Source organism: Tenrec ecaudatus, chromosome 12, assembly GCF_050624435.1.
Source record: "Tenrec ecaudatus isolate mTenEca1 chromosome 12, mTenEca1.hap1, whole genome shotgun sequence".
Taxonomy (NCBI): domain Eukaryota; kingdom Metazoa; phylum Chordata; class Mammalia; order Afrosoricida; family Tenrecidae; genus Tenrec; species Tenrec ecaudatus.
In genome coordinates this window covers 78,403,498-78,547,125 of record NC_134541.1, presented here as the reverse complement: position 1 = coordinate 78,547,125, position 143,628 = coordinate 78,403,498, and the positions used below count along the sequence as shown (strand labels likewise).

Genomic DNA, 143,628 nt, shown 5'->3' with positions numbered 1-143,628 from the left:
ATGGATGTATAACCATCACCCCCAGGGGGATGAATAACAGAAACATGGGTAGGGAGATACAGCAGATTGTGTAAGATATGAAAAATTTTAAATATAATTTATTAAGGGTTTACAAGGGTAGGAAGGTGGGGGAGGGAGGGGAAAATAGGAGCTGATATCAAAGGGCTTAAGTAGAAAGATAATGCTTTGAAAATGATGATGGCAACATATGTACAAGTTGGCATTGTATAATTGATTTTTTGATTGTTATAAAATCTGTAAGAGGCCCCAATAAAATGATTTAAAAAAAAAGAAAATCAGTTGTCAGTATGCTGATGTTATATCTGGGTTTTTTGTAATCTCATCTTTTATATCTCAAAAAAGACATGCCCTAAGCTAGTACTACCTCATTAGCATAAGAAAGAAATCCATTCCCAAATGGGATTATAATCATGGGTATGTTGTTATTAGGTGCCAGTGAGGCAGCTTGACTCATAGTAACTCAGTTTACAAGAGAACAAAACACTATCCAGTTCTGTGCCTGCTTCACAATTGTTGCTGTGTTTGAGGCCAGTATTGCAGCCATTGTGTCAATGCATCTCACTGATGACCTTCCTCTTTTCACTGACCCCTCTCCACCAAGCATCATGAATCACATTATGCCTTCCCAAATATGTGTTAACTTGGCTGGGCCATACGTTTCCGTGGCTTTGCAGCTAGGCAATGATGTGATCCTCCTGATGTGATCAACCAATGAGGAAATTGGGATAGGATGCCACCCCAATTATCACATCAGAGCTCTGTAAGGGTAATTCCCCTAATGTGTGGTCTACATCATTTTACAAGAGATAAATCTTGTAAGATTTGTCAAGAAAGAGAATCAAGTAGAGTGACCAGCAAGAAGAAAAGCCAAGAATGGAGCAAATCCTTTAAAGCCATTCTCCTGTGCCACCACTATCATAGGCCCAGGGAAAGGTTTATGTCAAGGTACATGGCAGTCTCCAAGAGATACAAGAGTATCTGCAGATACTGAAAGGAGGAAAGAATCTTTTCCCAGAGCTGACAGAGAGAAACCCTACAGTTGGTGCCCGGGATTTAGGCTTCTCGCCTCCTAAGCTGTGAGAGCCCACACTTGATTGTTACAACTGTCCACGTAGTGTATCTCTGGAAAAGCAGTACTAGTTAAGTAAAACGGTGTCTTCTCTCGAGACTGAGCTCTTCTGAGGACATGGCCAAAGCACATTAGATGAAATCTTCCATCTTCCCTACCAGCGAGGATTCTAGCCATACTTCATCCAAACCAGATTTGCTCAGTTCATTGTGTGTGTTCACTATTCTGTGCCAACACCATAATCTCGATATAAAGATGAACATTTAAAGCACATCTTTTTTGGAGGACACAATTCAACCCAGAAAACTACCTGTTGTTGTCAGCAAACATTTGGCTTTCAGCAAATAAGGGCTCTATTGATGTGGAGTCCATGGATGAGGAGAAGATGGTGTTACCCAATGACTTCTGCTTCTTCGAACCACTGTGAGCCTGGTGAGGCACAGGGTTCAGGGCACGGGCCGGTTTCATGTACCTGACCACTGACTTATAACATGGAGGCAACAGGGATTAGTCTTATGAACTGTCACTCTCAGGAGGAAGTTCTTAGGCACAAGTTGGGTAACCCAGGCTGCGAGAAGTGCAATTCTTAACCAGTTCTGAAATGTTTTATGTACACACAGCCACTTCCCCTTCCTTTACTCCAGTGGTAGCGAATGGGAACTGTACACTTAGGAAACAAAGTCCAGTAGAGCGGACATCACCTATGGACTGTCATTTAAGTATATTTCTGTATGGTCTTTCCCCGTTACTGGAAATACACTCCCAGAAGAGAAGTGTTCACGCTTCTTCATTCAGAAGTTCTCCCATAGTGAGGAGGTGGGGATGGGGAATAAACAGCTAGTATTTAGCAAACCCTAGTGGCTTTGTAAGCCAAGCGTTGGGCTGCTAACTGCAAGGTCAACAGTTCAAAAATCACTGGCTAATCCTGGAAAGATAAGGCTTTCTTCTGTAAAGATTTACAGTTATAGAAACCATAAGGAACAGTACTCTGAACTATATAGGGCCAATATGAGTCAGAATTGACTTGAAGAGGGTATATGAGAGCTATGTAAAACAGCAAAATGGATTGTATGGACTAAGATATATGTAGTCAAGGTGGTGACTAGGCGACAGAAAAGATCTCTTTGGAATACCGGAAGGGATGGATCCATGTGGACATTTGGGAGAAGTATATTCCAGACAGCGGGAGAAGCAGTGCAAAGTCCCCGAGACAGTGAGAGGGCATTTGACTGGAGCAGAATCAGTTAGGGGCGAATGGTCTGGAGATGATGGACTAGCTCAAGTAGAGCAGTACTTCTCAAGCTTGAATATGCACAGATCCCTACATACTCAGCAAAATGAATTCTGTAAGGACAGTGACGACCTGGGTTGGGCCTGAGAGACCGTGTTTATAGGGAAACTTCCCGGATGCTGATTCTGCTTTATTGATTACACTTTGGGGAACAAGAGTACAGTCAATGGAATGTTTCTGTGGACTAGGGTAAAGATACGAGGGGTAACCCCCAAAGCTGAAGTTGCGCTGGGTGGAGCAGAGCTTTCACGGTATGCATTTTTCCAGCTAGGTGAGCATTGAGCAGCTCCCTCTGTTAGTGCACCCAGTGGCATCACCTGGAAGGTTCTCTCAAGTCACAGTAAAATTTTTTGTAAAAGCAGTTTTGCCTGAACCTTGTTTTTTTATGATGGCTGATTTAAGAGAACAGTATGCAGCTGTGAAATTTTGTTTCCTCCTTGGGCAAAATGTGCAGACACTGTTGTAATGTTGAACACACCTTATAAGGGCAGTGCAGTGGGGAAAACTCATGTGTATGAGTGGTTTTCTTGTTTCAAAAAGGGTGAAATGTTGATGACAAACCTTGTTCTAAACGTATGTCAACTTCCCAAATGGACGAAAATGTCAACTCATCCTGCATTTGGAGTTCATTTCAACAGGTCAGACATTTAATCAAGCTTCTATTTAGAGGTTCTGAAAAGATTGCATGACAGTGTGCCACAAACAAAGACCTGTCTTATGGCAGATGGGGGACTGGTTTAGCCACCATGACAATGTACCTGCTCATGCTGCCTGCTCAGTGTGCCAGTTTTTGAAAAAACAAAACAAAACAAAAAAACCAATGTGCCTCTCTTGTTCCATGTACCTTATTCACCTGATGTAGCTCCATGAGACATCTTGTTTCTGCGAATATAAAGGGACATGAAAGGACAGCGATATGTTGTAGAAGAGGTGAAGAAAAAAATGTGGGAGGTGCTGTCAACCATCCAAATAGATAAGTTTCAAATTTTTTCCCAAGAATGGAATTGCAGATTTGACAAATATATTAAGTGTAATGGAGAGTACTTTGAAGGTGATAAGGTTATTTTGTAAAAAAACAAACAAACATAGCTTTGAAAAAACTTTCCGTTTTATTTTTTGGGGGGATACACCATCATATGACTTACTTTGAGGGTCCTGGGGGTCTTTGGAACACCTTAAATTACAGGGCAACTTGATCTGTTCTTTTCTTAAAGTATTGCATTGACTGATTCGGGGGGTTAGTTAATTCTAGGCAAGGGTGGAAACAATAATCTATAAGAGAAGGGTGTGATTCAAGCAGGAGGGTCATGAGGAGGAGCGGCAATCAGATGCTGTAGGGATTTTGAAGGGAAGTTGTCAGATGACATGTGGAGTGTGAAAGAGAGGAAGCTAGAATGACAAGGTTTTAAATTGGAACAAGAAGAAATTATGATTTGTTTACTGACATGGGTGGACTGCAGAAGGACCTGTATCTAAGAGCAGAATCTTTGGAACCTGTTATATTCAGGTGTGAATCAGATCTTTGGAAACAGGACTGAAATTTAGAGGGAAGAGCAAGGCTGGAGAGCTAGAGGTGGGTAGAGAGCCCTGGCCTGTGAGTAGGAGAGACAGAGGTTTGTGAACGAGCTTAACGCATTAAAGATGGGATTTTTTTTTTCTTACCAACTTACCCAAGTGGCCGTGTATTTTTTCGGCTGTTAGTTTTTTTTTTTTTGTGGCATTAAACCATAACTGGGTTTACATCTCATCAACTTTATATCATATTTATTTATAACTTTCAGTTTGTGAATATAAAATGTCTCACATTATGAAACAATATTTCACAATGTATGCAGAACAGTATTACTTTTATGAACTATAATCTTCATGAAATTATAAACTTCTTGTAAAAATAATCAACATAATCCATATTACTTTGAAAAATTAGAAGAATTAGGGCTAAGAGTCTCTTCGTGTCTTTTTGTGTAACGGGTGACCACTGGAGCGATGGTCATGTTTGACATTTCACTGAGGTTTCACCGTGATAAATGCACAACTCCTTGCGAAACAATTCAAACAAATAGGAACTATTTGATTTAACCAAAAGGCACTAAAATGCTAAATAAACAAAAAGAACATGAAGACAATTGAGTTTCCTACTTTCACTACTGATGTAAACACCTAAATAGACGAAGTAGTTAAAATATATCCAGGCAGATGGCATCAGAAGACAGCGTGTAGAAATCACAAGTTATCTCGTGATCCGTACGTAACAGACGGTGAACAAAACACGCGTAAACTCGGGATCCATCTTAAGATCCTCAAAACTTTAAGGGCAGGGGAAGTAGGATCAGCTGTGAAGGGCTTGGAAATAGTAGCCAAGGTATAGAAGAGGAATCATGAGTTTGTGGCCACAGGTGTAATCTATTGCTTTGTAACAAACCACCCCAAACTGAGTGATTTACAATGAAAATGAAAATTTCGCATGATCTTGTTAATTAGCTTAGCCATTCTTGTGTACCTTGTGGTGTTGCCTGGGGTCCCTCATTTGGTTACTCTCCCTGGAGTCTACTGTCTGGGAGCAGACCTGGCTGCCAGGCAGATAGCTTGGCTCTGTTCTCCACAAGAAGCCACTGAGGACTGCCAGACCTCATAAGGCCTTGACCTGGCTTAGCACCACGCCATTCGGTTACATTATGTTGGTCAGGATAATAAGGCTAATCAGACACAAATACAGTATATGAGGACAAATGTGCCCCCCCTGTAATTACCATTCTCTGTACTCTATCAGAAGTGGGAAACTAGACTGAGTGTGGTAACAGATGCTGACTGGGGAGTTGGGAGCACTGCTAGTCCTGCTAGCACTGCTCTTTCCAATACAACCCTACGCTCTTCAGGAAATTCTTTTCTTTTTTAGGGTCTCTGTTTCATCGTAGGTCCACAAGGGGACTGGGCTAGAAGGCTTTTGAACTAAGTGGAGAAATGCAGGGGAAATGCTCACCAAGTGACAGCTGTGGCCTTTGTGTTTGCAGCCCTGAAAGTCATTCCGTTAGGCTCATTCAGCCCTGATGGTCATGCAGGGTTCCCAGAGTGATATCTCCCCCACGAGTTTTCACAATTTACGGAAAGGAATTTTCTCCAAGCCCAAAGGACTCAGCATACAATCCCCCTAATCCTCCAATCCTTGTGCTTACCTTGACCTTTAGAGGTTCCTTCTTGGCCATTAAACTATGTAAGACTCTGATTGATATACCTTCCCCTCGAGCGGGGTTATAAGTCATCTTTGCTGTCGGTTCCCCCTTACCCCCCTTTTCCACCCTCTCCTCCCATACCCCCGGGATTGTGGCTCCCATTACTATTTCTGATGGGTTTACCTAGCTTGGATTTCATGCACCAGATGGTCTACACTATATAAATGAATATAGGCATGGCTAACAAGATTAATGAGGTAAAATTGGACCATAATAGTAAGGGGAGGAAATATTAAACAACTAGAGGATACTTATGGCAGAAATAATAATAATTAGTATTATTATTTATAAGAATAAGGTTCCTGGGGGCAGGGTGGGGAGGGAGGGGATAAAGGGGAGCTGATATCAAAGAGTTCAGGAAGAAGATACTTTGAAAATGGTGGCAGTAATTTTACAATTTGCTTGATTTAATTGAATTATGGATTGTTATAATATTTGTAAGAGCTCCCAGTGAAAATTTTTTTAAGTCCCCGATTAAGACATGTTTTCTATGATTTTCCTTCTAGCTACCCTGGCTTGATAATAGATGCACAGTCACCCCCATGTTGCCGGTTCTAGGCTGGATGTTTTAGAAACGTCATCTCTTGTACTCTTTAATGTAGTTTTTATAAGGGAGGGGTACCCCATTTCCTGTTAGAGGAACCAGAGGCACAGGGAAGTTAGGGAACTTAACAGAGTCAGTAAATAGTAGAACCAGGGTTTGAATCCAAGCCAAGAGATGCTGAAGAACCTGGAGAAAATCCCCATCAAGCCAAATCATCCACAATTCCTGGGAGCTGTACTTTTCTATCGCGTTTTTTCGTAGGCAAGAGTGACCCCAAGTTCCAATCCACGGGGTTGGGAAATGGGCGACTGAAACAGAGGATCCAGGCCGTGGGCCTAGGATGAGCCCAGGAATCCCATGGGATTGAGTTTGTTAGGGTAGGGCAGCTTCTGGGAGGTTGAATCCACAGGTATGCTTTCTCCACCTGGCCTGTGACACGCCTGTCCCCAGCTTCAGTTGCTCCCTGGGGCAGCAGCCCCACTCCCTACTCCCCAGAAGAGCTCACAAACTGAAACCAAAACAGTTGAACGCCCGGAGTCAGTCCAGGGCCGCAGACTGGGGGGCCCCCTGAAGGCTTGCGCTGCCAGACTCCATCCCACTCGGGCGCCCGGCGGCCCCTCCCCAGGCTCTGGGCGTTTCGGGCCCAGAGCCGCGACGGGGGGGCAGCGGGAGGGCGGAGACTGGGCGGTCCCGCGGAGACACGGAGGGGCACTCGCTCACCCAGTCGCTGTCGGTCCGCGCTCCGGGGGCAGAGGGGACCTGATGGCGGCCGGGAGCCTAGGCCGTGGCCTCGGGCGGCTCCTTGGCAGCCTTCGAGGGCGCCTAGGGCAGCCGGCTGGGTGGCAGAGCGGGGCGAACGTTACCAGCCGGCGCTCCTCGGGGCGCTCGGGCGGCGCCCCCGCCTCGGCCGCTGCGCAGCCCGGTTCGTACTCCGCTCTGAGTGCGCAGGCGGCTCGGGAGCCGGCCGCCTTCTGGGGACCGCTAGCGCGGGACACGCTGGTATGGGACACCCCTTACCACACGGTGTGGGACTGCGACTTCAGCAGGGGCAAGATTGGCTGGTTCCTGGGAGGCCAGTTAAACGTGTCCGGTAAGTAAGCTGGGGGAGACCCAGCGCCCAACTCAAGTGTCCCACTGGCGCCAGCAGTTGCCTCAGCTGGAGGTTTGCAGCGGGTGTCTTGGAGCCCCACCCTCTATAAGACAGGTGCCATATCAGCCCGCGACGCAGAGCCCATCCCTGAGTTCGCTGTCCCCTCCCCCACCCCGCCCCGGCGCCCCCCAACCATGTATCCAGTTAGGGCTGAACTCAGCCGCTGGCTTTGCGGCCTCAGGCGACCCCTCTGTAGGTTGACTACAAAGTTTAACGACGGTTTTGGTTCCAGGTTCCAAGGGTGACAGTTGGGCCAAACTGAGGTGGAGGGAGCCAGGCATTCAGGAGTTGGGTCTCCCCGCTCTAGTCCCACACCGGACATGCAGACAGAAGGCAAAAGTGGGTGCTTTGGTCTAGCTGGAGAGCAGTGTTCCGTGCGCAGTTGCTGTTTGGGGCTAAATCCTATCCAGGTAAACAAGCTGAGCTGTAGCTAGTGACCCTGAGCTGAGAAAATTGTAGCCCAGCAGCCAGTCTCTGTTGCCCGGGCCCTGGGTGGGAAGGAAGACAGGCTCAGGGCCTTGCAGTCCTAGAAAGTAAACTGCATTGTCCAGTCGCATATGCTCAGCCTGAATGCATGTCTGTTAAGATTTGGGGTGGACTCTAAGGCGCTACCTAGGTAGCAATGGGAGAGGGCCCAGAACAAGAGCTCATGAGTGGTTCAGAGCAGAGTGGAACTAGGGAAGCTGGGATATAGGCCAGGCCTGGTGGTGGCTGTGGCTGAGCTGTCCAGGAGAACTGGGTTCTAGTTAAGTGGGGTGTGCTGAAGGAAAGGCTAATGTTCTGGCCAAGACCAGCGTTCAAGGGGGTAAATCTGGCCTCTCACCCAACCACACCACTTCCTGACTGAGTTATTCTACCCCTAGCCTCCGTTTCCTCCTGGCTAAAATGGGGATGATAATGTCAGCTCCCTATGTTGGTTATGAAGATGGAATGCTATAAGGTATCTAACAGGTCTAGTCCAGATGCTAGCACTTCTTGGAACTCAGTAAAAGAAAACTTTTATCATTTTATTACATTCAAAAATAGTCATAACATTATGTGGTGCCTTGCTGGCTTACTCAAAATGAGTCACTTATTAGATAAGTAAGTGTTCTCTTTAAAACCGAGTCAGCAGCAAGTGCCCTTGAAGTGAAGTTTGCAGAACTGGTGGAATATGTCCTTGAAGAGGAAGTGAGCAATATATAGAAGGAGCCAGGCCGAAAGTATGCAGCCTTTAGGAAGTGTCCCAACTTGGAGACACAGGGCCTCATGGCAATCCCTGATTAACTTGTGAGCAGTTGCATTTTCTCATCTCAGATAAGACCCTGAAGGAAGCTCGAGGCAGATAGCAAGGAATGGGAGCCTCTTCGGTCAGGGGCTTGGGTGTGGTCAGTAAGCAAGTCTTCTGCCTCTCTTTTCCTTCACGTATTCTTTCCAAATCTGCTGCTTGTACCTAGGGCAGAAATGGAATGTCAGAAAACCAACTTGTAGAAAGTTAGGGTTTTTTTTAGCAATGATCTCACCTCAAATGTTGTCTCCAGTCCGATTATCTGGCCAGATGTATCTCTGCTCTTTGCCAATGTCTACAAACACTGAGGTATCAGGCCAGCCCAGCTTTGTTCTAGAAAGCTCTAGAAAGAGTATGGATATGCTGGCCCGATACATGTTGTCTTGGCTAATGAAGTCACTTGGCTAATAAAGTTGTTCCAAGTATGCCTCAGGAATATCTGCACCAACGGTTCTCCCTTTATAGCTGGTGCCCACGTTAGAATTGGTTTGGAAGGACTTGAAGGCTGAGTTCAGCTAGAGCCAAAACACCTGCAGAAGCCTTCATTATGAACTTTGGCTGGAGAGGAAAGGTCCAAGAGCCCCAGGCAGATGCTGTCAGCCTTTTTTTCCTCTCTCCCCATTCTTCCTACTTGACTTAACCTGATATTTAATAGGTTACCTGATCTATTGTCATCAGTTTCCTTACCAATGAACGTGTCAATACACCTGCTTGCAGGGTTGTTGCTCATAAAACACGCAGGGCTCTCCCTGGCACATGAGAGCACCCAGTAACTGGTCATTGCTATTTATTAATGAGGCATGGGGTGGGAGTGCTGTGACCTCCCCGTGTGGTTTCCAGCAGAGCTGAGACTCCGTAGGTCTGGCCTGTATCTCAGGAACTTGGGGAGGTAGGAAGCTGGTTTTTAGAGGGCAGTGCTGATGGCCTAAATAGCCCTTATCCCATGGTCTGGCATGGCCAGGCAGAAGGGTAGGTTGGTGATGTTAGAATTAGAGGCTAGTCATAGTACGGTCCAGGAACCACTGTGGTGTGGGGCAGAGTCTCTACCCTCTTCCGTGATTTGCCTCTATTTAGTTTAAGGCTTCTTTGCAGAAGGTTCCTTGAAAAGCCTAGTTCTAAATTCTATTCTTTCCAGTCTTTGAAGTCTGGCGCTGTCTTTTGTGAGACTCAACAGATGTTTCTCCTCCGTGGTATGTTAGCTCAACATATCAGGAAGCCTCATGTGTAGAACCCAAGAGTCATGACAGGCGCTGTTTTCAAAACATATGACTAAACTCTGTTTCCTGTCCCCCAATTCTGAGTCATTCCGATTTTTTTTAAGGATATTTCTACATTCAGGGAAGGACGCAGAGAAGCTATTTTAAAATAAACTGAATGTTTAAGTCCATGAGATTGCTTACATGCGTTTGGGATGTGAATTTTTGAGAACAGGAATATTTTACAGCAGTGGTCTTTTTTTACTGACATGTCTCATGAGATTCAAGAGGCAGATCTATTTAGATGCCAAGACCCCACACTTACTTAATCTGGTTGGTTTTTGCCCTCCTGATCATAAGTAATTTGCCTGGTCTTTCAAAGAAATCTAAATGAGTGTGCATTTCACATCTCAAAAGAAGGGTCCTCTAGCAGCTTTGTCCTCTTGCTCCTCCCTAGTTGCCACGGGCATGGCTTACTTTAAATAGCAGATGCTTCTGGAAAGGTGACAAATTTCTGTGACTGATGTAGTTCTTTAAATCTGCCCAGGTTTTCTATTTATAGAAAACCCATTGTGAATCTGTGTTAACTCCCATTTGTCTTGATTAAAAGTAAATTTCTATATGTTTTTATACAGTTGCTGGGAAGGACAGGAGGAAGGCATTTAAAAACCTGACAGACGTTCTTGAGAATTTCTGCCTGAATTTGGCACACTTTCATAATAAAAATTGCAACACTTTACAATGTGTTCTTAAAAAAAGAACAAAAACAGTCTCCAAACTCCAGAGCTGCCCACAGGTATTTGCTTAAAGGCACGCCATCGCAGGTTTGGGGTTTGAGGAGGGCAGACCCTGAGAGAACCTTTTTGGAGCCTTGTAGAGAAAAACCCATGGCATTGTCTTCACAGGTCTAGCCTTGTCTGGCCCGCACATACCAAAATGAACGGGTGGTGCTCCTATTGTACAGCTTTGGAAATAAAGACTCCAACTCATGCTGAATGGAGGACAACCTGGAAAAGGCCCAAGTTCCGGATAGCACTTGTTCTCATGTGGACATGAAGAGTCAGATAGCAAACAGAGTCACAGGGTAACTGACTAAGAAGTGAGTTAGCATGTTGCTCCCACCCCTTGAGAAATGCCTGTTAGGGACATAGTCCCTGCTTTCAAAGGGTCACAGTAAATTAGCAGACAATCATTCACATGTATAACGTGCTAAGAGGAGAATTAGCATGTTGCTTCCACTCCCTTGAGGAAGGAATGTTAGGGATACAGTCTCTGTGCTCAGAGAATTGGAACGATTTGATTGTGTTCCAGAGCCACTGGGCAGGGTAGGCAAGTATTAAATGACGTGAGCCGTGACTAAGGCTATATGTGGTTGGATTGATTAAAAGGGAGGGATGGGTTGTATGCTGGGAGATTTGAAAAATGAAAATGATTGGACTAGGAGTTGGATTGAAATGAACCTTCAATTGCCCAATTAACTTGGTTCTTTGCCCAGCTCTTCTTGGAAATGCTTAGAGATGGGATTTTCTTGTCTCACCGCCCAGTACTTAGAGTGGAGTTTATTTTTTTCAACATGGACAAGAACATTTTACCCTTCCTTCCCTCCCTCTGTCTTCTCTTTTTCTTTCTCTTCCTGCAGCTGGAGTCGAAGCAGGAAGGGGCGCCAATAAGTACGGGCCAGCACATGCATGGCATTTCAGACCTCTGAGACCCCGTCCTGTGTTTTGTTTGAGTTCAGCTGTGAACAACAAAGGATCATTGTGTTTTTGTTTTTCCAGGAAAATGGATGTAAAGCCTTCTGACCCGTGTCAGGAAACACTCATTTACAGCCTAGTTCTTTCAGGCAGCTTCATACCCATCATGTAGATTTAGAAATCGAGACTCAGATAAAACCATAAGCCTAACGTCTATAGTAACTGAGTAGTTGGACAGGGGTTGACTCTAGATCACAGGTTTTAACCTATATATGTGGTGATGTCGTACATAACAAGCAAGTGTCCCATTCGCGGTCAGCGTGTATATGGATGTCTGCACACTGCCTGTCATAAAGAGAGGGAAATTCGCAGACCCACGCTCAGCTGAGACTACTGGTGAGTGGTCATGTGTTCACAGCCTCTCAGGGGGACTTTGATGCCATATGAGATTGGGAAGAGCTGATTCAGACAAACCAAAAAGCCCCTGCACACATGCTAGGGTGACAGAATCACAAAGTCCAGAAGTTCTCTCTCAGGGCCTATGGGACAAGCCTGTTTAGACCTCAGTATCACCCCAAAGTTGGGGCTCTTACTGCCCATCTGTGCTAGGGTAGGCAACAGGTAGACAGAAACCAGCAGCACACGCAAGCCTGTCCTCAGGGGCAGCGCACAGTGAACAGAGCTCATGACGCATTGGAGTAAAGGGAGGCGCACCAGTAAGAGAAGGTAGAAAGGGGGTGTCCTCTCTGGGGAAGTAGCATGGGGGCTGAGGCCCACGGAATGGCAGCACAACAGGAGAAGGGGGAAACAGGACTCCACGTTGGGGGAGAAACCAGGGCAAAGGCCCGAGACAGGCATACATTATCTAGGCAGGACTTGGTGACTGAAGGGTGGCCAGAGCAGGGCACAAGGGGAAGGTAGATGACACCAGGCTAGAGCTGAGCAGAGGGAAGGTGTTGTTCAGGTGCCAAGACATGTTTCTTTGGCTTTGGGTCTGACCTTCTTGGTTCTGATGTCAGTTTGGTTGGGAAAGGAGAACAGAGAGCTGTCCCCGGACAGTCAGGTGACCCTGGGTTCCTGTCCACCTTTCTCAGTTGTACCTTCTCCTTGGCTTGGAAAGAGCCCAGGGTGCCCTGTGAAGGTCTCTCACCTGAAGCTGCAGCCCTCCAATTGAGAGAGGGAGCACCTGTTGCATAGGTGAGGTGGGAGGCCACAGGCTCCAAAGGTCTCAGACAGCTGGGGCCGGTCCCTGCCTGCCCCTGAGCAGGTCACTTTTCCAGGGTGAGTGATTCAGAGAGGATCTGTGCACCAATTACTGCAGCTCTTCTCAGATCTGGAAATGCATACCTGCTGGGTCTCCTCTCCGTGTGGGTGGGGCTGAGAAGATGCGTTGGCCACTACTGTAGACTACAGAGACCCGGTGGGCACCATTCGCTGCTCTCCCTTTCCTGTGAGGCTCTCCCCCGTGTAACCCTCTGCCTCCCATGTGAGACTCTTTCCTGCCTCCGATGGCTGGCTGCCTCTGACCACCCTCCCAAGCTGTCAGTTCTTTAGCTGGGCTCTCTGGGTTGCCTGGGATTTGTGCAGTCATCTTGTCCCCTGGTCCATTGGCTTGGGTGCTACAGTCCCGTCCATCTGGGGCGATGATGCAAACAGCTGTGAAGAGGGGAGCCCTCTTGAGGGGTGGCCTTCCCCTTAACTCTCTGAAGGGCGGTCTCCCTTCTGCCCTGCCTGGTTACCACTAATGAACTTTGTTCACTGCTCAGTGGAAATGAGAAACCCAGGGTTTTAGCGCGAGAACTCTAGACACCACCACCCTTGCATGCATGTGTGCACAAGCTTGCACGCACTCACACACACACCAGTCAGAGAAATGAGCCACATGAGCTGTGTATTATAGTTGTTAGCACGTGTTCTATGATTTGCCAAACTGGTTCACTATTTTTCTCCCAACAACTCTGTTCTCTTCCTCCATCTCCCCACACAATTCACTTGTCCCTTTCCACCTGCCTGAATTGGCTTCTCCATTCTCCACTTTCTAAGCCTACCTTCTCTGAAAGATCATGCCCAACTCGCCTCTCCCCTTCTTGCCTGCCATCCCAGCCACAGGGGCCTATCCTTTCTGCCAACCGTCTGTGGAGCCGGTATTTGGGCTATTGTGGGTTCATAGTGAAGGACAGAAGCATTGCTGGTCAGCCTGTGTTTGAAGGTTACTCCTCCCCTGACTGGCTGGGGCCCTTGGGCAAGCCCCCTACATGCTCCGTGCTTTCCTTCCCACGCCATGCTGCAAAGACACGGATACTCCTTCTTCCTGGGTTAGAGCTACCTCCATGAAGAGTCTTGCCAGGACTACTTTCTCAGTCTTAGGCCGCTGTTAACTCCCATGGATTTGCCTTCGTCAGTCAATCCAGCTTCCTTGTCCAGTATGGGCAAATGTTATGGGACTTGCCTCTCCCCCTGTCTTTTTGGTTACTGCTGCAGGTTTTCCGGTCAGCATCTCTCGCTAAGATTGCCCTTGGGTTTCCCATGGCTCTTCACCTGATACCTTGATCATAAATGATGCCTGGAATGTTGTTTTAATCTGGAGGCTTAATTGCTACCCCCACCCCCATCCTCGATGCCTTGTGCTTTTTAAAGACGATTCTATTCCCGGAGGGTGGGGGTGGAAACATAGTAAAAAGGAAGAGGCTTCTAAGAGGTAGAAAGGAAATTCCCATTCTTTCAAGCATAAATATTTTAATAAAAGGAATGTCACTATTATCTTTCCATCGGTCTGATTACCACTAATAAACTTTGGTCGCCATACATTTGTCTGTGGTATTTACTTCATAAATGTGAGATCACACATTATTTGTCCTTTTATCCATTCTAAGTTAATTCATTTTGTTTATCCAGCTAACGGTGAAAATCTCAGTTTGCGCCTTTGGGTTCTTGTCAAAAGTACGGCAGTGAACATTGGTGTGCAGGTTTCTGTCTGGTGTTGCCTGCACTTCTGGGTATATGCCAGGGATTGAGGCTGCGGGATCACATAGTAGTATAATTTCAACTTTTTGAGTAGGTTCCAAGTTGTTTTCTGCAAAAGTCCCACCATTTTACGATCCCACCAGCAGTGACGAGGGTTTGTAAACTTTTTGTGTGCAGAAACAAAGAAAAAACCCAGTCGTCTGCTTGATGTAAACCTCAGACATGCTTGCATCATGGTGTATTCTACTGTTAACCCTAGAAACCCTTGGGAAGAGTTAGTGCCTTGTGTGGGATTTATAGCACAGAATGACATCACCGTGAGTTTTTACACTTGATCGTAGCAAACAGGCCAAGAAGTGATTCTCCGTGAGTTTTCACAAGCATCACACACCGCACACATGCATGTGCACACAAGCTTCACACAGATGTTGGTTGATTAATATTAGCTATTTCCCCCCTTGGCATTCATCTTTATCTGATTATTTATTTATGAGATAATTTAAATATAGTGAAATGTATGTGCAGTTGCCACAAATGCATAGAATCATGTAACCCACTCTCCTAGCAAGAGACAGAATATTTCTAAATTCCCAGAAAGTTCCCAGCAGTCTCCTATTCACACATACCCTCACATTTGTAGGCTTCTAATTCCAATTCATCTTCAGATCTGAAAGTGTGTAGGTTAAAATAACTGAAGATAACTTAAGCAAACTTAAGCTTCTTAATTCTCATTTGTGAAATGTTCTTTTATCTGTATTTTTTTATACAAACAAAAATGTGATGGGAGAGAAGATCATTGCAAATTACTAAGGTCTGTCTCTATTTATAGAATGCCTACTTGGCTTGTTAATGTGAGTGTTACTTTTGATTAAAAATTCATGGGTACCTCACACTATCAACATTATAAATTAGAGAAAGCTGCCAACCAGAAGCACCCAGGGTCCCCAGTGTAGCTTTCGCAGTTAGCTACCGAGTAGGTTGCTGGTTCATCTGTGAAGCACAGAAGCACAATGCAGCCTGCTACACTGATGGGACCCAAAGAGGCTGTGGTGGCAGCAAGCCAGAGGGAGAGTTGTGGGTGCTGGGACTTCTTTCCTTAGGATGCAGTTGAGAAGTGTTGGGCTTGGCGAGGGTGAGCAAGAAGGAAGGATGGGATGGAGAGGACGGCTCATCAGTCAGCTGGGGCAGGGAGATCTTGAGTCTCTCGTGTTGGTATAACAGAAATACCACAGTGGGTTTTTCAACAAACAGAAATGGATTGTTTCTTGATTTAGGAGGCTAATCCAAAGTCAGGCTCCTCATTCTAGGGGACGATTCTTTTTCTTTTTTTGCTCTATATGGGCTCTGGAGAGATGTCCTTGGCCCTTTACTTTCTGCTTTCTTGTTCCATGGAGATCTCCATGTGTCTTGGTGCCTCTCTTACTTGTGGGTCTAGGACAGTGGTTCTCAACCTATGGGTCTCGACCCCTGGGGGTGTGTGTGTCGAATGACCCTTTCACAGGGGTCACCTAAGACCATCAGAAAACACATAAATATTTCCCAATATATAATTACATATTGTTTTGTGATTAATCACTGCTTTAATTGTGTTTCATTATGTTCAATTTGTAACAATGAAAATACATCCTGCATATCAGGTATTTATATTATGATTCATAACAGTAGCAAAATTACAGTTATTTTTCCCCCCACCGCCCGCAAAATTACAGTTATGAAGTAGCAACAAAAATAATTTTATGGTTGGGGGTCACTACAACATGAGGAACTGTATTAAAGGGTCACAGCATTAGGAAGGTTGAGAACCACTGGTCTAGGAGGTTCTCAGCTCTAGGATCCTGGGTCCAAAGGAAATGCTCCATTCTTCTCTCTTCTTTCATAGGGGTTGTCAGGTCACGTCTCTCTCCTAGTGACTCTCATTTTCTCTCTTAAAAGCTGAAAGGTCTGGCTCCATCAAGGCTGTGATTTAGGAAGGGTGGTGGCTTGAGTAAGGGCATGATTGAGTTAAGAATGGTTGCTTGAGCAAGGGCGTGATTGAGTCACACCCTCTTACAAGGCTGTGCCTCAAGATACAATCCACTCCGATCCTGCCTTATTAACACATAATCCATTGCTATTGGATCAATTTAAACTCATAACCTCTCTATAGAAGGTCTGTGCCTATAAATCTTTACAGGAGCGACCACCCTCATTTTCCCACTGGGGAGCTGCTGGTGGGTTTGAATTGCCAACCTTGCGCTTAAAAGCCCAAGGTCTAACCCTAATGCTCATTAACACATAGAGGCTAGAATTTATAGCACATATCACAAAGTGCTTATTTCTATCAAGTTACAAAATGAAGGACAACCATATAATACTGGAAATCATGGCCTAGCAAATTTGACATGTTTTGGGGAGATACAGTTCAGTTGTTAAAGAGAGATTGAGCAGGGTGCAGTATAGCACTGATGAAACACACAATACTCTTCTGGCTCCTTGAGACTTCCTCACCCCCCACTATCATGACCCCAGTCCTGTCTCTCACTGTGGGTTACACCAGAGCATGCGCACAGGTACGGCTAACAGATAAGAGCAAGTGCACACGGAATTAGGAATGGGAGTATTGATACCAGAAGGGTAGGGGGAAGGAGGGGAGGAGAAGAAAAGGGAACCGATCTCAATGATGTACATATAACACCCCATCCCCCAGGGGATGAGCAACAGAAAGAATGGTGGAAGAGAGAAAGCAGTCACTGTAAGATATGAAAATAATAATAATTTATCAAGGTCATGAAGGCAGGGGTGGGGAGGGAGGGAAAAAAGAGCTGATACTAAAGGCTTAATAGGAACAAATGTTTAGAAAATAATGATGACAACATATGTACAAATATGCTTGATGCAATTGATGTATGGATTGTTATAAGAGTATTATGATATTTTAGTGAGAGAGAGAGAGAGAGAGAGAGAGAGAGAGAGAGAGAGAGAGAGAGAGAGATTGAGGACATGGGAGTGCATGAATCCATATGTGGAGATGGGGTGCCATGAGCTGATTCTATATGGTGATTGTTTTCCTGAGCCCGGGACCTTGGTGAGGAGACTCTTAGAGACCAGGTGGGCATAGGGCTACTGGCCCCTAAAGTATCCGGCACAAGAGAAAAACTTTCCTGCACAGGTTCGGGGACCTCGATGGAGATTGAGTAGAAAAAACCTGAGTTTGAGATTGGAGAGCTTCTGGTTTTAGCCAACCAGAGTTATACTCATTTTGAAATCAATGAGTAGTGAACAGATGTTCGCAAAAGGGTAAGGAACATTATCCTACTAATTCTGACGTCAAAGGTCAAGGGAAGAACTGACCTTCTGGTTATGAGGGCAACTCATGTGGTTTGAGCTTGGGTAATGAGAGGGTTAGGGGAACAAAGCTTTCTGGAAACCCAGCATGGCATTTCCCCTGTTGCATCACTTTAGGGGCAGATGCTGGTTTGTAAGACTGCTGTTTGTGTACCTGAAAAAGGACTTGGATTCTTGCCCTGGATTAAGCCTCCAGTCTATGGGGCAAGATTAATTTCCAGCAAATAAGAGTTCATGGAATGCACTGACTACTAAAAACAGGAGGATCTTGTTTTCAGTCGGTCTTTTCAGCAGCCTGGCTATGGTGCCTAACCTTGGCTGCACATTAGAATCATCCATAGAACTCTTTAGATGCAGGCTCAGCCCTGGACCAGTTGAGTCGGAGTCTCTAGGTGGGCCTGCTTCTGCATCTGTAAGTTTCCGGGATGCTGCTAATGTGTCTGGGAGGTACTGCTTTACTTACAGGGGATCACCTTGCTCCTGTGAGCACATCTTTACATACTGATCGCTTTTGTTTTCACAAGTCTGATAAACACCTTTTTTTGCAAGGAGGTAGCAGACCTCACCACTGACAAGTGAGAATCGTAGCAAACAAGATACTCTACTGATTTTATGATATAAAGTAACATATGTGTTGTCCATAAAATCATTCTTTTTTCTGTTTTTAGTCAATTGCTTGGATAAGCATGTTCAGAAGTCCCCGGAGAGTATCGCTTTGATCTGGGAGCAAGATGAGCCTGGTACTGAAGTGAAGATTACCTACAGGTATGATGTGTCCCCAAAGTTATCTATTAAGCATCTGGCAGATAAATCATGCCTTTTCTTAACTGCGTGAGGAGGAAGCCACATCGCATTCATCAGCTGGGTCTGGGAACAGGAATGAAACTGCCCAGATGGCTCTCCTTATTGATTTCATTTGGCAATCCTAAATGTATCCAGATCCCAGTAGAAGGAACTGGATCTTTAGAGAGTGGTCCTGGGGGCATAGTGATTATGCATTGGGCTGTGATCCGAAAGGTCAGCAGTTCAAAACCGTGAGCTGCTCCATGAAAGACAGGTCTTTCTACTGTAAAGAGTTACTCTGGGAAACGCACAGTTCTACCCTGGTCTATAGGGTCCTAGGGGTTAACAAGGACTCAATGGCAGTGAGTGAAAGAGGCCTTTTGAAATGTCTTCTAGCAAGTGAGTGGAACAAAAACTCAGAGCAGAGGGAGACTTTCTGGTGTCGGCTCGTGTGCCTGTGTCTGGTTTGAGAGTTGTCAGGGTATCAGGGAGCCTGTTTGAGCTCTGGAAGGACCCTCCCATTCCTGCAAAGCAAACACAAATGCAAGCAGATTACAACACACGCTGGAGTAAGAGAAACCACACCACCCAGCCACCCAGCCACTTACTCTTGTGAGAGAGAAAAAAGAAACAAAGCCGAGCGGCGAGAAACCCACAGGGAGGACCTCCATGGGAACATTGTCATGCCAGCCACACGATGAGCTCGCACATACCAACGGGCCTGCAGGTGGCACAGCAGGACTGGCTAGGGCTTGTTTCTGTTGTAGAGTGCCAGGCCTTTTCCCCTACTCGGTTTTAGTGCCTCTCTTCCTAATCTGTCTTAGTCTAGAAGCCCCACTGAACCCTGGTCAGTACTGTAGCAACACACAGGCCCCCACTGATAGGTGAGTGGTTAATGCTTAAGGTCCTTAATGCTTAAGGTCCATTGGCCTGGATTTGAACTCAGGTCTCCAGCATGAGAGGTGAGCATTAGACCTTTGAAATCATCACTGGGGTTTGTAGTAGTAAAAGATAATTCCTGAAATCATGGTAGGGTGTGGCTTTATAATGAATGGTCAAGCAGGGTCTCTATGAGGAAGTGACTTGTAGGCTGAGGTCCTCATGATAAAGAGCAGCTATGAAAAGACCATGAAGGGACACCCCGGGCCAAGGACGTGAAGGGGATATGTTTAGAGAAGGTAAGCTTGCAGAGAGGTATATTTAGCGTGGCCTAAGCTGAAGAGAGGGTGGACTTTGCTGGGCCATTAGGAGCGAGAGGCGTGGTACGAAGAATGTGCAGAAAAGCAGGTCTAGACGTTAGCTAAGAGCAACAATCACTTGACTTGCTGGCATGAGGCCCTAGAGCAAGTTAGCAAAGCTACCTGATTGGACCGAGGAGAACTGCTGTGAGCTGGAATCAACTGGAGGGCAGTGGATTTGATTTTCGGTTTGTTCTTATCTGACCAGGGCAGTAAAGGGACATTCCTAGCTTCCTGTTTGTGTTTTGAATAGAAGTTTTATCATGGATTAATCCATAGAGCAATCGAGAACTGCTCCTTAATGCGCCCTGTCTCCTAGTGTGCCATCCCTATCCCTTCCATAGCCCTGGGACCGTGACCCACTTACCTCCTGCACGTACTCCAAACCAACTCAAACTAAACCTACCAGCGACAGAGTGGATTCCAATGCATAGCAACACTATAGGACAGAGTAGAACTGTCCTTTGGCATTCGAAGACTATAAATCTTTACAGGAGCAAACAACTTCATTCCCCCCACCCCGAAGATGTCAGGGCTCCAGACCAGGCTCAGGGACCAGCTTCACCTTTGGCTCCTGGCTAGAGGAAGGTGAACCTCCTCACTTTTAGTTTTAATCTCCCTCCTCTCCACCAGATGGACAGAGGCAATTCTTGCCTTCTTCATGCACACTGGGGTTCCGGGAACATTGCTTCAATTCCTCAAATGGACTCCCTTGATTTGTGAGCAGAGACTTGAGGATGCAGCCTGGAGAGCCTTTCTGCAGTAAAAGATGAAACCTTACTGGAGGCAGGGGCTCGGGGGTGGAGGGCCCAACTAACTGAATTGATGGGAGGTGAGACCAGTTGACTAACTCAGCCAAAGGGTTCTCCTGAGAGTGAATGTACTGCCATTCTCTCTCTCTCTCTTCTATTCCTGGACCCTGGGAGTGGTGGACAGTATAGATGTTCCTCTTGGTTGGGAGTGTCTTGTTTTTGTACCTAGTTAGTGGGAAGCAGCATTGAATCTGCTGCTGAGCGGGGCTCAGCTGGGCCTGCAGAGGAGAGTAGTAAAAGTTCAACCACCCTGGGATTCTCAGACCTGTAGCCAGCATGATAAAACTAAGAGCCACTCTAGGTCCAGTTACCCCAAGAGTCCCAGGCAAGGGAAACTTTTTTTTTTTTTTTTTTTGTCTTTTTATTCTGCAATTTATTCTTTTTTTTTTTTTTTTTTTTAAACAATTTATTGGGGCTGATACAATTCTTTACACAGTTCATACATATACATACATCAATTGTATAAAGCACATCTGTACAGTCTTTGCCCTAATCATTTTTTTTTCTCTTTTCTTCTTTTACATTTTATTAGGGACTCCAACAACTCTTACCACAATCCATACATATACGTACATCAATTGTATAAAGCACATCCATACATTCCCTGCCCCAATCATTCTCAAGGCATTTGCTCTCCACTTAAGCCCCTTGCATCAGGTCCTCTTTTTTTCCCCTTCCTCCCCATTCCCCCCTCCCTCATATGCCCTTGGTAATTCATACCTCGTTATTTTGTCATATATTGCCCTATTCGGGGTCTCCCTTCCCCCCTTCTCTGCTGTCCCTCTCCCAGGGAAGAGGTCACATGTGGATCCTTGTAATCAGTTCCCCCTTTCCAACCCACTCACCCTCCACTCTCCCAGCATCGTCCCTCACACCCTTGGTCCTGAAGGTATCATCCACCCTGGATTCCCTGTACCTCCAACCCTCATATGTACCAGTGTACAGCCTCTGTCCTATCCAGCCCTGCAAGGTAGAATTCGGATCATGGTAGTTGGGGGGAGGAAGCATCCAGGATCTGGGGGAAAGCTGTGTTCTTCATCAATACTACCTCATACCCTAGTTAACCCATCTCCTCTCCTAAGCCCCTCTATGAGGGGATCTCCATTGGCCGACACTTGGGCCTTGGGTCTCCACTCTGCACTTCCCCCTTCATTTAATATAATATATATATACACATACATATATACATATACACATATATACACATACATACACACACATATCTTTTTTTTTTTTTTTTTGCATGATGCCTTATATCTGGTCCCTTGGGCACCTCGTGATCGCACTGGCCGGTGTGCTTCTTCCATGTGGGCTTATTTGTTTCTGAGCGAGATGGCCGCTTGTTCACCTTCAAGCCTTTAAGACCCCAGACACTATCTCTTTTGATAGCCGGGCACCATCAGCTTTCTTCACCACATTTGCTTGTGCACCCATTTGTCTTCAGCGATCCTATCATGGAGGTGTGCAGTCAATGATATGATTTTTTGTTCTTTGATGCCTGGTAACTGATCCCTTTGGGACCACTCGATCACACAGGCTGGTGTGTTCTTCCATGTGGACTTTGTTGCTTCTGAGCTAGATGGCCGCTTGTTTATCTTCAAGCCTTTAAGACCCCTGTCACTATCTCTTTTGATAGCTGGGCACCATCAGCTTTCTTCACCACATTTACTTGTTCACACACTTTGGCTCCAGCCGTTGTGTCGGGAGAGTGAGCATCATAGAGTTCCAATTTAATAAAAGAAGGTATTCATGCATAGAGGGAGTGTTTGAGTAGAGGCCCAAGGTCCTTCCGCCACCTTAATACTTGACCTATAAATATCGACACAAAGATCTATTTCCCCAACCTCCTATATATATATGCATGTACATGTCTTTGTCTAGACCTCCATGAATGCCCTTTGACTCCTAGCTCTTTCCTCCATCTCCCTTGACCTTCCTCCTGCCTTACTACCATGCTTCATCGCCCCCTGGGCTAGAGTATACCTCTTCTCTAAGCAACCTTACCCTTGATCATTTCCCATCAGGCCTGCCACTCCCCCTTCTCTACCCTTTGGGGTCCCATGTTTTTCCCTTGTCCCTGGGTTTGTTAACACCACTTCCTTACCCCCCCTACCCCCCACCCCAAGTCCCCCCGGAACTGTCGGTCCCGTTGTTTTTCATCCAGATAGTTCATCCAGCCTGTCCTATTCAGACAGACCTGTGGGGTCACTAACATGCACGAAAACTAGACAGAGGAACACAAAGCGACAGTATACAACCAGACAACAAAACAACAAAAACAAACCACTGAAAAAGAACAGAACCAAAACAGTTCACAAGAGAAAAGCTTGTAGTTAGTTCAGGGATCTTTGCTGGCCCTTAGGAGCGTTTTCCAGTCCAGTCTGTTGGGGCACCACGCCCTGGCCCCAAAGTCCGCTTTCAGCATTCCCTGGGGACCTTGCCACTCCATTCCCTTGCTGTTCCGCTGCACTCCCCCAGTGCATTGCCTCGGTGTGGTGGGATCAGGTCAGGTGCAATTCCCACACTGTGTCTCCGGTGCTGTCCTCTGTATCGCCCTTAGTCACTGAGGGGCATCATGTCTCATAGTAGGGCCAGCCATGTTGTTCTCTCTGTGGACTGACTGCTCTACTCAGGAACATCATCATCACGGCCTGGTGGGCCAGGCTGTGCTCCACTCTCTCCTCCTGCCCCTTCATCTGCTCCCGTGTGCTCTGATCAAATATGTCCATCTCCCATAGCTGCAGGGTCAATGTCGTCCTTTGGAACAAGTTCTTTTCGGGGGAGGGGCAGGAATCCACTTAATTTATGGTGCTGGGGCCAGCCTCCCAGACCTCTCCACCGGTTCCGTCCTCCACGCCGGGATATTGCATTCACACCTTGCGACACTGGGTTGAAGTCTGGTCCCACTTTCCCTGTGGAGATATAAACCATACCCTCCCCTTGGGTGGATTAATGCCCCATTTCTGTCATGCTGATTGTACTTACCTCAGGGGACTCATGTTGTACCTGTCCCTTTGGGTCTGGCTTACCTCGCTTAACATAATTCCTTCCAGCTCTTCCCATGAAATAATGTGTTTCATGTGCTCATCGGTGCTTTTTAGTGCTGCATAATACTCCATTGTGTGTATGTGCCAAAGTTTGCTAATCCACTCGTCTATCGATGGAAACTTAGGCTGTTTCCAAGTCTTTGCTATTGTGAATTGTGCCGCAATAAACATTGGAGCGCATATGACTGGTCGTGTTTTATTTGCTGCTTCAACCGGGTATATGCCCAGTAGAGGGATGGCTGGGTCGTAAGGTAGATCAATTTCCATTTTCTTTAGGTATCGCCAGATTGCTTTCCACAGTGTCTGTACAAATCTGCACGACCACCAGCAGTGGAGGAGGGTTCCTATTTCACCACAGCCCCTCCAACACTTGTTGCTCTCTGATTTACTGATCTGAGCTATCCTGAGGGGTGTTAGGTGGTATCTCATGGTTGTTTTGATTTGCATTTCTCTTATGGCAAGGGACTTCGAGCACTTTCTCATATATTTATTGGCCATATTGATCTCCTCTCTAGTGAAAGTTCTTCTCATTTCTTTTGCCCACTTCCTTAGGGGGTTAACTGTTTTCCTCTTTTTGCAGGTCATGATGGTGTTGTAGATTTTAGTTATGAGCCCTTTGTCTGACGTGTCATTACTAAAAATCTTCTCCCAGTCTGTGGGTTGCCTTGTCACCCTCTTGGCAAAGTCTTTCGAGGTGCACAGGTGTTTTATTCTTATTAGATCCCATTTGTCGATTTCCAGATCACCTGTGTGTGTCCCCTTCCCTGTTGCAGTGAGCCTATGTGCTCCCTGGGCCAGTGCTCTGAGATTAGTCCCGATTCCCTCCTTAATGGTCCTGATGGTTTGGGGTTTGACTTCTAGATCTGTGATCCACCTTGAGTGTATTCTTGTGCATGGGGTGAGGTAGACGTCTTGTTTCAACTTTCTACATGTGGATATCCATTGTTTCCAGCACCACTTATTAAAGAGGGCATTTGCTTCCCACTTGACGTTTTTGGGACCCTTGTCGAAGATCAGTTGTCTATATGCTGATGATTTTACTCCTGGGCTTTCTATTCTTTTCCACTGGTCTGAGTGTCTATCATTGTGCCAGTACCATGCTGTTTTGACCACTGTAGCTGTGTAGTAGGCATTAAAATCAGGTAGGGCGAGTCCTCCAATTGTGTCCTTCTTCTTGAGGAGTTCTCTGCTAATTCTGGGTTTCTTCCCTCTCCATATGAAGTTGGTGGTCAGTTTTTCCAATTCTTTGAAGAAGGTTGATGGTAATTGGATTGGTATAGCATTGAACTTGTAGAGTGCTTTAGGAAGAACTGTCATCTTTACTATGTTCAGCCTACCTAACCATGAGCAGGGGAGCTTCATCCATTTGTGAAGGTCACTTTTGGTTTCCTGTAATAGGGTTTTATAATTATGTTTATATAGGTCTTTAGTATTTTTTGTTAAGTATATTCCTAGGTATTTCAGTTTGTTCTTGGCTACTGTGAAGGGTACTTCCCTCTTAATCGCCTCTTCCATGGCCCTGTCCGATGTGTATAGAAACCCTACCGACTTCTGTTTATTGATCTTGTATCCTGCTACTCTTCCGTATTCCTCTATTGCTGTAAGTATTCCAACTGTGGAGTTTTGGGGGTCTTCAATGTATAGGATCATGTCATCTGCAAATAACGATAGTTTCACCTCCTCCTCTCCCAACTGGATCCCTTTGATGTCCTTCCGCTGTCTTATGTTGTTAGCCAGAACCTCCAAAACGATATTGAATAGAAGAGGGGACAGGGGGCATCCTTGTCTTGTACCCTTTTTCAGTGGTATTGTTCTTGTCTTTTCTCCATTGACTATGATGTTGGCTGTTGGTCTTTCATAGATAGCTTGTATGAGCTTGAGGAACTTACCTTCCAATCCTATCTTCATGAGTGTTTTGATTAGGAATGGATGCTGGATGTTGTCAAATGCTTTTTCTGCATCTATGGATATTATCATATGGTTTTTATCCTTTTTCTTCTCGATGTGGTGTATGATATTGATGGATTTTCGGATGTTAAACCATCCCTGCATCGCTGGGATGAATCCTACTTGGTCGTGGTGAATGATATGTTTGATGTTCCTTTGTATTCTATTGGCCAATATTTTGTTAAGGATTTTTGCATCTATGTTCATTAGAGATATTGGTCTATAATTCTCTACGCTTGTGGGGTCTTTTCCCTGTTTGGGTATCAAAGTAATGCTGGCTTCGTAAAATGAGTTTGGGAGCTTGCCGTTCTTTTCTATGTTATGGAATACTTTGTGGAGGATCGGTGTCAGCTCTTCCCTGAATGTTTGGTAAAATTCTGCTGTGTAGCCATCTGGCCCTGGGGCCTTTTTCCTTGGTAGGTTTTTGATGACACTCTCTATTTCTTCCTTCGCTATGGGTTTGTTGAGGTTCTTGATCTCTGTCTCAGATAATCTAGGGATAGATTGTTTTTCTAAATATTTATCCATGTCTTCCAGGTTTCTGAATTCATTAGAATACAAACCTTCATAGTACTTTGTGATTATCCTTTTTATCTCATTGGGGTCTGTTGTTATTGCCCCCGATTCATCCCTCATCCTGGCTATTGATGATTGTTCCTTTCTATCTTTGGTAAGCTTTGCCAGGGGAGTGTCAATTTTATTAATTCGTTCATAAAACCAGCTTCTAGTTGCGTTAATCCTTTGCATTGTTCTTTTGTCTTCCCACTGGTTTAACTCCGCCCTGATTTTTATTATTTCTTTTCTCTTGCTATTGGAGGGGTAGTTCTGTTGACTCTGTTCTAGTTGTTGGAGGTTTTGTGTTAACATATCTGTCATACGCCTTTCTTCTTTTTTCATGTATGCATTCAGTGATATCAAGCTACCTCTGATAACTGCCTTTGCAGTGTCCCATAAGTTTTGATATGTTGTATGCTCGTTCTCATTAGTTTCTAGAAATTTCCTGATATCCTCTCTGATCTGGACCTTAACCCATTCATGTCGCAGGAGATCGTTGTTTATTCTCCAATTGGTGGCCCTTGCTTTTCTGGGTGCCCTTCTATTAATCTCCAGCTTTATGGCATGGTGGTCTGAGAAAGACGTCTGGATAATATCTATGTGTTTGAATTTACTCAGGCTGGCCTTGTGCCCCAGCATGTGATCTATTCTTGAGAAAGATCCGTGTGGATTGGAGAAGAATGTGAAACCTTTTGCTTTTGGATGAAAGGCTCTATAGATGTCTATCAGGCCCTGTTGCCTAATTACATTGTTTAGCTCTCTGGCCTCTTTGCTGAGCTTCTTTCCCTGTGACCTGTCTTTCTCTGATAGTGGAGTGTTGAAGTCCCCCACTATTATTGTTGTTTCCGTGATTTCTTCTGTCATTTTTTTAATAGTTTGTTTGACGAAATTTGCCGCACCATTATTAGGTGCGTAAATATTCAGTATGCTTATTGCTTCCTGGTTTACTGAGCCTTTGAGCATTATGTAATGTCCCTCTTTGTCTCTTTTTATGTTTTGGATCTTGAGATCCATTTTGTCGGAGATTAAGATAGCCACTCCTGCCTTCTTGGAGTTACCATTTGCTTGGTAAACTTTCTGCCAGCCCTTTATTCTCAGCATATGCTTGTCTGCTTGCTTAAGGTGTGTCTCTTGCAGGCAGCAGATTGATGGGTTATGTTTTCTAATCCAATCCTCCAGCCTCTTTCTTTTAACATATGAATTGAGCCCATTTGTATTCAAAGTGATTATTACAATCTCTGGCTTCATGGTTGCCATATTCTGTTTTGTGTTTTGGGTCTTTGCCTATCTTCCTTCATATCAGTGTACTGCGTTTGAGTGGAGGGTTTCTATCCTGTCCTCTTTTCCATCTGAGACCGTGTTGTCCTGGTACGTGTTGCTGGCATGTTGGCTTCTAGATGGAGATGGGCTATATGGTGGTCTCCTGGAGGTTCTAGTTGGAGCTTGATCTTCTGGCCATAGTGAGTCAGCCAGTATGTTCTGCAGGGTCGGGTGACTTGCAGTATATTTTTTGAGTTCTTCCTTGTCCTGGAAGACCCTTATCTTACCCTCTATCTTAATGGATAACTTGGCAGGGTATAGGATTCTGGGGGAGGCATTTTTATCTTTCAGAATTTGGAAGATGCTGCTCCATTCTCTCCTCCTCTTCATGGTTTCAGCTGATAAGTCTGAGCATACCCTTACCTGCGCTCCTTTGTATGTGACTGTCTTCCTTTCTCTTGATGCTCGTAGAATTTTCTCTTTTTCCTCTAAGTTGGATAATTTTACAATTATATGCCTTGGCGTGTTCTTCTTGGTGTTTAGCTTAGCCGGCGTCCTCTCTGCTTCCTGTATGAGAGTCGGATTCTCCTTTGTTAGGTTGGGGAAATTTTCTTCCAGGAATTCCTTTGCTATCTTGGCGGTCGATTTGTGTGTTATGTTGTGTTCCGGTAGACCAATTATTCGAATATTATTCCTCTTCATAGCATCTGTCATTGATCTCAGGCTGTCTTCTGTTTCTTTAATTTTCCTATCTGATTGTTTTTCTCGCTTGCTTCGTTTGTTTTGAGCGTCCTCGAGTTCACTGATACGGTTCTCAGCCTCCTCAAGCCTAGATATAGCTTCTGTGACCTTTTGTGTGGCCTCTGCTACCTCCTCTGTTAGTTTCTGCAGTTCCTTTTGGTGGATAGTATTCATCCCCTCTATTGTGGACTTCATCCCCTCTATTGTGCATTTCATCCCTTCTATCGTTGCATCCTTATTTTGGTTTTCTTCTCTTAGCTCCTGTATTACTGCAAGCAGAGTTCTGAAGATTTCCTTTTGTGGCTGATCTATATCTGATTCTTCTATGAGTGACGTTAGGTCTGTTAAAGTGCCTCGTTTTTCTGATTTTTTTGTTGGGAGTGATGTGGTCTGTTGATTTTTCCTTGATCCTTTAATAGGCCCCATGCTTCTGGGAGACAGGAGTAACCTTATTGTGTGGAGGCTCAGGCCACTGTGCCGTCTCCTGGGGTGGCTGGGGCGGGCTGCGGCAGGCTTAGGGCTGGCACTGGGGACCCAACAGGGCCCCAGGTGGTGAGAGCTGGCTGGAGCTCACTGAGGGCTCCTCAGGGACTGCAAAGCCTAGACTGCAGGTGGAGTGTTTGATCTGCCCGGGCTGGACACTGCAGGGAACAATGGTGTTCGCTCTCCGCCCTTTTGGCGCGAAACCGCAGGGGGTAATGGCGCCGGCAAAGGAGGCTTGGCGCGAAACCGCAGGGGGCAATGGCGCCCTTCCTCTGCTCAGGCTCAGAGTCGCGGCCGCCGGGGTCCCCGCAGCACCCTGGGGAGGGCACCTACTCTTGTGCCTTGCGCAGGGGGGGGCCCTTGGTGGGCAGACTCAGCAGCGCGGGGCGCGGCGCTCCGCGGAAGCTCAGGGTCCGGGACAGGCGCGGGTTGGGCTATGGCTCCTGTTGGCGGGAAGTGCTCAGCGCAGGGTCCCGGCCAGGAGTGGAGCTGGCGCTAGGCTGCCAGGGGCTGGCGGGGGCGGGCGGGGGTGGGAGGCCAGCGCACGGAGGGCAGGTGGAGAGGTCCGCGGCAGCGGTGCGGGTGGATGGTCCCCCGTGGGGGTCACCAGACAACCCGCGGGTCCGCTCCCCTGAGCTTGGATGAATGGAGGGAGGGACGTGGGCCCGAGGGCAGATCGCTGCCCTGTGGGGAGAGGGGAACTGCGGGAGAGGAAAGCTTCTCTCCCAGTGGGGATCCGCGATAGGGAGTGGGGAGTGGGCCGCTGGAGTAGGCAGGGCAGGCAAGTGGCTCTGGGCTAGGCGCCGGGTTTGGGGATGGAGCCTAAGCCGGTCGCCAGTGAGCTCACGGCAGCTTAGTGGCCAGAGATGTCCCACTAGTCCGGTCCTCTTTCACCTAGACCCCTGCTCCGGACAAATACGTGGGGTAGGACTGGGGTGCTGACCCAGGGGGATATTTCACTCACCAGACTCTTACTATTCAGCTACCTGGTCGCCAATCCCGCTTTGTTTGGAGGAGCTCTCAGAGTATGCGGGTGTCCCTGTCGGCCATCTTCCCCCTCCTCCTCGAAACTTTTTGAGTATAGACAAAACTACCACAAGTCTTAGCCAAGTGTAGTACAGTGTGATTATTTCTGTTTGCTGTTTGAATGTAAGAAAGGATAAAAATTATATGCCTGGATGGTCTGCAATTATAACCAGTTTTCCAGTGATTTGTATTAATTATTTTCCTGGTAATTTAAGGTTTTTCTTTAATTTTTAATTGTGGCTATATTTATAAAACAAAACTTTTTCATTTCAACCACTTTTATGTGTACAATTCAGTGATATTATTACTTTTGTTCACCATATTGTTCAGTAATTACACTATCCATTTCTAAATGTTTTTATCACTTCAAGCAGAAAATCCCAAACAACCACACCACTTACTGCTGTGGACACCATTCGGTTCATAGTGACCATACAGAACAGAGTATTTTAATGTAAATCTTTTCTTCCTTTCTGTTTTAAAATTTTATTGGGGGCTTGTACAACTCTTATCACAATCCATATGCATCCTTCCATTGTGTCAAGCACATTTGTACATTTGTTGCCCTCATCATTCTCAAAACATTTGCTTTCTACTTGAGCCCTTGGTATCAGCTCCTCATTTCTTCCCTCTTTCCCCCACTTTCCCTCCCTCATGAACCCTTGATAATTTATAAATTATTGTTATGTTTTCATGCCTTACACTGTCCGACCTCTCCCTTCACCCCCTTTTCTGTTGCCCGCCCCCCGGGAGGGGGTCACATGGAGATCTGTCCTGAAGCCGATGACTTCCTCGTCTTGAGGGTCTGTAGGGGCAGAGCTTATACCCGAGTGCTAAACTGTTGCCCGCGATCTCCTTAACAAACACGTTGACTAGACACCGCACATCCTCCTCTCCGCCTGCCCCTGCGATCACAGTGGGTTTCACTCTCGTCAGTTCGCTACAGCAGATGCATCACGGAAGTGGTGGCTTACAGTATTTGTCCTTTTGCATTCTGGCATACTTCATTAACAAAATGTTTCCAAGGTTCACCTATGTCATAACATGGACGACAACTTCATTTCCCTATGGCTACGCTGGTTTTGGTTTACCCATTTACCTGTTGAAGGACACAGGCGTTTCTACCTTGTGGCTATTGTGCTTAATGTGGCCACGAGTCTCTCTGAGGCCCTGCTCTCACGTCCCTATGATGGGTCCTATGATCAGGCTTAGCTGAACTTTTGGGAGGATTGTTATACATTCACTTCACCATTTGCATCCCCACCAACAGTGCACATGGGTTCCAGTTTCACTACATCCTTGCTGATGTTTGTTGTTTTCTGGGTTTGATGGTAGCCATTTTCATGGGGGTCAAGTGGCACTTTGGACTTTTGACATTAGTTCTTTTCCTCCTCCCTCAGAGGAAAACTACCCAGACATCGGTACCCTTTGTCCTGTGGAACAAGGAGCCCTGGGGTATAGTGAATTAGGCTGCTAACTGCAAGGTCAGCAGTTGGAAACCACTAGCCACTCCATGGGAGAAAGATAGGATTTTCTACTTCTGTAAGGAGGTACAGTCTTAGAAACTCACAGGGGCAGTTCTACCCTGTCCTGTCGGGTCACCATCAGTTTGAGCCCTGTGGAACATAAACTACCATTGTGTAAATCACTAAAACAAGTACTTTCCGGCTGATCTCAGGTGGATGGTACCTCTGGGGCTTATGAGAGTTGTAGACCTTACTAGCTGGAAGGCCAAGCCCCAGAGTCACAGTCTGAGCCTCTGTGACTCTCAGGGGCTAGGATGATGGTGGAAATGCCATCCCCTGGGCACCAGGGTGAGCCAAAGTGTGCGACTGACCCAGGATTCGGCTGCTAACAGGTCTCCTGACCTAGGATGCCTTGTAGAAACTGACACTTAGCTAGCAACACCTTTGACATGGTGGGAAGATCAGCATGTTTCAGACTCACCCTGCCCCGAACTCAGCTCTAGAATAAGTGTCCGTGACTTTTGCTCTGTGCACAGCTTGGAATTTGGAGCCTGTGTTATCTCAAGCATTGTGAAACCTCCTGGAACACAAGTCAGCAGAAAGACGTCTTCCTCTGCTTCTTTCCTGATCTTGGGCATCTTCTAACATAGTCAGTTACACAGGCCACTCAGGTGGTCTGTCCCTGTGGGTTCAAGCAGTAGGGAGCTTGGGGTTTGGTGTGAACATTGTTTGAAGAGAGATTTGGGAGAAGTCCTGTGTTGGGTTTGGAGAGGCAGAGATATGGAGAGAAGTGTCTGTGAAGGATGCAGAGGGGCAGGGAGAGGCGGTGCATTCAGGGCAATGTGGCCATGATCAGGAGAAGGACCCTCTGTCCCCTGGCCATGTGTCACTTCACACACTGATCCTGTTTCTTCATCTGCAACATGGCACCACAGCCTTTCCCTAGTTACTAAGAGAGCTGAATGGGATCTAGGCCAAGAGCCCTACACAGGTTCTAGCCCTCGGAGGGCCAATTTCAGCTGTGTTGTTGGTTGAAAGAAGGTCAGCAGAGAACCAGATTCCATGGGCCCAGAGTGATCTGTGACCACTGGTTCCAGGGCAGGTGGTTGGTGTAAGGTAACATGGGGTATGTGGGTGCAAGTTAGTTAACAGGCAGTGCCTCCAGTCTCCCCGTGCCTGACCCTTGCACCTTGCTCTTTGCCTTACTTACAATGTGATTACTTTAGGGAGCAAACTCCTTTATTAGAATACCCAGTCATCTGAAGGGCAGATCATTAACAGACAGATTGATAAGTAGGTCTTTGGGCAAAGCTGATTTTGTGGGTGGGACTCCTTCCAAGTGGGGAAATCGAGGCCACTCTTCCATAAAGGATGCGGTGGCTCCTTCTGGCTGACTTTTGAGTGACTGATCGCGAAACCTCACTGCTCTCAGATCCCACTAAGACCCTGGGGTACGTGTGCAGTGCTGGTTTGAAACTTGAAATACCATTCCTTAAGACTTTGACTCAGTGGTTGCCACGAGGAAGCATTTTGAATCTCTTTCTATAATATCTATTTCTGTAATTCTTTTGGGCAAGTGACAGTTCTTCCAGTATCATAATTTAGAATGGCTGTATCTGGGAATGGAGGTACACATGATCCATGCAAAGATTGAAGCTGAACAAAACCACCTGGATAGTCCTTCATAATCTGTAGGGGGAGGCAGCTGCGAAAGGTGAATCAAGGAGCACACACACACACACACACACATTTATTATGAAACCTCTCTCTCCCTGGAGCAGCACCTGTGTACTTGTAACTTGATCCTCTGCACCTCTCTGCTAAGCAGCACCCATTCATGGTGGTCAAGGGCATGGACACCAGAAGGACAGCCTGTCAAAGGAACGGTGGGAGGCAGGTGCATGGTCCCAGGCAGAGGGGCCGTGTGTGTGATGGAGTGGAGCACAAGACTCCTGAGAGAAAGGTGAAGGGTTAGAAGGAGGGAGGGTTGCCAGAAGGGATTGTGGCGGCACTCACAGTCTGCTCTGACCCTTGGGGATTAGGCCTCCAGGGTGAGAATGGAGCTTTGTTCTTCCTGTTAGAGTTTCCTTTTTCCTTAAGTTTCTGGAGGCTCCAGACATTTTGGTAACACAGGGTCAATGATCCGAAGCAGCACGTCCAGCAGGGAGGCCTGCTATTCCCCCCCAGCTACGTACCTTCTCTTCAGCTGCTCCCTGATGCCCCCAGTGGGCAGGTGTCCACCCTAGGTTATGCTGTTTAACTTATGTTCTAGTTGTTATGGATTAGCACAAATGGTCGTTACCTTTTCTGAACTTCCCAAAGGTTCCCGTCCCGAGGGCTGGTATCAGTGGTGTGGATCCCAGGGTTCTGGGGCACTAGCTGAACCACCAACCACAGTGCCTCTGCTTATAGATGTCACTCACTGTCTGACCCTGTGCACAGGAGTGCAATGGAGTCAGGTGGGAACCCAATTTCTGACTCAAATCCAAGGTCAGAGCAACTGTGTTAGTCTGGGTACATTAGAGAAACAAATCTACAGAAACTCATATATATATATATATATACATATGATATATATATAATATAAAGGGTAAGTGTACATTAAGAAACCATCCCAACCCAGTGCTTCCCAAGCCCACAAGTCCAACATTAGCTCATATGTCCGACAACAATCTACAAAACCCTCCCTAATCTCACAAAACACACGTAATGATGCTGACTGCAGGAGGAATGCCAAATCAGTGAGCGTGTAAGCATCTCAGCACTGGCAGGGGTCTCCACACGGCTGCTCCAGCACCCAGGGCTGCATCGGGGTAGGTCCATGTGGCTTCTCCTCAGGGATGTTTTGCAGGAAGTGAACCTTGCCAGCTGAAGCAGGGAACTGGCTAAGGCAGCTGCACCTTGGTTCGACCATCAGAAAGCAAGGACCCGAGAACTAGAAAGGCAAGGCTCACTGAGCCATTTATCTCTCTGCCCTACATTTAACACCACATGTGTTTATCGGCCAGGTTGGCACAATACACTTTAACTATCTCAGCAACTGTGGCCAGAAAGGGAGGTAATTTAAAGGGGGCTGGCCATATGACTTTTAATTTTAATATTGAGAAATCACGGGAAAGATACTTAAAATGCCACGCATAAACTCATGTTATTGCAAAGCAGTCATAGTGAGGTTCTTGGTAAGCCCTCAAGACATTCATTTATCAAAGACAGGAGAATTAGAACGAACAATCGCTATAGTTTATTTGAGCAAAACTAGGAAATACTGACTGGCTTACCATCAGGAGAGGCACGTATCAGTGTTGTATTCTTTCACTGTACTTGTTCAATCTGTATGCTGAGCAGATACAGTAAGAAGAAGAAAACGTCATCAAGAGCATCAACCTTGCATGCTGAAAGTGACCAGGCCTTGAAGCACTCGATTCACAGAGAAAAGATCCAAGTTATCAAGGATTTCAACTTGCTTGGATCCACAATCAATGTCCCTGGAGGCCGCAGTCAGGAAATCCAGTGCCGTATGTCATGGAGCAGATCTGCAGGACAGGACCTCTCAAAGTGTTGAAGTCTAAGGACATCCCTTAGAGGAAGGACTAAGGTGCACCAGACCTGAGCATTGGTATTTTCAGTCACATGCTTAGTAAAGACCGCCTCATGCTTTAGTAAAGCAGATGAGCAGCAACAAAGAGGAAGACCCTGGATGAGAGGGAGAGACACAGCTACTGCAACAGTGGGCTGAAATGGAACAATTGGGAAGATGGTGTAGGATCAGGCAGCGTTCAGGTCTGTTGTACAAAGGATTACTATTGACTTGGAACTGACTTGATGACAATGCAATTTGAAAAGAATGTGGCACGGGGTCAAGAGTGGAGGAAAACTCATGAACAACTTGTTGATATGCAGATGACTCAACCTTGTTTGCTGCAAATGAAGAGGGCTTCAAATACCGATGAAGCTCAAAGACCACAGTCATCAGTAAGATTACAACTCAATGTAAAGAAAAGAAAAATCCTCACAATTAGGCCAATCGAAAGCAGCATGATACACAGAGAGGAAGTATTGAAGTTTGTCAAAGATCTCATTCCACTTGCAGCCACAACCAACAGTCACGGATCCATCAGGCAAGAAATCAACAGAGGCATTTATTGCTTTGGGGAGATTTGCCGCACAAGATCTCTTTGAAGGGTTCCAGTACAAAGATGTCACTTTTTAAAAAAGATCATTTTACTAGGGGATCTTAAAGCTCTTATAACAATCCATACATCAATTGTATCAGCATATTTGTACATATGTTGCCATCATTGAAATAGAATTAAATAGGAATAAATGGAAAGTCTACATCAAAAAATGTTCCATGACCATAAGATGGTAATCTCTGTCTGAGGGAATGTATGTGTGGGAATAGACATATGGGGATTCATGAACTCATCAACATGACTGAGCCACCTGTGTTAGGTAAAAAACATTAAATAATGTGTTCTTAGTTTACTTTATTAAGTGTGAAATTCAGGTCAGGAATCAGGAGAGCCACTGCAAGAGTATAGGGGTCCCTCTGGTTATCTGGGGTGTCCAGAGAGACTTACTGGGGTCATGAAGGGTTGGATGAGTGAGCTTCGGAGAGAAATAACTTTGAAGAGGACACAGTGGTGGTAGGGAGATTCAGGAATTTGGAAGGTTGTTACTGAATGACAAGTGAGAGGAACTAGAAAAGCTCAAATTTTAGTCCACTTTTAGGTAACTGTTTGCCTATTAAAATGATAAACGGGCAGCTTCATGCGCGGGTGTCCTCTTGCAGGGTGGTTATCAAACAGAGGCTAGACAGCTGTGGGGAAGAAAGGAGTAGAGGGATTTTACACCCTCTGGAAGGCTACAGCTGCTCACCTCTGAAGATTGTATTGGCCGTAGGGTGTGTGGCCTTGGCAGAGTGAGCAGGAAGTAGAGTAAGAATGTAGTTGCTAACAGATACCATTGAGTTGGTGCTGACTCATAGAGGCTCTATGTACCACAGTATGAAATCTCACCCAGTCCCGTGGCCTGTTCACCACCTTTGCTATGTTTGAACCCATTTTGCCAAGGTCAGGCCATCTCACGGAGGCTTTCCCTCTTTTTACCTGAGATTTAGCGCGAGATCCTTCTCCAGGGATAATCTGGAATCCTGGATGTCCACTCTTACCAATATGTCCAAAATACTCGAGACAAAGCCTTGCCATCATTTGTTCTAAGGTACAGTCTGGTTGTACTTCTTCCAAGACAGATTTGATCATTATATAGTCTTATTATTATTCTTTTAAAAAATCATTTTATTGGGGGCTCATACAGCTCTTATCACAATCCATCCATACATCAATTGTGTAAAGCACATTTGTACATTCCTCATCATTCTCAAAACATTTGCTCTCCACTTAAGCCCCTGGCATCAGCTCATTTTTTCCCTTTCTTCCCTGCCCCCCTCCCTTATGAGCCCTTGATAATTTATAAATTACTGTTTCTCATATCATACACTGCCTGACGTCTCCCTTTACCCACTTTTCTGTTGTATTTCCCCCAGGGAAGAGGTTATATGTAGATCCTTGTAATCGGTTCCCTCTTTCCACCCTATGCTCTCTACCGTCCTCGTATCGCCACTCTCACTCACCACTGGTCCTGAAGGGATCATCTGTCCTGGAATCCCTGTGTTTCCTGTTCCTATCTGTACCAGTGCACATCCTCTGGTCTAGCCAGATTTGTAAGGTAGAATTGAAATCATGATAGTGGGGGAATAGGAAGCATTAAAGAACTAGAGGAAAGTTGTATGTTTCATCATTGCTACGCTGCACCCTGACTGGCTCATCTCCCTCCCATGACCCTTGTGTAAGGGGGTGTACAGTTGCCTACAGATGGGCTTTGGGTCCCTACTCCCCACTCCCCCTCATACACAATGATATGATGTTTTGTTCTGGTGATGCCTGATACCTGATCCCTTCAACACCTCATGATCACACAGGCTGGTGGGCTTCTTCCATGTGGGCTTTGTTGCTTCTGAGCAAGATGGCCACTTATTTACCTTTAAGCCTTTAAGACCCCAGACGCTATATCTTTTGAAAGCCACGCACCATCTGCTTTCTTCATCACATTTGCTCATGCACCCGCTTTGTTTTCAGCGATCACCCGCTTTGTCTTCAGCAATCGTGTCAGGAAGGTAGGTGAGCATCATGGAATGCCAGTTTAATAGAACAAAGTGTTCTTGCATTGAGGGAGTACTTGAGTGGAGGCCCAATGTCCATTTGCTACCTTAATACTGAACCTATAAATATGTGCACACAGATCTATTTCCTCATCATCATAATTAAGTATATTTACACATGTAAGTTTATAATGAAACTTAAGTGAAATGTAGCACTGTTATCCTATTCCTAAAAATCACTCAGGAGAAATGATGACATCTACCAGAATTGGCATGTTGGAGCCAGTGTGGGCATGACACACCATAGGCTGGGCGGCAGGGCCCATGATTTGACTCATGATGGATCTGCTTTGCAGAAACACCTTGGGAAACAAATATCCCCTTGAGGTCCCTGACTGAGATGGGAGATTGGTTTCCATTACACTGCTGTTTCCTGGTTGCCTCTTATTGAGATTTGCCTTTCTTGGAACCCCTTTTCTTGATGAGCCCTTGAACAAAGGACACTGCAAACACAACGATGAGGGGCAGGAGGTGTGAAGGTAAACTGAGGCACAAGGAGATGGACAATGATAGCTGACAGGACAAGGGAGAGCAGAAACAGCAGTAGCTTTCTTAGAGGGAAGCTCCCGGATGAGGTTCCCCGGGCTAGCAAGTGACCCAGGGAAGTCGCACCTAGCAGTAGTGATGGAGGTCTTTAAAGAGGCGTTGAAGAATGTCTGGAGTGTGTGCCACGGAGCAACTGGGGTCTGGCCACTTGGAGAATTGCTTGTCCACAGAGTGTTCAGCCCTTGCTTTCCCTTTCCCGTCCAGACAGGAAATACTTAAATGGGGTTGTGCACTCCAGACCCAAGGAGCAGTGATGTCTTGGTGCTGACAACTCGCCCCAGCCCACACGAAGGGGCCTTGGCTTCTCCTCCTCTCATCAGTTCTCTGTTATGTCTTCTTTTATTGCAGTTGAAACACAAACTCTGGAGGGCAGAAAGGCGGGGGGAGGGGGAGCAGTGATAACAATAAGATCAGCTTCAGCAGCATCATTACTTTTCTCCATTGTGTTGGGCTTACTGCATGTTTCCCTGGAATTGTGTTACGGATTCTGATTGGGCTGGGTTCTCTGCTTGGGCCAGGTTAGTCACACAACCTCTGAGTCAATTACCTTGCCAAGGGACATAGGGCACTCTGATTGCTTGGCTGAACCTGGCCATAGCCTTTTGAGCGATGGACTCATTGCAAGTATTAATAAGTGGGGCCCAGTTTGGTATACATTCTCCAGTGGGGATGGGGCTTCTCTAGAAAACACAGAGCATACCTGGAACAGCAGATGGCCGTTCAGTGGTATAGTGAAGAAGGAATCACAGGACGTATTTGATGACAATGTTTTTTCTATTCAGTTGAACTACCCTTGTTTGGTTTCTGGGTTGTGGTGAGGGGCTCTGCACTCACTCTCCTCCTTTGCAAATGTGGGAGCTGGTATTCAAAACCTGAATCTTAGTGTTCCCCATTCAGTGCCATGAAATGATGCTTTTAGGAAGTGCAAGCGCGCAAAAGTCAGCAATAAGATGGTTTTACTTTGGATGCTTATGGCTGCCGATAAGGAGAACTCCTGCTGTCAACCTCTAAATGCCTCTAAAATAAGGCAGTCATCTCTGTCACAACCAGTCTCCAGAGTTAAACATGTTTCTTTCTGGGGAAGAACTTTCCACGCACCAAGAACTTCAGTGCCTGTTACATCCCAGACACGGAGACAAGTGTTCAGTATTTGCAATTTGCAGAATTATCCCCCCACCAAAACAAACAAACAACAACTCTACTCCTTATCCCTCCCCCGTCTCTTATGGCCATCTCTTTCCTGTGCCACAGGGAGCTGCTGGAGACCACATGCCGGCTGGCCAACACACTGAAGAAGCATGACGTACGTCGAGGGGACCGGGTGGCTATTTACATGCCTGTGTCCCCAATCGCTGTGGCAGCCATGCTGGCCTGTGCCAGGATTGGTGCCGTCCACACAGTTGTCTTTGCTGGTTTCAGTGCGGAGTCCTTGGCGGGGCGGATCAATGATGGTGAGCACATCGGGTGGGAGGAAGGGGCTGGGAATTCCCCTAGGCCATCTTCTTAGGTATCGGTCGTCAGGAACTTCGAGTGGAGACTGACATTAATAAAATCACAAAGACAAATTACAGGGGTGGACATGTGACCTGGGATCTGAGTGCACTGGGTTTAACTAGTCAGGAAAGGAGGACAGAGTGCCAGGTGCGGGACCACAGTACAGGTGGAGTGGTGGGAGGACCTCAGCATACATGAAGGACCTGGTTGAGTCGGGCAAGTCAACACTGTATGAAGCAAAAGTATCACGGGTGAGATTAAGCTTGAGATGCACGTGAAGGATTCATAGCCAGTAGTGAGAAGCCATTCACTTAGAATACTGATGGGGTGGACTGTATGAGAGGCCTGGAGTTGGAGGACATGCTTTCTGTTCAGACGTGGCTCTGCGTCCTGAGCAAACATTTCTGCTGTTTTTTTCTGGTTGTGGAGAGCTGAATGTCTGGTTGATAGCCCACATCCACTGGAGTGCCATTCTCTGCTCTCAAGAGATCCCACCGGATATGCTGAGCTTGCTCCCCAAGGACAGTGTCATATTGTGGGGGCTTCTGAGAGTTGTTTGTCAATCACAGAAGACTTGCCTGTGGGTGGTGAACAGAGCTGAAGAGCTGTGTTGTCAGGTTCCCGCTGGCCTGTTCTTTAGAAAAGGCTGAAGTGTGTAAAGACCTTTTCTTCCCTTTCCTTCCAAGGGTTTGAATTATCATCCTTGCTCCTCTCCGATCCTTCTGTAATAGCTACCGTATGCCAGGCCTTAGTCTAAGTACGCTGCAACGGTATTTTCCTTAACTTACTTAATTCACATAAAAACTGCATGAAGATACTCTTCCTATTTCCCTTACCTCCTTTTACTATTCTATTCATCTTAAAGTGTACAGACAGTGTGTGGGAGAAGGGGGCCCACACCATTGTCATGGCGATCCTCGGAGGTTGCCCTGAGTTAATGGCCCAGGGGAAAATTCACGCCTCTGAGTGAGGGTGTAGGCTATAGGGGGCACAGTCTCAGCAGTGGTGGGTTCAGGATGAGGCTTATATTGTCCCCCAGAAAGGCTTTATACTCTTATCTACTCAGAGTGATCATTGATGGGTATTGCCAGAGACAGGCAGATCCTGACCTGGGACAGATCCTCAGCTTGGCAGGGACGTGCCCAGTGAACTAAGTAATTCCTGCTTGGCTCACCTCCAGAGGGACTAAGCCAGGAGAGGAGGGGTGAGAACCAAACAAGACTCCCTCACAGCTCCAAGGGAGGAGAATGTGCATGCAGGCATGCATGCATGAATGAATGAAATCAAATCCCACAGGGATTGGCCTTTGTAAAGATCACAGCCAAGAAAACCCTATAGGGCAGTTTCACCTGGTACATGGGCTTGCTCCAAGTTGACCTGTACTGATTCATCAGGAGCTGCTGTTTTTGTCCACCCGCAGCCCCTGGCAAGAACCACTGTGCTTTTTGTCTCTATGGGTTTATCAGACACACGTATCTTTCAAACAATGTCTCATACAAATGTATCTGGTATTTTCAATTTAGCATAATGTTTTAAAGGTTTCTCCAGTCAGTGCTTTTGAGGTTCATACATGACAATATATCAACACTTTACACACACATACATATTTCATATATACATACATATACACATATATAATGAGGTGTATTCAGCCATAAAATTATATCAATACTTCATTTTTATGGCTGAATATTATACCACTATATATACATATATGTATACACACATGTATTTGTGTATGTAAATATACATATGCATGTATATGTGTGTGTATATACAATATGAGGTATTTAGCCATCAAATATATCAATATTTTATTCATTTTTATTTTAGCCATAAGTATATCAAACATATCAATATTTTATTCATTTTTATGGCTGAGTAATATCCCATTATATATACATATGTGTGTGTACATATGTATATGTGTGTGTGTATGTTTGGATTATTCAGTATAACTTCATATGCCATATATACCACATTTTGTTTTTGCTTCCACTTGTGGATAGAGGCTTGAGTGTCTCTACCTTTTGGGTATTGTGACTGATGCTGCAATGAACGAAGGTGTACAAGTTTGTGCTTTTGAGAACATGTAGAGGGTTAGAAATGCTGAATCATATGATGATTCTATGCTTAGACTCTTTTGAGAACTGTCGAATGTTTTCTACAGTGAAAGCACACTTTCACCAGTAATGTTTGAGGTTTCAACTTCTCTCCACTCTGACAACACTTTATTTTCCATCGTAGTGGCGCTACTCATCTTAGTGGGAGTGAAGGGATATTTCATAGCGAGTTTGATCTGCATGCCTACAGTGACTAACAGTAGCTAGATGTGTGCTAGATGTGTGAGCTAGATGTGTGCTAGGTGGCTCCTTGTACGCATGTGCCCCCTGCTTTTTGAAAGTTCATTTTGTGCCACCTCACTTTTATGACAGACCTACATCAGAACCCGTTTTCACTAACTGGGAGAAATCCCAAATTTATGAAAATGGCAGAAAGCAAAAGTGGAGTTCAGCATTTCTTTTGCAGTGAGCCATTGAAGAGGCCCCGTGTACACCGAGCATCGCTAGTGGCATTGTCAGGCGTCTTCCCTGGGAACTACACCTGGCAGCTTTGAACTGTGTCTGTAAACACTATATGTTTTATTCTCTTGGGTCCTATGGATTATTCGGTATAACTTTATATGCTATTTTTTGGGGTTGGGGAGAACTGAAAAGTTCTTCCCATAATAGCTCTATGTGCATTATTTATAGGTTCAGTGTTAAGGTAGCAGATGGACATTGGGCCTCCACTCAAGTACTCCCTCAATGCAAGAACACTTTGTTCTATTAAACTGGCATTCCATGATGCACACCTTCCTGACACGATTGATGAAGACAAAGACAAAGTGGGTGCATAAGCAAATGTGTTGAAGAAAGGTGATGGTACCAGGCTATCAAAAGATATAGCATCTGGGGTCTTCAAGGCTTGAAGGTAAACAAGCGACCATCTAGCTCAGAAGCAACAAATCCCACATGGAAGAAGCACACCAGACTACATGAGCATGAGGTGTCGATGGGATCAAGTATCAAACATCAAGGAACAAACAATCATATTGTTAATGAGGGGGAGTGTAGAGTGGAACCCAACTGGACATCCCCTTACAGAAGGGTCATAGGGAGGAGACAAGCAAGTCAGGGTGCAGTGTAGCAACGATGAAACATACAACTTTCCTCTAGTTATTTTTTTAAATCATTTTATTGGGGCCCATACAACTCTTACACAATCCACACATACATCAATTGTGTAAAGCATGCTTATACATTTGTTGCCCTCATCATTCTTAAAACACTAGCTTTCTGCTTGGGCTCCTGGAATCAGCTCCTCATTTTTCTTTTTTTTCCCCTCCTCCCTCCCACTCATCCCTCCTTCATGAACCCTTGAAAATTTATAAATTATTATTTTATCATATCTTACACTGCCTGACGTCTCCCTCCTCCAGTTCTTTAATGCTTCCTCCCACCCACTATCATGATACCAGTTCTACCTTACAAGTCTGGCTAGACCAGAGGATGTACACTGCTGCAGATAGGAACTGGAAACACAGGGAATCCAGGGCAGATGATCCCTTCAGGACCAGTGGTGAGAGTGTCAATACTGGGAGGGTCGAGGGAGGGTTGGTTGGAAAGGAGGAACAGATTACATTACAAGGATCTACATATAACCCCCTTCCTGGGGGACAGACAACAGAAAAGAGGGTGAAAGGAGACATTTAACTGTGTAAGATATGACAATAATAATAATAATTTATAAATTATCAAGGGTTCACGAGGGTAGGGGGTGGCAGGAGGGAGGGGAAAAGTGAGCTGATACCAAGGGTTCAAGTAGAAAGAAAATGTTTTGAGAATGATGATGGCAACAAATGTACAAATGTGCTTGACAGAATGTATGGATGTATGGATTGTGATAAGCGTCATATGAGCCCCCAATAAAATGAGTTTTAAAAACTAATGAAATCTGAACCCCCCTAAAAAAAACCTTCTTCCCATATAAATGAATGGTAATTGCTTCTTCACTGTAAGTCACTTTACGGCTTATGAAAAGTTTCATAGGAATGCGCTGTTTCTGACAGCAGGGCAGTCTCCGTTTTCTCTGAATAAATGTCTATTCAAGTCCTTTGCACATTAAAACATTTTTTGGGCACTGAGCATTTAAAAAATTGTGATAAAATATACATAACAAAGCATCTGCCGTTGTTACCTTTTAAAGTGTCAAGAGTGTCGTTTGAATCACCCGCCATAGGGTGCAACTGTCACCTGTGTGCACTGACAGGCATCACCCGAAAGGGCACAGACTCAGCAGGAACTACGCACGTCCGTCTCTTCAGCTTCGGAAACTGCTCATGTGCTTTTGCTACTACTCCTTTGTGTATTTCAGTTATTTCAAGCGGCATGAGTTTGCCCTTTGTGGCTTATTTGTCTCACTCAGCATAGTGTTCCCAGATTCCTTCACATGGCAGTATTCATCAGACTTTATTGGTGCGTATGGCTGACTCATACTGCACTGTGTGGCTGTACCTTTTGTGTATCCATCCATTCATCTGCTGGTTCTGGTACAGTGTGCATGTGTGTACACAGTGCATGTATTTTGACATTTCTAGGAATTTATTTGGGCCTTATTCAACCTTATTAAATAATCCCATACTGTTAGTTTTGATCATATTTATCTGTAATATAATCCATGGTCAAGAAGTCAAGTTTGTGAATACCCTGGTTCTCAGGAAATAAACAATTGAAATATGTGTGTGCTCTTGGACAGTTCTCTGCTAGGCCTCAGAGCTGTGGAATTCCTTAAAACCGATCTGTGACCAGGAGCTTCCCCACCGGAGGACTGCCATGCTGCCCTGGCCACGATTATGCCAGAGCATGGCCGAGGCAAAGACTGCAATGGCAGAACAACCCGCAGCCAGCTCAGTGACCAGGAAGGAAACTAAGACCTCTGCAGAGAAGAATGTTCACTGCTCCAGAGGACCAAACCCACCTCCGCATACCAGGAGCTGGGCATCTCTCACCCTATCTCCTACCTTCATGACCTTCCATGTCCCAGTCAGGGGGCAGATGGCAGAGAATGACAGGACTCCTGCCATTGGGAGTTTATTTAGGCTGCCAGTCTGGGAGAGATGGAGCTTCTAAGTAACAACCTCAGTTGCTTCTATCACACCCACAAAGCTTGGGCCAGCCTCGAGCTTACACCCCTCAATGTTTGCAAAGCAGTCCGCCTCTGCATCTTTGCTGATGTTCTTAGGATTGTACTTCAAGCCTGGACTAGACAGCTTGAATCTAGCCACGTGGTTCATTTGAAAGAGAAATTGACCAAAGCGTTCATGTTGTCTCCACAGCCAAGTGTGAGGTAGTCATCACTGTCAACCAGGGGCTCCGGGGTGGCCGTGTGCTGGAGTTGAAGAGGATTGTGGATGAAGCTGTGAAGCTCTGCCCCACTGTGAGACGAGTCTTGGTGGCCCACAGGACAGACCAGAAGGTCCCCATGGGGAAACTGGATGTCCCCCTGGAGCAGGTAGGGCCACCCTGCTTGGCATAGGCCCAGGAAGCCTACACATAGCTGGGTTTCCTGGGTCTGTGACGTCTCACCTGTAGTTCTCAATTTGGGCTCCTGGAGATGTCCAGGACCTCCCACAGTCCCAGTAGGTGATCACCTGAATGGAAGCTGGAATTCAGATGCTACAGGCATGATGGGACATGTACAAGTGTAATGGGCGATTCACTGAATCTCCTATAGATTCTCTGCTTTTGGAAATCCATCTAGGCAAGCCAGAAGGGATGAGCTGGCTCCTGCGAAGCGTCCCCACGGGGGGCAGAACACTCTGGACAGGCTGTTGTTCTTTCTCCAACACAGGAAATGGCCAAGGAGGAGCCTGCGTGCACCCCAGAGAGCATGGGCAGCGAGGACATGCTGTTCTTGCTGTATACTTCAGGGAGCACCGGAATGCCCAAAGGCCTTGTGCACACTCAGGCCGGCTACCTGCTCTATGCAGCACTCACTCACAAGGTACACAACCCTGGTGGCTCTTCTGAGGACAGGTGACACAGGTGGGCCGCTTCTCCCACGGGCTGAGCGCATGCCGAAGGGAGGGTATCGGACTTGGGGAAGGCTGGAGCCCCTGCTGCTATAGAATCCTGCCAGGCAAGAGTGGGGTGCCCATGAGCAGGCTCCGAGGCAGTGAGGTCAGGGTGGGGCCTGGGGAGCCAGCTTCCTCCTCCCTGAAGAGGAAGATGCTAAGCCTGTGGATTTTTTCATTCACGATTTTATGGACTCTGAAAAGGAGCCTGGGATGTGGTTGGATCTGGGTGGGTATGAGGCAGGGCAAGGCTTAGCCCTCTGTTTTGTTCTTTGGGGAAAGGTTGACCCAACTGCCTGCTCACCTATCTTGAATGGTGGGGAGAGGGCATCTCCCCACTTGGGGCAGACCAGATTAGAAAGCCTTTTCAGTTCCTGCTTGCCTCCGGGCTTCCGGATGAGTGCGTCAGGATTCGCCAGCCGTCACCAGTGAAACAGCGTTCTTCCTTAATGGAATCTTCTCTGCCAGACACTGGCCCCGCAGGACCACTGCCGCTATTCGGGACATTTCCTGGAGAATGAGACCCTATCTGTAGCAATGCAAGACTGCAGACCACCAAAGACGGAAACTTTTTTAGAATTATAAAACAATATATAGATACAGAAAAATACCCAAATTGAACGATGATTTTATGAGTTGTTCATTACACAGCAAATGTCACTCTGGCCAAAAAACCACAGAGAAGCCCCTTCTGTGTGCTCTGTCCCCCTTCTCCCGATCTCCACCAGAGATCTGAGTTTTTCCCCATTACTCTCTGTGCCTTATTTCTGTAGGGTGTTGCTAAAAGATGTGTCCCTACACATTATAGCATGCTCTTACCCATGAAAAAAGTTCAGTATGTCTAATAATTCTTTCAAATATATAAATTCCCTACCCAACTCACTGCTATCGAGCCTATTCTGACTCAGCGTAACCCTCCAGGATGGAGTTGAACTGCCCCTGTCGTTTGGTGACTGAAAATCTTTACAGGAGGAGCGTGACTCATCTTTCTGCAGAGCAGCTGCTGGTCACACTGCTGTCACTGTAGTGAGCACCCACTGCAGTGTAACCCACTGCACGGCCAGGGCTCCCTGGATTCCCCGGAGCCCCTTTCATTTCTTTGAATCTGTTGTAGAACCTGGGCCTTTGGTCCCATGAGGTTCTGTGGCCTTGCTGTTGCAGATTGTCCCCTGTCCTTTGTGTCCAGGTAAATTAGCAGTTGGGTTCAGAGACCAGGTCAGACTCATGTTGGGCCCCGGACAAGACCTCCGGGTAATACACGTATTCCCGCTCCGTAGTCCTTGGTGTTAATCCGAAGCGTACAATCAGATGGATTGTTACCTGTGAACATACAGTTCCACCCCCACCTGGAACAAGTCTTGAGACATTTGTATTTCTCTGCAGGCTCTTCCGTGGCAGCCCCCCCCTCACAGCCACATCAGTCTACGTATCAATGATGGCCTCGGTTCCAAAGTTACCAGCAGAGATCACGCTGCCTGGGTTGACCTTCATGGGTCTGGTCATTAGTGGGCTGCGGGGGAGCCGTCCCCTGTGCTGGGTGACTGGTTGAAGCTATAAGGAGCCGGCAGTGTGGGAGAGTAAGAGCCCCCTCCTGACAGCGCTTCCTTCTGTTTGCAGCTGGTGTTCGACTATAAGCCGGGTGACGTCTTTGGCTGTGTGGCCGACATTGGCTGGATCACGGGACATAGCTACGTGGTGTATGGACCACTTTGCAACGGAGCCACCACTGTCCTTTTTGAGAGCACCCCGGTTTACCCGGATGCTGGTGAGGAGTGGGGTCACTGCTTCAGACCCCGGGCCAGGGCAGGAAGAGGGCTCGAGGGCTGAAGTGAGATGATATAAAGATGGAGGCCTGACTCTGTGTGGTGGGGTCATGGGACCCAGATGAGCACTATGCAGGGGGACCTAGAGCTCTTGGCCATGGGTCCAGCTTATGGGCTCATCAGGTTGGTACCCATCCGTGTAAGAGCAGATGAGGGGAAGAAGAGATTCTGGTAGGTGCTGGAAGATAGTTGTAGGTCACCATTCCGGCATTCCGGCCCCTTTTACTTACACTGACTCTTTAGACTTACATTGCCCTCTGACACCCCCACTGCCGACTTGTTACGAAGCCCTTCCCCAAAGTCTAGCTATCTGGCTGCACCTCTAATCTCCCTGGCGGAGGGAGAATCATACCCCACCCTATGTCAACAGAGCTGTCCTAAGAGTGCACCTGTATCAGGTTAAGGGATGGCTGGGGGGGGGGGGGCCCTTTATAAATCGAGGCTGATTGTAGAAGCTTTGAAGACATAGCTGTGTCTGGCTCATCTTGGCATCTTCCTACAATGTCCGCAAAAGCGTGTGTTAATTGAGCTCAGTTGCATTAGCTCTGCTGGAAGTTCTAGCCAAGCGTGGAGAGGATGGGCGTGTTGGTCCTCCCAGGAGTGTCTGCAGCACAGGGGAGAACATGCGGGCTTCGCCACTCAGAGACCGAGAGCCCAGCTTTACCGTAATGCCAGGCTCGCACTGCAACCACCTGAGGTCTGCTCTTTATCTTTGGAGTGGGGCTCTCTTAAAGCCATGAGCATTCTGGGCACTCCCCGGGAGCACCATTGACCAGAAGAGAGGTGTCTGAAATGGGATGGAACAGCAAATCTGCGTTAGTGGCAGGGTGGTTTTTAAATCACCAGTCCCATCTCTTTGATCCAAGTCCTAAGTGTATTGTGTACAATACCGACAGGAGGACGGAAACACGCCATCGGTGGACTAGGTGCGGTGCTTTGGGAGCAGTGTAAACTCCAGGGGTACAGGCTCTTCCATCTGCAGTAACAATGAACACATGAGGCGTGTGTGCACGTAGTGAACCCACGAGACCACAAGCTTCCCCTTAACTGGCGGGGGAGGTTGTGTTCAGAAAATGACACGTTGGACATTTTCGTAGGTCGGTACTGGGAGACGGTGGAGCGCCTACGGGTCAACCAGTTCTACTGTGCCCCAACGGCCGTGCGGCTGCTGTTGAAGTACGGTGACACCTGGGTGAAGAAATACGACCGATCCTCTTTGCGGACCCTGGGCTCAGGTGAGTCTGCCCTGTGGCAGGAGACAGTGGGCAGGCTAGGGCCTGGCAGAGGCAGAACACACTTCCAAATGATCTCTAGCACAACTCTGCGGGCTTGGAGGTAATGGTGCATACAAACAGAGCTGGCTGTCCCTGCGCCAACCCACCCTTCCCCCGCCCTATCTCTGTCCCTAGGTCACACACCAGTCTAGACCTGTTCTGGGCCTGGGTTCTGTAGCTTACACTTCATTACAAGCCCCAGCTTAGTACATTAAGGCCCAAGTCACTTCTCTGGCGAAAGTATGGAACTTAATTCTATGGCTGTTTGCTTATTTACTTCAATTCACTGTTTGCTTATTTACTTCAATTCAATTTCTTTACTGCTGCGGGTGAACTAAGGATCGTTTTGAATCTTTGAACTGTTCGGTTGACATCTGCAGCGGAGGATCGCAAGGGCGAAGGGTATCTCTGGCTTGAATTTGGGTAGAGTTTGCTCAGTCTTTGGGAAGGCACTTTTCTCGCGGCGTACAAGAGTGGAAAGTACACACGGCTACCCCTCTCTTTGCCCATGCCTGGTTGCATTGTTGCCCATGTGGCTGGCTCTCTGGGAGAGCAAGAGTGGGAGACCCCTGCAGATTCTTTGGGCGAATGTACAGGCCTGTCCCATCGCTGTCTGTACAGGGCATGTGGGGGCATCAGCGCTGTGGGTGTGAGGCCTGGTGAAAGTGTGTGTACAGGGTGGTCACAGTGGGCAGCCGTATCCCACAAGACTCTTTGCAACTTGTTTCCTTGTGGGTAGCTCTCTACTATTCCTGTCCTCAAAGAAGGGAGAACATACCCTGCAGGGTTTTAAGGATTATATAAAAGAATACAATCCAGAGTCCCTGACATACGTGGTAGACTTAAGAATTGCTTTTCGCTCACCTTTGTCTTCTTTCCCCTTTTTGTGTAACAAAGAACTTTCTAGGAAGACAGATACTATGAGATTGAATCTGCAGTACTACTAATAAACAAAACTGAGCACAACCCTTTGCCATTGACTAGATTCCATCTCATAGTGACGCTGCAAGAACAGAGCAAACCTAACCGGTAAGCTTTCTGAGGCTACCAGTCCCACAGAAGCAGGTTGCCACACTGGCTTGCGCTACCAACTTTCCATTTCTCAGTTGACCTCTTTAACCACTGTGTCACTACTATTAATAATGTCCAATATTTGTTAAATATATTAATCCTTATGCCAGCCCTGTGAGCTAAGCATATTATCGAGGAAGAAACTGAGACCCTGAGTAGTCATAGAATTTGTCCAAGTTTCCTCATCAATTAAGGTGCAAAATCTATGCTAAGCCCCGTGCTTGGTTCTATTGACATTCTATAATCTCTGCCCCCCCACCCCACCTCCCACCCCAGTAACTTTCCCCCACCCCAGTAACTTTCACAGGTTTGTGTCCCCACCTCAGCCTGCAGAGGCCCGCTCTCTTTTGCCTTTCAGGATGACAACCCGCCCTCCAGACCTCCTTTGCATGCTCCGCAGTGCATGGTGCATTTCCTGTGACCCTATAATCTAGTCAGGATATTTGTCCTCATGCTTCTCTGAGTGTGTGTCCGCAGGCAGAGCCTGCACGGCCCAGCTCTTCCTTCCTGTAATGCTTCAACTGACCCAACTTAGTCTACTGACTGTCACATAGCCCCACCCCCTGCCTAAGAAGAACCCAGTGGATGATGTGCGCTTCTGTGTACTCAGTGAGAGTTGGGCCACCTCGGTGTAGTACCCAGGGCATGGCACCACATGGGCACAGGGCTTGGGGAGAGGGCTCCTCTTCAGATGTCCATTCTTTGGACACGCAGGTGTGACTGAGTGACCAAGCCTGGGGTCAGCAGTATTGACGATGCATGGCATTATCACAATAAGTGACTTATCTCAAGAAGTGTTTTTCTGGATGGGTCATGAGTCTGAGACCCTTTCATGACCTGCTGGGGCTATGGTTCCTGTCTGATGGCCCCATATGAAGAGATAGGGTCATCCACCCAGTTCACCCTTTGTGGTGCCACATCTGTGCTCTGTTCAGGCAGCATCTGGGGACCTAAACGAAATGCAGATGTGGCCAGTGCCATGGCTGTGCACACAGATCCTTGACCTCCTAATGGGGCTAGAGTGTGGACAGTGAGGAAGGGTACCCACAGGAGATTCACGGAACCTGCAGAAAAGTGTGCTTCAGGACTATGTGAGAGTGAGGCGGCCACTACCTGCTGAGGCTAGGTTCGGGCCCTGCTGTCCTCCTCTTGGGAGGTCTGTGGCTGATGCACCTTCTTTTTGACCCGAAACTTCTCTGAACCAATAAGCCCCCAAGAGAGACACACCCTGAGCAGCGCTACCTAAAGACTTGGTGAGTCAAACCCACCTCATGGCACTGTGGACGAAAGGTCTGGAACTCTTCTGCAAGGATTACAACCAAGAAAGCCTTATGGAGCAACTTTATGCTGCCACCTGGGATTGTTATGAATTGCTATGGACCCAACAACCAAAAGGCTTTTGGGGGCAACTCTTTGCCTTGTCACAGCTGTGGCAAACCATCTGCTGTCATCAGTAGTCCATACTTGCAAGCAACCATGGGCGTCCAAGTCCTTTGGACCCAGCACCACTGTCAGTCTATGCGCTTCAGATCTGGGATGTCAGGGCCAAACTGGAACATCTCCTCTTCCCAGAGGCCATTCCAGGCCAGCTCCAGGCTAGCTGAAAGTTACCCTTGGGTAAACCAGGTTTTGGGTGTGTTGATTTCTTTATCCTCCCAGTAGGAAGAATTCAGCTACCCGTAGATGTTCACCCCTAGATTTGTTTTTTCTTTAGAATCTACATAAAAACTTTCCATCTCATCAGTAACAAATGAATATGTTTTGTTTGAGAAAAGGGGAAATGGGAACACTAGTGAATGGTGAGGTTTCAGAAAGGTCTATTTGTGGCTGTGAGCCCCTCAACCCTGTCAGCCCAGGTGTGAGTGTACACAAAGACACAGCTCTTTGAGGAGGCTTCTTCTTGACAAGAGCACTATCATACCCTATTACTCCCCTATACTCTTTACCATCACTCAATGACGTGGGGCATTTGTCTGCAGAGGTGGCCCCATTCAAGGGGGAGCTGTGGCTACAGTCATTTATGTAGAGTTTGGAATGGAGTGCGGGCTTTCCCCAGAGAACCATTGTGGTAGTGGACGTCTTCTTCTGTCTCCTGTGGGGAATCCAGAGGCTCCTGCCAGGACAGGCATCAGAGAGTTGCTGGGCGGTGGGTAGTCTGGAGTGAGAGATAACTCACGTGAAAGTGTTTTAACATGTGAACAAGTCCCAGCACACATCGGCCCGTGTATGGCTCTCCCAGGATAGACACAGAGGTTGGCTGATGGAGTCAGAGGGGTTTAGTACCTTGCCCTATCCCACTGAGGTGTAAGGGAGCCATGGGACCGTAGTGAGCTGTGCATTACACTAGACTGCTAACTGAAAGGTCTGTAATGTGAAACTATCAGCTTCTCTGGGGGAGAAAGAGTTACAGTCCTGTAAAGAGTTACTGTCTCAGAAGTACAGGGGACGCTAGAAGTCGGAATCAACCCAGTGGCGGTGAGTTTTGGTTTTGGATCGAGATATAAAACACACTGGAACACACACATCTTGAGGGCTCATCTGGAAGACTGTCTATATCCATACCTACTTATCCCCGCCACTCATATTATGCACAGGGGCTCAAGGGTGCCCCTCCCACTTAGAGACCCAGCCACACCTACTCTTTGATTTCAATTCCACAGACAAGTACTGCTTGCTCCTGAACGCACATACACGCGCTCACTCACATTTACCCTCAGAACCTCACTCTGAGCAAGGTCATGGTCTGGGTTCACCACACCTCTACTATGGCAGTGGTCCGCCCATTTCTGCTGCCTTATGGTGCTCCGCTGCCTGTGTGCCTGGGCAGCATGGCTTCGTTTTCCTCTGGATGATCATCTCTGGTTGTTGTGAAAAGGGCTGCTCTGGACATCCCCTGAGGGGACATAGGCCTTCATGGTTGTATTACCCCAGAATAATATTTTTTGATATCAGGCTTTATCTTTAGAAACATGTTTAGCAGAACTTTCAGTGTGAAGTATACCTGACTGTGAAGAAAATAAAGATACTCACAATTGGACTCATAAACAACATGATAAATGGTGAAGAAATTGATGTTGTCAAGAGTGTTATTCTACTGGGGCCAGCAATTCACATCCCTGGAAGCAGCAGTCAATAAACGAGGTGATGTATTTCATTGGGCAAATCCACAACAATAGACCTCTTTAACATGTTAAAACAAAGAAACAAAAGCAAAGATGTCACTTTACTGACGAAGATTCCTCTGATCCAAGCCATGGTCTTTTCAACTGCATCATATGTATGTGAAAGCGGAACAGCGAAAACAAAAGGACGCATTGATGTGCTGGTGAAGAATATTGACTATTGAACGGTCTGCCGGAGAACGGACAGATCTGTCTGGGAAAATGTATCCAGCATGCTCCCTAGATGTGAGAGCGGTGAAACTTTGTCTCGCTTACCTTGCACACATCACCAGCAAAGGCCATTCTTGGTCGGTAAAAACGAGAGAAGCCTTCAACTTCAACAAGAACCTGTGACCCAATAGCAGCAACAATGGAATGAGGTATACCAGACAGTATGAGCGTAGTGCAGGGCGAGGTGATAGTTCCTCTGGTTATGTGTAAAGTTTCCGTGAGCCAAGGCCAACTCAGAAGTAACTAACAACGACTACCAAACAATGGTCCAGAAATCTCAGCTGTATGCATATTCACACGTTAAGAGGCATGTCCAAATTGCTCTCCCAAATTGCTGTACCAGCTTACATCCTAGAGAGTGTCTGTGAACACCCTTGCCAGCTCTTTGTTGGTGAGTTCCACATCGAAACCCACATTTCTTGGATGACGTAGCATGGCATATCGTCTTGCCTTTTCAGTCTGCTTTTATATCCTTCAGGAAAATGAAAGTTTGTTCCAATCAACACCCTATCCTTTGGGTTTCCACCAGGGTCAATTGATATCTTTTCCCTCTTGCTATGTGGTTTCAGTGGGAGAGCCGATCAACCACGAGGCCTGGGAGTGGCTGCACAAGGTGGTGGGGGACAGCAGATGCACACTGGTTGACACCTGGTGGCAGACAGGTGAGACTATCCCTGACGGTGCAGTGGGGTCACTGGGCACCTCTTCCCGGGCAACTCTTGCCTTGAGTGAGGACACTGACTGTTAGCATGCAGTTGAGTCCACTCACATCTGGATGCTCACACAGACACAGGACGCACAAACGCTGGGCTCGGTCTTGCTGTGAGACATGTGCGGTGTAGCTACCTGTCTGAGGCCATCTGTTAGTGCTTCTTGAAGAGGTTCGTGGTGTCGTTAAAGTGAGTTGCTAAGGGCTTCGTGTGGAACCAGACCTGGTTCAAGCTGTTGACTTTAGGAGCCCTTTCCTGAACACAAGAACATCTGTGGGCTTTTCGTGGGTGCAGGTAGTGGGGCTGCACTTGCACGTTAGTGGGAAAGGGAGTTATCTCTGTGGTGTTGTGATTCCCCCTCTCTCTGGATGTCTGGTTTAGTAGGCTGGTTGGGGTGCTTCATGGTATGCAGTGATATGAGGAGCGGGAGCCCGGCCTAGGTCTGCGGCAGGAGAAGGTCATCAGGGCCTCTGCTGAACCGCCCCCGCCCCCAGCCCCAAACCACACTGTGGGAGGGAAGTCAGTGTGTGGTGCCCAGGGCCCTCTTCATCCAGTCTGCACAAGCAGGTGAGATCCCAGGCCACTAACCTTCTCCCTCCTCTGCAGAGACCGGCGGCATCTGCATCTCTCCACGGCCCTCGGAGGAGGGCGCCGAGATCATCCCCAGCATGGCCATGAGGCCTTTCTTTGGCATTATCCCAGTTGTTATAGACGAGAAGGTGGGTGTAATCGCAGGACAGCCCCCTGCCTGTCCAGGTCTCTATCTCCAGCCCTGGCATGTCTGGGTGTGCTGTACCTGTAGCACTTGGGCCGGAGCTTGTCCTGTATCAGCACTGGCCTTCTCTCAAGGGAAGGGTGCCAGCATGGGGGTGGTGACAAGTGAGCCTGGGATTTCCTGAGATCCTTGCATGTAGCTCCTTTGGATCCACTCCGAGGGTGCCCGCTATGGGCCAGAGCAGGACCGCTGATTTGTCTGTCACTCAAGCTTGAATCTGCCTGTCTGCAGGGGAACACTATGGAGGGCAACGACGTCGCTGGGACGTTATGCTTCTCACAGGCATGGCCAGGCATGGCTAGGACCATCTACGGGAGCCACTCTCGATTCATGACTGCCTACTTCACAGACTACCCTGGTGAGTGGCCTGCCTGGGGTGGGGAGGCCTGCAGCCCTCTCTGCAGACTGCTGGACCACACTCAGAGATGTTTCTGGATGAGTGCGCCCAGTGTGGTGTGGCTCTGCAGCTCAAGACAAGCACGTAGGAGGCACCAGTGTGACGCCCCTTCCTCCGCCTCCTTCGTCTCGTGGGGGCAGGACCCGACAGTAGGGAGCCATAGCTGAGGAGAGCAGGGGAGAAACCACCCTGGAAATTATGATTGTGGCACGGGGTTTCTTCAGGACGTATTCAACTTCCCCCTAGTTTCTGTGAACACTTTATTCTTTTCTTGTGCCTGGCGCCATAAATCATTTTCAGTGTCTAGTTTGTAAACAAGGCTATTTTTGTAGGGGTGGGGTGGGACGGGGAAAACATCTTGATTTGTGCTTCTTATACTCCATCTGTGTCCTGGTGACAGAGTGGGTTACTATGCCTTGGGCTGCTAACCATAAAGTCAGCAGTTTGAAACCACTTGCCGTCTCAGAAACCCCCGAGGCTGCTCTCCTCTCCCACAGGGTTGATACACGTCGGATTTCACTCCCTGACAGTGAACCTCCATGTAGCTTCGGTTGCCCGTGCATTTGCAGTCATGATGCCCACCGTGGTCCGTTTGTCTAGAATGGAGCCACATAGTACCACGTAGGGCGCTGCTCTATGAGGATGAGGTGAGGGTTGCGTTTGGGTCAGCAGCTCATAATGTTGCGTGGTCCAGATATGGCCGAGTGGTCACTCAGGATCGGAGCTGGGCACGCTGGCACTGAGTCGCTTCTCTCGGCTTCAGGGTACTACTGCACTGGGGATGGTGTGCACCGCACCAAGGAAGGCTACTACCAGATCACAGGGCGGATAGATGACGTCATCAACATCAGCGGGCACCGCGTGGGGACTGCAGAGATTGAGGATGCAATAGTGAGTGACGTGGACCTCCTCGGCCTCCACACTGAGCCAGCTCACCTGGGCTTGGGTGGGATTGTACACTAAGTGTAGACCTTGCTTGGATGCCTGGGGCTACTGTCTGTCCCCCTTTTGTTCTCTCTGTGTTCAGGCTGACCACCCCTCAGTGCCAGAAACTGCTGTCATTGGCTACCCCCACGATATCAAGGGTGAAGGTGAGTATTCAAAATGGGGTCTTTCTAGCCCCTCTGAGAGGGCACAAACACAGAGGGTGAGGGTGGCGAGCTGTGGGCAAGCTGGCCTTGGTGCATGCAGATTTTGAGCACTGGGAATTAGGGTCACTTTTGACTTCCCAGGGGACCAGGACGGATTGGGAACTGTGTGTGTGTGTGTGTGTGTGTGTGTGTCAGAGTTTCTGTGATAAAAATCCCTCCTGCCCTGCTCACAGGGCTTAGTTCCATGGCTTGGCCAAGTACCTGGTGACACGCATGCTGGTCAGGGTGTGCCCTGGTGTGGCTGTGTGGTGAGCGGGGTTCTCTCTGGAGAACTCAGCCACCTTAGTGCATCCACACATGGACATGCTAGAGAACACAAAGTGAATGAATGGGCAGTCCTCTCCATGGAGGCTATGTGTAGGACAAACACCACTATTTTCAAAGCGCTTGGGCCTGGGAGCAACAGGACGGATCAACTTGGTATTGACATGCCAGGTTTGCACTGGCCTCACTCGCTAGCCATGGCCAGGACACACGCTGACCCTACACCAGGGTATTGCCGCTGTGCCTGGGCTGAGCCAGCAGATGGGCTCTGCTTGCTGTCTTGTGGAGGCATCCTGTCTTGCGCTGTGTCCTGAGTGTTGTCTGTCTTCTTGACCCCATTGTCTGCACTGTGCTGTATGGACTCATGAGCTTGCTTTACATGGACTACTTCTCCAAATGCTTTTTCAAAAAGAATGTGTCCCCAAGACTTTCAATGAAAAGAATGTATCCCCAAGACTTGCTGTTTGTGTGCTTTAGGGGAGATATGTGGGACATGCATAGCCGACGTGGGTCACTTGGGGTCTCCCAGGGGCACTGGGTAGTGTTGGAGTCCAAACAAACCCGCGCGTGTGGGCTTGTGGGTAGTAATACCTCCTCAGCATTGGGAGCTCATCACCCCCCTGAGACTCTTGCTGAGGCCAGCGCACACTGGCAGGGCCTGAGTGGTGACTGCCAAGTGCCTTCTCCTGACTCTGCCAGTAGGAGCCATACTCCAAGCTTTTTCTGTCTTCTTTTGGAAGCACAGCATCTCTGAAGAGACCCCGGAAAATAAGTGCAAGACCAAGGGCAGCTCGAGGAGCTATGAATTTCAGACCTAGTATGAAGGCACAAGGGGGTCGTTCCATCTCTTGGGATCCACTGGCGAGGTTCCTCTGTCACATCTGTGCTGGGATGGGGGTTTTGTTAGTGATGCTGCCCATGCAAGGCAACCTTGGGGTTTGTCCATCATGGAGCCGTGGCAGCTGGGTGGGGCTTGGTGGGCTCTGCAGCCACATGGTCTCTCTTGGCCCCGAATGGTACTTTGTGTTACCAGGCTTCCAGTGTCTACTGTGCTGGGGGTGAGGAGTTTATATGTTGTGGATCTGATGACTGGCAGTTCCTAAGTTCTAACAGTTTGGGCAATGCATAAGAGTAATTCCTCATAGGTCTTGGTAGGCACTATCTACTAAAGCTATATTGTTCCCGCTGTTCTGCATTTGATTTATGCATGAGACCCTGGGTCTGTGGATCTGGACCCGATGAGCATCTGTGGTCTCTGGTTCGGGCCCTCCTTGCTGGGACAAGTGGGTGGTTACCTGGAATCTTGGAATGAGAACCACTCATCACGCCCTACATGAAGATTGACCCCAGGCAGAGACACTAAGAGGCACTGTAAGGCTACCCTATGCCATGCAGCCTGTGGGAAGTCAGACCTCACTCACCTGGGCTGCAGATACACAGGCCGACAGAGCTCTGGAGTGTTGGGTAGGCGGCACGTGAAGCGGGGCTGCTGAGCTGGCCAGCACGTTTCCACGAGGGTGCACTGGCTTGCTGTGCCACAAGCACCACCTCAGGGGTGTCTTCTGCTGCTTCTTTTTCTTTAGAGATCTGGAGGTTATTTTTATTTATTTATTAAAATAATTTATTGGGGGTTCATAAAACTCTTATCACCATCCATCCATCCATTGTGTCAAGCACATTTGTACATATGTTGCCATCACCGTTTTCAAAACATTTTCTTTCTACTTGAGCCCTTGGTATCAGCTCCTCATTTCCCCCCTCCCTCCCCCTCTTTCCCTCCATCCTTCCCTCCCTCCCTCATGAACCCTTGATAATTGATAAATTATTGTTTTTTTCCATGTCTTGCACTGTTTGATGTCTCCCTTTACCCCCCTTGTCTGTTGTCCATCCCCCTGGAAGGGCGTTATAGTAGGTCATTGTGATCGGTTCCCCATTTCTCCCCCCACCTTCCTTTCCCCTTCCTTGTATTGTTACTCTCAATATTGGTCCCGAGGAGTTTATCTGTCCTGGATTCCCTGTGTTTCCAGCTCTTACCTGTACCCATGCATGTGCTCTGCTCTAGCCAGATTTGCAAGGTAGAATTAGGGGCATGATAGTGGAGGGGAGGAAGCATTAAAGAACCAGAGGAAAGCTGTATGTTTCATCGGTGCTATGCTGCACCCTGACAGGCCCATCTTCTCCCCACGACCCTTCTGTAAGGGGATGTCCAATTGCTTACAGATTGGCTTTGGGCCTCCACTCTGCACTCCCTCCCCAGCCCCTAATTCATATTATGATTTTTTTTTTTGCTCTGGGTATTTGATGCCTGATACCCGATCCCATCAACACCGCATGTTCATACAGGCCTCTTGGGTGTCTTCTATGAGATGATGCTATGGGAATCGCCCAGGGGTGGGTCCCTCGGGAGAGTAAGTGTCTGTCCAGGGCCACACACAGCCAGTCAGTAACAGTTATGTTCATCGCACGCAGGACGATCATAGGACTGTTCTATGGCGCTATTACATTTACCCTTCACTTTTGGATTGGTGGTGATTTGTATCAAGCACTCTGCTTTGGGTGTAGTTTGTAGTTTAGCACCCCCCAAGCCATTGCTTTCCTTCCAGCTGCGTTTGCCTTCATCGTGTTGAAAAATGGTGCAAATGACACAGTCGTGGCGAAAGAACTCAAGTCGCTAGTGGTCACCAAGATTGCCAAGTATGCTGTGCCCGACCAGATTATGGTGAGTAAGTAACCCAGGGGATGTCAACTGTGAGTGTACTGCTACCCAGCCTGACCTTCGAGGGGGAGAGAGGAACATAGCACCCAAACTTTATACAACTCGCCGTCTATGAAACTGTTCTAGTCAGTACTTGATATGCTTTTATTTGGCATATATAGGAGCAGACCTGAGTGGTGAAGAAATTAGGGATTTTAACTAGAAAAGCATATACACAGTACTAGATTTCCCCAGCCTCCATGTCGTCTATGAACAATTTCTCTCCCCAAACCTCCTGGTGCTGGTGAAGGAGATATCGCCAGATCCCTTTTGAGGGAGTCTCTATTTGAGCCCCTTTCTGGAAAGAGCTGCATAACCTGTTCGTCCCCGTTAGCCTTTTTGTGTCATCCTTTATCAATGATGCCTTTATTTGGAGATGATGCCTAGTGATGCCTTTATTTGGAGATGATCTTTATTTGGAGATGATCTTCTGGGACAGGAGGCCCACGTCAGCATCATGGATGGGAGCTTTTGGACGTCAGCATTTTTATTTGTTACTTGGCATTTTAAATAGTCAAACTATTGGTTTGTTGGCCAGTCTCAGGGCTATCGACACAAAACTATACAGACTAGAACATCACTAGTAAAGATCTCCATGCACAAGTTCCATAAAATCTGGCATGATTGCTTGAAACTGTTAAAGATTAAATGTTCAAGCACTGCAGGTTAAGGCTTCCTCTTAGGTAACTCTCACCTCTTCTGTGAGATAAAGCCAACCGAGTCCCAGGACAGGGGTGGAGATTAGGTGCTATGCCTTTGTGCTTGACTGTACTACTAAAAGAAATCTCTTGTGACACAGTCAACTGGAATAAACAGAGGCATCTTCAGTGAGGTATAAACCCTGGACAGGGAGGCCCTCCGTGATCCCCGGATGGATCCCAGCCATTTTGAGAATTGTTTATACTGCTCTGGGGCTTGATTTCAGTTTTACGTGCAGGTTGTACAAGGAAAGCCCACTGGACCCTACATTCTCTGGCAGGGGACATATCCATCAACCAACCAATATCACATAACTATCTACTACCTCCAAATTCTAATGTTGCATTTGTCCCTTGCCAGGTGGTGAAACGCCTTCCCAAAACAAGGTCTGGAAAAGTCATGAGGCGGCTCCTAAGGAAGATAGTCACCAACAAAACTCAGGACCTGGGGGATATCACTACCCTGGAGGATCCCAATGTCATCAAAGAGATACTGACTGCCTACCAGAAGTACAAAGAGAAGTCACCCAACTCTTAGTCAGGAGGACATGCCTCCACCTGAAAGTCTTTGACTTAAACCAAGTGACCAAGTCCCTTATGTTCCCAGAATATAGTTCTGAGATTGTCTCCCCTCTGCCCACCCCGCTGCCTGCTAGATGGCTCAGAAGATGCCCTTTCTCAGCATGTAATCCCCATGGCTGCGAATGTGAAGTAAATTCAGATTAAAATCCCTTTCTTTCTACTACAAAATTCACAGATGTAACCCATATGAGGCACAGTCAGATGTGAGCCAAATTCATTTCCCTGAATTTGGCTTTCAGGAGTAAATAATGATCTTCTTCCTACTTCCTATTGCAACTACACAGGAAGGTGTGAAATTTGGTAAAATGTGCCAGCTCAGATGACTTAGAACAAGAAGCAATAAAGTTTTCCCAGATGTTTCTAGGTACAAAAGTCAGAAAATTTATTTTTCTACATTTATATTTTGGGAAAGTAAAGTACATGCTCTCTGTAGCAATTGCAATGTGTAAAATCTTCTCCTTTGCCTGGTGGGGAATTGTTCTGAGAATTAGAGGGAGCACTTTTAATTTATTTCCCTTTGGTAAATTTAGAAATCCGACTCAGAAATGTTTGTACTTCTAAACACAGCTGTCTTGAGATGGTCAGATATGTAGTACGCCGACCTTGTGTACTGTTCTCTTATGACTGGTTTATTACAATGAAAACCCCTAAAAGCTAGAGTAGGAACTCCCCTCGTAACATGTTTCAGCGCCAAGCTTTGATCCAAAAAGCCTTTTGCCATTTGCCTCCAGCGCATGCATGAGCTTGCTAAGGGAGGTCTGCAAGAAGTCAGGTGGCTTTTACAGCACTGGTCCGGTGGGCCCGAGCCCTGGGAAAATGCTGCCCATTTCTCATTCCGGGGCTGGGTGTTAGTGGCAATTTGTTCCCTATCCAATGACTTGGAACACCGAACCAAGGATCTTTTGCTTCTTAAATCAATGTGCCTTCAATCTGCTGAACATTAGCAAGATGATACGAATCATTTAGTCACAATATGCTTATTCACTAGGTAAGTGTGCCTGGAGGAGAGTGTGGAGCAGGGTGCCGTGGTATGGAGAACATCGATCAGCAGTCATTTATCACACCCCCAAGCAACTAAGGGCACACACAAGACCTGTATTACCTTATCATGATGCAGTTGGTGAAATTGCTAATATAAAGCCATCTAGGAATGAAGGGCCCCACAGACGGATTTGTACAGGAGTCCAATAAAGCTTTGTTTCATTCATTTATTTGTTATGATGGTTTCGATCAAGCAATGCTATTCTCTCTTGTGTGAATGTACTGTATAACCTCATGTAGAAGCCGAGTATTTTCTGGCAGTTATAAGGAGAAAAAGGGAAGTAGTCTTGAGTAAACAGTATGCAGGCTGTGCCTGAGCTCCTACGGCTACACAAAAGAGGGAAAGTAAATCCAATTCCATACAAACTCAAAGTTGATCCCCACAAGGCAGAGATCAGACATGCCTCCACTTAGCAACTTCTGTTACCATATTCCGACACCAACCATCCCTCCCACAGCCCTTGACTTCTCCGTTGATTTGGCCAATCAGTTGTAATGATCACCCAGAGCTCACAGACAATACTCCTGATTATGGAGCTTATACGGGAAATGGTTACACGGCAGGATAAGAAATGTTAAAGGAACAGGTACTTTTTTCACAGCTCCCCTTCTCAGTCATGGTGGTGCTTGGCCTCAGCCACTTGGCTTCTCTTCTGCAGCTTCGCTCAAGCAAGTGTTACAAACAAAGCTCCATTCCTGCTGATAAATACTCCAGGGCACCTCACTCTGTAGGCCAGTCTCCTGCCTGAAGGCATTCAGCTTTCTTCATTCCGTGAGCCAGGAAGCCCACTGCTGCGGATGCTATTCTAGGTGTTGCTACCACCTCTTTGTGCAGGGAGGGATCTGGGACGCACGTCACTGAGCTTTTCCTTCCTGATAGGTGTGGAATCTGTTTCTACTTGTGAGAGGGCTCATTTTATACTCGCAAAGTGGCAAAACTGACCAATCCCCTTATATTAGTTCCTTCCATTTTCTACTTGGCCAACTGTCTGGAAGAGATCCACAGTTGTATGCATTCCAAAGAAAAGTTATCCAACAGAACGCTCAAATTATAGAACAATGTCAGTGAGAGCACACGCAAGTACATTTTTGGCGAAGCTCATTCAACGACCGTTGCAGCTGTACATTGACAGGGAGCTGCCAGAGGTTCAGGCTAGATTAGAAAAAATGGATAATTTATGTTGTCAGATGGGTGTTGGCTGAAAGCAGAGAGTATCAGGAAGATACTGTATTTCTTGATTATGTAAAAGCATTCAACTGTGTGGATCATAAAAAACTATGGATAACAGTGAAAAGAGTGGGAATCCCAGAACACTTCATTGCCATCATGTGGGACCTGTACTTGGATCCAGAGGCAGAACACTGAATGGTTTACGATCAGGAAAGGTGTAAGTGTTGTATCCTCTCACTTCTCTGTATGCTGATCAAATAATCAGAGAAGCTATATTATAAGAAGAAAATGTGGCACTGGGATTGGAGGAAGGCTTATTAACAACCTGCCATATGTAGATGTCACAACCTTGCTTGCTGAAAATGAGGACTTGAAGCACTTGCTGATGAAGATCAGGGACTGTAGTCTTCGGTGTGGATTACAACTCAAGGTCAAGAAAAACACAGTTTTCACAACTAGACCAATGGGTAACATATGATAAGTGGAGAAAAGGCTGAAGTTGTCAAGGAGTTCATCGTGCTTGGATCTACAGTGTCCCAACCAAAACCCTAGTCAGGGCAACTCAGGAGAAGAGAGGACAGACTACTCCATGATTGCTGAGAGAGGCACTGGAGAGTATGACATTGGGATCAGAAGTGGCTCATTTGCTGACAATAAGGGCTCAAGTAGAAAGAATGTTTTGTGAGCTCTTACCTGTATCAGTGTTCATGCTCTGGTATAGCCAGGTTTGTAGGCAGAATTGGGGTCATGATAGTGAGGAGGGCGAAGAGAAATCATTAAAGAACTAGAGGAATGTTGTGTGTTTCATCGGTGCTATACTGCATCCTGACTGGCTCATCTCTTCCTTGTGACCCTTCTGTGAGGGATGTCCAATTGTCTACAGATGAGTTTTGGGTCTCCTCATTCACATCAATATAATTTTTTTTTTGTTCTGGATCTTTGATGTCTGATACCAGGACAGATCATCTCCTCAGGACCAATAATGAGAGTAGCCATACCAGGAAGGTGGGGGAAGGTGGGGTGAGATAGGGGGACCGATCATAATGATCAACATATAACTCCACCCCAGGGAGATGAACAACAGAAAAGTGGGTGAAGGAAGACAGTGGTTGGAGTAAGATATGAAACAAAATAATTTATAAAATATTAAGGGTTCATGAGGAAGGGAGGGTGAAAAAAGAGCTGATCCCAAGAGCTCAATAGAAAATAAATGTCTAGAAAAGAATCAGGGCAATAGATGTACAACCATGCCTGATTCAATTGAAGTATGGATTGTTATGAGTTGAATAAGCCCCCAGGAAAATGATTAAAAAATGTGTGTGCGCCCCCAATAAAATGATTATCATTTCAATAGACCGATATCACGTTTGCTGATCCTTTCTTCTGTCTGCTCAATTCTGCTATTGGAATATTCTAGTGAATATTTCATTTGTTATTATGCTGTTCAAATCTTTAATTTCCTTTTGATTTGGCTTTACATTTTCAATTTTTCTTGACTTTTTGGTGAGACAGTATTCTTCTAGTTTGCTTTGGTTCTTTGTATATAGTGTCCTTTACCGATTCTCACATTCTTAAGAAGGTTGATATAAAGCCTTTTCTAGGAAGTCCAATTTCTGTGCAGTCCAAGATGTGACAGTCAGCAGTTTATCACCGCAGACATGGGGCACAGTCCTACTCTCTAAGGGGCAGAGTGATATGCTGCCCTAGAATTACTTTGCCCCAGGCTGAAAGCTGGGGCATTTATACTCCAACTCCTATCACCGTGGCAAAGGCATTCAGAGGGATTTTACAGTCTTGGGGTCCTTAGCTAATGGGCAATATGAACTATGAGGATGAGAGAAAGCCTTGGGCAAGTTCAAGCAAGCGTGGGAAACGAAGCTGGGAGAGTGTGCAGGGAAGTAGTGAGGTCATGGGATGTCAATAAGACAGACAGCATCTGCCACCACAAACTTTAAAGGAGGGCACAAGGCTATCAGAAGGAGCAGCTACACGAGACCCAGGTAACTCTTATCCATTTCCATTGGATCTAGAGCAACTACTAGTGACAAAGTGGTCAAGAGAGACTGAAAATCTGAAGCACCACCTACAGCAGGTCTGGTTAGTCTCAGTGTAAGAGCCTGGATGCACCAGGAAACATGTGGCCCTGCGATGTGGAGGTCACATTGGTGCTGGTGTGAGAATGAGCAGAAACGTCTCTGTGATCACGTCCACTTAGACAATGCAGTTTGGTGAAGAAAGTGATGAATCCCTTAAAGGATGTTACATTCCTAAATAACCTGGGACAGAACAGGAATGCTCCCAGCAGTGTAGTGTACAGCAAATTTGTCTGTGCACAACTCTGGGATAGGAGGTTGGGAGAAATTCACTGTCTTTCTTGTCAGACCGTAGAGGTATCCTTGAAGCCTGAGCATGGATCATGTAGCTGTAGCACCTGTCATACCCCAGTTTTAGTCCCACCCTTAATTATTATTATTATTAGTTGGAATTGAATACATGTACCATTACAAATTTCAATCATTTCAAATAGAATGTACAATTGCTACCACTGTTTCAAAACATTCTTTTTCTACCTGGACTCCTTGACATAATTTCCCTTTTATCCCACCTCCACCACTGTACCCCATCCCCCTCAAATCCTTTATTCCACTTGCTGTCCTTCTAGGTTCATTGATCCCAGGTTTTATATGCTGAAAAGTGGGAAAGCATATACCACAGCTTCAAGAGGGTGACCTCCAGTGACATAGCACCTAAGGCACACTCTAATATGAACACGCAAAAACCGAAGAAAATATAAACAAAAAATACAGAAAAATTTGGAAACCAGATCAGGTCCAGGCCACATCAGGGCAGTGGGGGGGTGGAGGGGATGACCTACTGATAAAATTTTAACTGTTCAGGTCAGATTTATGCCTTTGATCTCCTCTCTCCCAAGCACTTCATTTAGTGACCACTTTCCTCCCTTCCATCAATTTTAGATGGGAGTTCTCTGGGGGCGTATTTCCTGAGTAGTTTCACAAATGAATCTTGGGCTCCCACTGTCAGCCATCACCTTCTGCACACTGGATTCTCACAGTTGAGGCTCTGACACGGCTCCCTCCTTTGACTTTGGGTTATACGGAGTCCAGTCCTTCAGGGACTGATGCTGGTGTGCTTCTTCCATGTGGACTTAGTTGACAACTCACATAGATGGCTGCTTCTAAGACCCCAGATGCTATTTTATCTGGTAGTCAGGTACCATCTAATTTCTTTGCCACATTTTGCTATAGGACCCATATCTTGTGTTCACTTTCTGAGGGTGCTTATCAAGCAAGGCCATGATGCAAGAACTACTTGTTCTTAAGTTGTAGCTAGGATTTAGCGTAAGCTGCAAACTCACTCCTGGATCTAGGTTTGGTTGTTTCTTTCCCCCTCACTTTATTATTGAGAGTTAGTACACATATATCATTCAGTAGTTCAATCAACTAAGTCAAGTGCTCCGTCACTGAAGGATTGTAAATCATACAATCCGAAGTGGAAGGAGGGATTGTATCAGAGCCTAAATTGTGAGAGTCCAGTTTGCAAAAGGCTAGGGTTGACAGTGGGAGTCCACGATTCATTTGTGGGAACGACATAGGAAATAAACTCTGGTGATTGCCCTCTATCCACAATTGAGGGATGGGAGGAAAGTGGCTACTAAACAGAGTGCACTGGAAAGGTGAATATAGAAGCTCAAAGGAATAAATCTGACTTGAACAGCTAAAACTTTCTCAGTTGACTCCCCTCTGATGCATGCTGGACTTGATCAACAGTTTCTGTACACTTACACTAGGGTGTATCTCAGAGGTATTCTGTCATTGGAGGTCACCCGCTTGAAGTTGTATTATGATTTTCTGTTTCAGTATATGAAGTCCAGGATTGATGAACCTATAGGGACAGCAAGTAGAATAAGGGTTTCGGGGGAGGGAGGTATAGGGGTGGTAGTGGTGGGGTGTGTGTAAAGTGAGATGATGTCAAGGAGTCCAGGAAGTAAAAGAATGTTTGGAAAAGGATTTGGAAAATGTTTGGTAACAATTGTACAATTCTACTTGACATGATGAAACTATGGAATGATATATTAACTCCCAATTACTAGTACATTCTTTAAAGACCTGCTATTGGAGAACTGGGCATGTAATTGGCTAATGAAGCTGCAACAGATGGAACCACACATATAAAATGGCAGGACATTAGGTGAAGCAAAGAATAAGTAAAGTACACTTTCAGAGGTAAGCTGAGGAGGTCAAGGTCTGGGAACAAAGCGCTCGATTTTATATGGGTGTGGGGAACAATTATATTGGCTAGTTTAAGCCCAAACCGAGTTCTCTCATTGCTCCTAAACCTGGTGTTCTGCTTCATTGGTGAGGCCTCAGAGTGACTGGTCTTTTGGGCGGCCTTTGATTGGTCAGTGAGGTCTCTGTTGGTTGGTCCATTGTTTGGCAGTTGGTTGTTTGGATTGCTGTCTGGACTGCTTGCTAGGGTGCAGGCAACTCAGGGGTGAGTCATCATGAGTCATCACTTTTTGGGGGGTGAGAGGGTGAGTGGTTGATTGGCTCTCAATCGGACTCTAACAGTAATCAGGACAGACAGCCCTTGTTCAGGCCCAAACCCTACCCCCTGCTCCTGGAAGACATAATACTTGGTAAAGTAGGTCAGATAAAAAAGAGTGACAGTGGCAACCAACAACGGACTCAAATATAATCGATGTGAGGATGTCCCAGGACAGTGATGCGTTTTCTTTTGTTGTGCACGGAGTCCCCATGCGTTGGAATCACCTTGATGGCACCTAACATGAATCATGGTGCTGATCCCTTAATAAAAGAGCACTGTGCACTCTGACACAACGGCTAACACCTCAGTTCAGCAAGTTTGTAGTTATGCTTATTATTGCCTCACTGTTGGAAATAAAACAAGATGAAAAAGGAGCTCACGCCACGGTGTGTTAGTCCAGGGAAACAAATCCACAGAAACTCAGATGTATGTAAGAAAGAGTTCTATACAAAGGGTAAGTGTACATTAAGAAAGCATCCAACCCAGTCCAGCACAAGCCCATAAGTCCAACATTAGCCCATATGTCTGACATCAATCTACAAAGACCTCCTCCATTTCACAAAACAGACGAAATGATGCTGACTACAGGAGGAACGTGTAAGCATCTCAGAGCTGGCAGGGGTCTCCACATGGTGGCTCCAGCACCCAGGGCTGCATCCCGGGAGGTCCATGTGGCTTCTCCTCAGGGATGTCTTGCAGGCAGTGAGTCTTGCCAGCTGAAGCAGGACACTGGCTCAGGCAGCTGCACTCTGGTCCGACCATCACAAAGCAAGAGACCTGAGAACTAGAAAGGCGGGGCTCACTGAGCCATTTCTCTCTCCGCCCTTCAATTAACCCCATGTGTTTATCTTAACCCCATGTGTTTATCGGCCAGGTAGGCACAATAAACCTCAACTATCCCACAAGGGCTCAAGTAGAAAGAAAATGTTTTGAAAATGATGGCAACAAATGTACAAATGTGGGTGACAGAATGGATGGATGGATGGATTGTGTTAAGAGTTGTACGATCCCCCAATGAGATGATTTTAAAAAAGAAAGTGGCCATCAGGGGGCCTGAGCCTGGTGAGCACCCGGTGCGGTCCTTCGCTTTCCGAGCTCAGCGCCCACTCGGGCCGCTGGTCCCTGGTCCCTGGGGAGGCCACCGCTGCGGATTCCCGCGTTGCCGCCGACCGGCTTACCGGGAGATGGGGAAGCCGCCGAGAAGGCACCGGCGGGGCGAGCGGGAGGGGCGGGGCCGCGGCCCTGACGTGGGCGTGACGTCATCCGGCGCGCCCGCCGCGCCTGCGCTCCTCCCGGAAGCAGGGCGAGCTGCAAAGTGGAGCGGGGCTCCGCCAAAGGCCGTGCAGCCTCTGATCTCCAGCGACTCTGCAGGGCAGCGGCTGCACGGGCACCATGAGTGAGTCCGACGGGTTGCGGCAGCGCCGGCCCCTGCGGCCTCAGGTTGTTACGGATGACGGCCAGGCCCAGGAGGCTAAGGACGGCAGGTAAAGCAGACCTCCCCCCGCTCCCTCCCGGACCGGGGCCCTGCGTAACCCGCGGGCGGCACGGCAGTGACAGTAACGGGGTGAAGACAGCGCCCCAAACGGTGACGGTGGGTGCGCTCGCATTTTGCAGGGAAGGGAACTGGCTGCAGCTACGCGGATGCACCTGCCAGGTTCCGCTGGCTTCCAGTCCGTCTCCCACCCAGTCGCTGTGCCCTGCCCGTGCCTGGCCCTCGCTCTGGCTCCATCCTCCAGCTAGAACGTGGTTTCACTCGCCCTGCTTCGCACCTGCGGGCTTACATGAATTCTCTCCCTGCCTCAGGAGAGAGCCACCTGGCCCGGCACCCTCTGCCTAACTCGCACTGCACTGGAGAGAGATCTGCCTTGTGATCTATTCAAGATCTGGCTTCTAGCTCTGCATCTTCCTGTGCGCCCCGCTTCCAGTGGGTGGCCAGTCCTCAACGCAGCCCTCAGAACAGCGAACAGAAGTTACATTGTCAGGCAGTTTTTGTGAGAATTCAGCCTGCAGTTGTTCCCTGGTAGGGCTAGATAAGCACAGAGTTTGGGTCTTTGTTTCCTCCCCCAGCCTTCCAGAACTTTTACTTTGGTTAGCTAAAACAGAAACGCAACCTTTCCACACTTTAATTCATAAAATTAAAGATTCATAAAATTCTTTTTTTAAAGTTGTGTTCCGAGTTTTATAACTGAGTTTTTAGGGACAACCAAGACATCCCACTGGCCAAACCCTCTCGTAGTGATTGTCTTACATGTTGATAGAAATATTAGAAATATTTATTGATCATCAGCAATGCGCCAAGGATATATTACCAAATGAGGGGCAATATTAATCTCTGACACTAAATTCCCTAACTGATCATATTAAGAGGAACACATCTGAAAGCAAGCTCTGGCAGAGAGGAGAGGCTAGCCAGTGGTATCATCACTGATTTTGGCTCTAGAAAGGCAACTCCATAGAGTCCACCAGCTAAAGGGCCCTGGGCTAAGAAGTGTAGGCTGAGGGCCCTTGGCCAGTGAGGAGGTTGTGAAGGTGCTGCCCTATATCCTGATGGGAGGCAGACCAATATCTCAGCCTGTCCTGACCCAAGGAGTTTTTAAGGACATGGGACTGTCAGTACTGAACTGGGACAAGTTGATCACCCCATAGACTGGCTATTGTGACTTCATTGTTTGCTTATGACTCAAGAACCTTTTTGAATGGACATGCAAGGATAAGCTGTGCTTTCCTTCAGAAGACATGAAAAACAATGCTTTGCTCCTGACAGGTTGACATGAGATGTGAACAAAGAGCTGGGCCTCATTTTGTTCTGAGATGTTACTCTCTGCAGGTCAGGGCATATAGCATATTTGAGCACACTTGTGAGATGGGTTTAGCCTGGAGGGCAGAGTTAAATTATTTTAGTTTTCTGTGAGGACATATTTTTCTTATTGGTAGAGTAAGATAGATATTCCAAAGTTATCTTTTGCTGCCTGATATATTGCTTAAGATACCTTCTTGACTTAGTGGTTTATGAACATTAATCTTATTTTTCCTCTTTCCATATGTTTCTTCTTCTTTATTTGATCCCATTTCTGGAAATTTGCAGTGCTCTTTCTAAAGCGAGTGCTTGTGACCTACTTTCCGGTTTGTTTGTTTTTTATGCAGGAATAGCTTTATTAAGTCAGAGAATTGGTGCACTTTAAGAACACATCTGTGTAGGATATCCAAACATTTAAAAATTACCCAGAAAGCAGACATCACCTCTTTGGTAAGCACAATGTACGTGCACAATTTTCTCTGTCCCCACTCCCATGATAAGCCACATGATAGTCCTTGTTTTCTTATTTAGTATACCCTTTCTCAGCAATTTGTCACAGCTTTTGTTGGGAAAACACATTTCTTAACAATGAAGTACACGTTGGAGAGAATACGATTAGAATGATAGGACTTAAACAATACACGATCATAGGATTACACGAAGGGATGTGGTATCTCAGTTCATTTCACCATCTTCTTTTCCCGTTGGAAAGAAACATTTCTCTAGAGACTCTCTGTCCGGGCTTTATTCTTACGACGCACCTGGTTCCTTCCTTTTTGCTCCTGTGTCAAGGTTTCAACCATTTGGGTTATCTTACGTGGGAGAAAGAAACGTTATTAATTTACAGGTAACATTTCTTGACATCTAATTGTTACAATCCAAATCACTGCCCAAAATCAATCATGTAGGGAACAGGTTACACTGGGAGTGGTTCTTGTCAGCACGCTGTGAGGAGGCAGATTGGACACCTTAGATTGGGATTTTATGTGATAATGCGTTTGCCCAGGCGCTTCTCAGTGGCCTTGGGGGATTTCTTCTGGGGGAGCTGGAGGCAGTGGGCTTGTTCTCGTGGTTCAGCAGCATGAAGAACAACTCCTTCATGTTGAGGTGGGTCTTGGCAGAGGTATCCACGAAGGTGCAATTCCACTCCAGCACATAGATGGGCCCCATCTCTCATCTCATGGTCAGCTCGGGGCAGCTCTCATCGCATTTGGCACCCACCAGCACGATCGGGCACTTCTGCAAGTTATTACTTTTGATCATGAGGATCAGCTCATAGAAGGCCCTCAGCTCCTCCAGGGTCTGCTTCTTGGTAACGGCGTAGACCAAGATGAAGGCGTGACCCTTGGCAATGGCCAGGCGCTTCAGGCCAGAGTAGTGGTGGCTGCCATTGGTGTCAGTGATGTGCAGGGCACCCATGCTGTTGTTGTAGTTCATCACCTGGCGGTAGGCGTCTTCGATGGTCAGCAGACTGTTGTCGCAGAAGGTCCCATCTGTGCACTAGCACGCTCTTCCCCACCGGAAGATTCGAGCACCACCACGTGGTAATCTGCACCGCTTCTGGGGCTTGAAGGCGCAGATCACCAGCAGGGTGGGAAGAGGACTCAGAAGGCGCATCAGCCTTGCCCTGCAGCCAAAGCAGCAGTTGCCCATCCTGGCGAGTGGCCCTGGAGATGGCTCTCCTTCTCCGGGACCTACTTTTCCTTTTTAACATTTTATTTTTATAATGATTTCAAGGAAGTTTCAAAAAGTACTTGGGAAAAATGGAATGAAAATAATGGATTTTTTTGAAGTCTCCTCATAGCTGTTTTCATATTTTTTTCAGTAATATTCCTGTAGTTTTCTTTTGTATTTATTTCTTTTTTTTATTTAAAAATATTTTATTGGGGGCTTGTACAATTCTTGTCAGTATGCATCCATCCATCCATTGTGTCAGTGCATATGTACATTTGTTGCCATCATCATTCTCAAAATGTTTGCCTTCTACTTGACCCCTTAATATCGGCTGCTCATTTTCCTCCTTCCTACCCGCTCCCCCCTACCTCATGCACCCTTCATCATTAATAAATTATTATTATTTTGTCATGTGTTACACTGTCCGAAGTCTCCCCCTGCCCTCTTCTCTGCTGTCCATCCCGCAGGGAGGAGGCTATACGTAGATGCTTGTAATCAGTTCCCCTTTCTACCCCACATTCCCTCCACTCTCCAGGCATCACCACTCTCACCACCGGTCCTGAAGGAGTCATCTGTCCTGGATTCCCTGTGTTTCCAGTTGCTATCTGTACCAATGTGCATCCTCTGGTCTAGCCAGATTTGTAAGGTAGTCTTGGGATCGTGATAGTGGTGGGGAGGAAGTATTTAAGAACTAGAGGAAAGTTATATGTTGCATCGCTGCTACCCTGCACCCTGTTTGGCTCATTTCCTCCCCACAACCCTTCAGTAAGGGAGTGTCCGATGGGTTTTGATTCTCCACTCTGGACTCACCCACATTTCCAATGATATGATTTTTTTGTTCCTTGATGCTCGATACCTGATCCCTTCGACAGCTCGTGGTCATGCAGGCTGGTGTGTTACTTCCATGTGGGCTTTGTTGCTTCTGAACTAGATGGCCACTTGTTTATCTTCGAGTCTTGAAGACCCCAGATGCTAAACTTTTGATAGCTGGGAACCATCGGCTTTCTTCACCACATTTGCTTATGTACACATGTGTCTTCATTGATCGTATCAGGAAGGTTGGCACCCACTGATATGATTTTTGGTTCTTTGATGTCTGATAACTGGTCTCTTCTACATCTCGTGGTCATACAGGCTGGTGTGCTTCTTCCATGTGGGCTTTGATGCTTCTTAGCTAGATGGTCGCTTGTTTATCCTCGAGCCTTTAAGACCCCAGATGCTATATCTTTTGATAGCCAGACACCGTCAGCTTTCTACACCATGTTTGCTTATGTACACATTTTTCTTCAGCAATCGTGTAGGGAAGGTGTGCATCCTGGAATGCCAATTTAATAGAACAATGTGTTCTTGCGTTGAGTAAGTACTTGAGTGGAGGCCCAATGTCCATCTGCTGCCTTAATACTAAATCTATAAATATATGCACATAGATCTGTTTCCCCACACTCTTATATAAATATATTTACATATGTACATTCCAGTCTTTAGACCCCTGAAAATACGCTTTATCACCTAATTCTTTCTTCTATTTCCTTTTACTTTCCTCTTGTCCCACTATCATGCTCAGCCTTCATTTGGGTTTCAGTAATTTCTCTCGGTTGCCTTGCCCTTGCTGAATCCCTACTAGGCCGCTCACAACTTCCTTGCCACTTACTTTGGATCTCTTGTTGCTCCCCTGTCCCTGGATTGATCACCACAATATGCACCAAAAATCAAGCCATAGCAAGATAGGCGATGGGTGAGAATACAGTGATGACAACAAAAAAGAAAACCAATTACCTATAGAAGAATAAATTAATTAAAAGAAAATTTCAAAGGAAAGAAAAACCCGTAAATAGATAAAGGTCTGATTTTTGATCTCTAGGCATGTCCTTTAGTCAGGTCCAATGGGGTACCATGCTTTGGCCCCAGAGTCTGTCCTTTGTACTTCCTCAGGGGCTCCCTGCTCTGCTCCCACAGTTTCTCTGCTGCACACTTTTAGTGGTTTGCCTTGGTGTCACAGGGTCAGTCTGGTCCAGTCCCGACACTGAGTCTCCAGTGTTGTCCCCGTAGGGCCCTGGGCCAGCAAGGGACGGTGTGTCTCATACTGGAATCAGCCATATTGTCCACTCTGCCGATTGGCTGTTCAGAGCGGGGATATCGTCCTCCAGGCTTGATGGGCCAGGATGTGCTTTACTCTCTCTTTCCACCCCTTCATTTGCTCCCCTTTGCTCTGATCGAACATGCCCCTCTCCCCTAGCTACAGCTTCAATGCCGTCCTCTCAAGTAAGTTCTTCTGGGTGAGGGGCAGCTGTCCACGTAGCTGGTATGGGGGCCGAGCCCTCAGACCCCTCCACTGATTCCCCACTCTTTCCCGGCACACTGCATTCATCTGGCAGTGGCTTTATATCTGGTCCCTCTTTCCCTGTGGAGACACAAACAATACCCTCCCCTTGGGTGGGCCAGTGTCCTATTCCCCCATCACACATCTTTTTTTTTGCTTTCCCCTTCCCTCCTTCCACCCCTTTTTTAGTTGGCTACCCTATGTATTCCTGGATTTGGTCTGGCCTCTGCCATGCTACATGTACCTCACCCCTGGAGTGTTTGTATACAGTAGCTTTTTCCCTGTGCCCCATTTGCACTTACCTTTCTGTTCTCATATATATATATATATATATATATATATATATATATATATATATATATATATATATATATAAAAACTTACCTCATATATATATAAACTTACCTCATATATATATAAACTTACCTCAGCGGACTCATGTTATACTTGTCCTTTTGTGCTTGGCTTACTTCACTTAGAATGATTTCTTCCAGTTCTTCCCATGCTGCGATACACTTCATGCGTTCATCACTGCTTTTCAGCGATGCATAGTACTCCATTGTATGTATGTGGCACAGTTTTTTAGTCCATTCGTCTGTTGATGGGAATTTGGGTTGTTTCCAACTCCTTGTGATTGTGAACTGTGCCGCCATGAACATTGGAGCACAGATGCTGGCCGTGGTTTGTTTCTTGCCTCTTCTGGGTATATGCCCAGTAGGGGGATTGCTGGGTCGTATGGTAGCTCAATTTCCATGTTTGAGAAATCGCCAAATCGGTTTCCATAGTGGCTGTACATACCTGCAGGTCCACCAGCAGTGGATGAGAGTTCCTATCACATCACAGCCCCTCCAACGCTTGTCGCTTTCTGAATTTTTGAATCGGGCTATCTTTGAGGGTGTTAGGTGGTATCATAGTTGTTTTGGTGTGCATTTCTCTTATGGCTAATGATCTGGAACATTTTCTCATGTTTATTGGCCATTTGGATTTCAGATTCTGTGAAACTTCTGTTCAGGTCTTTTGCCCACCTCCTCAGTGGGCAATTAGTTTTTTTTCTTATTGTAAGCTTGTATAGTATTGTAGAGTTTAGTAATAAGGCCTTTGTCTGATGTGTCATTGCTAAAGATGTTTTCTCACTTGGTGGACTCTCTTATTACTTACTCTCTTGGTGAATTCTTTCGCATATACAGGTGTCTTATTTTCAGTACATCCCACTTGTCTATTTGTGCCTCCTCTGTTTTTGTGTCCTTCCCTATTTCTGATAGCCTATGTATTCCCTGTGCCAAGGTTCTCAGGTTTGTCCCAATTCCCTCATTAATGGCCGTAATTGGGGTTTTATCTCAAGGTCTGTGATCCACCTTGAGTTTAATGTTGTGCATGGAATGAGGTAAGGGTCTTGCTTCATTTTTCTGCAGGTAGATATCTATTTTTTCCAGCACCATTTATTGAAAATGGCATCTGCTTCCTATTTAATATTTTTTTGACCCTTATCAAAGATCAGTTGCCTGTATACTATTGTTTTTATTTCTGGGTCTTCAGCTCTTTTCCATTGTTCTGAATGCCTGTCATTATGCCAGCACCACACTGTTTTGACTACTGTGCCCGTATAGTACGTGCTAAAATCAGGTAGAGAAAGTCCTCCCACTTTGTCCTTCTTCTTGAGGAGTTCTCTGCTAACTCTGGGCTTCTTCCCCCTCCATATAAAGTTGGTAATCTGCTTTTTCAATTCTTTGAAGAAGGATGGTGGTATTCGTATCGGGATAACACATTGAATTTATATAGTGCCTTGGGCAGAACTGATTTCTTTATTGAGTCTGCCAATCCACGAGCATGGGATATTCTTCCATTTGTTGAGGTCACTCTTGATTTCTTGAAGTAGTGTTTTATAATTTTCCTCATACAAATCTTTCATTGTTTTGGTCAGGTATACCCCTAGGTATTTCAATTTGTGCTTGGCTATTGTAAAGAGTACTACCTTTTTAATCGTTTCTTCTGTGGTCTTGTCTGAGGTGTGGAGCAGTCCAATAAACTTCTGTTTGTTGATTTTGTATCCTGCCACTGCCATATTCCTCTATTGCTTCCAACACTGTGCTTGTGGAGTTTAAGGGATCTTCAATATATAGAATCATATTGTCTGCGAATAATGATAATTTCTCCTCTTCCTTCACCAGCTGAATACCTTTAATATCTTTCCTTTGTCTTATGTTGTTAGCTAGGACCTCCAGTACGATGTTAAATAAGAGTGGGGACAAGGGGCATCCTTTTCTGGTCCCTTTTTCAGTGGAAATGTTTTCGTCTTTCTCTGTTAACTACCACAGAAGCTGTTGGTTTTTCATATATGGCTTGTATAACATTGAGGAATTGTCCTTTTATTCCTATCTTCTTACGTGCCTTAAACAGGAATGCATTTGGATGTTGTTGAATGCTTTTTCCGCGTCTATCGACATTCTCATGTGGTTCTTATCATTTTTCCTGACAATGTGGTGAATAATGCTGATGATTTTTTATATGTTGAACCATCCCTGCATCCCTGATTTGAATCCCACTTGGTTGTGGTGAATTATTTTTTTAATATGCTTTTATATTCTATTGGCCAGTATTTTGTTAAGGTTTTTTGCATCGATGTCCATTAGGGATATTGCTCTATAGTTCTCGATTCTTGTGGCATCTTTGCCTGCTTTAGTTATCAAAGTTATAGAAAGAGTTTGGGAGTTTTCCATCTTTTTCTATGTCTGGAAGAGTTTGTATAGGATTGGTGTCAGTCCTTCCCTGAATGCTTGGTAGAATTCTCCTGTGAAGCCATCTGGCCCAGGGATATTTTTTTATTGGTAATCCCTTGATTACCTGGTCTATTTCTTCCATTGGTATGGGTCTGTTGAGGTTGTTGACTTCCATTTGGGATAGTCCAGAGAGGAATTGTGTTTCCAAATATTTGTCCATGTCTTCCAAATTGTTGAATTCGTTAGAATACAGACCTTCACAGTACCGTGTAATTATCCTTTTGATTTCATTGGGGTCTGTTGTAATGTCCCGTTTCATCCCTTATCCTTGCAAACGTTGTTTCTTCCTTCCTGTCTTTGTTCTATTGTTCCCTTGAGCATTATATAGTGTTCCTCCTGGTCTGTTATATCCTGTATCTTGAGGTCAATTTGGTTGGATATTAAGATCTCTTCCCCTGCTTTTTTGCATTGCCATTTACTTGGTATATTTTTGTCCAGCCTTTAATTCTCAACCTGTTTTTGTCTTTAAGCTTGAGGTGAGTCTCCTGGAGGCAGCAGATCGATGGGCTATGTTTCCCGAGCTAGTCTGTTAGCCCCTGCCTTTTAATGCTTGAGTTCAGGCCATTGATATTCAGTTTTATTATATCCATCTGTGGACTCTGTGATGTCATCTTGTACCTTTTGTATTGAGTATTTTCCTATCTACCTATCTTATCTGCTTGTTTTGTGTGTGTGGTTTATGTTTGCCTTCTTTCCACTATTGAGCTGATGCTATCCTGGGGACTGTTTCCTCTTTGTTGCCCTATGGGTGGAGTTATTCTATGTGATGGTATCTTATTTGCCGTCAGCGAGTGTTGATCTTCTGCCCATACTGGATTGGTAAGGACCTTTTGTAGGGGTGGGTTTCTTTTTATGTATTCTTTGAGGTTCTTAATAGATAATTTGGCTGGGTAAAGTATTCTTGGTATTGCGTTGTTTTCCTTCAATTTTTGGAATATGTTACTCCATTCCATCTTCTTCATTGTTCCGCTGATAGATCTGAACATACTTTTATTGGGGTGCCTTTATACGTGACTGTTTGCTTTTCCCTAGCTGCTTTTATGATCATCTCCTTTTCTTCATAATTGGATAATTTGACAATTATGTGTCTTGGTGACTTCTTGGAATTCATTCTGGCAAGTGTTCTTTCAGCCTCTTGAATGGTTGCCTGATTTTCCTTTATTAAGCTGGGGAAGTTTTCCTCTAAGAATTCCCTTGCTATATTCACTGTTGACTTCTTTGTTATGTCTTGTTGCGGTAGTCCAATTATTCTAAAACTGTTTCTTTTCATAGCATCAGACATGGCTCTCAGGTTTTCTTCAACTTTTTTGATTGTCTTATTTGACTGCTTTTCCCGTTTGCTGAGGTCTGCTTGGTTATCCTCTAGGTCACTGGTACGCTCTGCCTCCTCAAGCCTATTGGCATGGTCTGTCAATTTGTCACTGGATTTTGCTATTTCATCCCTTATCTCTTGTATTTCCCTTTGTTGCGTTGCCTTTGTCTCCTTTATCATTTAATCTTTTTTCTGCATTGCTTCCCTCATATCCTTTATGACTTCAAGCAGAATTTTGAAAATTTCTTTTTGTGGCAGGACAATATCTGCTTCTTCTATGTCCATCATTAGGTTTATGACTTCTTTCCATATTGTCTTCTGTTTCTCCTGCTTTTTTGTCAAAGTTTTTAGAACTGGTTGCTGTTTATGTATTGTTTTGGAGGAGCCTGGAGCCATCTTCCTGAGTTGAAGTGCCCTGGGCTCTCTCTTGGGGGGTTAGTATGAGTACTTCTATGAACTACCTGCTGGTAGCTGTACTAAGGGTTCAGGCTATCGCTATATTTTTCTGTGGTTTCAGTCTCATCCTAGCTGTCCAGAATTCTGTTACTTGGAATGTGTGTTGGATATTCCTCTCATGTTGTTGTGGGCTCCGAGGGCATCACTTCCCTGGCCGATCTTGAAGTAGCCTTCACAGTTCTTGGAGCACCTCAGCTAGCCTGTGGTGTTTTTCTCTGCAGCTGTATTGCTGGAGGAGGTTGTGCGGGTATACCCTCCTTGGCGTAGCTGGCAGGGGAATTACCATAAACAGAGAGATCGCCTTGGAGGTTGGGTCGATGTTCCTGCAGTAGCGTGGAGCCCCACAAGTGGTGGTCAGGTGTTTCCCCCAGTCACTGGTAGGGCCTCAGGATTTAGACTGGGGATACCCCCATTTTTTTGTTGGGGAGAACCCCTGCTGTTTGGTGTGTGGAAGAGGACTGGGGTGAATTCTCCAGCTGCTTTCCAAGCCAATAAATGCGGTGGGAGCTTCCCCAGTTGGGCCTTCAGAGTTTCCCTAGGCAGAGGGGAGTGGCCTGGAGGCTGCTACTGGTTTGTGACAGATAAGAGAGTGAAAGGAGAGGAAAAAGAGAAAGAGGAACACACAGACTGGAACAGTAATGCCAAGCAAACTGACACCCATCCAAACCAACACACACACAACTAAAATCCACAGAGTAAATGCACAGAGTAAAAAAAGTGAAAACTGGAAAACAAACAAACAAACACCTAAAAAGGAGAACTAAACCTGCTGAGGCTGTGGTGGAAATAGAGAAGAGCTAGAAGGAGAGGAGAAAAGAAGAAAATGTGAAAGAACACAAAGAAAGAAATAAAAAGACAAGAGAAAAGGAAGGAGAGAGAATTTTAAAAATAGGTAAGGAAATAGCTGACTGTGCTGTGCTGTGTGTAGCGCTGACTCGTCCTGTGTGCAGCACTGTCTTAGGGGCCAGCCTGCCCACTGGGAGGACAGGGTTGCCCTAGGCTGGGTGTAGGGGTCTGGGAACCAGCCGTGGCATGTGAAAGGAATGAGAGGGAGCACAGAGAATCATACAAACAGAGAGAATCGAAGAGAACAAAGACAGAAAGAGGAAAGAAAGAAAAATAGAATAAAGAGAAAGAAGGGGGGAAACCCCAACTGTGTTCCCTAAGATTGGCTGTGATGGTAAAGAGGGAGGATAGAGAGAAGGAGGAAATAAAGAATAAAGAGATAGGTCATCCCTGGTTGCTTGAATGTGGAGCCATAGGGGTTTAGACCCTGCCCCACAATGGCAGGCTGGTGTGCCCTTTCAATGCCGGGACCCAGTGGTGCTGGCAGAGTGGCCCTAGTTGATGAGATCACCTTAGAGGGCTGATGGGGGTTTCCTCAGGAGCACAGCGCTTGTATTCATTTCTAATAGCCCTTTTGATTATCCTCTTAAGTACCTTAAAAATTGAAAGTGTAATCTAAGGAAAGCACTGTGTATAAGGGGCAAAGTAAATGAATCTGAAGGAAGTAGAAATGTGCTAAGTATAAAATCAACCTCCGGTGTGCTAAGTGAAATAAAAGAAGCCTTAGAAGATGTATTGTCAGGGGAGCAAGCCCCTAACACTTCATCACAGGTCCGGTAGGTGCAGTTGTACAGAGTATAGTAAAGCCATAGAGAGCATGAGAGATAGAAGAGAGACTGAAATAATGGAGTCAGACACATATCATGCTCACCCCAGCCTCACTTGGTGGTCCATGGAGAGAGAGAGAGAGAGAGAGAGAGAGAGAGAGAGAGAGAGAGAGAGAGACATTTATTGGTAACCAAGGCTCATAACTTTTTAGGGGGGGTGTGATTACAGGTAACCACACATCACAGGAAGGGCTGCACAATAGGCAATGCAAGCAGTAGGAGGGGGATATACCATGGTCATAAGCATAACAGGAAGGGGAGGGACTTATGGTATACATATGATAAGATGGGCGGACCCTAGATTCATGATGGTGGCCTAACCTTGATCACCCTTGAGTGGGCTTGACCTCCCTGGGCTCTCCTTCAGGGAAACAATCTACTATCCTTATCAGAAGGGGGTGGGCCCAACTTATTGTGGGATAAACAATGATGTCTGCTTGCTCTGGATAGCTGATGAACCTTAGGGAGAATAACCCCTGACCTACTTCTGTTGACCTCCAACTGTATAGCAAGCAGCTAAGTTTGGCATATATTTGGAAGAGACAACTTGGGAGAAATCTTCCTGTTTCTCACAATTCCCCCTTTTGTTTTATATATTAAATTCAAAAGAGCCACAGTGGCTCCATGGGTATTTTCTATACATTGAAAGTTATCAAGGCAAATTTAATGACCAAATTAATAGAGACCAAAATTCAGGCATATGGTAAGCATTTTTAATCCAGGCAATGGGAGATAAAGTCCCCCTGTGCCCATCTGCTGTTGGAGGAAGGTATGAGAGGGGCTGGATGCTGTGGCGGGAAGAAATAGACCAAATAGGAATGGCTGCTTCTGTAGGGAGGTAGGATCAACCGTGTGCTCACTTTAAGGCAGCATAGCTTTAGAGGGAGAAACTGTGGAAATGATAGATTACCGCAGGCAAACGTACTTGGACTACATCTCCAACCACCAGAGTGGAGGCTTTCCTACCATGGAACACTGGCTTTCCAGATTCTGTCTGTACCAGTCAAGGAATAAGTCCCAGTCCTATTTCCCTCAGTGTTATGTTTAAGATTTAATAGTGTCGCAGAGGCAACATGGTCTCTCTTCATCTCTTTGCTTCCTATAGAAGCGACAGGAGACTGCAAGCATCAAAACTATGATGATAAACCACAGTCAGACTGGAACTTAAGCTGTGTGAAATGCTTTGAGCCCAAGCTCCTGGGTCCAACCCTTCCATGCCATTCACCAATTGTTTGATCATATCAGAGCCAGGAGATGCCTCAGGCTATCCTTGAATGTATAGATCCTTCTTAAGCTGATTAATATCTAATGAAATGTTTCCCTTCAACCCTTGCAAATGTTTCCTAATCAAATCCCAATCATGCAATGTCTTGTTATATGGATAAGGGCTTATACAAAAATCAATCACATTCCAATCACATTTTAGCATTAATTGATGTTGCAAGTCCATGATTTGATCTCCCAACCACTGAACAGTTTGCTGCTACTCGCCCTCCACCCCCAGTTCATCGTCCACCTTTGCCTGAGTGGCCCAGAGCTGATGTGAGTTCACTTGCCACTTCTGCACGGAATGTTCAGTTTTGATGGACTCCTGTAGAGCTCCCCCAGCGACGGCAGCAGTGGTGGCAATGGCTATGAGTCCAATTATAGCTGCGACCAGCATTCCCACGAATCAGCAAGATCTTTTCAGCATCTCTGACACCGCTTGCATCATGACGATTCTGGACTCCTCTCCCATCTGCGCTTTGTCTCCACTGGGATCACACCCTCATCCTGCTCTTTAGGATGAGGATGCTGTCTTTCAAAAGGTTTATAAGTAGAGTATGGTTAATGCAAGTGAACAATTTACAATTATGGTATTGAGTCTCATTCTTGTGAAAAGTACAAGGTCAGACTGACTGGTGCCAGTAGGCTTCCTGTATAGTCTGTTAATGGCTTAGTGGCAAGTGGTAATTTCCACAGGTCCCACTGTTCAGGTCCTGTCACAGGCTTTAGTAACCCGGGTGGGGGGCTCCAAGACCTCCTTAGACCTGGTAGTGGCAGTGCCTTCAGGCTTTAGTAACCCCGGGTGGGGAGCTCCAAGGCCTCCTTTGACCTGGTAGTGGCAATGTCTTCAGGCTTTAGTAACCCAGGGTGGGGAGCTACAAGGCCTCCTCTGACCTGGTAGTGGCAGTGCCCTCAGGGTTTAGTAACAAAGGATGGGGAACTACAAGGTCTCCTTTGACCTGGTAGTGGCAATACCTTCAGGGTTTAGTAACAAAGGATGGGGAACTACAAGGCCTCCTCTGACCTGGTAGTGGCAATGCCTTCAGGGTTTAGTAACAAAGGATGAAGAACTACAAGGCCTCCTTTGACCTGGTAGTGGCAATGCCTTCAGGCTTTAGTAACCCGGGTGGGGAGCTCCAAGGCCTCCTTTGACCTGGTAGTGGCAGTGCCTTCAGGCTTTAGTAACACAGGATTGGGAGCTCCAAGGCCTCCTTTGACCTGGTAGGGGCAATGCCTTCAGGGGGGTTTGCCATTCACAATTACTTACAGAATCACATGAGGTTGTGCTGGATTCCTCTGAGCAGTTAGTTAGAAACTTACTGTGGGGCCCCAATTGATAATAGTTACAGTGTCATTTCTTAACACTTCCATGTGGCCCCTGACATTTGAGCCATTTGAGTCTGTCAGCAATGACATGCCGCTAACTCATAATTTTACAGATTTCTATATCCCCTCTCCCCTCCATAGTAACGGAGTTTTCATATTCTGCAAATGATTCACCCATTATCATAGAAGTCATAGATGGTTTCGTTAGAGACCAGCCAGTTATTCTATGCCCGAGAGTTAATGGCTAAACAGCTAGGACTGGCACCCACATATGAAGGCAGAGTCTCGAAACCCAGAGTGAAACGAAAATTTCTGCCTTCCTCATCAGGATGCCTGGCTGTCTCCTCAACATTCGGAGCACAGCATGAACTTCCCTCCTTTCTTCTGGGCCTTGCTAGCTGAAAAGAAATCCACCTATCTCCTTTGCCTGTGAAAACATAAACAAATAGCTCCTCCCTTTGGTGTGTCAGCAACCTGGAAACAGAATTATGATTAAGATTGGATGGTCTCTCCATCTCCTTTATGTTCTTTATCTTTCTCCAAAAGTGATTGCGTCCTTCTAAGGGGGGTCCATCAGCTTTATTCTGCAAAACCATAAATGTACGGCCCTTTCTCCAGGTGATTATGGGAGGATCCCAAACATGATTCCCATCTTCCTGGGACTTCTTAGGATCAGCTTTCTCTGTAGAAGTGAAAATGCATTTATCTGCCCTAATTTTGTTACAAGCTTTTGGTAAGGAGAAAATTTTTTTGGTTAAAATGACTAAATGAACCATATCACACATAAGATTCCTCTTCTTTTGTTTTAACGGTGGAGATTCTAAGATTGTTAATACATTTGTCCAGCTGTTCTTGAAGTAATTTACCAGACAGACATTTTCTCTCTCTCTAAGTTTACCAATAAGGTTACAGGCTCTTTACACTGTATGATTTTACAGTCTTGCAATATTCTTTCTTGGTTAACTTCTCTCATTCCTTCCAAGCTGGATGTAGAGGAAGTTAGTGGGTGGGTTTTAGGCCCTAGGGAAATGACCCCATATCCAGAGTTTAAAAACCTTTTTCCTACAATTTCGAATTCCTTTTGGGGGTACTGTTGTTTCCCTACAACAACATTTCAAAAGGCCCCTTGATTTAATGTGTGGTCAGACTTCTCATGTACTCTTTGCTGATAGGTATAAATTTTTACTCCAGAAATGCAAGGAAGCAAAAATTGACTTAAGCGATCTTCCTTCTTCATAAACCATGGTATATCAGATTTCATCATTGCCTTAATTTCTTCCTTATAATCTTCATCAATCACTCCAGCAGCACCTTGAGAATTTAGGTTGGACTTCCCTAATAAGCGTCCCATAGTTCTTTTAGGTATCAGACCTCAATTACCACTCTTAATAATTTCTCATTTAATTACAATTTTTGGCTTTTCTTCGCACTTCTGAATAACTCCAGTATCAATTTGAATTCCTTGAGTACTTAGGTTAGATCTTCCTGATAGAAGCTGTGCTATTTTTTCAATAAGAGGCTCCTGCTTTTTAGAATCAACAAATTGTTGTGAGGGCTTCTGAGCCTTTACTTGGGTAATTAAACTTACTGCAGGACAGAGATGACAGAGGCTGAGCCTTTACTTGGGTAATTAAACTCGCTGTAGGACAGAGATGACAGAGGCTGAGCCTTTGCAAGTTTGGTTAGGTGTGGTCTCCTGCTGTGAGGTTGGGGGGATACCTGTGATTGCTGCCATTCAAAGATTCTTTTGCTGAGTTAGGCAGAGGCTTTGCCTCTGAGCTCTGCTGGGCGGGGCTTGGATCAAGCTCCTTCCTCTATTACCTACCTCTGTTCAAAGGGGCTCGAAGCATGCCCCTGCTACACGTTTTTTTTTTTGGCTGGGCATCACTTCCTTATAAACATTCCTTATTGCTAAACTTTGAATGACAATACTCTGCCCAGTGTTTACCTGGGGCAAAGTCCAGTTTCCTTGGACTCTTTCCATGGGTCTTTTCCACTGTGAATTGTCCTGTTCTTTTGTAATATCTGCTTACAGTCTCTCTGGTAATGTCCCTCTACCCCACATATATATCTCCCTTTAGGTCTGCTGTAGTTTGCCAAAGCAGCAGCCATGAGGTTGGCCCTGTGCTCATCTGCCCCTACATCCCTGCATAGCCCGATATAATCTAACCGTGTGCTCTGTTCCTTGAAAAGGTGCATGGCAGCTTGGCATGCTGTATTTGCGTTCTCAAATGCCAATGTAAGAATAAGATTATCTGCTGCCCCTTTGTCTGCCACATTCTTGTACACTTCATCCTGTAACCTGGATATGAAATCTATATAAGGCTCATCATTCCTTTGCTTTCCTGCCATATAACTTGGCTGTCTACTTCCCAAAGGTATCATTGTCTCCAAGGCCTTTAGACAGACTTCTCGTACTTGTCTGAAAGTCTGCTCATCAAAGTTTAATTGTGACTCAATTGTGATGTAATTCTCATCTCCTAGCAGCTGATGAACCCCTATATCTATGCCTTCTTCTGCATTTTTATGTGCTCATGCAACGGCTGCTTCATTCCACAGCATCTGATATTGCAAAGATTTTTAAGGGGAAAGACACATCTTCATCAGCGCTCTCCAGTCAGAAGGGATCCAATATTCCACCCGGAAGAGATTTTATCTTACTAATTACAAATGGCGAATCTGGACCATAACTAGGTACTGCTTGTTTGAGATCTTTCAGTAGCTTAAAGGGAAAGGCAGTATATCTCCGTTCTTGATTCCCTTCGGGATGCTGCTCGTCAGGCTCTCTGTCTCTAAGTCTAAGGGATAAGCCATTCTGAATTCTAAATCTGCTTCTTGAGCTATACTCTTCTCCACCCATGTGAGCAAAGATGCCTTCCTACTTCTTGCCTCTTTGCTTTTTATGTCTTAAGTCTCGCCTTCTATGTTAAATCTTTCCTTATCTTTGGATCTAATCTCATCTCTCCCTCCAGCACTGACTTGCTTGATTGCATTGTGATTCCCTATGCTATATTCTGGCAGGGCAGATGCTTCTATCTCCTGATTCAAAGTTCATTTTCTCAGCTATGTTTAAAATTTTCTCGTCTGCCTGATACTCACTCTGCCTGTTTCTCACCTGATTGAATTCTGTGTAGCTTAAATGCTTCTCACTGCTCTGCTGATTTCGTTCCTTTGCTCTCTCATCCTGCAGCGGCTCCAACACTGTTTTAATCTGCACTCACAGGAACCAGGTCTCCATGGGTATCTCTGCCCTTCCCTGTGGGCCTTTCTTAAGTTAATGGCTACCATATCCCAGAGCTCCAGATCAAAGTTTCCTGACTCCGGAAAAGAAGGATTAAATTTCTTTATCCCTTGATTAAATTTCTTTATCCCTTATTCGTTACCACTACATTTTGTTTCTTCAAGAGGTGGCAAAGCGTAATACTGTACTGTGTATCCTTGGTTAAAATGCTTTTAAAATGAGTTGAATAATCACAATCAGTTCTAGTGTTCCCTCCTCCATCCCACTTTCATTGTTTGTTCCCAAATCCCCTCATCCTCCCTATCTCCCACCCCCCTCTCCTATCCCTGTGTTAGTCTGGCATGAATAGAGAAACAAATTCATTGACACACATATGTGTATAAGAAGGGTTTATATAAAAGAGCAATTTTATATTGAGAAGACATCTGAGTTAGTCTGGATAGACTAGAGGAACAAAATTCACAGACACTCATATTTTATAACAGTGTTTTTTATAAAGAACAAGTGTACATTAAGAAAGCATCCAGTCCAGTCCAGTCTAAGCCTATAAGTATGACATTAATCCATATGTCCGATATCAATCTACAAAGTCCTCCTCAAACTCACAAAACACATGCTATGACGCCCAATGCAGGAGGAAAGCTGAATCAGTCAGCTTATAAGCATCTCAGCACTGGCAGGGGTCTCCTCGCAGGAAGTGAGCCTTGCCAGCTGAAGCAGGGAACTAGCTAAGGCAGCTACACCCTGTTCTGACCAGCAGAGAGCAAGAGACTAGAAAGGCAAGGCTCACGGAGCCATTTATCTCTCCGCCCTTCAATTAATCCCACATGTCTTCTTTGGCCAGGTTGGAACAATAAACCGTAACCATCACAATATCCCAGCCCAGTCCAGATCATGTCCATAAGTCTGATATTAGCTCGTATGTTTGACATTAGTCCATAAATTACTCTAAAGACTCACACAGCACATGCAATGATGGCCAAATGTAGGAAGATCATAGGCCAGTGGGTAGAACACCTTGTTGATCCAGTGACAGTGGAAGCATGTCATCGCTGGTGCGGGTCTCTGCGTATCTCCTACAGCTCTCTGAGTGTCTCCACAACAGTAAAGAGAAGGCAGAGAGAGTGGGTCTGACTTCCAGTGAGCTATTTTTCTCCAAGTGCCTCCAAATGAGGTCATCAAGCTGCAACCTGATTGACAGGCTAGACTCCACCCCTTCACTCAACTTGACAGGAAATTTTGGAACTGCCACATCCCCTAAAACCCTTGCATCAATTCTGATCTCTATGTGTCTAATCCAGGGGTCCTCAAACTTTTTAAACATTGGGCCAGTTCACTGTCCCTCAGACCCGTTGGAGGGCTGGGCTATAGTTTTAAAAAAAACTATGAATGAATTCCTATGCACACTGCACATCTTATTTTGAATTAAAGATAAACAAATGGGGCAAAACACTTGGTGTTTGAGGACACTTGATCTAATCCTTCTGTGCTTCACAAACTGAGAAAACAACAGAAATCAATCAATCAATCAATGAGTAAATGATTTTAAAATAAATAAATAGAATGACCAGGATAAAATAATAATTATATAAAGATAAAATTACAAATAATGAGTAAGAAAGAAAAAGACCACCACCATTATTTTAAAAATCTGGGTAGGAATTTTTGTCATTGAACAAGCAAAAAATACTTGCATCTAAAATAAATTCATGTTCAGTCAAGAGGAAGGTCAACTGACCAAGTATTAAGTTTGATCCAGTATAATCAATATGACAGTGATTCTATATGGTATTAAAACTCTTTGAGACCTTTGCACATGGCTGGAGGGGATCTGCCAATGGCTTAATATGACTTGATACTCTACGGATGGGTTTGGGTTCCCACTGTCTTCCATAATGGCCTTTTATTTAAACTCTAATACTTTTCCTGTGATGGATAGATTTCATGTCAACTTGATAATACCTGTGTGGAGGTAGAGATGGAGTCTTCCCCTCTTTGCTTCCCTGTTTTCCTGGCTCTGTGGTTGGCACCACATGCAGAGTACCAACACTAGGAGCTATGGCACCCTGCCATATTCCTGCAGACCTTGGATTTGTGTGACTGCACCCACTGGCCTGCAGATCTTCCTGCTTCATCCACCTACAGTAGCTGCATGCATCTGAAGAGCACTCTCACTAGCACCCGACCCGTGGATTTGAGTTGGACTGGACCGGGCTGCTCGCTTGATATAAAATTATTCATATCAAGTTCTTTCTTTCACATATATGACATTTGTTTTATTTCTCTAGAAAAACCAGCCTAACACACACATCTCAATCCTCAAAGTGACAGCTTTGTTCTCAACACAATAAAGAGGTCTTGAGCAGTAGATTTGCCCAATGTAATTTCGTTTGTTTTCTTGACTACTGCTATTTTGAGCATTGATTTTTGAATCCAAGCAAAGTTAAGTTCCTGCCAACTTCAACCTTTTCTTTTATGATGTTGTCTAAGTTGCAATCCACAGTAAACACAATGGTGTTTGATCTTTGTCAGATAGTGCTTCAAGTCTTCACATCAGACTTGTTAGCAAGTCTTCCTCCAGCCCGGTGCTGTCATCTTCATCTAGCTTAGCATGCAAATTGAACCAGTGTGGTAAAGGATAGAACTCTGATGCACACTGCTTCTACTTGACCCTTTGAATCATCATTACACCTGTGGTTGTAAGTCCTGTGATTTAGGACTAATGGATTTTCCCCAAACACCACAGGTCAATTTTGGTCTCACGGAGTTTGACCATGAGAACTTCAGTCCATAACTTAAAGCTCTAATTCACCCTGTACAGAAAGGATTAGAGAACAAATATCTTCAGACTAGACTGGAGATTTGGTAAGTCTTGGCTGAGCTAGCAGTCATTGTCATTCTCTTACATCACTATGATTGTTTGCTTGTAGAAACGGACTTTTCAGGATGTCAGTTTTTTCAAACACAGAAACCAACTGCCATGAAGTCAGTTCTCACAGGACCCTCTAAGGCAGAGCAGAACTGCTCCCTAGGGTTTGTGAGCCTGTAAATCTACCTGGCGGGCAGCTTCCTCTTCTGAGGAGTGGCTGACAGGTTCTAATGGCAGGCTCATCAGTAACTGACTATGCCACCAGGGCCTTTAGACATCTCAAGGGGGGATTTTATTTATTTTTTGGACAGATTGGCACAAATAAGTTGACTATCCAGAAATACCCGATGAGGAAATTGCCAGCTTAGCAGGATATGTCAACACATGTTGGGAAAGAGAACATGATGTGAATGTGCAAAAGTCATAGCGCCGACTTAAGTTGTGCTAGTGCAGGTATGCCAGGTCAGAGGGAAGCAATCGAAAACCAAACTCACTGTCATTGAATCAATTCCAACATATGGCAACTCTGTAGGACAGAGTTGAACAGCTCCTTTGGTTTTCTGAGGCTGTGAGTCTTTTTAAAACAATTTAAACATTATGGATTAGGTGGGGGTTTATGTTTCAGGTCACAGACTTTGTTTTCAACATTTTAAGCCACTTATCAACCTCTCCCAATAAGTACCCCAATCACTACCCCCACCCCCACTTTAATTTCCCTTCTCCCTGTTATGGAATACTATATTCCTTACACTCAAGTTAATAACTGTCAACCCATTGCTTTATCTTTCCTCCCTTGCTCCCCCATTACCACCTTGGTGGCCATAAAACTCTGTGTCCTTTGGAATAAAAACCGTCTTTTTTTCCCCTCCTTTATAACAGAGGTCTTATAATTGTCCTTTGGTGATTGACTGATTTTAGTTAGCATAATGTTCCCCAAAGCCAACCACGGCATGACTTGTTTTGTGGTTTCATTACTGTTTTGTAGCAATGCATAATATTCCATTATGTTTAGATTCCAAAGTTTCTTTATCCACTTTTCTGCTGATGGCCTTTAGACTGTGCCCCTCGTCCTGCCGTTGTGACTGATGCTCTGATGAGCATGGGTGTGAATATGTCTGGCCGTGTTATAGCTCTTACATCTTTTGAGCATGTACCCAGCAGGGGTTGTATGGAATTTCTGTTCTGCATTGTTTGACGTAATGCCGTATCACTTCCTTTTCTTTTTGCCAGTTTAATACAGTTTTAATTTCAGAGCGTAACAATTAAGGGTCATACACTGAAGCCATACACATACACCTAGTATTTGGGGCTAAGCTAGTCCATGTGCACAGCTGAAAACAATTGCCAGGTATGGTCCAACAAACGCTCAGGGGAGGGGAGGCAGGGGGCTCAGGATATAGACACACTCCCTTCTCTCTTAAACCAAAATAAATGTTTAGAAGTAGTAAGCTTCATCTTGCGCACTGAAGTCATCATACATACAGGGAAAAATCAGAGCTTTTGTATTTGAGTTTATTCTTCATTTAACTTTAAAACACTACTATAGTTGAATATTAAAATAAAAACTATAGCAAGTAGTGAGCATATTATGATTCCAGTCCTTCACTTATTCACTACTCCATATAAAATGCCAGAAGTGAGCGATATTTACTGGCCCCTATTAAGAGGTCTGACACTGGGGCGTGGTCATCATCCTCATCAGCTTCTCCATTATAATGGTGCAGTCTTTCCTGGTTGGAATCAAGGTCCCCCAGTTCTACTTGATGCATTTCATCAGTCTCTTCTACTTCCTTCCGCTCAGGTAGGAGTTTTTCCAGCAGAGAGAGTTTATCAGGAGAGAGAAAGCCACACATTTAATATCTTCATGCTTCACAATCTGACCTGGGTGAGAAGTGATGACTGTGGGTCGATTGTCCAGAGTACATATTGGCTTTTGGAAGCGACACAATGCTTCAACCAGCTGTGTATCCATACATGTGAAAAGGTCTCCTCGTCTGGTAAAAACAGCATGGCCATGCTGATCTAAAACAATAATAAACTGTCCTGGCTCCAGGCCAGGCTCTTGGTCTCCGTCACCATCTTCTGGCCATCTTTCATGCCTTTGTCAATATGAACTTCTAGAATCATCTTCTCATGAACGACTTTCCTTCCATTGCAACATTTTGCATCTATCTTTGGGGCCGATCCGCTCCCCATGGCCCTGCACTCCAGTCACACATTGAATGGGCTGCACCGTTCCAGGCCCCATCCGATGGATTCGCATTTGCAGTCCAGGACCCCAGCAGTTAGGACAGTACGCTGCTGCTCCTCTCTTACCGCCTCAGCCTTCACATTGGTCACAAGTCACATGCTTTTGCAGAGCTAGTTTTCCTGTTGCTCCAGTCTACAAATCTAATGTCACCGAGAGTTGATGCACCATGCTTTTTCCCTCTGCTTCCTTCCGCCGCCTTCAAAGAACGTATCAAAGATGTCCGTTGGTGAACCAAAGCCACCGCCTGCTCTACACTCCTTGATGACCTGCTCGCCTCCTTTGGCATCAGAAAGCACTTCATATGCTTGAGAAATCTGTTTAAACATCTCCCCTTCATTTGGATTCTTATCAGGATGGTACTTCAAGGCCAGTTTCCTGTAAGCTTTTTTCACCTCTTCCTGGATGGCACTGGGCTTGACCCCCAAACATCATAGTATGTGATTTCTTTCACTGTTTCTACAACCATTGAGTGGCCGAGCCGGGGTGGGGCCACAGGAAGGAGCTGGTCACTGCGCTCCGCTGCCTTTCCCGAAGCGGTCTGGAAAGTTTTCGTCATATCACTTTCCACAGTGATGTTTTAGTTTCACCAGCAGTATATAAGAGTCCCATTATGTTTGCAGCTTCTCAAACATTTGGTATTTTCTGTTTTTCGTTTAAACTTGGTTATCAATGTGGTATAAGGTGGTATCTCATCATCGTTGCTTTGATTTGCATCTCCTGGATGGCTAGTGATCGAAAACATTTCTTCATATGTTTGGTGGCCACCTGGATACCTTCTTTGATGAACTATCTGATCATATCTTTGTCATTTTACAACTAAGGGTATTCATCTTTTTCTTACTGTGGTCTTGCAGTTTTTTAATAAATTGTGGCTATCAGTCCCTTGTTCAATATATTGTTGCCACAATTTTTCCCCTTCTGGATTCTCTGTTTACTCTATGCATGAAATCTTCTGATGCACATGAGCGTCTTATTATTAGTAGGTCCCAGTCATCTATTTTGTCTTCTCTGTTGGCGTGTTTTTGTTTGATTGTGTGTTTATGCCATGTTTTAGGGGTTTTGTTTGTCCATATTTTCTCATTGATGGCCTTTATAACTCTGGGATTATATTTAGATCTTTAATCTACCTCGTTTGTTTTTGTGACATATGGGTCTTAAAATTTCATTCCTTACCCAGTAATTTTTTTCATCAATTACCCAGTAATTTTTTTGCAGTGTGTTGTTAATTTTCCATGATTTAAATTTTTCCCCTTGCTCTTCCTATTGTTGATTGCTAATTTTATCACGTAGTAATCTGAGAAAATGGACTGTAATGTCTCCTTTAGTAAGACTTGCTTTGTGTCATAACATATCTCTTTAAGAAAATGTTTCAGGTGCACTGGGAAAAAATACATACTCGTTTGTTGCTGGTCAGAGTATTCTGTGTGTCCAGGAGGTCAAGTAGATTGTGTCGTTTAGTTCTGTATCTTTATTGAATCCGTTACCCCCACCCCCACCAACACACACACACCAAATATTCAGTCTCCGTGAGGGCAGTGTATTGAAGTCTTCGATTGTTGTCGTTGTTCTCTTGCTCTTCAGCTCTACAGCAATGTGATGAATGTACCTTGAGATTCTTCTGTTACTTGTATATGTTTGTCTTCTTCTATTGCCCCTTTAATCATAATGTAATGGATTTTGTCTGTGTCTCTCATAGATTTTGGCTTAAAGTTTATTTTATCACAGATAAATATTGCCACTCCTTTTTTTAGATTTCCATTAACTTGATTGTTTTATATCATCCTTGGATATTTAGTCTATTTTTCTCTTTGTGTCGGTGATATTTCTTGCAGGCAGCGAGCATATTGATGGGTCTTGCGTTCTTATTTAGTCTGATACTCTGTTTCTTTACCAGTGTGTTTAAACCATTAACATTCAATTTCAGTATTATAGATGGGCTTGTTGCTGTTATATAGTTGTGCTTTTTATGTGGTAATATTGGTTTCTTTGTTCCTCCTAAATTTCTATGTTGAGTTCCTTTTATTTGTGGTTTCTCTTGTCCTTTTTTATTTTATTGAGCGGGGATATGTGCTGATAGATAGTTGGCTCTGTTGGGTGCGATGGGAAAGGAATAATAGAAACCACAGACGAAAAGGGCGGGGGCGGGGGAGGGAGAGCAAAAAGACAGTAATCAAAAGTTTGAGAAAAGAAGGAAAAGGGGAAATAAAAGAAAATAAAATAATACTAAAATAAAAAAGGGATCTATATATGTATATTGTGTGTGTGTGTATGCGCGCACATGCATCTGCATCCTTTTCTATCTGTGTGCCTCGGCTCTCTTTTCCGCTGTAGAGACCTATGTGGGTGTCTGTAGCAGGGTTGGCAAGGGTGCAGGATGGGAGCGCAAAGGCTGGGGTGAACTGGGTGCTTCAGGGGCTGAAGCTGGGGGTGGCCAGGTGCCACATGGAAGTCTTATGCAGGCCAAGTGAAGGGCTAGTGCAGGTCTGGTGGGGATGGGGTGGGGTGGGTGCTGGGGGTGGGGGTGGGGGGGTGGCATGTGGACCACATGAACTGGGATCCATGAGAGGGGATACAGTTGCTCCTCCCCCTTCTCTACCCACACCCTCAGCCTCTGATGTGTGGAAAATTCGGCTCACTTAGTTTTTCTCCCCTCTTCCAAGATTGTAACCATCTGGTTTTACTTTTGTGTCGGTTTTCTCATGATTGTTGTTCAGGATCTGTGTATCTAGACAGCAATCTTGTCCTGAACTTCCTGACGCTGTGGATCTTTATGGGAGCAGAAAGCCTCCTCGTTCTCTCCCAGAGGTTGTCCTCAAACTGCTGCCCTTGAAGTTGGCAGCCCAACATATAACCCAGTGCACCACCAAGGCTCCTCAGCAGGAGGCAGGTGTGGAACACTGCCTGGGGAAATGCAGTTCACTTCAAGCGTGACTTGGGCTGTGCTAAACTAAGTGTGGTGCTCAGGGTACAGATTATTGCAGACACTGTACGTCCACACTGGCAGTCAGACTCTCCTGGCCTCCGTTCTCCTCGGGCAGGGGTGTCAAACTGGCGGCCCCGAGGCAATTTTTTGTGGCCCCTGATGCTCTGAAAGAAAATGAAAATAGAAAAAAAATGTTTGAAGACAATAGCTCTTAGGGGAGATCAAGGCAATACAGTACACACAATTCCCTCGTTAACTTTAACGACTGAGGACGAGTATGCACGTGGCCCAGTGCCTTTCCTGGGGGCCTGTGGGCGTGTATAAACGCGCTGACTCAGTTCTGGCGACGTTTGGAAGCGACCTGTCTGCCACTCTCAGTGCCACGTCATGTAAACCGATCCCAATAGTGAAAAGGTGAAAAAGAGCACTCTGGGTTGTGCTGTTATGAATCATACCCAGCGGCAGCGCGAGTTGGCATTTTTAGAGGGCAGCCATTATGATTGTGTATCGCATTTGTCAGCTGTCCAACAGTTTGTGCTTTTTATTAGGTACTTTGTTATATTTCCGGTCACAACATAAAAGGTAAGTGAAAACTAGTAGGAGGAAAGCGCTGGCAAGTTTCGGGTAAAAAAAGAATAATTTTAGTTTTATAAATACATTAAATAAAATGAATATTCAAATAAAGCAATTATATAGTGTTTTAATGATCATACCCATATTCCTGAATCCTCACTTCAAAATATAAATTTAACAACATTTGTAAATGTGATGTGGCCTGCATGAATCTTGCCTGTTGCTCCAAATGGCCCATGTTTGAATTGAGTTTGTCACCTGTCCTAGGGGAATGTCCAGGGAAAGGGCCAGGGGACCGAACACTCTGGGTTCTGGGCCCTGACCCTCTACTTGCACCCACATGACTTGTGTGGCTTTTCTACTGTGGGGGGTGGGGAGAAGTGTAGAAGGCAGGGACATTGTGCAGCGGTGCTGGGATCTCATAGGGCCAGAGAGTCCACTTTTTCAAGAGGTTCTGGAAATCTAGGCTTATATGAAAACTTCTTTTTCAGTTTTGGCAATGAAATGGCAGCTTAAGATTTATACTAGAGTTTGAGTCTGGGTTCTGAGTGTCATGCTTTATGGGGGAGTTAGACAAACTATGAAACACTTTGCGAGGGAATGCAGGCCCCGTCATGTAAGGAGCTCTGTTAGGACTGCACTGTTTTGAAGGGAGAGGAAACTTGAGCAGTGGTGTGACTAGGGAGCCGTTTGGGGGACACTGGGAGAGGACAAGGCTGTACTCGTCTGCAGGGCAGAGCCAGGCTGTGCAGTGGTAAAACAGGAAGAAAGCACATTGCTCAGAACGTATCTGCGAGGTGTCCTGAGAAGCTAGCGCTCCCAGAGCCCAGGAACTTGGGAGATTGGCTGCTTTGCCCATTAGCAAATACTCCCCAGCCTTCAGGCCATCCTGGGTCTCCCGGGCCACCAGCCCGGGCTACTCTAGCCCTAGCCCACTCCCTTCACTCTGCCTCGGTGGCCTGTTATGGTCAAGGCTTAGAAATAGGGACTGTTAATAGGACTTCTTCGGGGGAATTTGTCCGTCACGGAGTTGCTCCTCACTCAGATATTTGATTTCTCCCTCAACACACTGAAGTCTCTGCTCATGTGTGTGACTATCCCACATCGCTCTACCTCGTTTTTTCTTCACTGTGCTCGTCACTGCCTGAAAAATGCATATTTATACTGAATTAATAGAGTAGTTAGTGTTATTGTATTTTCTCTGTTTATTGCTATACTCTGTACACTGAGCCCTGGTAGTGCTATGGGTTTGGGGCAGTGTGACGGGGAAACTGGCTATGTAAACAGGTATTATAAGAAATTCTGAGGTGAAGCGATTTTCTAGAAATCTTGTGGCAGGTTGTTGGGAGCTAGGAATGGCATGTGTTTCTTCATTGTTCTACCTTGAACTCAGACCAGGGCTCACGCACTGTCATCCAGTTGATTCTGACTCATAGCGACCCTGCAGGGCAGGGTAGACTGCCTCTGAGTTTCTGAGACTGCTAATTCTCTACTGGAGTAGAAAGCCCAGTCGTTGTCCTGACCAGCGGAAGGTGGTTTTAAACTGCTGACCTTGTGGTTAATTGCCCAACTCGAAACCACTTTGCCGAGGCTTCCGGAAAGCAGGGTAGACACATTGACCTCGGAGAAGGATAGCCTTCTATCAAACACAAAACCAACCATTTCTCTTAACTTGATTTTATTAAATGCTGGTCTTGATTTATTTAAGTCCACTTTTTTCCCTTTTGATAGAAAAAGATTTCTCATCTTAGGAGCTTATGATTTTATTTGCTCAATCTTAATGTCAAATGTGTAGTAAATCAGAGTGCCATTAATGAAAGTAAATAACCATCCTTTGAAGTTCCTTTAGTGACAAGAGACGACGTATTTTGCTTGTTGGCCAGATCAGTACTATATCTGAGTGAGGACTGATTTATTAGAGAGATTTCAGTCTGTTGGTCATTTGTCCAAAAACTTTCACCTAAGGTTCCCATGATCCAAGTTTTGCCAAGCATTTAATAGTGATGACTTACAGTCATAATTTTACAAACTCTGTGATTATCAGTAGCTGTCTGACATCTTAACGGGTGAAAAGAGGTGGTTTTCCTTTGGATTATTAAAGGTGTGATCTGCAAAATAATTTGGAAACTATGAACTCAGGAAGTTGCTCGGCTTCTGTTAGCTTTGTGAATTTTTCTCTAGCTCTCCTGCTCAGGAAACCTGAGAATTCTTAGGAACTCGTATGTACTGAGAGTTGTTGCCTTGAGACCTCTGCCTTCCATGTAGATGGGTGTATTTCTTTTACAGTGACAGGAAATTACTGGAACTTTCTTCTCCCACTACTTTTGTGTTCATCCGTTGAGTTTGCCCTCGTTAAATTCTGCCAGAAGATTTAAGATGCAGCCTGTTTACCCTGCCTGGGAAATGATCTGATAAGAGTGTCCCACGCAGCAAGGCGATTACAAAAATACAGTAATAAAAGCTCATTTGCCAATGCTAGCAAACATAGCAAAGTTTAATTATAAGCCATGGAGGTCAGTGATCTTGCAGTAGAGACACTAGGTAAGAGACCTTCCTCCTGCTGATTGTATTTTAGAAAAGGCTTAAAAGATCAGATGAGCTATTTAACAGTTTAGCCTTTGCTGATTTCCTCTCTTTCTTTTATTTCTGGCAGCACCTTTAGTGGGCGAGTCTTCCGGGTCACTTTCTTGATGTTGGCCGTTTCCCTTACCGTTCCTGTGCTCGGCGTCATGTTGCTACTGGAGTCTCCAATAGACCCACAGCCTTTCAGGTGAGCTATACCAGCAGCTTGTGGGAAGAGCAGCTTGGCAGTACAATAAGTGGACATTGTCTCTGGGGAACCAAAAGCAGTAAACCAATCTGGCCTTAATGGTAAGGTAAGAGAAATAGAGTTTCATAATTTCTTTAGGATCCTAGTTCTCACACTGAATTAGATATTACACAGAGTGTATATGTGTGGTGTTGTCTCGGTTATTGTTTCAGAAACTAAACTCATGCAGAAGTGCCCATAAATGGTGCAGTTACATTGTCATATTTTAAAATAATCAACATAAGATATTTTTCAATACCTGTGATTAGTGTTCTATTTTTCCAAAGTTAGTTTCCTTGATGGAGATAAAGTTTATTCCATGATGGAATAATGCAGTCCTTCCCTTAGTAGTTGAAAAATTAGCATAGACCCAGAGAACCCATAAAATGCATTAGTAATAATTAGAAATATAATAGTACAGACCTAGACTTTCCTTAGTTGTGATGACCTGTGACATTGTTGTTGGACTGGGGTCCAAAGGGTTGTGCAGTCTGTAACTAGACATGTTTCTCCTTGAAATTGTCTAGTCAAGTGAAGCTGCACGGGGTCCATTTTGGACAAATTTATTTTAAATGTGTAGGAACTTGAGACAAGAACCACGCCAAGCTATAGAGCAATTATAACTTACAAGTGAATAATTTTTTGATTTACTCAATAAAAATTGTGGCTTTATTTCAGATTCAATTTTATAAAAATGTCTATTTAACCCTTAGTAATCCTTAAAATAAGTATTCAACTGAAATAAAGACATAAAGAGAACATAGTTCTGACCTTAGATTGACATATATGAGGGGCCTTCAAAAAGTTTATGTAAAAATGGAATGAAAATATTGTGGCTATAGGAAGGATAGCCTCATTTCCTTGTTGGCTATTGGCCAGGGTTAGTTATCAACTTCTGGTGGCTTTTCCCATTTCTGGGCTCATGGCCACCTTCACCTCCACAGCCAAACATGGTGCGGAGGGTCTTTCTTCTGCCCAGAAGCCAAATGAACGTGGAAGGTTATTCTCCAGATGTTTCAGATGAGTGCCCAGACTAGCTAATGCCTTAGTTGCAGCCCAGTGAAACCCTAATCAGAATACCCAAACTTTCTTGAAGTTTTGCCTACAAAAAAAAAATGGTATTTAAAAGAAGAAAAAGATGAAGGGATTCCCCCCCCCCCCCATGAACTTTTGGGAGCCCTCTTGTATATAGGAGTAAGCCTTATGTTGGATTTCGAATGAGGAAAATTTAGGGTAAACCAAATTAGTGTGAGATGGAGACTAGCAAAAGATGAGTCCATGGACGGCTAAACGAGTTTTAGGGTCGTGGTTTCTGGTAGGCCAGGGGACACCCACATGTCTCTTCCTGGATGGGTCTGAGGACACAGGCTAGCTGCTCAGAGCGGGCCTGGTTCAGGAGGACCAGGGCCTCCAGGATGTTTTAGGGGAAGGGCTTTCTCTGCCGCTAATATCCGTCAACATAGCAAAGGATGTTGCTCAGTCCACCTTCACTAGGAACTATCTGGGCTCTGTTGGATAATCTACTTGTCTATGGCCGAGGGGAGAAGGAATGGTGTCCCCAGCTGGAGGTCCAAAGCACAAGTTGGACAAGTTGACGCTGGAAAAGAGGGACACTGCTACTGATAGAAGAAGAGAAAATAGTGCAGATGGAGTGTTTTGAACTGGAGAGGGATAGATGAAGCTTAAGTAACTGAAAATTTTAATCTGAAAAGAGTGGTAGAGATTCAAAGGAAAGATAGGTATGTGTCTCTGCATAGGAACTGAAAGAAAACATAATCCAAGAGACTCTAAAGCGTGGATTCTACTTGTTGAGTTTACTTAAAGTGAGAGCAAGAAAGGTGTATAGGGATAGAAATAGTTCAGAACGGAAAGATGTCCAAATTCAGAGTGAAGAGAGCTGCTTTGCAAGACAATGAGGAAGAATACAATTTCATACAGTTGATGCAGGAACAGAAAGTTACCAAATCATAATTAGGGAATTATGAAGACAGGGGAGTCAAAGGCAGGGTATCTGAAAGCAAGGATGTAGCAGAATTACCAAAAACAAACAAAAAAATTATACTTGTTGCTATTGAGTTGATTCTGAAACATAGCAATCCTATACAACAGTGTAGAACTACCCCGTTGGGTTTCTGAGAGTCATTGCGGGAGCAGATAGCCTCCTCTTCCTTCCTTGCAGCAACTGGGGGTTTGAACCACTGACCTTGTAGTTATAGCTCAAGATGTAACCCATATGTTACCAGGACTCCTTTTCATCAGGGATAGGTGGGAAATATATATGTGGGGTTATGTGATTGGGTAAGGGAACATAATTACAAGCATATGTGCTTATCAGTTTATTATAGGATGATCAGAAGACAGTGATAGGGCAAGTTTTTGGAGTTACCTATAAATATTTCTTTCTCAATCGTGTGTTTCTAGGAGCTTATTTAAAGATGTATCAATTCTGTTATGTATGAAGACCCTTTGGGTATAGTCTATCCCCTTTTGCATCTGCTAGACCATAGTAGAAAGACCCTTTGGGAATAAATTGTGATATATCCTACACCTGGAGGTGTGGGGAATGTCTCCTTAGATATATGGTTATATCTGCATCAAGGTTAGAGGATTTGTGGTTAGAAGAGGCAGCTTTTTTTTTAAAACAATTTATTGGGGCTCATACAATTCTTATCACAGTTCATACATATACATACATCAATTGTATAAAGCACATTTGTACAGTCTTTGCCCTAATCATTTTTTTCTCCTCTTTTCTTTTTTTACATTTTATTAGGGACTCATACAACTCTTATCACAATCCATATATATACATACATCAATTGTATAAAGCACATCCATACATTCCCTGCCCCAATCATTCTCAAAGCATTTGCTCTCCACTTAAGCCCCTTGCATCAGGTCCTCTTTTTTTTTCCCCCTTCCTCCTCTTTCCCCCCTCCCTCATGTGCCCTTGGTAATTTATACATCGTTATTTTGTCATATCTTGCCCTATCCGGAGTCTCCCTTCCCCCCTTCTCTGCTGTTCCTCTCCCAGGGAAGAGGTCACATGTGGATCCTTGTAATCAGTTCCCCCTTTCCAACCCACTCACCCTCCACTCTCCCAGCATCGTCCCTCACACCCTTGGTCCTGAAGGTATCATCCACCCTGGATTCCTTGTACCTCCAGCCCTCATATGTACCAGTGTACAGCCTCTGCCCTATCCAGCCCTGCAAGGTAGAATTCGGATCATGGTAGTTGGGGGGAGGAAGCATCCAGGATCTGGGGGAAAGCTGTGTTCTTCATCGGTCTCCTCTCCTAAACCCCTCTATGAGGGGATCTCCATTGGCCGACACTTGGGCCTTGGGTCTCCACTCTGCACTTCCTCCTTCATTCAATATGGTATACACACACACACACACATATACATATATATATATATATATATATATCTATTTTTTTGCATGATGCCTTATACTTGGTCCCTTTGGCACCTTGTGATCGCACTGGCTGGTGTGCTTCTTCCATGTGGGCTTTTTTGCTTCTGAGCTAGATGGCCGCTTGTTCACCTTCAAGCCTTTAAGACCCCAGACACTATCTCTTTTGATAGCCGGGCACCATCAGCTTTCTTCACCACATTTGCTTATGCACCCATTTGTCTTCAGCGATCCTATCATGGAGTTGTGCAGTCAATGATATGGTTTTTTGTTCTTTGATGCCTGGTAACTGATTCCTTCTGGACCAATCGTTCACACAGGCTGGTGTGTTCTTCCATGTGGACTTTGTTGCTTCTGAGCTAGATGGCCGCTTATTTATCTTCAAGCCTTTAAGACCCCAGTCATATCTCTTTTGATAGCCGGGCACCATCAGCTTTCTTCACCACATTTACTTGTTCACCCACTTTGGCTCCTGCCGTTGTGTCGGGAGAGTGAGCATCATAGAGTTCCAATTTAATAAAAGAAGGTATTCATGCATTGAGGGAGTGTTTGAGTAGAGGCCCAAGGTCCTTCCGCCACCTTAATACTTAACCTATAAATATAGACACATAGATCTATTTCCCCATCCTCCTATATTTATTTGCATGTACATGTCTTTGTCTAGACCTCCATAAATGCCCTTTGACTCTTAGCTCTTTCCTCCATCTCCCTTGACTTTCCTCCTGCCCTACTACCATGCTTCGTCACCACCTGGGCTAGAGTATACCACTTCGAAGAGGCAGCTTTTAAAATTCAACATGGATTCCAGACTCATGTGAAGACTCTATATCTATCTATCTATCTATCTATCTATCTATCTATCTATCTATCTATCTATCTATCTATCTATCTAATCTATACGTGTCCTGGTTTTGTTCCTCTAGAGAACGCTGCCTAACACAATAGGGTACCAGAAGAAGCAGGAGACCCTTGTAGCAATCCAGGGGAGAAGACGGTAGCTTAGAATTGCGTGGTAGCTGGGGATGTGGGAGCAGTGTTCAATGATGTGCATGGACTGAAGGTGGCATTAGAGTAGGATTGATGGGTGAACCTGGAGAAGGAACATATTCACATGTGGTGGAGGATAATTTAGCAGGGCAGGGAAAGTTTGTCCTAGGGGAAAAGGGCCCTGTGGAAGGCTATCTGCAAAGAGAAGTCTTGATGGCCCACATAAAACAGGTAGAGACAGAGATTGCCTTGCCTTTCCATATGCTGAACCTGGAGAGCTGCTAGTCAATACCATTGTTTTCCTTCTCCTAAAGCAGGAATAATGCTCCCTAGCTGAGAGTTCGGGGAAAATAATCTGGTGGCTTTAGATGAGCAAGGTATGAGTTCTCAATTGATTGTTAATGGCTGGGCCAAATCAAACCCATTGTCAAGTTGATTCTGACTCTAGGCCACTCTATATTGGGCTTCCAAGGGTGTACATCCTTATGGGAGCAGACTGCCTCATTTTTCCTCCTGTGGAGTGTCTGATGGGTTTGAGCCACTTGTCCGTGGTTAGCAGCCCAGTGCCTAAACCGACAGTGCCACCAGGGCTCTCGATGCAGAGAGCCGCCTCTGGAAATTAAGTAGAGGGCTGTGTAAACGAGGGTGCCCAGAGGTTGCACAACCCCTTTAAAGATTGACAAGCAAAAATGTCACTTTGAAAACTCTAGAGCAGTGGTTCTCAATCTTCCTCATGCTGCGACCCTTCAATACAGTTCCTCATGTGGTGGTGACCTCCAACCATAACATTATTTTAGTTGCTACTTCATCACTGTAATTTTGCTTATGTTATGAATCGGGTGACCCCTGTGAAAGGGTCTTTTGACCCCCGTGAAAGGGTCATTTGACCCCCAAAGGGGTTGCGGCCCCCAGGTTGAGAACCACTGTTCTAGAGTGTATGCGATCCAAGCCAGCGTGTTTCGATCACGTCATATGCATATGAACGTTGGACATTGAATAAGAAAGATCATAGAAGAATCGATGCATTGGAATTATGGTGCCGGTGAATAACATTGAAAGTACGATCGATAACCAAAAGAACAAACACATCTGTCATGGAAGACGCGTAACCAGTATGCTCCTTTGAGGCAAGGACGTGTTATCAGGAGAGGCTAGTTCTTGAAGAAAGATGGCATGTTAGTTAAGTTGAGGAGCAGAGTTGACACAGTGGCTGCAACTAGTGTCACACATAAAAACGCTGATGGGGATGGCCCGTTCTGTTGTACATCAGGTCACTCAAAGTCACCTAACAACAAAAGCAGGTGTTTTAGCTTGCTGTGAAGCCCTGCACGATGTTAGATGGATGACAGAGGAGTGCAGGGAGACTAGAGGGATGGTAGGGTTCCCTGTTGCTCTCAGTGCCGTCCAAGCTGATCAGGTTTAAGTTTCGGCGCTAGCCAGAGTTGTATTTTTATATTTACTGTGTTTCCTGTTTATACTGTAACTCAAATGTTCCTAGTATCTGATGCTCTAGAGCCGTTATTCCCCACCCCACCCCATAACCTCAGTGCTTCTGGCAATTAGGGATGATATTGTAATGTATTTTTATAGATACAATGCTATAATTACCTTATTTTTCAGCTTTCAAGAACCTCCTTTATTGGCTGGTGTTCTGGAGCCAAATACAAAGTTAAGACAGGCCAAACGATTATTTGAAAATCAACTTATTGGGCCAGAATCCATAGCACATATAGGGGGTAAGTATATCCTGGGCCTTCAGAGTCTGTGCTGTGGGGTCTGTCAGGTTGTGTGTGCTGTGAAGGGTGGAGTATCTGAGCAGCCCATGAGGGCTGCTGCTCTTGCTCTCGGTGGGCAGAGGAGATGTCGTTCTGAATATCCTTGTCACTGTCCCTTACTCCACAGGTAGAACCTGGAGAGCCTTCTTGGCTCCAGGAATGCTTCTTACCATGCACACTGTCCCATAGGGTTATTCTCACTGGCTCGTTCATTCTCAGTGCTCCCTCTTCAAAGTTGTAGGGCCATTCTCGGTTCGGGGGTTTTGAGTATATCGTTCTGAAGTACTTCATTCTGTTTAAACTGTTGGGCCCATGAAAATGAAAGGGAAAAGTAGAACACAGCAAAACCCAACAAACCCACAGTCACTGCCATTGCGTGGATGCTGACTCATAGTAGCCCTGCACAGCAGGGTAGAGCCGTGAGCTTTTGAGACTGTTCCTCTTTATGGGAGTACAACGCCCGTCTCTCTCCTGGGAATGCCTGCTAGTTCCAAACTGCTGCCCTTGGGGATCACAGCCCGCCATGTAACCACTACAGCAGGGTTGTGATTCATTTATCAACGTTTGCCAGGATATCATTGCACACAGCGGTTTGCCTTCCTATGGGTACCATTTTGAAATGGAAATGAATGGTTCTCAATCTTCCTTCCCACCGTTGTTGGTTTGTAATGCTCACTTTGGTAGGTCCATTTATGGGTACATTCAGGCTAACCATCTGTTTCATACTTCATACTAAGAACCAGAATTGGATCTGATTCTAATATACGAGTCTCTAGCAATGAGCAGCAAGGCATTTTTTTTACCTGCTAATAGGAATTAAAAGTAAAGTTTACAGACTCAAAATGGTGCGGGGATTTGTGAGCAGCTTATTTTGACATGCTCATCATTCTTATCCAGTTTCCTATATAGGTGGTCTCTGACTGATGGCTTTCAATCATGATTAATCACACTTAAGACCCTCTTTGTGTGTGTGTATCTTATCCTTAGAAATACGTACTACACACAGTTGTAAAATAGATCTGTAATTTTATATGGAGTGCTTCCAATACCCAAAGATTAACCAGGATAGGATTTATAAAAGTAAATAAAATGAAACCTAAAAAAAAAAAAAGATACTTGACTTGCTTCAGAACCAACTTAAAACAGAATGATCAGAGCAGAGAGCCCTGTTGTAAGTCAAGGGCTGTTCGTATTTCTTCTTAAAGGTGGTCAGTAGTCACCCCTCTAGCTGTGTTTGACCACCTTCTTCCTAGCCGTTGCTGTTTGACACAGGATCTGAAGACCAGTACATTTCTGTAGATTTCTATTTTTGCCACAGAGGCTGTGTTTCAAGAGGGAGTTCTGTTTCATAATATTGGATGTTTATTGATAGAAATTTTAATTTTATGTTAGAAAGAAATGTATACTTTATTGGTAAATCGCATATATTTGTTTTCTTTTTTTTGAGAGTGAGAGTGAGTTAGTGAGTGAGTGAGTTAGAGAGTGGGAGGGTAAGTGACTGACTTAGTGAGAGTAAGTGAGAGAATGAGCGAGAGAGTGAGCAGGTGAGAGTGTGAGTTAGTGAGTGAGAGAGTGAGTGAGTGAGAGAATGAGCGAGAGAGTGAGCCAGTGAGAGTGTGAGTTAGTGAGTGAGTGAGTGAGTGAGAGAATGAGCGAGAGAGTGAGCGGGTGAGAGTGAGTTAGTGAGTGAGAGAGTGAGAGAGCGTGAGTCTATATTTGTTTTCTTGCTGCATAAAATCAAACATTAGTCTTTAACACTGGAGCCTACAGGAGGGAAATGTTGCAATGCTCTTTTGCTCTCACAGAGGGTTCTTTTCTTTCCTCACTTGGCCTGACTTCTCGGTGTACTTCTTCACCAGCCCTTGTGGTTTTCTCGTTCCCCACACTGAAGGAACGCCTTGTCCTCTTGTTGGCACCTTTGCATCGGCGCTGTGGGGTTTCTTGGGTCACCGCACTGTGCATGTGATGTGCAGGGCCTCCTGAGGCCCTCTTGCTGCTCTAGCCTAGTTTGGACACTGTCATGGTGAGTGGGTAGTGTGATCCTGGCCGTGGCAGGGAGATGCTGGCCTCAGAGGCTAGCACATGGGGAGAATAATCATGCTTTAATTTTGTCTGGAAGAACTTCTTGCTTGTGTATAACTAACATTAGCCGCAGGCACTGCTGGGCAGCCAGCAAGGCTGCGTGGCACGTCAGGAGCCCTGCTCGCTCTAGGAAGCAGACAGTCCGCCTAGCTTACTGTCCTTCGCTAGGGTAACCGCAGCCATGCTCTTCAGGACGGCTCTGCCCTCTATGCTGATTCCCAGCCCGTGAACGTCCATGGTGCTTTTTGTTTTTCTAGGTAACACTTAGCCTCAGAAGTGCTGTTTTTCTCTGAAGACAATAGCAAGATTAGGCCACCTCTGTTGTAGAACAGTGTGCTATAGTCTGCAGCCTCCCCCTGTAATGCTCTTAACCTGCTTCATTTTTAAACAGATGTCATGTTCACTGGCACAGCAGATGGCAAGATCGTGAAACTGGAAAATGGCGAGGTAGAGATCATTGCTCGATTTGGCACCGGCCCATGCAGTAAGTTGGTAACGTCTCCTTCCGACATGCAGAGAGCTATCAGATGCACCCCAGAAACAGACAAGACCTCTGACCATTGGACAGATAGGGCATGACTGCGGGTCTCAGGCCTTGTGGTTGAACTTCCCACCGGTCAGCGTACTGGTACCTGCTTGTTCTTCTTGGAGTCCCTCCACTTAACCATTTGGGCCCTGATGGTGACTAGGAGAAAACTGTTGGGTGTTGGTATCAGAGTTCTGTGTATAAAAGTAATTAGCTCTGCCATTATTTAGATGCTTACATGTAGTTCCTGCATTAGTGTCTGAGGAATTTCAGTCTCATTCAAAGGATATTTAAAAACCAGAGTAGATAAACAAAACAAAATATACTTCCATTGAGTCAATTCTGGCCCTTGGCAACCCTGTAGGACAGGGTAGAACTGCCTCTGTGGGTTTCCGAGACTGTCACTTCTTACAGGAGTAGAAAGCCCCGTCTTTCTCCTGTGGAGTGCCTGGTGATTTTGACCTGCAGACTTGGAGGATCATGGCTCAATGCATATAACCACTACACCATTTAGTGACATTAATGATAGTCACTACATCGTGCAACTATTCCCATTGTTGCCAGAAGTTTTTTTTTTATCTCTACAAATAAACTCAGCAGTAACTTTCTTTTCCTTCTTTTGCCCAGCACTTGGTGCCACTACTAAGTTTTGTCTTTATGCCTTGCCCACTCTAGTTGTTGCACATCAGTGGCATCATAAAATGTTTGCCCTTTTAGGTCTGACTTATTCCACTCAACATGTTTTCAAGGTTTGTCCATGTCTCAGGAGTTCATTTTGCTTTATGGCTGAATAATATAGCATAATTCCTATATTTTACTTATTTGTTCATCTGGTAACAGCCACAGATGACTTATTAGCTATCATTTATTAAAAGTTGGAGTGTTTTATGAAAATACACTCAACAGAAAGATACAAAAACAAAGCAGAAGTTATTTCAGAGTCCTCACCTCCTAGCGGTTATTAATATTTTAGTGAAAATGCACAGACATCTATGGCTCTTTTTCCACTTCCTATTTTGGCACTAAATACCTAGCTGGCAGTTCCGTATCTGGCAGTAAAAATGCATTGCCACCGCATTAGAAATGCTCATACCGGAGCAGGAGAATGAACGTGAGGAATAAGGTAGGACCTCTTCCTTTCTGTTGCTGGGACAAGCAATGGCACCCATAAAGCTGGCACTGAAGTTTTAGGTCCGATTGTTGAGTTTAAAGTCCCAATAGAGGACTCCAGGGCCAGTGCAGGCCAGTCCTGATTTTATCCCCCGAGGCAACCATTCCATCCTCAGATGCAGGCTCTTAGGCAGCAGTCTGCCCCAGTCTGCCTCAGTCTACCCTTCTGAGGAGGGTGGACTATTAGATGTGGACCTTGCCAGTGTTAATGCCAGAGTCTTTTAGTTCAATAAAAGCTCACATGATAAGTATTTATGAAGGAACTGGTGATTGGGACATGGTGGCGGGTGGGGTGGGGGTGGGGTGGGGAGCGAGGCATATATGGAACCTTGGAACAGCTGTTGATTCCCGTCTCTTTGCTGTCCTAGAATCCCGAGATGATGAGTCTGCCTGTGGGAGACCCCTTGGCATTCGGGCAGGGCCCAACAGGACTCTTTTTGTAGCTGATGCCTACAAGGGACTATTTGAAGTAAATCCCTGGAAACGTATGTGAAATCATTTTGAATTCTCTTGTGCTGATTTCAGACAAAATGTACATAGAGGTTGTTAAAAGTGCAGTCTTAGTAGTAATGAGACCATTGCCTACGAGTGCTAGCTAGTAGTAACCCCCGGAACTCCTGCCCGTGACAGCAATGATATGCCTTCTTTTCTTCTGCCGTTTGTGCTTTAGCCACAGAGTCTCAGATGGGCAAATTTTAGAGGGTGTGAACATTTGTCTTTCTGTTTATCTTCTAAGTCTTCTCCTGTTTCCTTCCCCTTGGTCTCTCTCACTCTTAATTTTTCATTTTCTCTAGTTCCTCCTGCTCTCTTCCCCAATTGGCCTTGTTACCTTGTGCCAGTGCTATCCTATTTATTTATTCTTTATCCTATTTATTCTTTATTCTTTGTTTACTATTTCATGAGAGGGTTTACATGAGATTTCTTGGGAAAAAATCATCTGAGTAGCCCATTGCTGTCGAGCTTTTCAATCTCCTAGCAACCCTATAGGAAAGAGAAGAGCTAGCCATAGGATTTTGAAGGTAATTTGTACAAAGTATATTGCCACATCTTTGTTCTGTGGCATAGCTGGTTGGGTTCAAACCATCTACCTCTTGGTTTGCAACTGAGAGCTTAACCACTGTTCCGTCAGGGTTCTTGGAAAATGCTGTTCTTGTCAGGGGCTGTCAGGTCAGCCCCGACTCGCAGAGACCCTGTGTCCAGTGGAGTGAAACTATGACCCTGTGCCTCGTCACAGTGTTTCTTTGAGCCCACTGTTGCAGCTACGGTGTCAACCTGTTTTGTCGAGGGTCTTCTTTCTTTGCTGATGCTCTGCTTGACCAAGCATGGCTTCCTTTTCTAAGTTTTCGCTTCTCCTGATGACATGTCCAAAATATGTGAGATGAAGTCTAGCTGTTCTTGCTTCTCGGGAGCTTTCTGAATGGCTGTACTTTTCCCAAGACAAATTTGTTTGTTTGCTCTGGCAATTTGTGGTGCTTTCAAAGTTTTCAAGCACCATGATTCAAATGCACTTATTCTGATGTGGCTGTCCTTACTTTTTGTACGGCTTCCACATGCTTATGAGGAGATTGAAAATCCCATGGGTTGGTCAGGCACAACTTAGTCTCAAAGTGTATGATATCTTTGCTCTTTAACATTTGATAGAGATCTTGTGTGCAGATTTGCCCAATGCAATAAACCGTTGGATTTCTTGACTTCTGTTCCCATAAGTGTTGATTATGGAACCAAGTGAATTCCTTAACATCTTCAGTATTTTCTCCATTTATTGTAATGTTGTCTATTGGTCCATTTGTGAGCATTTTGTTTTTTATATTCAAGTTTTATCTGGTCTGAAGACTGTAGTCTTTGATCTTTATCAGTAGGTGCTTGAAGTCCTCCTTGCTTTCAGCAAGCAGTGTGTGTCTACAGACCATATAGCCTTCCTCCAATCCTGATACCCCATTTTTTTTTTCATATAGTCCAGCTTTTTGGATTATTTTATCCAGCAGACAGACTGAATAAGTAGAGTGAAAGGATACAACCCTGGAACAAACTTTTCCTGATTTTAAACCATATATTCTCTCTCTTTTTTTTAAAACATTTTATTAGGGGCTCATACAACTCTTATCACAATCCATACATATACATACATCAATTGTATAAAGCACATCCATACATTCTTTGCCCTAATCACTCTCAAAGCATTTGCTCTCATAGAGTATCTCTTGTTCTGTTACAGTAACCACCTCTTGGTATGTGAACATGTTCCACTTGAGCACAATTAAGTGTCTGTAATTCCCATTCCTCTTAATGTGATCTCTCAATGTGATCTATAGGGTTTTTTTTATGATCCATATAGTCAAATGCCTTTTTAAAAATCATTTTATTGGGGGCTCTTATAGCTCTTACAACATTCCATACATTGATTGTATCAAGTATATTTATGTTGCCATCATCATTTCCAAAGCATTTTCTACTTGAGCCCTTAGTATAAGCTCCTCTTTTTTCCCCTTCCTCCCACCCTCATGAATCCCTGACCATTTATATATTGTTATTATTTCATACCTTACACTGCCCATTGTCTCCCTTCACCCACATTCCTGTTATTCGTCCCCTTGGGGTGGCTGTATATCCAACCTTGTGATGGGTTCCCCCTTTCTCCTCCTTCCCCCTCCCCGACCATCCCTCTACCCACATGACATCACTGCTTCCACTACTGTTCCTGAGGAGGGATTTAACTGTCCTGAATTCCAGAGCTCTTATCTGTATCAACGTGTGTTCTTCAGTCTAACCACATTGTAAGATACAGCTGGGTCATGGTAGTGGGGAGGAAGCATTCAGGAACTAAAGCAGTGGTTCTCAACCTGTGGGTCACAACCCCTTTGGGGGTCGAACAACAATTTCACAGGTGTCGCCTGATTAATAACAGTTGCAAAATTATAATTCTGAAGTAGCAATGGAAATAATGTTATGGTTGGGGAGTCACCACAACATGAGGAACTGTATTAAAGGGTCCCGGCACTAGGCAGGTTGAGAACCACTGAACTAGAAGAATGATGTGTGTTTTGTCCGTGCTATACTGTACCCTGCTTGATTTTTTTGCTAATGCTTCAGGTACAGCTTTGGCTTCTCCGTTCACTATCATTGGTTCTCGATCCTGTGCGCCCTCTTGAAACGGTTGAATGTCGATCGTCTTTTTGGTGCAGTGACTGGATTCCTTCCATCTTCTATTGCTGCTCCTACTTGGATGCTTCACTATGTCACCCATGCTGTTGAGCAACACTGCCTGCTCCTGGACCCTCACGATTGTTACTGTTGAGCCAATTGTTGCCGCCTGTGTGTGCGTCATCTCCTTGAGGGGCTTCCTGTTTTTGCTGCCCTTGCACTTTACTGATAACGGTGGTCTTCTCCAAGAACCAGTATCTCCTGACCACATGGCCAAAGAATGTGAAGTGAAGTCTCGCCACCGTCACGTCCAAGGAACTTTCTGTTTGTACTTCTTCCCAAGACAGATTTATTTTTCTGGTAGTCCACAGTGCTCTTTGGCCTATGAAATAGTCCAACTTGAGACTTGAATTTAGTCTTCAGTTCTTGAAGCTTGAGAAATGCCAGTCACGCTCTTCCCTTTTTATTTTCTGATTCCAGCTTTTTGTACATTTCATTATCACTCTACCTTGTCTTTCTAAACTGCCCTTTGGAAGCTGCTTCAGCCTTCACTTCACGTCTTCTGTTTACTTTAGCTGCTCTGTGCTTAAGAGAAGGTCCCTCTGACGTCCATGTTGGCCTTTGTTCCCTATCTGTGTAACGACTTTCTTTGTTTTCATGTATGATGTCCTTGGTGCTATTCTTCTGCTCTCTGGTCTTTGATTAGTAGCACTCAGTGTGACGATCTAGTTTTGAAATGACATTTATATTGAGGCAGGTTATGTTCAAGGCTTTATTTTTGTTCTTTGGCTTACATTTGTTTTCTTTAACTCCATGCACCATGTACATGAGCAATTGATGCTCTGTTCTGCAATTGGTTCATGGCTTTGTCTTAAGTCAGTGGTTCTCAACCTTCCTGATGTTGGGACCCTTTAATACAGTTCCTCATGTGACCCCCCCCAAGCAAAATTATTTTTGTTACTACTTCATAACTGTAATTTTGCTACGGTTATGAATCGGGCGACTCCTGTGAAAGGGTTGTTTGACACCCAAAGGGGTCGCGACCCACAGGCTGCCAACTGCCGTCTAAAGCGATAGCATTGAGCTGCTCCATTGTCTCTTTCACAGATGTCGGCAATTTGGTTCCTGTGTGGTTACTTGTTTGGTAGCTATCTGGTTAGGTCCACTTGTATATTATTGTTTATGCTGCTGAAATGAAAACATTGTCCATGAATAAATAGTGATTGGTCTTGAACCATTCAATCATGCAATCTCCAGCATGGTTTCTAGCACCACGGCTTTGCTTTCCAACTGCAGGTTTTCTTCTTTGTTCCCAACTTTCATTTCCAGTCATCGTTAATTAGAAATGAGTCTTGATTGCGCAGTCGGTCTATTTCCGACGCCAGCAGATTGGAAAGCCCTTCGATTGCTTTATGTTAAACACTCATGGTTTGTGTGCAAATTTAAATAAAGGTCATAGTAACCGAAAACATTGTACCTCAAGATAGATTGTGAAATATTTTTTGGCAGTGAGTACCATTCCATCCCTCTTTAATTTGGCATTCTTGGTGTGTATGATTGTTGGGTTCACCTTGTCCATTCTCAGTCAATTTTAGCGCACTCATGCCTGATTGATCTTCAAGCCTTTGCCTTATTTCATTTTTCATAACCTGGATTTTTCTTGAGTCGTGTTTTGTACACACCATTACTTACAGATGTTTAAAGCTGCCTCATTTCATTTTGAGTTGTGCCACATCAACAAATGGAAGTACCGAAGGTTTTAGTCCATCTGCATCCTGAAGGCTGACTCTACTCCTGGGAAGTTGCTCTTTCCCAATTGAGTGCCTTCTAAACTTGGCGTCTCACTGTTCAGCACGCTATTAGACAATGCTCTGTTGTTAGTCATGGTTTTCCCTGGCTCATTTCAGCCCCAGTCTGTATGTTTGCTGTACTGCTGTGACTTGGGAGGTTTATGATACTAGAAGCTATGCTGCTGCTACCTCATGTATACTGAGTTCACCCGGGGGGGCAGGTTTCTACCGCAATTCCAAACAAGAACAGGGTAGAAAGACGGCCTGGTCATCTATTTCTGACAACTGGCCGATGAAAACCTTATTGATAACAACAAATCCAATTCCACTTGTTCATTATTTTAAAAGTAGATGAGTGGGTATTTTCTGTTTCTCTCAGGCATACCCCCAAACCAAACCCATTGTCATCCAACTCCGAGTGACCCTGTAGGGCAGAGTCATAAAGCCTCATGGGATTTCCAAGGCTGTAAATGTCTATGGAAGCAGACAGCCACATCTTTTTCCTATAGAGTAGCTGGCGGGTTCAAACTTCCAACCATAAGGTAGCTGCTAAGTGCTTAACCACTGCATTATCAGGATTTCTTCTCAAGCATAGAAATAGAACTAAATTGCCTTTGACCTAGGTTACTTTAATAGCCTTTTAAGTCATTTGACCTCAATAAAATAAAAACCTCATCCTTAGAGGAAGCAAGTCTGCCTTTAAAAATGTTAGTGTAAACAAATTCATCAAGTAACACTTTTTTTTAACTGTAATAAGGAATGGCAACATGGAAAAGTTCATTTTGATAAATATTTGGAAATTATTGAAAAACAAGTTCTTTAAATGGAAACACAGCTTTCTTATTTCCCTTTTTAAAATTCAGGTGAAGTGAAAATGCTGTTATCTTCTGAAACACCTATTGAAGGAAAGAAAATGGCCTTTGTTAATGATCTTACAATAACTCAGGATGGGAGGAAAATTTATTTTACGGATTCTAGCAGCAAATGGCAAAGACGAGATTATCTGCTTTTGGTGATGGAGGGAACAAGCGATGGGCGGTAAGTATTTATTTAGGGCTTCTCCACAGTCTGTTCGACCAGGTTAACTTCAGCAGAGCTTGTTCCTTCTAGGAGAGCCGTAGACTGGTTCTTAAGATCGAACCTTATGACTTCTGGGGACAAGTGACAGAAGGAATAAAGAGAGTCAGGTAGCCTCACTTTCACTCTGAAGCCATCCTATTAAGGAGACTGTAGCTATTTCTCCTTATGATGAATCTCTCTTTAGGGGTTTTTATATGGAGAAATTTCACATTCTTTGAGGGTTTACCTAGTGAGTAGACCAACACGGAAATTTCCCTGTTTTAGGGAGCTAGAATACTGCCTGTGTATAGTGTTTACTATTTCATAGTGTTGTTGAGTCTGCTTTCTGGTTTATGGCTGGCTACTAATGAAGCTTTATAGCCTTGGGGCAGCCTCAAGAGGCTGGATAAGAATTTAGTGGGGTGGGGGTGGGGTGAACAGGAAGGAGGAAAAAAGGGCAAGTCTTAGTGCTTGGTCTATCAGTGGTTCTCATCCTGTGGGTTGTGACCCCTTTGGGGGTCAAACGACCCTTTCACAGGGGTTTCCTAAGACTATCAGAAAACACTATTTCCGATGGTCTTAGGAACTGAGACACCGCTCCTCTATCGTCTCCAGGCGGGTCCACCCACATGCACATAGGCCCACATACAAGTACCCAGCGTGAAGACTGCTACCCATGCTACACCATGCTTCATTGATGTGTAATTAGAAATAAATATTTCAAAATATATAATTAGAAATAAATTGATGTGTAATTAGAAATAAATATTTCAAAATATATAATTAGAAATAAATATATAATTAGAAATAAATATTTCAAAATATATAATTACACATTGTTTTGTGATTAATCACTATGATTTAATTATGTTCAATTTGTAACAATGAAATATATCCTGCATATCAGATATTTACATTGTGATTCATAACAGTAGCAAAATTACAGTTATGAAGTAGCAATGAAAATAATTTTTGTTTGGGGCACCACAGCATGAGGAACTGTATTAAAGGGTTGCAGCATTAGGAAGGTTGAGGACCACTGGTCTAGAATATATGCCAGACTCCCCAGGATCCTGAATACCTTCTGTCTCTGCCCCTAGTCCATATGTACTTGAGGCGAATGTAGGCATCTGAACACACAGGGCATGGGATTCTGAACTGAAAAATTTGTGTGGTCAGTGTGGTGTGCCCTTGGGTTTGGTGAAGTCCTGGCTTATCTGCTGGGAACCATTTCTGAGACAGAATGTGACTGGCAAGGCTGTCTTCCTTCCTCAGAGGCCATAGTCCTTGTATGGGAAGATGCATCCTCCTAGAGACAAGGTTTGAGATTGTTGAAAGAGGCGTGCAATGACAGGAGTTTGGATCCAGTTCTTACTTGTGTCTGTTTAAATAGTCTAGCCTGCTAAGAGACACTAGCATCGACCTTAGGGGGTTCCTGCCATTGTTCCTGCCACTTCTAAAGTTCTCTGAAAACACACTGACTTCAGCCACTGTCAGCTTCACCCCCAGGAGAGCAGCCAATTATTCTCAGCTTAAGGGAGCCCTGACATGGTCCAAGGGACGAAGAGTGGAACAAAGCATACATTCAATAAAACTGCTGCCTCTTAGTAGTGTGTACTTTATCACAGAAAGTGTATGCAGGCAGGGGTTGGGGGTGCGCAGCCCCTCTACCTTGTGTTCCCAAGGCAGCCTGGCTCTGAGCTAGCCCCGTGAAGTTGTGGTTATTGGTGGTAAAGAGAGACCCTATAGATAGACTGGCTTCAGATGGATCCTCAGGAGGTGAAGGTACAGGGATCTTGTAAGACTGGAGCCCTGATCAGCCCTTCCTGGTGCACAGCTGACTCCCGAGACAGTGAGAGAGTTGATTGTAGGATACAGGGGTCTATCTTGGATGTAGGGGGAGCTCCAGGACTCACTCTACCCAAGTGTGAGACTGAGTTAGCTGAAGACCCAGTAGGGAAGCACAACTTCAGACTAGTGGGAGACCTGGGTGTCCTGAGTTGGTGACCCTGAACTTTTCTGCTTTCTTAGCCTGCTAGAATATGACACGGTGACCAAGGAAGTCAAGGTCTTAATGGAGCAGTTGCAGTTCCCTAATGGAGTCCAGCTTTCTCCGGCAGAGGACTTTGTCTTGGTGGCAGAAACGACCATGGCAAGGATCCGAAGGTGAGTGTAGGAGCAGAGGCGGGCCTGCCCTTGACTGACAGAGCCCGGGAGATAGCAGGCCCCCTCCTCTTTGAGCGCTTACTCTCTACAGGGCTGTGTGGTTCCTCACCCACCTCTCAGTGTCTCAGCATGGCAGTCTGTGACTGCCTAGCCTAATGCTGAGGGTGATGGCCCATCCCTGCTGCTCTGAAGGCCCTTTGCCTCGGCCCCACCAGGGTCCAGGGCTCAGGAAGGCCTCTGTACCGTGTGCCTTCCTAAACTTGATCTGGACTTAATAACAACCTCGTGTTTGGCTAAAACGTTTTCATTAAATTGTTAGTCTCCTACTTAATGCATACTTGGATGAATTTTTTAGATTCTATGTTTCTGGCCTGATGAAGGGAGGAGCAGACATGTTTGTGGAGAACATGCCTGGATTTCCAGACAACATCCGGCCCAGCAGCTCCGGAGGATACTGGGTTGGCATGGCAACAATCCGCCCAAACCCTGGGTTTTCCATGTTGGATTTCTTATCTCAGAGACCTTGGATTAAGAAATTAATTTTTAAGGTAACTAAAAACTATAATTCCCCCAAACAAAGTGAAAATGCATCTACTTAAAAGCTTGTTTGACATTAATGATCCTACAAAATCACAATTTTGCTTTTATTAATACTATTATTGATTTATTTTTGGTGAAAATATACATGGAAAAACCTTCAGATCCACAGTTTGTGGAATGATCAGTGACAATTGGTTGTATTTTTCACATTGTGTCAACATTCTTTCTACTAGTTGTTTTATTTCCATTTACTAAATCTCTGTCTTTGATCAAGCATCACATCTATGTTTTGACCTTTGGTCTTATATAGATAATATATGTGTATTTATAAACGAGGGTGACAATCTTTACTCTTTACCTAGCATATAGGTTACTTTAGGGGGGTTAGTTTCAGTTCTAGGTTTGAAGAGCAATTCAGAATTACAGTCTCCGAGACTCCTCCTCCATCATTAGGTACAGTAAGTCTGGATTTTTAAGAATCTGAAATTGTGTTGTACATTTTCCTCCTTTTATATCAGGAGTCATATATTGTGCTACTGATCTGAGCATCCAGAGTGGTAGCTAGATACCATCTAGCTCTGGTCTTGCCGTAGAAGAGACAGTGGTTCATCTAGATAATTAGACCTGTAGTCCAGTTCATTTTCTAATTCTTTCCCTTTTCTTCCAAGTCAATAAGGACCAATAATTATATCTTAGATATGTCTCATAAGCATGTAATATGCCAGATACTAGCATCATACTGGGAGGTAAAACATGAACTCTGAGAACTTCCTTATGCCAATTCCTGGGTTGTGTCATGAGACCACGCTCCTAAGCCCTAATTAAGAGAATGGCACCATTTTCGGTGGTGGTTATTGCTGCAGCCATGTCTAGCCCTGCACATCCATATCTGTCTAGTTTATTGACTTCAGCCCTGTGTGCTGGTAGCCACCCAGATCCAGTGCCACCTTGCCTATTGTTATACACGAAGAGTGACGACCACCTAAGGAGTGCTTTTCCTCCCCCCTCCTCCCCCTCAACCTCTGGGGAACTTTGCTTTCTGTGTATTATTCATGTCCTCCCGTGCCTGATGCATTTTGCTCGATATAGTGTCCTGCAGGTTCAAATCCGGGTCGCAAGGTGTTTGGGGAACTTGGGTTTTTTATTGCAGAGTAGTAGCCCAGTGTGTGCCGGCCCCACCTTTTATGTTATCCATCCTTCCATTCATCGAGGCACACTTACGTGGTTTCCGTCTCTTTGCTGTTGTGAATAGCTACAGTAAACCTAAGTGTGTATTGTCATTTCTGATACATTGCTAGTGTATATAGGCCAGGAGCAGAAATACTGGGTCATATGGCAACTCTATCTGTAGTTTCTTGAGGATCCCCCAGTCTGTTTGCCACAATTTTCAACTAGCAATGGATGACTGTTCAAATTTCTGTAGATCTCCAACATGTTATTTTCCATTTTTGTTTTTTAAATCATCACCTTCCTAGTAGGAATGAAATGTAATCTCATTATGGTTTTGGGTTTTCTGATGGCAAATGGCATTGGGCTACTAACTGCCAGGTCAGCAGTTCAAAACCATCAGCTGCTCCACAGGAGAAAGATGGGGCTTTTCCTCCCATAAAAAGTTACAGTCTCAGAAACTCACAGGGGCAGTTCTACCCTCTTTTATAAACCGAGTCAATTTGATGTCAGTGAGTTTGGACACTTGACAGTGGGATTGGAGATTAGGGCTAAGCTTTATCAATGCTCTTTCACAAAGGCAAAGAGAGGCATTTCAGCCTAGGCACATTTTCTTTGATCTGCTACCAGTGTGTCTAAGCTAAAATCCACTTTGCTTTACTAAGAGTTCCAAGTTGAATCCTTGTAGTTGAGTCTGTGATGAGTGCTGTGTACCTCGACGGGTCCGAGACTAAGATCCTGGTTGTCTGTAGTACATGGCCTGGGTCCCCTACGGTTAGATACAGACAAGGTCAAAAGTGTTCTCTGAGGTCCAGAGCCTGAGCTTATTCTCCCGTTGGTGGCCATTAGACTTAACGTGGACTGTTTTTCCCAATGGCGTGCTGCCCAACCCAGTTTACCATTTTGACTAAAGACTGGTCGTCTTCTCCAGGATAGACAGGCCTTCTACCTGCCCCACCAGAAATAGTGAGCATGTTTTCACTTGTTTGTTAACTATTTGAATATTATTTTTGGCGAATTGTCTGTTTATATCCTTTGCCCACTTTTTAATTGAATTAGACTCAAGACCAGTGGTTCATCAACCTGTAGGTTGAGACCCCTTTGGGGGTCAAACAACCCTTTCACAGGGGTCACTCGATTCATAACAGTAGCAAAATGACAGTTATGAAGTAGCAACAAAAATAATTTTATGGTTGGGTGTCACCACCACATGAGGAACTGTATGAAAGGGTCATGATTGAGAACCACTGGTCTAGAGGCTAATCAATTTTATTGACTTTTTTGAAGAACCATCTTTTGGTTATCAATTTTTTCTATTGTTTTCCTGTTTTCTATTTGTCTGACTTCTGCTCGTATTTTTATTACAGTGAAACCTGTGAAAGCTTTGTTTTTCTGGGTCTCGGCAAGGTTTCCTGCCTGTGTTAGAGTACAGGCCTACCACTTCTACTGCTTTCTGGTAGTGGAAAATCCTTGTGTGTGATGAAGCCCTGCCGTCCCTGTCTCTAACGCTCCCTCTAGCTGGACTTCCTCCAAGGTAGAGTTGCTTGTCGTTTTGGCAGTCCATGCTGTTTTCAGTATACGTGTTCTCACAGGTTGCAGTAGTTGCAGAACTACTTCTGATCCCTGTACAAAATCAGTGGGAGCACAATGAAGTGTTCAGGAATCCCCACTCTTCTTAAGGCTATCCATATTTTTTTTTGTGATCCACACAGTCAAATGCCTTGGCACAGTCAATGAAACACAAGTAAACAATTTTTCTGGTATTCTCTGCTTTCAGTCAAGATCCATCTGACGTAAGTAGAGATATCCTTGTTCTACATCCTCTTCTGAATTCAGCTTGAATCTCTGGCAACTCCCTGTCAACGTACTGCTATAAATGCTGTTGGATGATTTTCAGCAAAATTTTACTTGCGTGTGACATCAGTGATATTGTTCTGTAATCTGACTATCTGTTGGGTCACCTTTCTTTTGAATGGGTACAAATACGGATCTCTTCCAGTCAGTTGGCCAGGTAGCTGTCTCCCAAGTTTTGTGAATAGACAGTTGAATTCTTCCAGTGCTTCGTGAGCTTGTGGAAACATTTCAACTAGTAGTCCCTCAATTCCTGGAGCCTTGGATTTGGCTACTTCTTTCAGTGCAGCTTGAACTTCCTTCTTCAGCACTATTGGTTCTTGCTCATATGCTGCCTCCTGAGATGGGGGAATGTCGACCAGTTCTTTTTGGTCCAGTGACTCCATGTACTCTTTCCAGCTTCTTTGGATGGTTCTTGTACCATTCACTATTTTGACTTTCGAATCTTTCTAGATTGCCGTTCTAGGCTTGTATTTTTTCTTGTGTTCTTTCAAGTTAAGATATGGTGAGCACGTTCTTCATTTTTTGGTTTACTAAGTCTTTGGACATTCTGTTGTAATATTTGATTTTGTCTTCTCAAGTTGCCTTTGGAAATGATCTGCTCAGCTCTCTGACTTTACCCTGTCTTCCATTTGCCGTAGCTGTTCTTTGATTAAGAGCCTCAGAGTCTCTTCTGATACACATTTTGATCTTTTCTTCCTTTCCTATCTTTTTAATGACCTTTTGCTTCCCTCATGAATCCGCCCAAGCTCATCAGCTCTTCTGTCATTAGTGTTCAATGTATCAAATCTGTACTTATCTTTGAAATTCGGGTGTGATATACTCTAGGTCATATTTTGCCTCTAGTGGACTTAAAAATTTTTTTTTCAGCTTCAACCTGAACTTACACGTGAGCAATTTATAGCCCGTTCCACAGTCAGCCCCTGGCCTGATTTTAGCAGCTACTAATGAGTTTCATCACCTCCTCCCACAAACGAAGTCAATTTGACTTCTGTGTATTCCCTCTGGAGAAGTCCATGTGTGTAGTTGCTATTTTTTGTTAATTGGAAAAAAAGGTATTAGCTATGAACAAGTTGTTGTTCTTGCAAAATTCTATCAGGTGATCTCCAACTTTATTTCTATCGCCAAGAACATTTTTCCCAACTACTATTCCTTCCTGTTTGTTTCCAGATTTGCATTCCAATAGCCAGTAATTATCAATGCGCCATGATTGCATGTTTGATCAATTTCAGACAAAACTTTGGTAGACTTCTTCACCTTCTTTTTCACTAGCTTTAGTGGTTGGTGTATAAATTTGAGTAATAATTGTATTGATTAAATTTCCTTAAATTTAAATAGATATAAGCTCCCAAGGACTGCTCTGTATTTCAAAATAGATCCTGAAATGTCCTTTTGACAATGAATAGAATATTGTTCCTCTTGATAGTGTTATTCTGAGCAGAGAAAACCATATAATTTTCAGATTAAAAATGGCCAATACCAGTTCATGTCAGCTAACTACCACCTAGGGTATGGAATTTTATACATTCCATTTAGTTTTTGATGACTTCCAATTTTCCTAAATTCTTTCTTAGCACATTCCAAGTTCTGAGCATTCCGATTTTCGCAGCTTTTTCTTCTTACCTTGACTGTGCCTGCCAGCATGTGAAGATCCCACAGGCCCGCTCCCCCAGGCTTTTCTCCCTTCACATCACCAGGGTTAACTCTACTTGAGAAAACAGCCCCACCCCTCGTAAGCCAGGTTTCCAGTGCCTTGTGCCCCGAGGGACCTGTTCCTGGCCCTCTCTGACAATGTGCTGTTTCCCTTCATTGAGACTTCAGTATCTGACAGTGTTTCAAAGCTATGCAGAAGGCTTTCAGCGGCTACTTCCTCAGAAGTGGGCAGCCAACTCATACTTCGTAGTCTGTTCCTAATGTGGAAGCTCCCCTGAAGCCCGTTCACTGTGGGTCACCCTTAGGGCATTTGAACGACCAGCGACATAGCTTGCAGCATCCCAGCAACGCCAAAGCCACCGCGGTACAGCGGCTGGCTGACAGACGAGTGGTGCACAGGCTCATGTAGCTAGGTTAACTTCCTATTTTCTCTTGATCTTTCCATTGAGTTGTAATTTAATTTTGTTCTTGATTTTAGTTTTTTGCTTTTTGTTGTATGTTTTTCCTTATATGAAATCCAGCTTAGGTAAATCTTTATCGGCAGTAATTGGATCAATAGCTTGGTGAGGTTGAGGGGAGGTTGTGGGGAGATGGAGAGCTAATAATTTTCAAGTACTAGAAAGAAGAAAACGTCCCACAACTGACTGTGGTGATTTCACAGCTCCTTGTAATATATTTAAACTGTTTACTTATGTGCTATGTGAATCTTAATAAAACTCAACATTTTAAGTGAATAAATTTCACACCTATCAGAGCTGTATTTGAAAGAGTTATATGATAGTTATATTTACCACTGTGACATACAAACATAACTAGCTGCTAAGGCTGCTTCTGCATTATTAAAACCTCGTGGGATTTGGTTCATTGGATTGGACATTTAGGGTCACAGTGTCAGGAGACATCCCCATTAATTGGCCAAGTAGCACAGATAGTGCTTCTATTCTGCCTGCTAGTTCACTTCTTGGTCCTGGGGTCGTCTTATGCGCTAAAGAGCAGCCATCACAGGCATGGCAGTTGCCTCGAGAACCGAGGCAGAGAAAGAATCAGGGCTAAGAGGAGGACCTGGGATAGCTCCATGAACAACAGCTTCCTTAGCCCTGAGACCAGAACTGGATGGTGCCCAGCTGCCATTACTGGGCATTTTGATAGAAGATTTTATGGAAGAATCCTGATTAAAAGTAGAAGAATGCAGAGAAGAATTTCAAATTCTTTTTGGAGCCTTGGAGGCTGGAGAAACGCTGGAAACTATTGATCTGAGATCATCTTTACACCTTACACCAAAAAAATAAAAAATTAAAAACCAAACAGTGGCTTAGTGAAACTCGTAAAAGAACCTCCTTTGACCATTGTGCTCTGCGGCATCATAGAAACAATAGCAACTGGAAAGAGTGCATAGGACCCCGAGAGGGCAGTGAACTTAAGTGACTTAGGGAGCTCCAGAAGGAGGGTGAGAATGATTATAGATTTGAAGAATGTCATCGATGTCACTGTATTGGACATGTAGAAACTGCTGAACTAATGAATGCTTCCCATGTATGTTATCAATAACAACAAAGTAGATTTTAAAAAGCCGTGTATTGCTTATGGAACCAAAGCCTAGCCTCTCATCTTAGCCATGCAAAGGGCATCGAATGTCTTTGTTCTGCCCTAAGTGCATTCGAGGAAAGTGTTAAAGGCTGAGCTGGCTTGTATGAGAAGCCACATTATACTGTGTGTAAACATGTTCATTTAATCTTCTCAGAGATTTTTTTTCACTTTTTTTCAACATGACCTACGTGTTCCCCAGTCTCCAACCTTTGTACCTTGCGCATTTGAAATACTTTCATCCAGGGATGGCGAATGTCCAGCCTACAGGCTGTATAAGCCCCACAAAACCGTCACTGTCAGCTACCAGCATGTACCTCACCAAGGAGAAGCAGTTCCAGCCATCACATGAGGGGCAGGTTAATGAAATGTTTGACCAGTGGAGCCTGCAAATGACGTTAGGATTACCCAAATGGCCCTTGACAGATAAGAGGTTTCCCACCCCTGCTTTCAGCCTGAGTACAGGACTTTGTTTTTGCCAGTTAGGTGTTGACCTAGCATTCTGAGTAGGTCAAAGTTGCCCCAAAGCTGGCTCCATGCCATGCTTTCCCTGGATCTGACTTAAATGGTCTATGTCCAGTAGGTTGTGTAGGGAAACACTGAGGCAAGGGCCTCGCGTGCTGTTGTTAGTGTGTATTTGCCTTGCCCCTTGGAATGCGAGTTGTAGAAAATGTCTTGAACTTATTTTCCTTGTGGGTAGTGGCAGTGAAGGGCTGGGGAAACTAGGTGTTAATGGGGCCTTTCCATTTTTTGCTCTTCCTGCCCCTGCAGGTGCAGTGTTGTCATTGGGTGGTCGGTGACTTGGGGTGGTGGGTCAGATCTGTTCACATCTTCTGAATGGCAAATAAACCTCCCTTGCCCTCTGCTTCTCTTCCAGCTCTTCAGTCAGGAGACGGTGATGAAGTTTGTGCCACGGTATAGCCTCGTCCTAGAACTCAGTGACAGTGGGGCCTTCCGAAGAAGCCTGCATGACCCGAATGGCCTAGTGGCCACATATGTCAGTGAAGCACATGAACATGATGGGTACCTGTACTTGGGATCCTTCCGGTCCCCTTTCCTCTGCCAGCTCAGCCTTGCGTCTGTGTGACCTGCTGAGAGCCGCCCTGAGGCTGTGCCGGACAACATTTCACCCATCTCACCGGGGCCTCATACCAGGGCTGTCGTGCTGGGGAGGGGCACTGGGTTTAGGAGGGGTCATGGATACAGTTCTTATCCTGTGTGCCCGTTACTTCTCAAGCCTGCAGAGGCGACTGCTGCATCTCCCAGAATGCAACCCCCCCAAATGTTGCCTTCACTTGGGCTTGACTTGGTATTTCTCTGTCACAGGGAAGATAAATCCACGGAAAGTCCTTTTCTCTTTAGATAATGCTTTCTCAGTCCATTAATTCTCGAGGAGTTTGGAACCTTATATACTTTAAGCAAGGCTCAGGGTTTGGAGCAGTAGATGAGCTGCCCATGGGTTTTATTTTGGCTGCTGGCTGTATCCTGCCAACCTCCATATCTTTAAAATAAGCTATGCCTTTGTTTAGGGGAGGGGAGCACAGAACCAGAGTGCAGAGAGATTGGTGGCAGGAGCTGTGCAGGTAAGGCATTTAAATTGTGATCTCAAGTGCAGTGTTTGAAATTGGGCCCTTGGGCCCTGGGCCCCCTTTCATACGGAGAGGGTGTCAGCTTCCTCTGTGCAGCGTGGAGGTCCCTTCCATGTGAAGGCGGGTGCAGATCTCCCAGAGCTTTGCGGGGTTCCGCAAGCAGTGAGCATGGAAGCATGCTTACTTCAATAGCGCAGCAAGGACTTGCGGAGTTTTCTTTTCATAAACTCACAGTGGCACTGGAATCTGATGATCCAGTGATTCATACTACAGGTCTGAACCTAGGAGAGCCGTGCCCACACACCTTTGCTCTTCGTTCACTCTAGTCCTACAGACACGAAGAAGGACCATTTGCATTTCAGAGGCCCCACATGCTGGATATTGTGGCAAATGCGTCTACACACTGGTCATAAGTTTATTAGGGAAGACTCATAAAATATTGTCATATGAAATCTTTCCTGCTGCTTACGCTTTTTTTCTGGTTATTGCTAGGGAGTGTCATATTATTTAAATATTCTTATTTTTAGCAGTGACTGGAAATTTGATTTCTATACTGTTAATATGAGGGTAGTTTCTGGTTAGAATGTTGTCATGGTGGTAGGTGGTCTTTCAGGACCATCCCTGCATCTCATGTTGATCAGAGTTCAGCCTCCGGAGGGCTGGGGCTCTGTGAATACAGTAGGATGGATTCAAAGACGGACTTCAACCTGGTTGATGGAACCTGTGTTATATCAAATGACCAACTGTTACTATTGTGTACATGACTTTATAGGAAAGAAAATCGAGTAGCTGTTATTGAATACACTTTCATCTGATATGCCCTATAAATTAAAAATAGAAGATTAACCAGCCAATGCCCAATCATTCAATCATAGCATCAATTTAAATATGCCTCAGCTTACGAACTCACATCTTGGATCTCCATCTGAGAACTGAGGGTGTTTTAGTGCTTGCTCATTTTTCACCAGTACAGAGGAGCTCGAAAATTGGTTTTCACACTTTGCAATAAAGGAGTCTAAGTTTTGACTTAGTGCTGATTCTCTGGCTCAAAGTGTCCTTTCTTGCGTTCTAGCTGGTACTTTGACCTGGTAAGGTGCAAAGGCCAGCCTTACTGTTTAGATGTGTGATATGCTTTTTCTGTAAAGAATAGAAAGGGTTGCTTTAATGTGAATTATTAACATGCATTTTAAATCAAGTTACTCCTTGTGTGCCTCTTTATTATAGATTGTGAAAATTCCTCCAGGATTCTGTTATTACGTTTCATAGGGCAGAGATTCACATTTTGAGATTTTTTATTAATAGTGTAATATAACCGTTTTAAAGGTGTGTTTTTTTCCACACATACTGACTGATTTAATGCTACAATGACACATCGCCTTGTTCTACAGACAGGAGACTTGGGGGGCAGAGGGATTTGGATGACTTCCCTGGTTCCATGGACCCGCGTTTCTGCGGCTGTCAGAGGCCTTGGTGTCTGCTGGTCTGGATTTCGTTGATGACGAGTGTGGACTATGAGGAGACTAGACCTCACCTTAGTCGCTGCACTATCTTGTTGAAGTTACTGTAGCGCCTGTTATGTATGCCCTGACGGCCTTCCGGCTTGAAACCCTGTCTTTTGATGGAGGTGGACCTGCTCATCTGTAAGGTGGAGGTTGCCTTCAGTGATCCTAGGAACCATTGAGTAAACACTTTATGACCCAGGTCTTCTAACATGATTCATAAATTAAATGAACAGAAAGAGGCTTTCTGGGAACAACTGAAACTCTTAAGGCCTCTCAGTGATGGAGCCTCCTTGCAGTCCTCTCCATTTAAAGGTAAAACATATAATCATCACTTTTAAGATGGTCATTTCTATTTTTATAACTTTATCCATCAAACATGGTCAGTCATGGACTTGGTTCCCATGTGATGCTATGACTAAAATGAATGGGTGGATGTCTAGGACCTGTGTACATGGACAACCTCTGCAGATGGTCAGGACTCATCCCCCTGGGTCAGCTCCCTATTCAAATAATTCGATAGTCAGTTCCATGTTCTTGAGTAGTGTAAATTGACAGCTCTGCTATCCTGAACGCACGTGCTCACATGAGAGAGTCTGCCTCAGTTGCTTCCCGAGTGTCTGGTAGCTGAGTATTGCAGCTGGGACTGAAGGCAGCACAAGGATGGCCCATTGGTTGCAGCGTCAGTCTTACAGCGGAGCAGGCTGTCAGTGGCAGAGGAGAACAAGCACTGTGAACTTGTGAAGCCAGGGAATGACCCAGATCTCAGAGTAGCAGCTGAATGTCTGTGAAGAGAGAAGGAACACCTCTGAGGGTTGCCTGTCTTGTGCCGAGGTTGCCCACCCTCGTAACTACAGCCTCCTGACAGGTCCTTTCCTGGAAGTTTCCCGGGGCCTCTGGTGATTGGGGGGGGGGGGGGGGTGCCACATTGAGGAATTCTGCCCTTCCCACCTCTCCGCAAAGGTTGCTTGTTTCATTTTTTTCAAAATTTTATAAGAGAGTTAAGTAAAAAAAAATTGCTACTATCAGAAGCATTTATAAAACCAAACTATCAGATGTAAAGCTATTGTTTCTGACATATTTTTTCATCTAGTCCTGTATACTTTTGAAGGTGGTAAATCCACCTCTCTAATCACAAAGAACTCTGCACTCTTTAATTTACACAATATCAAAATGGCAGTTTTGGTATCCTTGAGGGATTCCAATTGTGTTCCATTTAAATGTTCTTTTACTTTTAGGAACAGAAACAAGTCTGAAGGCTCAAGATCAGGGCTGCAGGATGGATGGGATGAGATTTCCCAGCAAGATTCTCATAGAATACCACTTGCTGCCCTTGAAGAGTGAGCAGGTGCTTTGTTGTGATGGAAACATCTTCCTCAGTGTAACTTTCCTGGACTTTTTCCTCACTAATGTTGTCTTTGGTTTTTCTTAAAACTTCTTCCTAATAAGACTCTGTGATTGTCCTGTATCCTTTGAGAAAATCTTATCAAGAATACCCCCTTGAGGATTCCTAAAATAACCAATTACTATAATCTTCTGAGCTGACCTCTGCCTTGCAATGAACTGGCCCAGCACATCCCCTCGGAAGGTGCTGTTTGGATCGAACCTGTTTTTGTTTTGAAGGTACTTTAGAAGTGTATTATGGAAGGAACTCATCAACAGCCACCCACTGATCCAAGCGACGTGTTAAACACATTTGCAATAAGCCTGTGTATTTATGAACTAGTTAGTAGTCAGAATTTTTTGCTACCCTCATACTTTTCATCTATACTTGCAGCTTGTTAAATTTGGCTACATGAGGTCTGCGTATTTTTCTTTGTATCTTTATAGAAAGATATACAAGCATCGATAGGATATGTAGAATATATGTATATATATATATATATATATATCTGAGGGGGAAAATTTTTTGAATGAACTAAAAGTTCTTTTTGCATCCAACTCTATCCCACGCCTAGAGTGTATATTACTCCTGGAGATGTGATATCTAGGGAATTGAGGGGCAGGTCATTTGAGTAATGACAGTACAGCCTTCACCCCTGGAAAAGTTCCACCCTTTCTACCAGTAATTGTAAGCTGTGCAGAGAAAACAAAAGGGGGTCAGACACATGATGGAGTGTTGTTGACAACCTTAGGAAGGAGACGACAGACCGGAAACGGTGAGAGGCCATCTTTGTTTTACCTGAGTCAAAGTGTGGTTGGTTTGGAAGTCACAGTTGTCCAGATTGCGCTGCCCATTTTTCTTGCAGATTGTCCTGGCAATCTCCATGTCCAGCATGTATTTCAGGCCCTTCACTATCTGCAGGGAAGAAAGGGACAGGATCCTAGTGCCAGGTGGAGGGGCTAGTGGGCTCCTCCAATAGCAAAAGGTGATATCAGGGCAGGTGGGAAAGACACCAGGTGGAAAGGGAGCAGAGCAATGTGGAGAGGGGGGTCTTCATGCATGATTGACTAGAAGTGCCTCGGAGATTTGTGAACATATTCCCAATTCCACTCAGTGTTGCTGTCAGTCCCAAGGTGGAGGTGATGCAGGCTCTGTTCAGTGCTAGCACATCTTTCTGCCCAGAGTGTTGAACTCAGGAGTAACATCAACGCCAGGTGTCCCTGGAGCTGCCCCAACACATTCTTGTAGCACACTAGCTGAATCCACGCCATTATCCATTCTATGTCACAGACTACCACACTGTGGATTGCGCTGTGTGACAGGTTTTATGTCAACTTGCCGGGGCCGGGATTCTCAGTGGTTTGGCCGATGATTTCTAGTCCCTCCCTTTATGTGACAATGTAAATCAACTCCATAATGGGATCTGTTGTGAGCAGCCAATCAGGTTCAATATGTTTAGGGTGGAGTGCAACCCTCTAATCAGCTCACAGCCTTGATGCAATTGAAAGGCAATTTCCTCTGGGCCATCGCCTACTTCATATATAAGTGGAAATTGTGGGAGTGCTGGCTTGCATTTTGCTGGGTCTGGTTCCTGCATCTGACTCGTTAACCTTCAGTTCTTTGGACTTATGATAATGGCTTGCCTTGTGCTCTGCTTACCCTGGGAGCCATCAGTGGCCTATCCTCTGACCTGCTGACTTTGGATTCATCTACCTCTTTCATCCCAAGCCTGAGCTGCTACCCGTGGAATTATCCTCCCCTGCAGTCACCGGCCTGTGCTCTTCCTGCCTATTTTGGGTTCATTAGTCTCTGGAGCTATTCAAATTGGGAAAACCCTCTAGCTTAACATCTAACCCACAGATGGGACCTGCAAGGACTTGCCCCTTCTACAATTGCATGAGCTTGATATACATTTCTTTTTCTTGGCAACATTAAAGCTTCCTGAATGTGCAACAACTAAAATTTCTAAACCAATTGTGTAATGAATCTGTTTCTGGCAGAGCTGGTTTGTGTCGCAAATTTCTCAGGAAAAAGCGGGTCGCAAGTGGAACAACTGTAAGAAACCCTGCTCTAGTGAACTGAGCCCGACACATCCTGTCTACCACCGTTTTCCACAAACTTATTCCCATGTTGCTGGGGAATGTTTGTTTTTCTTTTCATTTCTAAACAGCACTTTTAAACTGGGATATTGCTATTGGGCAGGATTTTACCAGCAAAGTGGCATCAGAAATGTCCTCAAGTTTTGATTTTGGCTCCACCAAAATATCAAATGCAACATAATGGTCTCCAACATCACCAAGACCCAGGGGGCCAGCCTCCTTGTCTTCCCTACTTACAGAGGACCCAGAGATGTTAAGCACAACAGCATAGGTGGGGAAGCTCGGGCCCTGGAGCTAGGCCTGAGACACTGTGTTGGGGGAAAGCCTTATACTATGTAGCACCACTATAATCTTTCGGCTGTCTTTCCCCAACATGATTCTCTATTCATCAAAATGTAGGTGCTCTTTGAAGTTTGCATTGCCAAAATGAGTAAATAAGTAAAAGTCACCCATACCCCTATGATCCAGAGATAATCATTAGTAATGCGTAGAAAATATTGGCAGAGTAGGATTGAAAAATGCCCCAACTACTTTCCGTGTTAGCAACGAATCTTAGGTAGGCTAGGAGGGTCTGTATAATAGCCTTGGTTCTGACAAAAGACAGGACCCCTGACAGCTGACCACGGCCAGGCTCTTGTGTTTCTGGCATACAGAATTGAGCCAGAGCTGGCCCAGACCTAGCCCTTGGGGCTGGGACTGCTGTTTTCTTAGCAGAGAAGGTCTCTGATGTGGGCATTTCTACAGGGCTTGAAAGGAGGAAGCTGAACTTGTCAGGAAAGGGAAACTGAGGAGAAGGGAGCGCCTTGGGCCAAAGCCTTGTGAAAGGATAGGACGTTCCTTGGACTTGCTCTGCAAGTGAAGGGTAGGGCAGGAAGTGAGCTCAACTGTGGGTTCCAAGGACTCTGGGGTGTACCTTTGATCCCACTCATCGGGCAATTTCTTGCCAGGATTCCTCTGCTGTCATCCTCTACTTCTCTAGCAGCTTCTGTTTTGTTTGTTTTTTCCTTGCTCTTACTCATGTGCTTTGGGCTAAAAGGCCAGATAACTGGAAGAAGCATGGTCTGAGCAAGGGATCCATGGGCCATGTGTTTCAAAATCCAAGGTGATATCATTTGGGGCTGCTCTTGTGATGTCTGTGGCCACTGCTGTCCATGTCTGGCACGGGTTTGTGTGCTAGAGCACAAAGGAGGCTGGGCAATGAGCTTGGCGGTAGCATTTATCTTGGGGTTTTCCCGAGAGGTTTACAGTGCAAACCCAGACAGACTCTCACCTGGACAAGGGCTCTCTTGATGTGGGACTCTTTGAATAAGAAAATATCATTTGTGCAGTTATTAAACCTTTCAGCAGTGTGTCTGGCAGCTTGAAGGACTCCTGGGTCATTGGTCTTTATTGTTTTGGGGAACCCTGGCTTCACACCCGAGTTAAGCTTGTGGAGATTACAATCTGAAAAAGAAAGAAGCAGACAAAGACACGGATATTAGCACGAGCTCTTGTCGTAGATGTGCGGCCCACACCTGAGACTGCGCGGCTTTCTAGTCTGCTCCTATAGGGGCCCCGTCCCCTTGAGGATGGGGCCAAACTTGGAGATGCTTAAGGTGGGGAAGGGACTTTAGGGGGTTATTTATTTTGAGTGAAATGAAAGAGTAAGCCAAGTATTGAAAGCCAAGCACTGCCTGTGCAGGAGGTAGGTAGGCATGTTGTTGGGCGCCACTAAATTGGTTCTGATCCATAGCCACCCAATGCACACCAGCACCAAACACTGTCTGGCAGTCCTGCGCCATCCCCTCAATTGTTATGCCTGAACCCATCGTTGCAGCCACTGTGTCAGCCCATCTCCTCGAGAGTCTTCCTCTGTTTTGCTACACATCCACTCCAACATATGTAATACGAAGTCTTGCCGTCCGTGCCTCTAAGGAGCACTTTGACTGTACTTCTTCCGAGATAGATTGGTCTCTTCCTTAAGCTGTCCATGGTACTTTCAATATTCTTTGTCAACACCATAATTCAAATACATTATTTATTTGGTCTTCCTTATTTAGTTTCCAATTTTCCCATGTATATGCGGCAATTGAAAATACCATGGCTTAGATCAGGCTCACCTTTGTCCTCCAAAAATAATATCCTTGCTGTACACTGGTACAGAGAGGAACTGGAAACGCAAGGAATCCAGGGCGGATGATCTCTTCAGGACCAGGGGTGTGAGTGGCGATACTGGGAGGGTAGAGGGAGAGTGGGTTGGAAAGAGGGAACCGATTGCAAGGATCTACATGGGACTCCTCCCTGGGGGACGGACAGCAGAAAAGTGGGTGAAGGGAGACGTCGGACAGGGCAAGATATGACAGAATAATAATTTATAAATTATCAAGGGCATGAGGGGAGGGGATTGTGGGGAGGGAGGGGAAAAATGACCTGATGCCAGGGGCTTAAGAGGAGAGCAAATGTTTTGAGAATGATGAGGGCAATGATTGTACAGATGTGCTTTACACAATTGATGTATGTATGGATTGTGATAAGAGTTGTATGAGCCCCTAATGATTAAAATAAAAAGACTACTTCCCCCCCCAAAAAAGTAATATCGTTGTTTTCTACACCCCAGAGAGGTCTTGTGGAGCAGATAGGTGGGCACAGTGACAAATGAGACATCCCCATGTTCTGGGAATTGACAGAACACCAATGGAGATCTTTCAAGAATCTAGTGAATCAGTGGAAACACTCACCATGCGCATCTATCTTGAAGAGGTACCTATTTGTGCCCATTCCCCCCCAAAAGTGACCCAATAGAATATAGAAATTATCAAACAATATCACATGTAAATAAAATTTTGCTGAAGATAATTTCGCAATGGCTACAGCATTACATCAACAGGGAGCTGATGGGCCCAGATGGATCTTGTCTGAAAGCAGAGAATACCAGAAAGATGTCTAGTTGTGTTTTATTGACTGTGCACAGGCATGAGACTGTGGGTCATAACAAACTATAGCTAGCTTTAGGAAGAATGAGAATTTCAGAGCACCTAATTGTGCTTATATGCAATCTGTTGGACTGAGGCAATTGTAACAACAAAGGAATACTGTGTGCTTAAAAATCAGAAATGGTGTGCCTCAGGGTTTATATATTTAGTCAAACTGTATCCTGAGCTAATATTGTGTCGGGTAAATTCCACGGGGTAAATCTGCTGCAGGAGGCCTTTTCGGAGTATTGAAAAACAAGGAGATAGATATAGATAAGGAGCTTCTAACCCAAGCCATGGTAATTTTAGTTGCCTCATATGCAAGTGAAAGTTGGGCATTTAATAAGAAAGGCTAAAGAAGAATTCATGCATTAAATTATGGCGCTAGAGAAGAATATTGAAAGTGACATGGACTGCCAAAAGGAAAAAACAAACCTGTCTTGGAAAAAGTATAGGCACAATGCTCCTGAGAGGTAAGCCTGGTGAGATTTTGGTCTCATGTACTGTGGACATGGCAGGAGAGACCAGTCCCTGGAGAAGGCCATCATGCTTGGTAAAGTGGAAGGACCGTGGAAAAGAGGAAGCCTCTCCACACAGTGGCTACAGCAGTGGGCAATTGTGAGGATGGACAATTGTGAGGATGGAGCAAGACTGGGAAGTATTTTGTTCTTTTGTACATTGGGTTGTTATGAGTCGGAACCAACTTAATTGCACCTAACAACAACATGCATTGGGTCATTTTGCATGTGGTCACAAGATCAGAAGTTTGAATCTACCAGCTCCTGTAAACAGTTACAGTCTTGCAAATCCATAGGGGGCAGTTTCACCCTGCCCTATTCTTTTAAGTAAAAATCAACTCCATGGCAGTGAGGCTATGGACTGAGGGTCTCTAGTATGGGGCTTTCCCTTCCCTTTTTTTCCTCCCACCCCTGGTAACCATCAATGTCATTTTAATGTGAAAACTTTATCTTGACTTTATTCCAGCGCTCTCATAAAATATCTGTCTTTGATAATTGACTAATATTACTCATGAGAAAACAGTTTGGGACCACATCTGGCCTCTGCTGACTGCACGGGGAGAATTCATCTCATACCCCGAGACCCATTGCCGCAAAGCAGAGGTCAGACTTGCCTCCACCCTCCATCATTCTTTAGCTGCTCTGACAACTCCAGACGTTTCTGCTGAGTTAAACAATCTGTTGCAGTGCCCACACAACGTATAGACAGCCCACAAAATGATGACCAAAGACCAGGCAGGAAGGAGAGAAGGTAAAAAGAATTGTCCAGCAGCCTCTGGTGGCAGGGCCATACACAAAGGACTCCACTTTGCTTGTGCAAATCGTTATAATTTCAGGGAAAAACCAGCTCTGGTTCATTAAAAAAACAAACGTGGACTCAGATGGCAGGTAGTTGGATTTGTCAGTGCTATGGTGAGAATTTCTTAGAAGACACTTTCAGCTAGGGATCTATTCTGCCTGTTATTATACATTCATGAGCTAGTAGAAGTAGAGGCCTGAGCTGGTGCCTAGAAGAGATGAACGCTTGGCTTGGTGGTTGTCCCAGACTCACAGTTATACCAACATGAGTGTAGAAGTGAGCCCCCATAGGCAGGCTGCAGAGTTCGACAGGGTTTAGAGGGAGTCCTAGCAGGACTCCTGTGTGCACTCTGACAGCATCGTTCACTAGTCCCTGAGGGGTGTGCAGGCAATGCCCCCAAGGACAGGCCCTGGTGGGGTGGGTATGAGACCATTCTGGGCAGAGACTAGTGCCCATTTGACAGTTTGTCATATTGCAGAGGCTTACACTGCTGTAATGCTCGACACCATGCAACAGGGACCCCAAATACCAGCAGGGTCACGGCTGTCACAGGACCAGCACGACGGTTGTTCATGGGCACCATGAATTGGATCCAGCTAGCTGACTTGGCAGCAACTAACAACAGCAAGGAAAAGAGACAGTGCATGGGAGTGTTGGGCTCTGGGAACCCCCACGGAGGACATAGCATGCCATCTTTGATTCCCCTGGGTTTGGGACAGCTGCAATCTCCCATGGCACCAAGAACAAACTGTGAATTCCAAGGGTGCTGGGCCTCTCCCAGAACCCTGCACTAACCAATTCCTTGGTTGAATATCTTCATACACAGCAATGCGTATAGATTTTTCATGAAGTCTTTAAAGAGTTTTTATCTAACCCAAAGCTGAACAGGTAACAAAAGCAGTTGGCTACTGCAATAGTTTGCTGGTTTTATGCAGAGTAAGCAGGATAAAATCATCCCTCAATTTACCACTTAACAGATGAGTACAGTAAAACCCATGAATCCATGTGACTTGGAAACTTGTCAGAAAAGGAAAGGTAAAATATTTTCCACGAATAATGATCTAAAAGCAGGACTGTATCATGTCAAAGATGAAAAACTTGTGACACCCAGACAAACAAGAGCATCCCACTGAGTTCCTGCTCTCACGGGGCTCACGCTCTGTTACCAACTGAGACAAGCTAGGTGTGTGGCCCTTTGGAGGGCCCCGGAGTCTGAAATCCAGGCCATGTTCGGGGTACTGAACAGTGGCAGCCCTGGTCCCTAGGTAAGAACTACCCTCCATCTCATCCAGCTACGTTGATGGGCTGCCATGAAGACTATGACGCCAAGGCTATAGAGCTGCGGAGCGCCTGTCCTTAGTAGGAAATAGGCTGGGCTGGTGCTCATGGGGTGCCTATATCCCAATACCTTCCAGTCTCAGAAGTGTTCTAGGTGAGACCTAGGAGGCTGGGTAACCCCCCAGCTGGTTAAGCTACTCTAGAGGAGAAAAGCAGGGTCCCCTCTTGGATTGCAGGAAGCATTTTTCTGTGGCCCTGAGCGAGCTCATCACAGTTTCTACATTTTCACTGACTGAGGCACAGAGCAGGGCTCTGTGAACCTTCAAGGAGGGGACCTCGTTGGACTATGGTCCAGGAGCTTACAGTAGGAGTATGGGGATGAAATGGGAAGGTGAATGCCAGTGCTCCCCCAACCCCCGGAGGCTACATAAACTGACTGGGTTCCGAGTTCTGATAAAGGCACGGCAGAGGCCCATTATGTTGAGGGCATATGAGTCATTTTGGCCCCTGACTTTCCTGGGTCCCAGCAAGTGAGGTGAGGAAGATGGCAGGGGCCACCATGAGGCCCCTCAGACTGATCATCTCAGGTCCCTACAGAACCAGCTTTCCTTGTTCCCAGCTACTTGCCAGACCAAGTTCCACTCTGGAGTGATTGCCCCTCCTGATGCCCTGTCTGTGGGTTGGGGGGTGTTGGCAGCTCAGATAGAGGGTGCAATTATGCCACCAATGATCCTCTTACCTTCGAAAGGCTCCTTCGTGGCTCTCAAAACCAGGCAGCAGCAGGCCAGCAGCACCCAGGCAGCCCTCATGGTACCTTTCCACAACAGAACTCTGTCCTGTAGCAATGCTCCGTGTCCGATGGCGCCCTGTGCCCGAAGGAGACTTGTCAGGAAGTGGAAAGGGGAGGCGCGCCCCCAGCTATTGGACTGGGTAGAGTGGTGTAATACTGCTGTGGAGTGGGGGTTTTGGGTGAATCATTTTTATCAGAAGCTCTTTCCCTCTAGATCTATAGGCCAAACCTCAACCACTTCCTCTGTGCAAGTTTCCGAGTTGTAGTTCGTTGGGGGGCGGGAGTGACATAAAACCTATGACAAAATACATGGCAGTTTCCTCACCCAGCTCATAAAGATATATATGATATATACATTAAAAACAAGCAGACAAAATCCACCAGGGAACTTCTGTAGCAAAATCACTTGAGTTTCCTTCTATAAACAGTATCCCTCCCTGCAAAGAATCAGTTGCATGCTGCGGTGTCCCCCAGCAAGAGACCAGTGTTCTTGGTCTAAGTCCCCACCTCTCCAGGACTCCGATCAAAAGACTTGTGTGCAAGTAGCTGTGCTCCCACATACCCTGATTCCCTGGGGAGCGGCAACACCGAGTCACAGACTGTCAGCCCTGTCTTATGTTCCCAACTGGCATAAGAAAGGAAAAGACATGCATGGCCTGTCCCAGGTGTCCTTCCCCACTTTTAAAACTTCTGGGATGCAGAGGCCTGTTCCCAGAAAGCATCCATTCAAACACGCAACCGTGTGAAGGTCAAGGGCAACCGCTCCGTGACTCAGTTTCCCTCGAGCCATGGTGAGAATTTGGGGACTTTTCCTGTCTGTCTCCTGCAACAGTCCAGGACTTTGAAGAGAGCCTATGCCATGGTTCCAGCTTCAGGGAGATCCGTGGCCTGCTCAAGACTTCAAGTCCCATCAGGCAGTACGAGGGATGCTTGAGTCTGCTGACCGTATTGCATTTTACTTCAACTGGCAGACTGAGTGAGTGCCTGGATTAAAACACAGCTCTGTACAAGCCCTGTCAGATGACTTGCAGGGCTAGGCAGCAAGCACCAGGAATCCTGGCTATCTTCATCAAGGTCATAGTGAGAATGAGAATTCTCACTAAGGCGTGCACTTGGCATAGAGCCTGGAGAAGCCTGGCTGTCTATTTCTCTCCCAGCTATTGGTATATAGTGTCATAAAATTCCTCTTGTAGGCACACACTGTGCCCCATCTGGACCGAAACAGGGCATGTTTGACTTTTGTAATCATCATCTTTGGATCACACAAGCTAGCAGGCTTCTTCCATGTGGACTTAGTTGACTCCTCGCTTAGATGGTTGCTGTTTGAATACAAGCCGTGAAGACCCAGACACTATTCCCATTGGTAGCCAGGCACCGCAGGGCCATAGTGTCAGAAATAACTGTTCTTGAACAGGGCAGGAGTTAAGTAGGAGCCCGGACTGCATCTGCTTGCCCATAGGGTTTGCAAATCTCAGGTTTACTTTGGAAGTCATACTATGACAAAATTGATACTCTATAAGACCAAGTGCATCAATAGCAGTCCTAAACTAACAAGCAACCAACCACACAGAACACACACACACACACACACACACACACACACACACACACACACAGAAGGCAAGCTAACCAGCAACCAAACAACACACACACAAAGAGACAGAAAGAAAGAAAACGACATGCAGGGAATCAAAATCCATATAGACAAAGACATAGAATATTGTCAATCACCCTCCTCTGGGGCATACGTCAATCACACTATTATCATCATCAATTTTCCCAATGGCCTAGCACTGTCGGTATGAGGAGCCTCTGTAAGTGAAGTTCTACCTTGAGCCGCAACCCACAAATTTTTGCCCTACACACTTGGCTCTCACCTTTGTTTGAGCTCTGTTGACCCTAAGTATGGGGAGTGATGTCAGGAAGGACTTCCTGGATCTAGTCCTCCAACTGCAGATTCTTGCTCAATGGATCGCACCCTGTCATGCCACTGCAAGGTGGGCATCAAGGTACTACGTGTATGGTGATCCTGGGCCCCTTTCCATTGGACACCCACCAAGTCCGCAAGGTCTAAAATCTGCCACTTTTACAGTCCTGGGGCAGCCACTTTCTGCTTCCTCTCCCATCCAAATACCCCAGTCCTCAATCCAAGGGTGCAGGCAACTTCAAGGCAGGGTTCAGTTCATTCAGCAGGACCTCTATGTTAAATCCTGGTGTAGCCCCTGCATTTAAGCCATGCTGCCTGCAAGGGCAGCTTCACGATCATCATGGTGCTTAGTCCATCGCGAGGATCACCAAAGGTTGGGTAGAAACAGATTCATAGTGTCTACCCAGGAACATAAAATCTGGCCTACTGTCCTCTTAGATTCTGTACACTCATTTAGCATCCCTTCCTGCTGTGAGGTTAGTTCTCCCCAGTTATCAGCCGTACTCACCGATGGAACCATCAGGGCCTCCTCCAGAATGTAGATGGTCCCCTCTCCTGCTCGTGACTTGAATTTCCAGAAAGCTTCTCCTTCCATTCCTGTGGGGGCCCAACGACCTGCCCCAGCCTTGTTTTGATGTAGCATAGCGTCAAGTGGATGCTCATCCCCCAATTTCCCACTCTTGAAGGAGTGGCCCCTTCATGTTAGCTCTTGTGAAGGATGCAAGAGGGAAATGATGTATGGTTCGTGGCCTGAAGGTACCCTTCTCTCTTTTTGATGAGGAATTGGTTCCTAAGATCTGTTTAATTGGTGTTTCTTCTTATAGTAGTGGACTCGTACAATAGTTGTCCTTTTGTGATTGACTTACTTCACTCAGAAGAATGGTTTCCAGGTGCTTCCATGTCATGTAATGTTTCATGCTTTCAGCACTGTTTTTGAGGGAGGAATAGTATTCCATTGATGTATGTACCATAGTTTTTTTTTGGTGAGAGAGTGAGTGAGTGAGTGAGAGAGTGACTGAGTGACTGAGTGAGTGAGTGAGAGAGTGACTGAGTGATTGAGTGAGTGAGTGAGAGACTGACTGAGTGAGTGAGTGAGTGAGTGAGTGAGAGACTGAGTGAGTGAGTGAGTGAGTGACTGAGTGAGTGAGAGAGTGAGTGGGTGACTGAGTGAGTGAGTGAGTGAGAGAGTGAGTGACTGAGTGAGTGAGAGACTGACTGAGTGAGTGAGAGAGTGGGTGACTGAGTGAGTGAGTGAGAGAGTGAGTGGGTGACTGACTGAGTGAGTGAGAGAGTGAGTGACTGAGTGAGTGAGAGAGTGAGTGACTGAGTGACTGAGTGACTGAGTGAGTGAGAGAGTGAGTGGGTGACTGAGTGAGTGAGAGACTGACTGTGAGTGAGAGAGAGAGTGAGTGACTGAGTGACTGAGTGAGTGAGAGAGTGAGTGGGTGACTGAGTGAGTGAGTGAGAGACTGAGTGAGTGAGAGAGAGAGTGAGTGAGTGAGTGAGTGAGTGAGTGAGTGACTGAGAGAGTGAGTGAGTGACTGAGTGAGTGAGAGTGAGTGGGTGACCGAGTGAGTGAGTGAGAGACTGCCTGAGTGAGTGAGTGAGTGACTGAGTGAGAGACTGACTGAGTGAGAGAGAGAGTGAGTGGGTGACTGAGTGAGTGAGTGAGAGAGTGAGTGAGAGAGAGAGAGTGAGTGACTGAGTAACTGAGTGAGTGATTGAGTGGGTCACTGAGTGAGTGAGTGAGTGAGTGAGTGACTGAGTGAGAGACTGACTGAGTGAGTGAGTGAGTGAGTGAGTGAGTGAGAGACTGACTGAGTGAGTGAGAGAGTGAGTGGGTGACTGAGTGAGTGAGTGAGAGAGTGAGTGGGTGACTGAGTGACTGAGTGAGTGAGAGAGAGAGTGAGTGACTGAGTGACTGAGTGAGTGAGAGAGTGAGTGGGTGACTGAGTGACTGAGTGAGTGAGAGAGAGAGTGAGTGACTGAGTAACTGAGTGAGTGAGAGAGAGAGTGACGAGTGAGTGAGTGAGAGAGTGAGTGACTGAGTGAGTGAATGAGTGAGTGAGTGAGTGAGAGACTGACTGAGTGAGTGAGAGAGAGTGAGTGGGTGACTGAGTGAGTGAGTGAGTGAGAGACTGACTGAGTGAATGAGAGAGAGAGTGAGTGACTGAGTGAGTGAGAGAGTGAGTGGGTGAGTGAGTGAGTGAGAGACTGAGTGAGTGAGTGAGTGAGAGAGTGAGTGACTGAGTGAGTGAGTGAGAGAGTGAGTGACTGAGTGAATGAGTGAGTGGGTGGGTGACTGAGTGAGTGAGTGAGAGACTGACTGAGTGTGTGAGAGAGTGAGTGGGTGACTGAGTGAGTGAGTGAGAGACTGACTGAGTGACTGGGTGACTGAGTGAGTGAGTGAGTGAGTGAGAGACTGACTGAGTGAGTGGGTGACTGAGTGAGTGAGAGACTGAGTGAGTGAGTGAGAGAGAGAGTGAGTGACTGAGTGAGTGAGAGAGAGAGTTAGTGGGTGACTGAGTGAGTGAGTGAGAGACTGAGTGAGTGAGTGAGTGAGTGAGTGAGTGAGTGAGAGACTGAGTGAGTGAGTGAGTGAGAGACTGACTGTGAGTGAGAGAGAGAGTGAGTGACTGAGTGAGTGACTGAGTGACTGAATGACTGAGTGAGTGAGAGAGAGAGTGAGTGACTGAGTGAGTGAGAGAGAGAGTGAGTGACTGAGTGACTGAGTGAGTGAGTGAGAGAGAGAGTGAGTGACTGAGTGAGTGAGAGAGAGAGTGAGTGACTGAGTGAGTGAGTCTCTACCATAGTTTTTTTATCAGTTCTTTCCACTCTTAGCTATTTGGGCTGCTTCCAGTTTCTCATTGTTGTGAACTGTGCTGCTATGAACATGGACCGTTGGTCCCGTTATTTTCTTCTCACATTGTTTGTCCAGCCTATCTTATCTAGGGGGACCTGCACATGTAGTAATATGTGCATAAGAATGCGGCTGACTCTGACAGCACCAAAGTGACACATAAGAACATGGCATCGACAGCTGCAACACCGACACACTAACAACAAAGCCACTGACATACAGAATTTAAAAGAAGAGGGAAAAAAAGAGAAAAAAAAAAACAAAACAAAAAGAGAGCATAATCAAAAACCTGTTAGTAGTTCGAGGTCTGTTTGTTGACCTTTAGGAGTGTTTTCCGGACGAGTCTGATGGGGTGCCACGTCCTGGCCCCAAAGTCCATCCTTTATACTCCCTCGGGACCTCCTTGTTCTTCTTCCCCCGCTCCATTGCACGCCCCTAGTGTTTGCCTCAGTGTGGTGAGGTCAGCTCAGTCGCACATCTCCCACTGTGTCTACAGTGCTGTCCCGTGTAGGGCCATGGGTCAGTGCAGGATGTCACATCTCGTCATGGGGCCAGCTATATGGTCCTCTCTGTACGATGGGCCCTTCGAGCCGGGCTATCGTCCTCTGAGCTTGGTGGGCCCAGGTGTGCTCCACTCCATTCTTCCTCCTTCCTTTGCCTCAGCTTCCTTCTGGGTCAGTTCCTTTCCCACACCAGACGATCTATTTTCATTTTCTGTGGCACTCCCTTCTATGGTGGGGGTCGGGCTAATTCTGGTTCGGCTGGCGTTTGGTCCAGTGTCTTTGTGTAGTCCTCTGTGCTTTATGTTGCCCTCCTGGTTTGGCGTGTCATGGAGTGGACCGTAAGCATGTTCCAGTTCTGTGGGGACACAACCAGTACTCTCCCATGGGTGGGTTAGTTCCCTGTTCCCCCCATGCCATCCACCCGGTTTCTCCCCACCCCATTTCTCTCTCTACCTGCCCCACTTCCCCTTCTTTATGCTGGGCTCTCATGTACCTCCCTAGGTGTGGCCTGCCCTCCCTCCAACTATCCATGCTTCCACCCATTGTTGCAAGATGGATGTTTATTCTTCTATTCCTGGCATGCTGATTGTACTTACCTCGGAGGACTCATGTTACACCTGTCTTTTTGAGTTTGGCTTACCTTGCTTAACATAATTCCTTCCAGCTCTTCCCACGAAACAACGTGTTTCATGTGATCGTCCGTGCTTTTCAGTGCTACATAGTACTCCATTGCGTGTATGTGCCAAAGTTTACTTATCCACTCATCTATCAATGGAAACTCAGCCTGTTTTCAAGTCTTTGCTATTGTGAATTGTGCCGCAATAAACATTGGAGCGCATATGACTGGTCGTGTTTTATTTGCTGCTTCAACCGGGTATATGCCCAGTAGAGGTTGGCTGGGTCATAAGGTAGATCAATTTCCATTTTCTTTAGGTATCGCCAGATTGCTTTCCACAGTGGCTGTACAAATCTGCACGACCACCAGCAGTGGATGAGGGTTCCTACTTCACCACAGCCCCTCCAACCCTTGTTGCTCTCTGATTTGCTGATCTGGGCTAGCCTCAGGGGTGTTAGGTGGTATCTCATGGTTGTTTTGATTTACATTTCTCTTAGGGCTAATGACCTGGAACAGTTTCTCATATGCTTATTGGCCCTATGGGTCTCCTCCCTAGTGAAAGTTCTTTTCAGTTCTTTTGCCCAGTTCCTTAGGGGGTTAACTGTTTTCCTCTTTTTGCAGGTCACGATGGTGTTGTAGATTTTAGTGATGAGACCTTTGTCCTATGTGTCATTACTAAAAATCCTCTCCCAGTCTGTGAGTTGTCTTGTCACCCTCTTGGTGAAGTCTTTTGAGGTGTATAGGTGCTTTATTCTTATTAGATCCCATTTGTCGATTTCCAGTTCACCTGTGTGTGTCCCCTTCCCTGTTGCGGTGAGCCGATGAGCTCCCTGGGCCAGTGCTCTGAGGTTAGTCCCAATTCCCTCCTTAATGGTCCTGATGGTTTGGGGTTTAACTTCTAGGTCTGTGATCCATCTTGAGTTTATTCTTGTGCATGGGGTGAGGTAAACATCTTGTTTCATCTTTCTACATGTGGATATCCATTGTTTCCAGCACCACTTGTTAAAAAGGGCATCTGCTTCCCACTTGATGGGCAGCAGGAAAGTGGGTGAAGGGAGACGCTGGGCAGTATTAAGATAAGATAAAATAATAATTTATACATTATTAAGGATTCATGAGGGAGGGGGAGGGAAAAAAGGAAATTGAACTGATTCCAGGAACCCAAGCGGAAGGCAAATTTTGAGCATGATGAGGGTAACGAATATATAAAGGTGCTTTACTCAATTGATGTATTATGGATTGTGATAGGAGTTGTATGAGCTCCAATAAAATGATTAAAAACATTTGTTCTAGTTTTTAATATCTTCTACTTTAATTTGACCGAGACTTTACTTGTTTTAATTTGTTATTCTTGTTAGTTTTGGCTGTTGTTTTAAATGTCTTTATGCATGTAAAATCGAGGATAGATAAATCTAGAGATAGTAACTGGATTAATGGTTCCTTGTCGGTATGGCAGGGGAGGTTAAGGGGAAATGGGAGCTATTAATGATAAGTACAAGATTGAAGAAAATTTTCTAAAACTGACTGGTGTAATGCTTGTGCAACTCTTTTTGATATGATTAAATTATTCAATTGTGTGATATTTGAATTTTATGCCAATAAAATAGCTAGGGAACAATATGTTCCTAAGACAGCCATAAATCCAAGCAGGATATCCTTAAAGTCATATTTAGGATCTAATAGATTTGTTTTATTTTACTTTTTTCAGCTTCAGGATGCATTTTTATGGGAGCAATTGATGACTAATTGGTTCTGTCCTGAGTGATTCTGTGTGTGCTTGTGGGGGAGTAGTTGTTACCTTGATCTTATTACTAGTGTGTCTTAGTGTATTTGCTTTGTTAGCATCCATTTCTCATTTGACCCAATGGAGTTTTTGCTTGAACCTTGGTGTTGTGATGGCCAATTTAGGAGAACAGCGTGCGGCTGTGAAATTTTGTTCCCTGCTTGGGAAAAGTGCTGCAGAAACTGTTGTGATATTGAACACAGCTAATAACGACAGTGCTTTGGGGAAATGTCGACTGATGACAAACCTCGTTCTGGAGGTTGGAGTCTATAAATTTGCCTTCCAGCTCACTGATTTGGGCTTCCATCTTTTCAATGGTTTCTCTGTCCTTTTATCGCACCCTTCTATTCCTTTATAATGTTGTGTAATTCTGCTATTATAGCATTTGAGTTTTGTGTTTCTGTTTGGAGTCTCGCTAGTGAGCACACTAGCTTTGTTACTGCTTCACCTTTTCTTCTCAGCGTCCTTCCGCTCTTGCACGAGTGCCATCTTCATTGTTTTCCATTCTTTTCCTGGTAAATCCATAGCCTGTTCAATTTCAGGCATTACATTTAGGCCTGGTTGGTAAATCAGTTATTTGTTTCTGTGTTTTTGTTATTTTGGTGTGTGTGTGCGCGCGCGCGCACCAGTATTTTCTGTTGTTTCCTTGACATCTTGGAATGGCTCTTAGGGGCGTTAGGTAGGTGGTGTTCTGCGGGAGTGGTTAT

At 45.3% G+C, this 143,628-nt stretch overlaps 3 protein-coding genes and 2 pseudogenes across 3 annotated transcripts; 2 read left to right on the top strand and 3 right to left on the bottom strand.

Annotated features, from left to right (window-relative positions):
* The first annotated feature begins 6,842 nt into the window (after nucleotides 1-6,842).
* On the top strand, nucleotides 6,843-61,582 carry ACSS1 (acyl-CoA synthetase short chain family member 1). Its single transcript, XM_075564178.1, has 14 exons — nucleotides 6,843-7,245; nucleotides 18,419-18,515; nucleotides 39,126-39,325; nucleotides 44,746-44,921; nucleotides 45,261-45,413; nucleotides 47,101-47,248; nucleotides 48,404-48,541; nucleotides 53,613-53,705; nucleotides 54,360-54,472; nucleotides 54,760-54,886; nucleotides 55,689-55,816; nucleotides 55,953-56,016; nucleotides 58,944-59,059; nucleotides 60,155-61,582. Exons 1-14 carry the CDS (start codon nucleotides 6,918-6,920, stop codon nucleotides 60,329-60,331), a joined length of 2,058 nt encoding a protein of 685 aa, XP_075420293.1. The 5' UTR covers nucleotides 6,843-6,917; the 3' UTR covers nucleotides 60,332-61,582.
* A 6,863-nt stretch (nucleotides 61,583-68,445) lies between these two features.
* APMAP (adipocyte plasma membrane associated protein) lies at nucleotides 68,446-124,952 on the top strand. Its single transcript, XM_075564176.1, has 9 exons — nucleotides 68,446-68,637; nucleotides 97,265-97,381; nucleotides 103,442-103,557; nucleotides 106,070-106,162; nucleotides 107,743-107,859; nucleotides 113,169-113,343; nucleotides 115,396-115,530; nucleotides 115,886-116,078; nucleotides 123,203-124,952. The coding sequence occupies exons 1-9, from the start codon at nucleotides 68,546-68,548 to the stop codon at nucleotides 123,410-123,412; spliced, it is 1,248 nt and encodes a 415-aa protein (XP_075420291.1). The 5' UTR covers nucleotides 68,446-68,545; the 3' UTR covers nucleotides 123,413-124,952.
* LOC142422238 (GTP-binding protein Di-Ras3-like) lies at nucleotides 70,933-71,603 on the bottom strand (annotated as a pseudogene).
* LOC142422237 (dnaJ homolog subfamily A member 1-like) lies at nucleotides 90,478-91,671 on the bottom strand (annotated as a pseudogene).
* Nucleotides 124,953-126,120: 1,168 nt separating the features above from the next.
* On the bottom strand, nucleotides 126,121-135,251 carry CST7 (cystatin F). The gene is made up of 4 exons (XM_075528008.1): nucleotides 135,182-135,251; nucleotides 130,167-130,339; nucleotides 127,596-127,712; nucleotides 126,121-126,198 (listed from the first exon to the last, which is right to left on the bottom strand). Exons 1-4 carry the CDS (start codon nucleotides 135,249-135,251, stop codon nucleotides 126,121-126,123), a joined length of 438 nt encoding a protein of 145 aa, XP_075384123.1.
* Between the last annotated feature and the right edge of the window lie 8,377 nt (nucleotides 135,252-143,628).

Excerpts from the sequence above, each read along its gene's own strand:
- ACSS1 (XM_075564178.1), top strand. The coding sequence starts at position 6,918 with ATGGCGGCCGGGAGCCTAGGCCGTGGCCTCGGGCGGCTCCTTGGCAGC. Across the intron at positions 7,246-18,418 it reads AGGCCAGTTAAACGTGTCCG|TCAATTGCTTGGATAAGCAT; the intron begins GTAAGTAAGCTG and ends TTCTGTTTTTAG. Across the intron at positions 59,060-60,154 it reads CTGTGCCCGACCAGATTATG|GTGGTGAAACGCCTTCCCAA; the intron begins GTGAGTAAGTAA and ends GTCCCTTGCCAG.
- APMAP (XM_075564176.1), top strand. The coding sequence starts at position 68,546 with ATGAGTGAGTCCGACGGGTTGCGGCAGCGCCGGCCCCTGCGGCCTCAG. Across the intron at positions 68,638-97,264 it reads CAGGAGGCTAAGGACGGCAG|CACCTTTAGTGGGCGAGTCT; the intron begins GTAAAGCAGACC and ends TATTTCTGGCAG. Across the intron at positions 115,531-115,885 it reads ACCATGGCAAGGATCCGAAG|ATTCTATGTTTCTGGCCTGA; the intron begins GTGAGTGTAGGA and ends TGAATTTTTTAG.
- CST7 (XM_075528008.1), bottom strand. The coding sequence starts at position 135,251 with ATGAGGGCTGCCTGGGTGCTGCTGGCCTGCTGCTGCCTGGTTTTGAGA. Across the intron at positions 127,713-130,166 it reads TCAAGAGAGCCCTTGTCCAG|ATAGTGAAGGGCCTGAAATA; the intron begins GTGAGAGTCTGT and ends TCTTCCCTGCAG. Across the intron at positions 126,199-127,595 it reads CCAACCACACTTTGACTCAG|ACATTCAGCTGCTACTCTGA; the intron begins GTAAAACAAAGA and ends CTCTCTTCACAG.